Source organism: Ochlerotatus camptorhynchus, unplaced genomic scaffold (genome assembly GCF_037179485.1).
Source record: "Ochlerotatus camptorhynchus isolate MF236.1 unplaced genomic scaffold, CSIRO-AGI_Acam_v1.1 ptg000307l, whole genome shotgun sequence".
NCBI classification, from domain to species: domain Eukaryota; kingdom Metazoa; phylum Arthropoda; class Insecta; order Diptera; family Culicidae; genus Ochlerotatus; species Ochlerotatus camptorhynchus.
The window spans coordinates 1000849-1111179 of NW_027040795.1; the positions used below are offsets into that span (position 1 = coordinate 1000849).

Sequence of the window (110331 nt, forward strand, 5' to 3'; positions counted from 1 at the left end):
CCGAATATACCCACAGCCATAATTCAGCAATCTTTCAGCCAACACCCTTTGATTCTGTATGTGATTAGGGCTTCTGTTGTTTTTACCCAAATTGTCTTCAACTCCAGCTCTGTTTTAATAGTTTTGGGATATTTGTGTTTCGCCTTCTTAATTGCCCAGAATGTTTCAATTGAGCGAAGTTCCGGTGAATTTGATAGGTTCATATCTTTTGGCACAAAATAGCATAAAGGTAACTCTAAGACTAGAAGGTCCCGAAATAACGTACTCAATTTTTTGGCTCAGCTCTGGTACTATCTTAGTCCCAAGCTAATCGATTTACCCCTCGAAACATAGGAAAATCCACTAACCCCTCATTTTATCTGTCAAACTTTCATAGCGAATCAAAACAAACATTGTGTAGTAGTAGCATTTCGACTAGAATGGGGTACGTTAATCGTTTGTTTGGGACCAATAGGCTAGTCAAGTAGTGAGCCAATTTAAATTCGCTAGTGTCGTATTGGTTGTTACTTCTAGTCTTAGAGTTACCTCTATGGTATGGTTCTGGACCAATAAACGGTGAATTGGAACCTAATTTTGCGAGATCGTCTGCCCTTTCATTCCCTTCAATGCCACAGTGTCCAGGAACCCAATATAAGTTTACTGAGTTCTGTTAGCACAGCTGTCGCAACAAGAGAATTCATTCCCAGACAATCTTTGATGTACATTTGTAAGCATGAAGCGCTTTTAGCACAAACGAAGTGACAGACGGAGCGGCTCGAAAACTTTGGTGACTAACCTGCTATTGCAATTTTTCAGTGAACCACATGGCAACACCATTACTTCTGGATTGTACCACATGGCAACACTACTACCAACAATCAATACGAAACTAACGATTTTAAATTGGCTCACCACTTTAGTAGCCTATTGGTCCCAAGCAAACGATTAACGTACCCTATTCTAGTTGAAATTCTATTACTACACTATGTTTGTTTTGATTCGCTATGAAAGTTTGACAGATAACATCAGGGGTGTGTGGATTCATGCAGAACATGCAGGGGTGAGTGAAATAGCTTGGGACTGCTTGGGACCGTTGTTCTGGTACTGAGTGAGCCAAAAATAATAATGATTTTCTTCGGGACCCAGTGGTCTTAGAGTTACCTCTATGCTACTACTAGATTAAACTAGCATTTTCACCAAATGTACTAGAATGTTTTGGTTCTATCTCTTTCACTCTACTCAAAACTGAAATGCATAAAAAAATGAAAAAAATGATACGCACTCTTTGCACACTGTCAAAGAATCATTGTACACAAAATCAACTTTGTTCAAATCAAAACAAAAAAACTAACCCATCTGGTGGATGATGGCACAAGCTTCCAAGAAAATTCTATTACAGTGAACCACATTATTTTAATGGATTTCTTCGCCAGTTAGTCGTCTGTCACTTCGTTTGTGCTTTTAGTGCTACTTGACTGTCAGAAAAATACAGATATTTGCACATCTATATTTTCTCCTTATTAAAACAAATGAAATTCGTAATCCTCTCAACCTTTCCCCATCCTTAAATTGTAAAACTCTCTAACCTCGAGACGACCGCGAGTAATCGGTTAAACCATAGAGGTAACTCTAAGACCAGAAGGACCCGAAGAAACGTGCTCAACTTTTTGGCTCAGCTCTGGTACTCTCTTCGGTCCCAAGCTAATCGATGCACCCTTCGAAACATAGGAAAATCCACGAACTCCTCATTTTATCTGTCAAACTTTCATAGCGAATCAAAACAAACATAGGGTAGTACTAGAATTTCGACTAGAATGGGAAACGTTAATCGATTTGCTTGGGACCAATACGCTAGTCAAGTAGTGCGCCAATTTAAAATCGTTAGTTTCGTATTGATTGTTGGTTAAACCCCCTTAACTTTAGTTTTACGATTCTTATTGTAGAAGAAAAAGAATATATAGGCTCTGTAAAGTTTATTCGACTGAGCCTGTACAAATAAACGAATTAAAAAAAATCTCCTTAGGCAAACACTTACACATTCAAGCATGGCCACGATTTCCGCTTGAAACATTTTTGGACAATGTCCCATCGCTACTGAAATATTTGTCCCCAGGGCCAAAGATTCCTGCATCTGTTTGTGTTCCAATTTTTGAGCCATCTGTGAAAAATATGATTGAGCCTTGACGAACGCTAGGACCACCGACTTCCCAATCCGAACGCAACATTTCACATACGTTGTCATAATTGTCCTCTGGTTTCATCCAGTCTCCATTCATACTCATCACTGGTCCTCTTCGGAAGTATTGTAAAATGCTTAGGTGATCAACCAGGTCACCAGGCATGACTTTTTTAGATCTTTTGAGCCTTAGAGTACTTATTTCCGCTTCTAAAGGGTGATACGGTCAAAATTTGGTCAAGGGAAAACGCGTGTAAATCGGTGAAATCGTTTATTTAAAAAATCAAATTAAATTTCTTTTTCAAGTTCAATTAGTATAAAATTCAGGAAAAATATTCAGTTAGGCTTCCGCTTTTCCAAATCCGAATTGCCGGGCCTTACGCTTGACCCCTGCCATCAGATTTTGTACAGCCACCTTGTCCACCTTCTTCGCCGCAGAAAGCCAGTTTGCCTTGAACTGCTGCTCGCCCTTAGCAGTTTTTTTGGTCTTCTTTAGGTTCCGCTTGACAATAGCCCAGTATTTCTCAATTGGGCGGAGCTCTGGCGTGTTGGGAGGGTTCTTGTCCTTGGGAACCACCTGCACGTTGTTGGCGGCGTACCACTCCATGGCCAAAACAGTACGGAACAACCGTGTTTCTTCAGGAAAGGCAGCAGACGTTTATTCAAACACTCTTTCACGTAAATTTCTTGGTTGACAGTCCCGGAAGCTATGAAAATGCTGCTTTTAAAGCCACAGGTACAGATGGCTTGCCAAACCAGATATTTCTTTGCGAACTTTGACAGTTTCATGTGCTTGAAAACATCTGCTACCTTTCCCCTTCCTTTTGCCGTATAAAACTCCTGTCCCGGAAGCTGCTTGTAGTCGGCTTTGACGTAGGTTTCGTCGTCCATTACCACGCAGTCAAACTTCGTCAGCATCGTCGTGTACAGCCTCCGGGATCGCGCTTTGGCCATCGTATTTTGTTTATCATCGCGATTTGGAGTCACTACCTTCTTGTAAGTCGATAGTCCGGCTCGGTTTTTGGTTCGATGCACGGTTGTAGACGATACACCCAGCTTATTTGCGGCATCTCGGAGAGAGAGGTTAGGGTTTCGCTTGAAACTACCGGAACTCTCTTTGTCGTCTCAGCGGCTTCCGGTTTTCGATTTCCCCCCGATCCAGACTTCCTGGCTGTCGACAAACGTTCCCCAAACACTTTAATTACATTTGTAACGGTTGATTTGGCAACTTTTAGCGATTTTGCCAACTTTGCGTGCGAGTAGCTCGGATTTTCGCGATGCGCGAGCAAAATTTTGATACGCTGCTCTTCTTGCTTGGACGGCATTTTGACAACTGAAGAGTGAATTCCAAAATCAAAATAGGAGCAAACATTCTACACACACACATCTTCAAAATGAGGGGTGTTCAGGTTTTTTTAATGCAAAATTGAAAGAAATACGTCAAGTTGATATTGACCAAATTTTGACCGTATCACCCTTTAGTTGCACGTATTCATGCAAGAGCAGTAGATTGAGAATTGCATCTAACGCTTTTGATGGGGTGCTGCGCATGGCACCCGTTATAGCAATACATGCTAGACGTTGTAGTTTTGCCACCTTCCTCTGTGCGGTAGCCTATTTTGTTTTTGGCCACCACACTAACGAAGCATAAGTTACTTTTGGACGGATTACTGATGTGTAGATCCACATTGTCATTGTTGGTTTCAAACCCCATTTTCTACCAACAGTTTTGGAGCATAACCACAGGGCACTGGTTGCTTTGTTGATCACAGAATCAATCTGAGCATTCCAATTCAACTTGGCATCCAATATAACTCCTAGGTATTTGACCTGTTCACTAAGATGGATCTGTTCTCCTCCAAGTTTGAACTCCTTTAGGTTGAACTTCCTCTTTCTAGTAAAAGGAACGATTACTACTTTTGACGGATTAATGTTTAGGTCCTCCTTAATACACCAAGATTGGGTAAACTTTAGAGCCTGTTGCATTCTTTCTGAAATGATAGCGTCAAACTTTCCTCTAACTACGATGACTATATCATCCGCAAAGCCCACAACTTCGAAACCTTTCGCCTCTAGGCTTCTTAGAAGACCATCTACAACTAAATACCACATTAGTGATAAGAGGACTCCTCCTTGAGGACAGCCTTTTGTTGCCTTTACTGTTAAAGATGAACTTCCCAGCCCAGAAGTAACTTTTCTTTTTGCGAGCATATTATGAATTCAGTTGACGATGTGCGTGTCGAAGTTCCTTTTTTTCATGGCGTCAACCATAGAAGAATAGGATGCGTTGTCAAAAGCTCCTTCAATATCCAAAAAAGAACAAAGAGTGATTTTTCGATGGGCCTAAATGCTTTTGACGCTCCATAGGCTAGTAAGTAGTGAGCCATTTTAAAATCGTTAGTTTCCACCGGTTGGTACCACTCCAACACGTTTCGAGCGTAGTTGCAGGATGCTAGAACATTTCAAAACAGAGTTGATCCTTTGTGCTTCCTTATGAATGGCAAAAACCGCTTCTCAAGGAACTCTTCCATGTAAATTGCTCCGTTAATTGTTGCGGAAGATATGAATGGAGCGCTTATTTCACCACATCCGCAAATCGCCTGCCATATCAGGAACTTCTTAGCAAATTTCGATAATTTCTTCTTCCGAACATCCTCTCGAACATCGAACTTAGACTTGGCAACGAAATATTCTTGCCCAGGAAGGAAACACACTTAAATACTTTTCCTATTGGTTTTGTCGCGGGATGTGGTGAGAAATGGTAGCAATCGTAATTATGTGGCAAAAAATTATATTTTTAAAGCAAAATCAATAAAAATTCATCTATTTTGTGATGTGTAGTGTAGTGTGCTATGACATCCATCAAGCTTATGTGTATGATGTTATGAACAATTATGTAGAACATGGTTTGAAAGTAAAAGTTTAAAGAAAATAATTATAAAGAAAAAAACTTTTATTAAGGGGTTTTCCACCAAAAACGTTCCATCATGTTAGTCACCTAGTGTTTTGAGTAAAGTTTTTTTGTTTTAACATTTTCTAAAACTTTGCCAAAGACACCCATCCTGAATATGGATGTTTTGGAAAAATAAATTTTTGATCTAACTTCTAGGGGATTGATCTGTGCCAAAAGAAGGAGCATTTTATATCCAGAAACTTCTCCGAAGACACCACAAGTCTATAATGCAAGATTCATGAGATAATGGCTTTTGACCATCTTTTCACAGTTCTAGACCACTGTGCGACGCTGCGAATATACGTCTTCTGTTGCACAGTTTGAGCGCACTAGTCCATGAGAAGTTTACAAACTACCTCCTACCGCAACATCGACGTGAATAAACCTTCGATCAAGTAGTGTAGAAACTGCAGCCTTTTCTATGTCATTCGAACTGGCGCTCAGTGGGGCCGTTCTGAAAAAAACTGTCAAAAGTCTTTTCTCAATTCATCAACGTTTTAGTGCCTAGGTGTCTCCAGAGAAGTTTCTTCAAATTTCATTTTGCATCTTTTAAAATATGCACCTAAATTTTTACTAAGTGCTACTTATTATCTCGTAACTACAAAAAGTTTGATTTTCTAAGTGTAATGCCACACTTGGAAAATCAAACTTTTTGTAGTTACGAGATAATAAGAAACATGCAAAGTTGTAGAGAATCAAATTTTAGGAAACTTTGCTGAAGACATCAAATCTCTACATCTTAACCCCAGAGATATATAGTTAGTTTTCTCTCAGGACCACCTTAAAACTGTTTTTTTTTTTAGTTTTTTTTAAATAAATACATTATATCAATCCAACTTGTTCTATAAAGTTTTAGATAACGTAAATATACGCAATTTCTCTGAAGACTCCAACTACTTTTATTGACATCAGTGTGATGTACAGTGAATTTCGTGTAAAATATACCAATTTCATAAGATCCGAGCTCAGAAGTATAGACACCGAATCGCCAAGAAATACGGAGGATGGAATATTCGACAATTTTCGCTTGGAGTTCACAGTTCCAGAAGCTCTTGTGATTTCTACGCAAATTGATCTCCCTGTCGCATGGCAATTCATAGCGGATGACATTGTTATTTTAATTTGCGAAATTCTATAAGGGACTGTTATGCGATTAGAGGTAGTATAAAAAAGTTTTCATATAGTTTCCATTGGGAACGCACATGATATTTTTCCAATGACAAAATTAATGATTATTACCTGAAATTCACATAACATTCATATGATCACATGAATGCTATGTAATAAATCAAATAAATTTCATTGAACACATAAGGTTCATGTGATTTTGTAGTGCAATTCTCAATTATGATATCACATGAAAGTTATGTGAAATTCTATTTTCCATTGGAAATGTGATTTATTTTTTGAGTGTAGGGTTGGTGCACTCGTACACTAGTCTGAGCGCGTCCATTGCAGCAATGGTCGCAAAACGTGGTCAGCACTCACACACTCATCACGAAACGGTTGCTTTCCAAAGTCGACGACGCATCGACCGAAAGAACTGCTGATGAAGAACAATGAGGAGGACCACGGAGTTCTCAAAGACGTTTTTTACCCCCCTGACGATAATAGGTTAAGGTATTGCCGAAGCCAACATTTCCTCTTTATCATTGAAATGATATAGCCTATTCAAATCTAATTTATTTTAAATGTATCATACATTTTTGTAGAAATATTTTCAAAAATGTTTCAAAAACAATGGATTATAAAAATATAAATAACTCAAATTAGCTCAAAAAGGAGCAACATTCTTTTATGGGAGTGATTAGTGTAGACCTAGTTAGATATTTAATTGGGCATAGTACAATAGAAAACAGCAGGCATATAAAAAAAAATTACATATTGTAATGACGGTTCATAAATATGTTTGCTGATCCTCGTTGTGCTATGTGTATTGAATATCCAATTTTAGCATTTTGATAAAGTACTACGTATTAAGTGGACTCTTCTGAGCTAAAAACGTTAAAAAGTGGTGATAATTATTTACTAGAGGAAAATTTTTGAAAGCCGATATCTCATTTTCAGTTAGTCTGACGTCTTTGATGTCTTGGACATTTTTTTAAAATCAATAAAATACACAACACAACAAGAAATTGCCCTTGTAAGACACTCCGTTCAAAAGATTGATTCGATCGTCACCTATGCGAAAGAAATTTGAACTAATCAGAGCCCACCAAAAGCTGGCTTTTTGTAAACTAAACAACTGTGCGGTGGAAGTGGAGATCTCCTAGTCATTGAAATAAGCGGACAAGACATTCTTAGCAACAGGAATCTTGCAAGCCCCACAGTAGGTACGCAAAACTTTATCGTATTCATAGATGCCTATTTTATCGATAGGGTTTAAATCAGACTTGTGAACCGATAATCATCGACAACGTCTGCAATGCAATTCACCATTGCAGACGTTAACGCTGACGTTATCGGCGATTATCGATTATATCCAAATAAAGCTGCTTGCTGGAAACATACAAAATGTTGGTGATAAAATCATGTGTTACTTGGAGGAAATACCGACGACATAAAGCTCGTTTTGGAAATAAGAAATGAAGCAGACATCAATATATCCCAGAATAAAATAAACATATTCTACATATGCCTATTGGCAGTGAATGTAAAAAAAAAATGCATTTTAATATCATTCAGTAGATAAACAACAATATCAATCATTTCAATTGTATTAGGAAATCAAAAGTTAGAAAAATGTGAAAGAGTTGGGGATTTAGGAATTATTTCCAAACCACACAATTATTTGCAGACCTAACAACATGCTAGGCTCTATCAAGCGTTTTTGCCAAAGTTTTCAGGACTACATAGCAAAAAATACTTTTGATATTACATCAAAGTGGATGCATTCAATCATGTCAAAAATATGGTGTAATATTACTTGCCAAAAAGAACAAAACTATCATAAATACAGAGCATGAACTGACATAACACTGCTTTTACTGCATTTGTTTATTTTTGTGGCCATAAAAATTACATAAGATTTTCGACATGATTGGAGTGCATCCTCTTGGATGTAACATTAAAATTTATTTTTGCTGTGTATATGTATATTGCCTATGTGAGGTCAATACTGGAATATTGCAGTATTGTGTGGCTTCCTTTCTCAATCACGCCCGTAGAAAGATAAGAATCAGTACAAAAACAAATTTTCTATTATATATACCCTTGGGATGGTCCATCCCAAGTAACAAAATGAATTATATGGTACACTTGAAGAAGTTTTCAAGACAGTTCTATAAAACCGAACATAAAACTAATTATTCTACAAAGCTACTCCAAAACAGCCATAAAACCTTCATAAGACGAAGGAGGCCCATACTAAAGAAGGTTCTCAATACTAGTTTTTAAGGTTCGCTTAAAACTTGACATTCCTATCGATACATGCTTATAATGGCATTCAAGATCTTTTTAAACCTCTGATAAAACTACGATAAGTTACCATAGTTTTATGTTTTTTCTCTTCAAGAATGCTTCCAGTACGTGATAAGTTTATTTCACATGTTCCAGTTTTTGCTAGATAGACAGCTTGTTTCTAGATGGAAGAATCTGTTCGAGTTATAAATTCTTCGATTAAATGGTATTCCTTTACCAATAACGATGTGAATAAAAATTGGACATGGACGTACTAACAAAAACGATCATTTTCGAGCTTGTAGTTCAGTGATTTTCCATGCTGTATTTATTTTGCCGTCGTTAAGCAATACAAAAATTCGAAAAACCGAACGCGCCTCGATGATATTGCTTAAATATCGATTTATTTAAAAATAAAAAAATATTATTGGCAAAATGGTACATTTGAAACAGGCAGATTTTTTATGATTTTGAAAGGAATTGTACAGATTCCTTTGTCAAATCCAGGACCTTATTAGGAACGGTAAAAATCAGTTGGGATAACTGAAATCAAAAGATTATTATTGTCATTTATGTGTTAATGGCTACCATTCCAAGAATGTCAAAAGCAGTATTATCGCCATTATTTTCAATGGTTTGAAATAAACCCCCCTCAAGATTCTGTTAAGACTAATCTTTCTTGCACAGAACTATGAAGGAGCATGATAAGTTCATTTAACCTTGTTGTTTTCTTGAATAAGATCAGTATAGCATGAATAAAATTATAGTGATTGATATTCAAGACAGATAAGTTTTATGTAAGATCGCCATAAGTTCAATGCTTCTATCACAATGAAAAGGTCTAATAATCAATTGTTGTTGCTGATTCCAATTCCATCTTGATTTTATTAATTATTCTAAACGACACACTTACGTAGAACTGAACAATGAAAACATCGCGATGTAATTAAATGTTATATAAAGTATTGAGAAGTAAAGTGATTTGCAATGAATAATTTAATTTGGTTAATTACAGCGGAGTATTTCTTATACCGCTTAGACCCTTTTGGTATGTAAGAGCAGTAGGCTAAAAAAAGCTCGTCATCGAGTTTGTCATTTGACAGCTGTTTATTTATGGTCGACCAACACTCCACATATTCTCCGTTTTTTGTTTGTTGTCCTAATTGATGTCGCGTAAGTAAATTGCATTTAAGTGTATTATTCGATGACTTTTTAAAGGATTTAGTCGTTTTCAGGATGCCATTCAAAATTATTCAAACGATCGAAGCCGGGGAAATTTGCCTTAGTGTTGTACCTAGTGGCTGGGAAGCCAATGGGATCTTGCGGTGGCCGAAAAAGCACCTAGTAGGAAAATTGTCCCAGCTCGAAACATCCATTGCAGATGATAAATGGGAAAAGATGAACTGTGTCAGGAAAAGGGAATTTAAGACACGTAAGGAAGCTGATGATGAACTTGATCGGATGGAAACACGACATGATACCGAAGTGGAAGATATTCCACTGGCACCTCCAAAGAAGCGTGTGCGTCGTGAGCCCTCAAGGAAAGTATTTGCAGCGAAAGACTTTAACAACCTCTTGGACACTCAAGAAGAATTTGAAGCGGAAAGCAACGCTGAATCCAATCCTGTCAACAATGCATGTGTGAGTATTTCAATCTAGTAGTTTCTTTTATTAAGAATTGAGAAATATTCATAATTTCAATCGTAGATTACAGCTCCTGTGAATGATCAACAACTGCTCTATGTCACGGAAAACGTTCACACGGAGGGAATAGCAGAACACAATGAATCATCCCAAATCTTCTTACTGACTGGTGACGATGGAATTAACAATGGAAACTTGGAAACTGTACTGGTAAATCAACGTACTATTCTGGAAAATCAGTCGAAAATCATGCAAGCCCTAGCGAAGATTCAAACCGGACAGGAATACGCTATGACTCATTGCCATTACAGTGCGTCCCAAAATGATGCTATTTTGGCTAAACGGCATGTTCAGCATGTATTGTCCCCAGCCGATTCGGTGGATGAACTGGAAGCTTTGGAAAGGTCTTTGGAGGATGAAACACTGATGCAACAATTTTCAAGTGGAATGAGTCACATATGCGGCGTCACTGGCAAAGCTCAAGGAACGGATGGTTGTTACAAGTTAATTGATTACTTTTTCACCCGAAAGTTTCTCACTCAATGCTCATGGACAGGAATGATGCGACAGGCTGATGGAAATTCACAGCAGGAGCCGTCAACTTGTGGAGATGCTACGACAAAGGTACCATTGAAATTCTTCAAAAACACACGTGCGCTGTTTCTGAATTTGATTGTACAAGCTGACAATCAGTTTTCGGAGCTTGATTGCGACAAATTCTTCAAAACGATCCTTAAGAACAGTAAGCAGCGACTCTCCTCAAAGTTCCTGACGTCGAAGCATAAGAACAGGCCTACAAAAATGAAGTACAACAAATCCGGGGCTGGTTCTGGACCAACGCATGCTTCTGAGATTAATCAGTCAAACAATATTCCTAATGCGAATACCACAGAGTCACATGAAGCATCCTATAAATAGAAATCGAATGTACAATGTAATTATACAATGAATGGTTTAACATAAACGTTATGATGGATTTTATTTACCGTATTCAAAAATAATATTCAACTTACATAATAATCACTTTTAATGTATTGTGTGGAGCAGTGGTATGAATACCATCCCTACATTTCTGTTCGGTATAAGTATTGCTACCATCTTACATTTTATGTCTAATAGTGTGTATTGTGTTTTTGCAGCTTGTTCACTACTGGAATAAAAGACGTGTAAATGGCTTGATTTTATAGGTGTTGCAAAATAATCGCTGGTGTGTTTTAGTGGACTACCCGAAATTAAGATATTCCCATTTTGTTGAGAAGCGTGATCGAAACAAACCACCTGATTATTTTTAGTAAGAAACCACTTATTGGCCGCATTGTTATCTAATGTTATCATTGTTATCTAATTTCGAATTCAACTTTAGCAAACTTATCATCAGAATCAGGTGTACGAATTTGTTTTTTCAACGTTGGAGTTGCATGAACTGTGTTACATGGTTTGCAATTTTCTTCAAGCTGATTTAGTTCGCTTATTCGCTTTGCCGCCTGAGCTAGGGGTTTATGTCCACTTCGAATTAAATTTTTAATCTGATATAGTTTACTCTCGAAAGGGTACGCACTAAAACTTGGCAGGATACCGAAACGATTAACATCTTTTATAAGATGACTGAGATTATGAACGTTACTTGTGATGTAATCTTCTCCATATATATCAACATACCGTTCAATGTAATGTTGCAGCAACGATTCTGCTAGATCAATGAGATGAGAATGAGAATCGGTTGAGCAAATAGTTATGGCACAAAAAAAGACCAAAAAATGTTCGTATACGTCTTCTGGTAAAAAAGGTTTCAAAACTACTATACCTATATAATACAAAAATGTACGAAACTCTGTACCCTTCCAATGATTTAAACAGTCGAGACCTCTCATGCTCCTATGTATCTCAGATGGTAGCTTTAGTTGTGTCAAGTATTTTGTGATATCTGAAGCATGCTGTGCTGACCATTTTGTTCTGAAATTTCCGAATTTGCCATCTCTCCATCCAATTAGACATTTCTTCATGATCCCTAGATCGATCAAATGGAGTGAATCGCCTATTGGAAAATCAGCTATCATGTCAATTGGTAGACGAAGCAATGGTGTGTCCATTTTATGATGTGATCCGTAAGATTTGGTTCGGAACTCAGCATCCGTTCTTCTTCTACTATTGGACAAAGGAAAATAATTACAGTGAGACAAATATGAATACTCCCCAGTAGCTGTACACTTTTGGCAACCATTTTGCGCGTTGAAATATGCTACACCTGGAATGATGATAGTTATTGATATTGTACATGATACATGTAATCTTTTTAATTTTTGATGATCTTGCAGGTGAGTCGCATATAAAACATCGTAGTTTAACTGATATTTTGTGCTGGTTGATAATAATGCCTTTATTTAAAATGTCATTCATTTCATTGACGAATTGATCGAGAAAAGTATTTAAATCACTTGGCTTACTTTTTCCACAATAAATACCTATCACCATTGGTTTGATGTGAGGCATTTCATGGATATTGAAGAGAATCGGCCAGAACTCATCTTTAGAACTTCTATAAACTGGCAAACCGTCTATGTTGATATTGATAGCTATGGTACTTGATTCATTTATGTTAGCAAAAAGAGTTTTTAAGCATTGTTCAAGACCATGGTGCCAATATTGACCATCTCCTACGGACTGAATGGACACAGTCTTCGCAGTTTGTAGTAATGTTCTAGGGTCTTTCGGCAAAACATTTGGTAGGCGATCGTTGATGATTGTTATGAGGTCCCTCAATGCATTTTGCTTGACATTATGGGATATCGACCAACTCCTGAGTGCTGCTAATAGTGCTTCATTCTTACTGTCTTCTTCATCTTCGTCTTCCGAAAGTGTCGGATCAGGCTGCCATACCCCGTCTTCCGAAAGTGGCCACTCTTCATAGGGTATCTTAGACTGACATGTTTCGTTATCATCTTTTTCCTTCGCTTCGTTTTCCGGGGCATCGGAGGTAATGTTCTCCGGCTTTGTTTCCTTGTGACTTTGCATACCTATTCGTACCTGTTCGTCTTGTTTTGAAGTCGATGCTTGCTGAGATGAAGGAGTGTTCAATATATTGGATAGGTTTTTACTCAATTTCCGTTTGTAAGATCCACTATTTTTCAATTTTTTCCACCTGTTGGCGTCCATTTGTTGTGACAGCTTGTTTATGTATTTCAGGAAACTCTTTCTCAAGAGTTTTTACTCTCGGTTAAAACCTTTTGGTTTTAAGAAAGTTTTATGCCAGCATTCTCAAGATACATTAAACTTATAGAAGAATGACATAACACTTTTTCAAAACCGTTCTCAAGTTTTATGAAAGCTTAAAAAGAAGGCTTGAAAGGGAGTTGAAGTGTCTCTTAAAACTGTTCATAAGGTCAATTAAAACTATAAAAGATGGAGTTTTATGGAGGCTTCTACAAGTATTCTTGAAACACTCTTCAAAAATATCAATGATATGAGACTAAGTTTACTTGAAAAAAGCAATGATAAAACCACATAGACTCAGTCATGCTTTGATAAAACCACCATAAAACATGAATAAAACCAATTAACATTTGGATTGTTACTTGGGATTAATTATGTCACGCAAATTTGGCCCATTTTCAACCGAACCTTCTTCTCCCCTTTGTCACATTTTTTGTATGGACCTTAATTTTTTTGTATGGCTCGTCACAGTTTTCAAAACCCCTCCTCCCCCCTAAATGTATGCCATAATTAATGGACGACCCCCTTCATTAGCTTGCACATCATTTCATCTTCCATCTTATCGCTCTTCCTGCTCGATTTCTGGATAATGTTATGGCTTAATAAACATTATAACAACATTTATTATCATTTTTTTCATCTTCTCACAGCAAAATAAAATAAATCATTTTTCTTCATGCTGTGCTCTTCTTTTGCAGCTTCAACAGCTTTTTTTTTAGAGCTAACATTTATTGTTTTTCTCGAATAAACGAGGAGTCTTTTACATCCTACTGACTCTAATTAAGCTATGTGTGATTGCTTTTGCTTTAAATAAAAAAAAAAACAAATTTACCCTGTCTGGACCTAATCTCATTTAAAACGTCTGGATAAAGGAAAGCAAACGGAGTCTAAAATCGAAACCGAAATGATTTTCGCGTTATGTTAGTAATCAACGAAAAGAGTGAACTTCCTTCGATCATGTCCAACGATGATTTGGAAGTTGCACCCAACAAACAATCGTCTATTGAAAAAACGACTTTTTGACGATTTTATTCAACTGCATGCTTAATAATACTTGTATTATTTTTAATAATAACTGTTCAGGCTTTGTTCACACAAATCTGGAGAATTTATTCAACCACAACACATTGAACGATTGGTCTGTCAAGAAGCTGTTATTCGACTTATATGAGTTGTAACAGAGCTTATTTGATAACATTTTTGATTATTCAGCGTTTATTAAACATCATGGATTTTTTAAACAGCGATAATACAAAGGTGTATTATATACAGGGTGTTTGGTTCCGGGTTTTACATATTTTCAGGGTAGATAGGGCTCCTAAAGTTATGAAAAAATCCCCATGAAACATAGGGTCGGAAATGACTGCTAAGTGAGTTATTCAACATTTTATGTTTTTTCGTATTGACAACTTTGGTTGGCTATATTTTTTTACCTTAATGTGGTTTTCTGATTTCAACATACCAAATGAAAGATTAAAGCCTTAGCTATCAATGCTTTCTAGAAAAGAACTCGATTAAAGTTAATTATCATACATTAAAATTGAAAAGTATGTTGAAAGTACCGAAAAAACTGGTGAAATTTCATACATTTTAGTGTTTTTAAGTTGAAAATTTTCATTTCTGTTTATTTAGTTGTTCTACAAAACATTCTCCATGCAGTTCCCTAGATTTGTGTCTTTGGTAGTAACCTTGTAGGCTTTATGGTTTCTTCGTAATTATTGATTTAAAACAGCCATAAAAACTTGTGACGTTTTCTTAAAATGCGCTATAGTCACCCTATTCGTTCGTACGTTCGGCTGTTACAGTGGACTACGCACATGAAAATTTGGTAGAATGTTATTGTAAATGTTTAGCTACATTCTTAACTTTTGATTACCGCACATCTCCTGCGCCGAAAGAAAACATAACTGCGGAGATGTTTCGCGGTATCGAATATTGCTCAGTCTCAGCAGAAAACACAACGAGAGACACCGAATCAGCGAACTCTGTGAGCGGAAGGGAGAGAAGTAGGTAGTGGTAATAAGTAGATGTCCTTTTTATTTCATAGCACTCGCAGCTCAGCTGCGGTGCTGTTTCGACGAAGGAGTGTGGAGCTCCGCTGCTTCTGTATACACACTTAGACTTTTTTACAGGAGTTAGTATTTTACTGGACTTTTGGATTACTGACTCGGTAAAAATTCAAATGACTGTTATTCTTAAAGGTTGGATAAAATCGAAATTTTTTTATTTTTCATCATTACACGGGGTTAACAGAAGTTAGTCTGTAAATTTTCGTAACACATTTTCTCAACTTTGAATTTTTCACAGATTTTTTAAATTTTACCGAAGAGTTCCGCAATTCAAAAACTCGGTAAAAATTACTGACTCGATAAATGTGTACTGATGTATGGTTGGTGAAGAGGCTTCCATGTGGAGGGTATTCTCGGGCTAGTGAATGCCACCCGTCCCCACTTATAATTCAGTAATACACTATTTATTCATTTCTGTTTGATATGTTTACAAAGTTTGACAAACAGAAATGAGCATTGCAGTGTAGTTACCAATTTTCCAAGTCATAGACTTCAAATAACTGTTCAAAGTCCCAGATTTTTTATAACGGAATCATGATCAAAAAACCAAAGACCACTATGACAAACGTGATCGGTCTGAAGGGATCTTTACAATTTTCAACTTAAAAACACTAAAATGTATGAAATTTCACCAGTTTTTTCAGTACTTTCAACATACTTTTCAATTTTAATGTATGATAATTAACTTTAATCGAGTTCTTTTATAGAAAGCATTGATAGCTAAGGCTTTAATCTTTCATTTGGTATGTTGAAATCAGAAAACCACATTAAGGTCAAAAAAATATAGCCAACCAAAGTTGGCAATACGAAAAAACATAAAATGTTGAATAATTCACTTAGCAGTCATTTCCGACCCTATGTTTCATGGGGATTTTTTCATAACTTTAGAAGCCCTATCTACCCTGAAAATATGTAAAACCCAGAACCAAACACCCTGTATGCTTGATTTTCATGTGAAGTAACGTTTAATTAGACACTATTATGCATTTATTAAACGATTATTCAACTACTACGATACAATTAATCCAAAAATAAGAACGGGAGAAGAGCATGGTTGTTTCTCGCTAGTGAATGTTGTTCATTATTTCCTGTCGAAGCACACGCCCACCACACAAATACTTGAACATTTGAATACATACATACATACACATGTCGTTGCATGGGATTCGAACCATGTTACCTTCCGATTACCAGCCGCTTGCCTTTTCACCTGAGCTATCCTAGAATTCACCATAAGGGCTCAATAATCAATAAAAGCTTACTTGAAAGTGAATACCTATCAGTTCTCCCGATCGCAACTCTAGCTCCTTCAAGGCCCTGTGGGAATGATTAATTCATTCATCGTTGTTTTACTTGAGACCTCTCCAAGTCAAAAGAAAGGATGCTCGGTTATTTTTTAATCTAGATCAATGCATTCATTGTCGTGAGTCATGTGATCGATGATCACTATTTAAATTAATCAGGCGTAGAACAAAAAAATAGTTGAGCTCCAAACTCTTGCACTCACGACCTTCTACTTGGAAAGCGGAAACGGTAACCACTACTCTACTGATTTCGTCTTGTTGTTAGACTGAACCAGTGTTGTGGAATAATGAATCTAATACGTCGTTTATAAAGCATGCGATTGAAACATGGATGCATAGTGGTATAAGAGCTATTATGCTACCTGTATCCAAAATTATTCAGCAATATTGTATAGCAATGCAATGGAATCTAATAATGGAGCTAGAAAACATTTATTAGACGTCTAATAAAGTATGCAATTAAATCAATTGAAATCAGTCGAATCAAAGCGTCAATGTATGTGCAAATTACACTTATTCAGTTTGTTATTAGATCAAATTTCTGGCGTTAAATTGAGAAGACAGTCAACGTTTATACAGCTTTTAATAAGAAAATTAATCAGATCAAAGCAAACAGTGGAATAAATGTACATCTATCGATCTCGATGAGCTTTTTTTCAGCACGTAATTCACCAACTCGTTTTATTCAGCTTTGTACACTGTTACCTCTATGGTAACTCTAAGACCAGCAGGTCCCGAAGTATCGTGCTCAACTTTTTGGCTCAGCTCTGGTACTATCTTCGGTCCCAAGCTAATCGATTCACCCCTCGAAACATAGAAAAAAACTATGAACCCCTCATTTTATCTGTCAAACTTTCAAAGCGAATCAAAACAAACATAGTGTAGTACTGGAATTTATACTAGAATGGGGTACGTTAGTCGATTTGCTTGGGACCAATAGGCTAGTCAAGTAGTGAGCCAATTTAAAATCGTTAGTTTCGTAGTGATTGTTGGTAATACAGCATTTATTCAATATATATGCTTATTTGAGACTCTGAATTGTTACTAACAAAACTACTAGTGAAATTGCATCCCTTTTTCGTGAACAATTTACCAGCGTTTTCTTAAATGACCCAGCAGCCCTACCAGATATCGACGATGCCACTGTCAATGGGCCTATTTTACTTGCCATTGGTCCTCACCATTCGATAACAATCGTTGTTGTCCTAGCCGCAGCAAAACGATTGAAAAGTTCCACCAGTTTTGACCCCTATGGTATTACCCTTAGGCGAACCCCACACGCAGCAATATATTGACGTGAAGGGGAATTATTGACAATAATATTGACGATGTGAATACAGATATATTCCTGATGAATGTGGGCGTCTTAGTGGAATACCTGTATAATGAGAGAGAGAAAGATTAGTATTTTCCATTTAATTCCACTACTTTATTTGCTTATCCTTGACAGATACGAGTATTTCGTCTACAATGTGCAGACTTCTTCAGTGTCTTGTACTAGTCTAGTATTAGTACAAGACACTGAAGAAGTCTGCACATTGTAGACGAAATACGCGTATCTGTCAAGGATAAGCAAATAAAGTAGTGGAATTAAATGGAAAATACTAATCCTTCTCTCTCTCATTATACAGATATATTGTCAATATCCATATCCGTTAATATACAATGTATTGTAACATCAATATTCGCATTTAGCATCAATATTCGATTCTTCGTTGACTTCTGCAAGGCTAATCATATCAACTCAGCGACTGAGGTTAATTGACTTAACGAATTTTCTTTCCATACGAAATTTACTCAGATTTGAAATAAACTGCAGTTACTCATAGCTTGTGAGTAACTGCAGTTTTTTTTTCCAAATCTGAGTAAATTTAGTATGGAAAGAAAATTCTCTGAGTCAATTAATCTCAGTCGTTGAGTTGGTATGAGTGGCCGTGTAGTGTTTTCCCTAGCTGCTGGAAAAACTCATTCGTTTTCCCGGGTTATAAAAGAGCATGCCAGCTTACTGTTTCGAACTATCGAGGTGTTGCCACCTTGTGTACATCGTCAAAACCTTTCGAATTGATTGTCCTGGATCACAGAAGTGCTCGCAATATATCTCATCAGATCAACATGAATTTGTTCGCATTCGGTCGACTACCACAAACCTTGTGACATTTACTTCTTTCGTCGTTCGCCAAATGGAGAAATGCTCGCAAGTAGCTGCAGTTTACACCGATCTGTCGGCTGCTTTCAATAAAATGGATCACGAAATTACCTTGGCCAAGTTTGGCAGATTAGAAATTGACGGTAACCTTCACTGTTGGCTGCGCTCGTCAGGTACTCGTCATGGGCGGAAAATGTCCGTCATGCTTGGTGATCATGTTTCGGCTTCGTTTCTAGTTAAGTCCAGAGTACCACAAGGCCATTCCTTTTCCTGCTATACATGAACGATGTTAACAACGTCCTTAAATGCCATCAACAAACCAAGTGACGCTTTCTTTCTTCAAGAACAACTAGAGCCCTTCGCAGCTTGGTGCAGTTAGTTATACATCACACTTTTCATCTACATCCTTACATTATCGTAAGGAGAGAATATCAAGTATAATTAGAGATAAAAGTATAAATTTTCATAATATTACCTTGAAATTTCAGTGTTTCATCCTTTTGATATTGTGAGCTGATGAAACATAGAGCTGCATCTTATTATATGTAAAATATTTATTGTTTTCATTGCATAATATCAACTATTTTATCCATTTAAATAAATAGGGGAAATGTTGGCTTCGGCAATACCTTAACCTATTATCGTCAGGGGGGTAAACAAAGTCCTAGAGCACTCAAATTTGGCCAATAGTTGCTCTGAAACACAATGTATCCACATGCCAAAATTGAGCTCTCAAGGACGTTGTTTACCCCCTGACGATAATAGGTTAAGGTATTGCCGAAGCCAACTTTTCCCCTATTCATTATTTCATATTTAATGTTCTGATATATTTCATTTCTCCATCACATATATCAGGCATAACATTTTATAACGGCAGGGAAGCGTTTGTGAACAGACTTTCTGAGGCCCTTTACACGCGAACCAAGGTACGCCCACGCAGGCCAATACCACTTTCGGAAAGGTGATAGTCGCCCCTATCCGATGATGTTGTTGGTTTGCGTGGGCGTACTTTGGTTCGCGTGTAAGGGGCCTTTGAGGGTTTGTTTACAAATGCTTTTGTGCCGTTATCAAGTGTTAAGCCTGATATTTTGATATTTTCATTATATAAATAAATACTGGGTTGGGAGGGAGCATCAGGGTATCATTCAAACTGGAACTGGACGATGGTATGATTGACAGCCGAAGTGTAGGAGGGAATAAACACTATCATTTTCTTTATCCTACCGATTCGATTGTGGTGGTGTGAATTCTACTTCAACAGTTCCAGGGCGATTGACGCGCCCTTCTTAACAAACCATCCAGTAGGAAGCTTAATAAGTATTGCCATTTTTTTTTTTTTCCTTTGGTTTGTTTTTTCCGTCGATCTTGTTTTCCGTGCTGAGCACCAATGCTACCGACGTGCCAGGAAGGCAGCTCCCACACCTGGACCCTACCTATCGACCCATCAACTCATGAACCGGGGACCAACGGCTTTACTAACGGTGATCAGAGATGTTATGCCTCAGAACATCCCGGCGGCGCCGACTGGGATTGAACCCAGGCCTGTTGGGGTGAGAGGTAATCACGCTTACCACTACACCACCGGCGCCGTTAAGTATTGCGAATTGTGTTATTAGATTTGTTGGAGCGTATAGTTGGAAGGAGATTCTTAAATTCCCGTGAATTTCGCGTAAGTGTCTCTGCTGACGGGTCCGCCCTTCCGTTTTTGTCAATTCCTTACAGCGATATTGTGAATTCAAATCGGTAGCTCAAATTGATCTTGCTATTAAGTGGAGCTGCATACAGGACAAGTCTTGAAGGGATGGTGGCTACCGTACATACATACATACATACATACAACAACTAGAGCCCTTCGCAGCTTGGTGCAAGACGGTATGGTATTTTTTTTAGTTAATTACTTTATTTTTACAGGCTCAATCGAATGAACTTTACAGCGCCAAGTTATCATTTTCATTATACATTATTAAAGTCTTAAATCTAAAGTTAAAGGATTTCAACCGAATAGTCGCGGTCTTCTCGAGGTTAGTGGATAACAATTTTATGGATGTGGAGAGGGAGAAGGAGATTTGAAGTATGATTCATGATATTTTTTTTCACTATTTCTAAAGCATGGACTTAATTCTATTCAACGTTATATCAGCTGTGTAATTATACAATAATTTCAGAAACAAATGAAAAAAAAACTCACGCACACAAAATACAAACTAAAACCTAGGTTAATCAAATTTACAATCTAAGGTTAATATTCTTCAAGAAAACATTTATGAGTTTCATAAACTCCAGATCGAGTCCAACCGAAACATCCCAAACTGGAACATTAGGTTGTCTACCTCGAGCCCGAAGGGAATCATATAACTAAGATCGCTAGTAGCACGCTTGTCACAAATCAATTGTAGAAACTTATATACGACTTATTTCAGTCATAAACAAGTTGCTGTAGCTTGTTGAAAGTGTGCTACTGAGGATCTGACTAAACGATGCTCAGCACAAGACAAAATAATGTGATCTGCGTCCTGGTAACCTTATCCACATTCACAGAGATTGGTTGGTTGGTTGGTTGTCTTTATTGAGGAGATTTACAGCCAGACGCTGGTTCATCTCCGGAAGCTTCACAGAGATTGCTGTCCCCCAGCCGAACACGGAACAACCCAAGTATGTTGCATTTATGAGGGTTCTGAAGACCATGATTTAGACTTGTAGAATGCTTCAAAACCTCGATAAAACTTGCAATGCGTCTTGGGAAGTGAGCGTTTAACGAGTAGTGATTGGACATCAGGCGAGAGATCATACGAATGAAGTCTCGACCTACCTCCAACCCTTTAATCAAGGATATCAAGGATACTTCAACACCTTAGGGATGATCGAATATAGCCATCGTCCCAAACTCTCTTCACTTCATTTTTTTGGCAGCTGGCGAGCGACTGTTGACGGTAAGTGAAGAAAAATTCGTTGTAGGCGATTTGTCTATCGTAAATATCGCCTTCCATAGCGCCCACCTTTGCAAGCGAAGTCCGCCTTCTCATTGCCCGGAATCACGAACTTAGAAACTCTCGTATTTCCATGAGAAAATACGAGGAGTGCTTTACCGGTCTCATGGAGCGAATAACCTCGACAGAACTGAAACTATCCGTAAACATAAAGTAGTGATCTGGTGCAAGTGAGGCGATAGTTTCTAGCGTTTAATGTATTGCCGCCAGCTCAGCAACTTATACGGAACAAGGAGCTTGAAGCATTCGAGAAGCGCAATGAAATTCGTTATAAATACCAAAACCAGCGGACGCCTCTATTAGTAATCCGACTGTGAAGAACAAACTTGCGGAATCAACTTGGCAAAACTTTGCAGCGAAAATTGACGGAGCAATCATGGAACGATGATGCTCTGGGATTCCACGAATCCCAAAACTGAATTGCCGAAGTCTGAGAAGCACACACGATGTCCTTATGCTGTGAAGGGCTGACATCCTGTGTTATGTATACGTAGTACAATGACATAAAACGAGTTTGAGGGTTTAGCTCAAGAAGCTTCTCAAAATTTGCAATCCAGTGGGTTCATAGTTTCACACCGGCTAAGGAACCTGCAGGACAATTTCGAAAATCGATCCGAGAGTAGCAACATGCCCGCTAACACTTCTCAACTCATCGTATGAGTTGAGTGCATGCATCCTAACGCGATACGAAGACAGCGATACCGGATACGTTCCAGTTTGATGATGCGAGTTTTAGCCGCCGACTGAAACCAAAAACTACCGTATTCTTAGACCGATAAAATCGTTGTCCAGTACAATGTTACAATGATCTTGCGGATGAGCACCCCACACACTTAGATTTTTTCGCCGAGATGGGCACCACCGAGCAGCTCGGCATTTTATTTTGCTGGATCTCAGTGAAAAACTTGCCGAGATTCAGCTAACAAACGGGAATTTTGCCGAGATCTCAGCTAACAAACATATTTTTTGCTGAATTTCCAGCAAAATAAAATGCCGAGCTGCTCGGTGGTGCCCATCTCGGCAAAAAAATCTAAGTGTGCACCATGTTCCGGTAATTGTACGGAGAAAGTTGATCTTTTGTTGGCATTTCCGCATTTGGAATCGAGCCAGGCCCCAAGATATTTGAAGGACATAGAATGAGTGATCGGTTTACCAAAAAGTTGAAGCTTCGGTTGTGCTGGGCTATGCTTCCTAGAAAAAAACGGCCAACTCAGTTTTCTCCATGGAGAATTCGATTCCTAGCTGAATAGCCCAAGTAGACAAATTGTCTAAGGTATCCTATAAGGGTCCTTGCAGGTCGACCCCTTTGGGCCATGCAATAGACACTACGCCATCGTCTCCAAGCTGTCTCAACGTGTACTTGTCACTAAGACAATTATCGATTTCTCTGACGTAGAAAATATACAAAAAGAGACTTAAACATGAGCCCTGGGGGAGACCCATTTAGCTAAATTGTGAAGCGTTAGAGTTTCAATGAGAAAAGCTCATATGTTTCTCTGACAGCAAATTGTACAAAAAGTTATTGATTAATGGAGATAGACCCCTAGCGAGGAGTTTGTCTGAAAGGACTTCAACCGATACTGAATCAAAAGCCCCCTTAATATCCAAGAAAGCAGATAGCGTTCGTTCCCTTGCCCCTACGGAAACCAAATTGAGTATCTGAGAGAAGGTGGTTCAACAACATCGCAATGGTTCGGTACGAGTTGCAACCTGACGCGGGTTTGTCAGGTTTTTTAATGGCTATAACTCTCACCCGCCTCCAATCATCCGGAACAATATTGAGCTCCAAGAACTAAACAAACAAGTACAACATGCGCCTCTTAGCGACGTCTGGGAGGTTCTTCAACAAGTTGAACTTAACCCTAGCAGCCCCAGGAGCCAAATTGCAATACGAAAGGAGACATAACAGTCATAATAGACGCAAAATTCAGCTCAATCAAACGTACTTTTCGTCGTGTAATGAATTTGTCAGTATCGGAGCCCTTCACTGTACATGAAATGTTTGTTTACGTCTCATCCTTTATGTCAAAGATGGATTCTGTCACGTGTCAAATGAGTTGTTTCTTAATGTGTAGCGTAGAACATTGGCCCCCTAAGGATTTTAGATAATAAACTTAATTTCCTATGTAAAATTGTGCTACATCTAACGTTCTTAAAGTTACCTCCTATTTTAATTTTGAATACACATACACCTTGAGCTAACTCAGCCACCATGACTCGTCAAAATTCTTAAATGTCAATTGTGTTCTATAAAACAGTTAAAATTAGTTCGTTTCTCCAGTAACACGTGTCATTCTCTTATTGACGACAATAAACACTGAAACACGCAAACATGAAGCACACAGAACTGGATGCCTTCCTTCACCATATAGCACTAGTTTGCCTCATCAAGCAGAAGCAATTACAACCGTTGTCGTTGAACATTGAATAACTCAGCTGGCACGTCACATGCCATTATTAGAATCCAATCGTTAACACTCCACGAGTGTCCTAGTCCTATATAGTCACCAATAAATGCATAGCAACCATGAATCAAATCGTCCCGAAAAAAAGATAGGCATTCGTGTCAGACAGACAAGTCAATAACTCACCAAGATCAATGTCACGCTACAATATTCACCGGTACAGGAAATGCCCGGCTGTAACGATTCCCACGCGTACTTTCTCTTGCTGGACACTACCCTAGAGCCGGTGTAGTCCGTTTCCCGGTGGCCCTCCTAGAATAGTTAGTCAGTTTGATAGTTCTTTTACACCAGGATGGACGAGTGTACTGTCCTGGTGTAGTGTCTTTCCACTTTCTTCTTTTAATAACCCAATCAATATTTATGCACTGCCTCTATGAAAAGCAAATACCGGCGACCAGTGTGATAGATTGCAATCGTGGTAGATAGTTAGAAAGACGAACCGAGAGAAATGCTCCAAACATGTGTGGAGAATCTACATTCAAGCACTACTCATTCGTCATTACGGACAATCGTATGGGGGCGTAGGACCAAATGTTAGAAATTATCATTAACGCTGCATGCAACTCGTTTCCTGTGTTTGATTAGAAAAAAATCTCCTATCCCCACGTTGAGTGAGTAGTGCATTTCTTGAAGAGTGATCCCCAAGTAGTTGCACGTTGGGCTTCATCGCGTTATCACGGTATAGCGAATCAAGTGGTACTTTGACACGAATGCGGGACAATTCATGGAAAGTGGCTTAAGTGAGTTGGAAACACTTTATCGGTTGAAATCATAGGTAATTGTTTGCTATTTGTGGCTCTCTAGATGCGAAATTTATCATCGATATTCTTTCGCTAGAATCACCAGGAATAATGATGAACTAGAGACTAAATCATTTTGCTTGCCATTTTCTGGAGCGAACGGATACAAGTGTGGTGCGTTCTATGAGTCAGTGGTCGTTTAAATAATAACCTTTGCAGTTTTAAGCTACCGGTAAGTAATCCATGGTATCCTAATCCATAAATAAATAAATAGAATATTATCGTTATGCGAGTTCCCCATCTCTCCACACGTTAATACATGTATTATTTCAGTGGATTTTTTTAAAATTATATTTATTCAATTTTTTTTATATAAAAATCTTATTTCTTTTAGTATTGTTGAAATTGAAAATCTACAACATGCGTCTAATGGATTTTGCTGCTCGTACGGTCATTATGCCCGGTTTACATATGTGCTGGTAGTCAGGATAATGTAAACAGGTTTTCTTATCTATCAGCATGGCGATTTTAGAAGCAATTGAAATTCGTGCTGGTTGGTAAAGCTAGCAGCATTGTTGAACCAGCACATATGTAAACCGGGCATTATGTCCTCCACAAAACTATACGGCATATTTTCTAAAAGACTGATGCAAAATGCAGCGACTACAGGGCACTGACCTCGTTGACATACATTATGTTTAGCCGACGGCTAGTTCATCTGTTTTAACTTGCTGTCAAGAATTACTCGTAAATCGTTGATGAAACCAACAACAGTAATCCCCCCATTTATGCGGTGGGTGGAACCATCCACCCACCGCTGTTTCTCGGCTGTCCTTCAATCAATTACGCTGACTTTTTGAATGTGATTAGTGTCAACCATTAACTAGTTATCTACAGAAAATCAGAAGGATTGATTGAAGGACAGCCGCCGAAAAATAGCGGTGGGTAGACGGTACCACCCACCGCATAAATGGAGGGATTGCTGTATTTCCAATGGCGAATGATGATATGCTAAACATGCCTGATAAGACTAGGAACTGTAGATAATAATCAATAATAACACAAGAACTGAACTTGAAAAGACACATCTGTGTCACTTGACATTCAAACATGTAAATCACATAAACACAAGAAATAAAAATTATTTAAAGTAAAAAAAAAAAGTCAAGCTGCTCGGAGCCTGCAGCCAACATACCAACGAAGGAATCCTGCAACGAGAATTCTTCCAACTAAAGGGCGAACATGAAATTATTGCAACACATTTAATTTGCTCTCAAATTTCACGTATTTATCGGATAAAAACCAAATTTGTAGGGTGGTTCTATATAAGTTTTTAGCTCAGTATACATATATTGGATCAATTATTGGGGGTTGTTTGGTAAAATACCTGACACTTTTGCTTCACGTCATCCATAAAGGCCCACGCACAATAGATCCGGCTCGGACGCGTTGCGGCAAAGTGACAGCTAAATCTATTGTCTAACTGTCAAATTTACGTCAACGCAACGCAAACGGATCTAATGTGGGTGGCCCTTAAGAGCTTGTACAGTCGTATCCGGTACCTTTTTCTATTTTTTTTTATCCATTTCCTCCGCATATCATTTGCATCCTTTACTTTCTCCTTGGCCTATATAAGTTCCCGCTTCATCATGGCTCAATAGGTTTCGATTGAGCGTAGTCCGACAGTTCGGTGGATTCATGTCTTTGGGGACAAAATGCACTGAACTAGCCATATACATTCCAGCACAGTTTTAGAATAGTGACCTGAAGCTAAGTCCGGCCAAAACAATGGTTTGTCACTGTGCTGCCTCAAAAATGACAGCAGACGTTTTTCGAGGCATTAATTTTTGTAAATTTAACCATTGTTGGTGGCCTTTGTGACGAATATTTAACTTCTTTATCCATAGGTGCAGAAAGTCTGCCAAAAAAGGTATTTTGAAGCAAATTTTGATATTTTCTTTTCTTGAAACGATAATCCACTAGGAACTTATCTTTTCCAGTGTAAAACTCCTGTCCTGGTATTTGTTGGAAGTCAGCGTTGTCGTATGTTTCATCATCCATCACACAGCAACTGTATCTGGTCAATATTTACGTGTAGAGCTTCCTTGTACGTGTTTTGGCAACAGTTTGCGAAACACCGACCTTTTTGGAAACGTCACGTGTTGAAATGTAGGGATTTCGGGTGAAATTACCCTTCACCTTTCCCTCCGTCTTCCTACATGCTGCTCGCGGTTTCCTTCCAGCTCGGTGCTTGTGATGCAATGTCAACCGATCCTTGAACCTGTTTATAGCTCTTGATACGGTTATTGGTTTGCAGTATTTTCCTAAAGTACTATGGAACAGCACCGGATTTTCCATGTGAGCGTACATCGTTTTTCCACACGTCTTCACTTGACTCATCTTAAAGGGTGTCCACGATGAAATTGCCACACACAAAATTGATTCGCAAAATTCGAGTTTTCATCCGATTGCCATCAAATTTTCAGGGATTGAGAAATAACTATTAAACTTCATTTTACCATTTTACTCGTATTTTATTTACAGTCCATACGCAAATGCCCGCACCTTGGCCTTAACCCCGGCCATAAGATTCTGCACAACCTGTGAATCAACTGTTTTTTGCATGTAAACCCATACTTTCTTCAGTTCCTCGACTGTCTTCACTACCTTAGGTCGTTTAAGAAGGTGCTGCTTCATAATCGCCCAGTACTTCTCGATGGGGCGGAGCTCCGGAGTGTTGGGAGGGTTGAACATTTTCGGTACGAAATTGACCTTATTGTCCGCATACCATTTCAGCACGTCCTTGGAGTAGTGGCATGAGGCCAAATCCGGCCAGAAGATTGTTGGGACGTTGTGGGCCTTCAGGAGAGGAAGCAGCCGCTTCTGGAGGCACTCTTTTATGTACACCTGTCCGTTCATCGTGTCCTGGGTCACGAAAGGTGCACTCCGCTTCCCGCACGTGCAGATGGCTTGCCAAACCAGGAATTTCTTCGCAAATTTGGACATCTTCTGAGTGCGGACATGCTCCGGAACGCTGAACTTATCCTTGGCAGGTTGCCGGGGATCTGTTTGAAGTCGGCCTTCACATATGTTTCGTCGTCCATGATGCAGCATTCAACTTTCGTCAGCATGTTGAGGTACAACTTCCTGGCACGGGTTTTGGCGGACTTGTTCTGCTTCTCGTCGCGATTAGGGGCCTTTTGTACCTTGAACGTTCGAAGCCCAGCCTTAGTTTTGGCCTTCTGGACAAAACTTCGGCTTAGGTGCAGCTTCTTAGCCACATCCCTAACGGAGGCGTTCGGATTTCGGTTGAAGGCCCCAACTACGCGGTTGTGATTTTTGGTGTTGTACGGAATACTTTTTCCTTCACTTCTGGGCTTCCGATCGGTGGTCACCCGTTCCTCGAACCGCATAATCACTCGCGACACCGTGGAATTCGCGATTCCCAACGTTTTAGCGATGGAACGATGCGAGAGCTCCTTGTTCTCGTGATGAATGCGCAAGATTTTATCACGCACGAGCTGTTCTTTCGACTCCATTTCCGCGAGTTTTGATCACAGGACTTTAAAACTTGCAGGATGTAAATAATGCACTATGAACTAAATCCACCCAAATTTTCATTAAATTCTACCCAACGGTTAAAAAGTTAGAGCAATTTCATAGTGTGGAAATTTCATCGTGGACACCCTTTAGCCGCATCATAACAGACAATAACGGAATTTACAGGATGTAAAAAATACACTTCAAAGAGAAACTATGCAAAATTTGGTTGATTCCCACCAAGTAGGAATAAAGATTCAGCCAGTTGTAAGTATTGTCGTTTAGAGCTCTGCTGCAGATAGAAGGAAAGGGTAGTGGTTCTGCCATCATTAACAAAATTATTGTGAAAGAGTTTATTTTAATTTTCTAAACATCGATGACACAGAACATTATTGCGAAAAAGCACCAAAACTGCCCTTTTCAGGGCCACCACAACGAAAGAATTAGGGGAAATGGCTCTAATGTTTGCCTATGGATCTAAGATTGGGCCCATCGCTGAAAATCAACTATTTATCAATTTTATCTAGATGAACGCGTCATTGGGATGGTACTAATGGATATTTTAAACGCTATTGAAAATTTAGTCGATTGCTGATTTTATGTATGGGCCCAAATAAGGGACATATAGGCCGACATTAAATCGATTTTCCTTATTACATATTTTTGACTTAAATAATCGATTAATGTCACATGAACTGAAAAAGAATCACATTATAAATATACGGAAAAATGAACTCTGATAAAATATTTCATGCCAGAAAAAAAAACAACGATATCATCCGTATTATATATTAGGATTCTTCAAAAAATGATATTCGATCAAAATATGTAAACGCAGTTCTACGTCAACAGTTCGTACAACCTCATCGGGCTGTTCCTTGTAATTTTTCATGCCGAGAGAATGCAGAAACAGTCGTACTGTAGAAGAGAAAGAATAATTGTTTTATAAAGCGTTATGAGGTCTCCCGGATGAGCACCTCACTGTAGGATCTGGCAGCACGGTTAGGGAAAGGATGTAGATGAGGGTTTTGACAACACGCCGAAGGGGGTATGGAGGAGGAGAGAGGGAGAGGGATGAGGAGGAATAAGGAAGGTTTGGTGTACGGGATGAATATACCCGAATATATCCGAATAGAAATTTACATTTGCCCAACGTTTGATTTTGATGTCTACATCAGCATCAAAATCAAATGTATGCCTGATGTCAAAAATTAGAATACATTATGATTTAGTTGTATTTAAGCAACGTAACATGGTGTATACATCAGAAATTTTGGAACAAAATTTTGCCATTCTAATGTCGGTCTGACGTCAAAAATTTCAATCTATTGACATTAGAACCAAACGTTTTAGGGATGTTACAGGAAATCTAAACTTTGCCAGAAGAACAAACGTCTAATATTTAAACATGATTTTCAGACCGACCATGCTTTATGCTGTGCTAATATTGTCTAGTTGTTTTCGGATGTAAAAACGTTAGGCCTAATCGTTGTTCGGATGTTTTTATATTTAAATGTATTCTGATGTTTTCTAACGTAGATGTTTCCTGATGCTAGAACCAAACGTTTTTTGGATGTTTTCGGATGTACACAACGTTAGAACTAAACGTTGTTCGTATGTTTTCAATTATACTTCGTGTTTATTGTTCTCTGATGTTTTCAGATGTACAAAACGTTTAACGAAAACGTTGTTTGAATGTTTTCAAATGTAGATGTTTACTAATGGTTTTAGATATACAAAACACTAGAATCTTACTTTTCAAATGCTTTCAATTATATTTACAACACATTAGAATTAGAAACATGATCGTGTAAACACTACACACCATTGTTGTTAGATAACATCATAAAAATGCGTACATAATAGTCAATGCTGAAGCTCCCGTTTCCCACCAGTCAGTTAACTGACCTTAGCTAACCTAATATCATTGCGGCAACTCTCTATACGGCAGGGGAACTATGCCATTAGCGCGCTAAGAGTTATTAGACCACTGACATAGGTGCCAATTTGTAGGTGACGAGGCACTTGGTGACATTACAGCGAGCTTGATGATTATTGCAGCATTTTTTTTTAGCAAACTACCAGTTAAGGTGTGTAGTGTTTACAAGATCATGTTTCTAGCTCTAATGCTTTGTACAATTGAATGCTGAAAAGTTTATTCGGTTTCCCCATCAGAATGCATTGGAAAAATTTATTCGGTTTCCCCATCAGGATACGTATTCGGTTTCCCCATCGTTATCCGTATTCGGTTTCCCCATCGGGATCCGTCTACGGAATCCCCATCGGGATCCGTCTACGGAATTCCCATCGGGATCCGTATTCGGTTACCTCATCGGGATACGTATTCGGTTTCCCCGTCGGGATCCGTATTTGGTTTCCGTCTACGGAATCCCCATCGGGATCCGTCTACGAGATCCCCATCAAGACCCGTATTCGGTTTCCCCATCAGGATCCGTATTCGGTTTCCCCATCGGGATCCGTCTACGGAATTCCCATCATGATACGAATTCGGTTTCCCCATCGGGATCCATATTCGGTTTCCCTATCGGGATCCGTGTACGGAATCCCCATTGGGATCCGTATTCGGTTTTCCCATTGGGACCCGTATTCGGTTTCCCCATCGGGATCCGTATTCGGTTTCCCCATCAGGATGCGTATTCGGTTTCCCCATCAGGATACGTATTCGGTTTCCCCATCGGGATCCGTATTCGGTTTTCCCATTGGGACCCGTATTCGGTTTCCCATCGGGATCCGTATTCGGTTTCCACATCAGGATACGTATTCGGTTTCCCCATCGGGATCCGTATTCGGTTTTCCCATTGGGACCTGTATTCGGTTTCCCCATCGGGATCCGTATTCGGTTTCCGCATCAGGATACGTATTCGGTTTCCCCATCGGGATCCGTATTCGGTTTTCCCATTGGGTCCCGTATTCGGTTTCCCCATTGGGACCCGTATTCGGTTTCCCCATCGGGATCCGTATTCGGTTTCCCTATCGGGATTCGTATTCGGTTTCCACATTGGGATCCGTCTACGGAATCCCCATCAAGACCCGCATTTGGTTTCGCCATCGGGATCCGTATTAGGTTTCCCTATCGGGATCCGTCTATGGAATCCGTTATCGGGATCCACTTCCACTTTATTTTAGATTTTAGTTAACACATTCACTAACTTGCAAAGAGATCCGGCTTCAAACTTCCCGCCGCATTCTGACTCCCTACCGGGATTCGGCTTCGGACCTAAAAAACATTTTTTTTTTTTTTTTTTTTAACTCTTTATTTGTTCCAAATTCAAAATAAATTACATTTCATTTTAACCTAGGTGCTCCAGTTACTGCAGTAACGTACCAGCCTTAATTGTTATGATATATATCTTAGTGTTTTTACATTGTTCATGTCTTGGCAATTCAGTATTTTAAACAGGTTTTTTAACCTGCATGTCAGTATAACAATTGATATCTTAAAACTAAAAACTAAAACTAAATCTTATCTAAGTATAAAGGGAATTAATCGTTGCAATTGAGGATTGCAACGATTTTTGCCTGAAATTATTAATTATTTTGTTGGACATTTGTGCTAAAGTCTCAACATTCGAAATTCTATGTACTTCGGTTGTACTGTACCAGGGAGGCAACTTCAAAATCATTTTCAGAATTTTGTTCTGAATCCTTTGAAGTGCTTTTTTCCTGGTAGTGCAGCAACTAGACCATATTGGTACAGCGTAAAGCATGGCCGGTCTAAAAACTTGTTTAAATATTAGAAGTTTATTCGTCAGGCAAAGTTTGGATTTCCTGTTTATAAGAGGATACAAACATTTAATATATTTGTTACATTTGGCTTGAATGCCCTCAATGTGATCTTTAAAAGTTAATTTTTGGTCAAGTATTAATCCAAGATATTTCACTTGTTTTGACCAGGAAATTGGAACTCCGTTCATAGTGACTATGTGACTACTACTAGGTTTCAAAAACGAAGCTCTAGGCTTATGTGGAAATATTATAAGTTGAGTTTTGGAAGCGTTGGGAGAAATCTTCCATTTTTGTAAATAAGAAGAGAAAATATCTAAACTTTTCTGAAGTCTGCTGCAAATAACACGAAGACTTCTTCCTTTAGCGGAAATGCCTGTGTCATCAGCGAACAAAGATTTGTGGCAACCCTGAGGCAAATCAGGGAGGTCCGAAGTGAAAATGTTATACAATATAGGCCCAAGAATGCTACCCTGAGGAACTCCTGCCCTAACAGGTAGTCGATTAGATTTGGAATTTTGATAATTTACTTGAAGAGTTCTGTCAGTTAAATAATTTTGAACTAATTTCATAATATAAAGTGGAAAATTAAACTTTTTCAATTTAGCAATCAAACCTTCATGCCAAACACTGTCGAATGCTTTTTCTATGTCTAGAAGAGCAACTCCAGTTGAGTGGCCTTCAGATTTGTTTGAACGAATTAAATTGTTAACTCTTAAGAGTTGATGAGCAGTTGAATGCCCATGGCGAAATCCAAACTGCTCATCTGCAAAAATTGAGTTCGTATTGATGTGAAGCATCATTCTATTCAAAATTATCTTTTCAAAAAGTTTACTTATTGAAGAAAGCAAACTTATTGGACGGTAGCTAGAAGCTTCAGCTGGATTTTTATCCGGCTTCAAAATTGGAACAACTTTTGCATTTTTCCATTTATCAGGAAAGTATGCCAAATGGAAACATCTGTTAAATAATTTTACCAAGAAAGACAAGGTACTCTCTGGGAGTTTTTTGATGAGGATATAGAAAATTCCATCATCACCTGGAGCTTTCATATTTTGAAAATTTTTAGTTATAGACCTTACTTCGTCCAAATCAGTCCCCCAGGAATCATCAAAAATATTTTCCCGAGAGAAAATATTCAGAAAATCCCGAGCAACCTGATTCTCAATAGGACTAGTAAGACCCAAACTGAAATTATGGGAACTCTCGAATTGCTTAGCAAGTTTCTGAGCTTTTTCCAAATTTGTGATCAAAATTTTACCACCTTCTTTAAGCGCTGGAATAGGCTTTTGAGGTTTTTTCAAAATTTTTGTGAGTTTCCAAAAGGGTTTGGAACTCGGGTCTAATTTGGAAATATTATTTTCAAAAGTTTTGTTCCTCAGGGCAGAGAATCGCTTTTTAATTTGTTTTTGCAAATCCCGCCAGATAACCTTCATGGCAGGATCGCGTGTTCTTTGATATTGTCTCCTACGGACATTTTTAAGACGGATCAAGAGCTGAAGATCATCGTCTATTATAATTGAATCGAATTTAACCTCGCATTTTGGTACTGAGGCAGCTCTTGCTTCAACTATAGAAGTAGTCAGAGATTCAAGAGCATAATTAATTTCATCTTTGGTTTGCAAAGGAATGTTTGGATCGAAGTTATATTCCATAAATGTTCGATACTGCTCCCAATCAGCTCTATGGTAATTGAAAGTAGAGCTGTTGGGATTACAAATTATTTCTTGGGATATTTCAAAAGTTACTGGAAGGTGATCAGAACCGAAGTCAGCATGGGTAACCAATTGGCTACAAAGTTGACATGAATCAGTTAAGACCAAATCAATAGTGGAGGGATTTCTTGCAGAAGAAAAGCATGTTGGGCTGTTTGGATATTGAATAGTGTAATAACCTGCAGAACAATCATCAAACAGAATATTACCATTGGAATTGCTTTGAGCATTATTCCATGAGCGGTGTTTTGCATTAAAATCACCAATAATGAAGAATTTAGACCTATGACGGGTAAGTTTCTGGAGGTCACCCTTGAGAAAATTCTTTTGCTGGCCTACGCATTGGAATGGCAAATAGGCAGCTATAAACGTAAGTTGTCCAAATTTTGTTTCAACAGAAACCCCCAAAGTTTCAAAAACTTTGGTTTCAAATGAAGAAAGAATTTTATGTTTGATTCGTCTATGAATAATGATGGCAACGCCACCACAGGGTCCATCAAGACGATCATTTCTATAAATCAAGTAATTTTCGTCCTTCTTAACCTTATGGGCAGGTTTAAGGAACGTTTCAGTTATAACGGCAATATGCACGTTATGAACTCTTAAAAAGTTAAATAGCTCGTCTTCATTATCTTTAAGAGATCGAGCATTCCAATTTACAATATTTAATGCTTTAAAATCCATTACTGAATTTTAAAGTCATGACAATATTATTTGCAAATTTTACTCCAGTTTGAATAGCATCAAACATGGAGTTAGATTTAAGCATATCAGAAATCATGTCAATTAATGAATTCTGTAAAAATTCCATTTTGGGGGCAGTAATGCTTCCTAAGTCAAAATTGTCAAAATTTCCATTAGAACGTTGGTTAGTATTTTGATTTCTACCCGCTGCAATAGCAGCATAGGTAGCTCCATTAACTCGCTGAACATTGTTAGCAGCGAGGGGAGTAGGTACAGATGAAACATTTGAAGCAGGGGAGATATTTGTACCTACTGGTGCGAATGTAGAATTTGTTCCTCGCTGACCGTTGTTAACAGCAGAGGAATTTGTACCTGGTCGGAAACGTGGAGCGTTTCCTACCTGGCGGTTAAAACGAGATTGTAGGATCGCTTTGCGAGTCTTACATTCCCAAAAATTGGATTTGTGGTTTTCACCACAATTTGAACATTTAAATTTCTTAGGATCTTCCTTCACAGGACAGTCGTCCTTTGCGTGAGAGGAATCACCACAATTCATGCATTTAGCTGGCATGTAGCAATTTTTTGTTCCGTGACCCCATCCCTGGCACTTACGGCACTGGGTGAGGTTTTGGAAATTTCCTCCAGTCTTCCTGAAGTGTTCCCACTTCACTCGGACATGGAGCATAAGGCTAGCTTTTTCTAAGGCCTTAAGGTTGTTTAGTTCACTAGACTTGAAGTGAACTAAATAAAAATCATTAGAAATCCCGTTGCGCGAATCGCCAGGACGGGATTTCATTTTCATTTTGATTACTTGGAGTGGCATAACTCCAAGTAATTTTACTAGTTCATCTTTGATCTGATCCAGGGATTCACCACTGGGCAGTCCTTTCATGACAACCTTGAACACACGTTCAGTTTTGGTGTCGTAAGTAAAAAATTTGTGCTTCTTCTCAGTAAGATACTTGAGAAGACATTTAAATCCGTCCAAGGTTTCAGCCAATACACGGCATTCACCCCGACGTCCAATTTGTAGTGAAAACTTAACTTTCACGAAATTCAAAAGTTCCATGCGAAGAGCATGGAAATCGGTAGTGGTTATCACAATAGGGGGAATCTTTTCCTTCTTGGCATTAAGCCGGGAAAGTTTACTAGAATTTGTCTTGGATGATGGATCATTCTCATCATCCGTGAGCAAATCAAATTGATTACTCAAATTAATTTCATCAGAAGGGGGGTCCAGAGTTTGCCCCTTTCTTTTGCGTTTAGGCGCCATGGCGGCAGTAAATTTTTATCCAAATCGACTTCCAAGCAGATTACTATAAGAATCTGAAGGATCGAAGAGGAATTTTCCAAATCGATATCCAAGAAGGATTACCTCGGGTAGGGTCCAAACAAGGATCGAAGAGGAATAAGAGTTGAACAAGGTAGAAAATTTTTACAGTTTGAGCACTGAAAAGTGCTGTTTAAATTTGTTGTAGCTTTAGGTAGTAGTAACACTTCCTTCAGCAAAAAGCAAATAGATCCGCACGGCAAGAGAGCACGATGCGGACTGTGACCTAAAAAACATAATTATGTACATTACATTACATTAATTCACATTTACTTACCTGAAAAACATCGAATCACCACCAAAACTCGCGGCGGACACATTATCGGCACTTTCCCGGGCTAATTCGTAATAAAACCAAACTTTTCCCACTGCGAAAAAAAACTGTACACGGCCAATGAGATCAACGCAAATTTGAGTACAGTGTACTCAATATCGAAAAAAGTGCAGGATGAGTAAATTTTCCACATGTTTTCTTGTGGAAAACCTCAATAATCTGCCCTAAAATTAGGAAAATTGACGAAAATCCAGGGAATTAGATCTTTACTTTTCTCATATTCGGAAAAATTTTGCTGGAAAAACCTGGAAAACATGAGGGAAATTAACTCAAAACTGAGTTCCTGCATTTTTGCGATTTATGAGTGAACTAAACTCAAATTTGGGTTGTTCTCATTTGCCGTGAAGTTCTGACTCAGAACAAAACAAACTTTGCATGCGGCGAGGTTATCATTGGATGTATTGTGATGTTTTATTCGTGCAACAAATTACATCGTGATGACGTTAGCTTCTTATGTAACGTTTGGTTGTTTTGTCATTGGATGTATTCTGATGTCAAATTTTACATCGTCAAGACGTTTGATTCTGATGTAACGTTTGAGGCTAATGTATTTTTATGTACTTGGACGTCACACTGAAGTCTGAATACATTAAGGGTACAGCAATACACGTTAAAATTTAATGTATTGAAGATGTCTGCTGATGTTTCCTACATTACAATTTCTATTCGGGTAGTGAGCTCTGAATAGGAAACTAATTACCCGTGTAATATCCTATTAATCCGAAGGGACTTCACGACACTACACCCACCATGTACGGCAAATTGAACGGAGAAAGTTGATCCTCTACTGACATTTTTGCTTAAAATACACGTAATGGGGGTATTCCAAGTGCACTTTGAATCAAACCAGACCCCAAGGTACTTGAAAGACAACGATTGGGTTCTGTTTCGGCCCAAAAGACTAAGCTGTATTTGGGCTGGGTACCGTTTTCTGCGATGAGAATTTGATCCTTGGATTCCTAGCCCAAGTTGACAAGTTGTCTAGCGAACTTTTCAATGGTCCTTGTAAGTCTATGACATGCGGTCCTCTTGCTGAAACCACATCGTCATCTGCAAGTTGTTTTAGCGTGTATCGTTCGGCCAAACAGCTGTCGATATCATCGGCTCAGAAAATGTGTCAAATACCCTACAATATGGGTATTTTCATCGTCCGGTAAATGCCGAAAATCTATGCCCAACGCCATTAAGAATCCAACCATTGCATTAAAAAAAGAGTGTAAAATACACTACAATATGCGTATTTTCGGAATGGGGACGATGTGTAGATGCCGAAAATCGATGTCCGATGCCATTTCGGAATTCAAAATGGTGGCGTTCAGAAAAGTTTCAAATACCCTACAATTTGGGTATTTTTGGAATCGAGGTGATATCTATAGACCAGAAATCGATGTTCAACGCCACCTTGAAATCCAAGATGGTGACATCCGGTTTCAGAAGAAGTGTGATATACCCTATAATATGGTTATTAACAGAACAGTAATGACGTGCAGATGTCGAAAATCAATGTCAAACACCATTTTGGAATCCAAGATGGCAGCCATCGGGCTCAGAAAAGTGTCAAATACCCTACAATTTGGGTATTTTTGGAATCGAGTTGATATCTAGAGACCAGAAATCGATGTTCGACGCCATCTTGAAATCCAAGATGGTGGCTTCCGTTTTCAGAAGAAGTGGGAAATACCCTACAATATGGTTATTTTCGGAACAGTAATGTCGTGCAGTTGTCGAAAATCGATGTCAAACACCATTTTGGAATCCAAGATTGCAGCCATCGAGCTCAGAAAAGTGTCAAATACCCTGCATTATGAATATTCTCGGAACGGGGATGACGCGTTCAAAAATTGATGACCGCGCCATTTTGAAATCCAATATGGTGGCTATCGGGCTCAGAAAAAGTTCCAAATTACCCATATTGTAGGGTATTTTGAACTTATTTTTTCAGAAAATACTCATATTGCAGGGTATTTGTCAACCGACAGGCTGCCATCTTGGATTCCAAAATGTCGTCGAACATCGATTTTTGGTATCTACACGTCGTCCTCGTTTTGAAAATACCCATATAGACGAGTGTTTGACACTTTTTTTGAACTTGAAGCAGCCATCTTGCGTTAAAAAATGGCGTCGGAAATCGGTGTTTGGCATGTACACGTTGTCCCCATTTCGAAAATACCCATATTGTAGTGTATTTTACACTTCCTGAAACCGATGGCCTCCATGTTGGGTATCAAAATGGTGTCATCTCCGTTCCGAGCATATAAATATTGTAGATAATTTGACACTTTTCTAAACCCTAGTGCTGCCATCTTGGATTTCAATATAGTGTCAGATATTGATTTTCGGCAATATGTATATTTTCGGAAAATTTACACTTTTTCTGAACCAAAGCCGTATTGGATTTTAAAATAAAGTCATACATCGGTTTCTGGCCTCTATACTTCACTCAGATTTTGGTAATGTAATGGTAATCTTGTAGGGTATTTGAATTTTGTTTTCTGAAACCGGTAGCCACACTCTCAGAAAAATTCATGTAAATTTAGGTGCTCTGAGACTAACATATACGAGCGTCAATTTTGACATAAAATTGAGTCATAATAGACGCGAAAATCAGCTCAATCAAACGTACTTTTTGTCGAGTAACGAGCTTTTCAGTCTCGGGGCACTTAATGTTACATGACATGTTTGTTTACGTATCATCCTTTATGTCAAAGATAGATTACGTCACGTGTAAATTTAGGAATTTCTTAGTGTGCACCGTCTTACGTTTCAAAATGGTGTTGGCCATCGATTTCCGGCCTCTAGACGTCATTCCGTTTACAAAAATGCGCATATTGATGGGTATTTTACAGTAGTTCCCAATATTTATGAAACCGGAATCCTACATCTTGGATTGCAAAATGACGTCGAATATAGGATACGTTTACTCGGATAATTATATTATCCATGACGTTCTGGATAAATTTGAAGCCTGGCTGAAACAAGAGCCTTGGGGCAGGCACATCCCCAGTATCAATTCAGCAACCATTTGGCATCCATTCTGATTCATGATGGTTTTATAACAATATATATTTAGTTTGAATACAGCACTTCAAAGTGTAAAACATTCCTGCTCAGTAATTCAGCTTTTTTCTGGTTTAAACACCTTTTATAGTATGGCAAGAAAATAAAAAAAAACTGTAACGTTTTATAAAAAATAAAGCAGCTCTCATTCCCTCCATAAAACTGTTCTGCAATTCAATCCTAAACTTTATAAGCAATTATTTATTAATGTCTTGATAAAATATTCTTTAAACGTGTTCTATCATTTTAAAAGCAATCATAAAACCATTAGTTTCTAAATAAGATCAAAAAGCATATATTGTTGGTTTTTAGGCTGTTAGTGTATAATAAAATCCCTCAACTACACTGTTAATTAATTAATTAATTAATTTAACTTTATTAGGGAGGCTTTCAGCCTTGGGCTGGTTCGCCTCCAATAACTACACTGTTTACAAATTGAACTTAACATATGGATCCTCATAGTGAATAAAAGCCAAGCATAGACTAACTAGAATGACAAATTAATGCGATGCTAACGAACGAAGTAAAGTCGATTTCTGCCAAATTAACTTCTTTAACCCTCCGTTACTCGCGCCAACTTTTATAACACGAGTACTCGCGCGTTGTACTTTGTACAACAGTGTTAGTTGTCCATTGCCATTTTGCAGCCGAGCTACCAATCGATATGAAACCAAGGGGTATTCATTAAAAAACTTGTTTTTAACTAAACAAGCTAAAATTTTATCACAGTTAACCCCCAAAAAAATGCGGATAATAGAGAAAATGTGTATGGAAACCGCGTAAACGGTGTCCGTACTACGTGGGATTTGACTTAATTGGTTACAAAATGGAAAATCTAGAGATCCTGACCAGATAGAAAATTACTGTCCTGGGCAAAGTTGTTCTAGAGATCATAATATTTTCGCTGGTGGAGAGTAGTTCAGAATTTTCTCACTACGTAGCGCTAGAATACATGTGAAATTATCGCATGTGATATATCTCGAGGAGATCATGACCAGATAGAAAATTACTGTCGTCGACAAAGTTGTTCAGAAGGTCAAGGCCTTTTCGTTGGTGGACAGTAGTTCAGCGTTTTTCCGCTTCGCGGCACTAGTATACATGTTAAATTCTCGCATTTATAAAATATTTCTAGATCCTAACCATATAAAAAGTTACTGTGGGGTAGTTCAGAAAATTCTCACTGCGTGGCGCTAGTATATACATGCAATTTTCGCATATACAATAGCTCGAGATCCTGAGCAGATAGAAGTTACTGTCTTCGGCAAACTTGTTCAGGGTGTCAAGTAGTTTTGGCTGGTGGACAGTAGTTCAGAATTTTCTCACTACCCGGCGCTAGTATAAACGTGAAATTCTCATATAAAATATCTCGAGCTCCTGACCAGATAGAAAGTTACTGTCTTAGGCAAAGCTGTTCAGGAGATCATAGCTTTTTTGCTGATTAACAGTAGTTCAAAATCTTCTCACTAGGTAGTGCTCGTATACATGTTAAGTTCTCGCATGTGATACATCACTAGATCCTGACGAGATAAAGAATAAATGTCTTTGGAAAGTTTTTTCAGGAGTTTTTCAGGAAGTCAAAATCTTTTCGTTGGTGGACAGTTGTTCAGAATGTTCTCCCTACTCGGTGCTAGTATACACATGCAATTCTCGCATATAAAATAGCTCGAGATCCTGAGCAGATAGAAAGTTACTGTTTTCGGCAAACTTGTTCAGGAGGTCAAGACTTTTTGGCTGGTGGACAGTAGCCTAGAAATTTTTCACCACATGGCACTAGTAAACGTGTACAATTCTCGCGTATGCTAAGCTCGAGATTCTGAACAGGTAGAAAATTACTGTCTTCGAAAAAGTTGTTCATGAGGTCAATGCCTATTGCTTGGTGCACAATAGTTCAGAATTTTCACACTATGTGGCGCCAGTATACACGCGAAATTCTCGCATGTAAAATATCTCGATATTCTGATCAGATAGATTTCTCTAGTGGACAGTAGTTCAAAATTTTATCACTACGTAGCGCTAGAATACACGTGAAATTCTCGCATGTGGTTTGTTTCGAGATCCTGACCAGATAGAAAGTTACTGTCTTCGACAAAGTTGGTCAGGAGGTCAAAGAATTTTTGGCTGGTGAACAGTAGTTAAGAATTTTCTCACCACGTGGCATAGATGTACACTTCTCGCATATGCTATATCTCGAGATCCTAATCAGATAGAAAGTTACTGTCTACAACAAAGTTATTCTGGAGGTCAAAGTCTTTTGGCTGGTGAACAATAGTTTAGAATTTTCTCATAAACTCTAGGCTTTAAACTCTTGAACAACTTTGTTCAAGACAGTACCTTTCTATCTGGTCAAGATCGTGAGATATTTTATATGCGAGAATTTCACATCTATAGTAGCATCATGAGAAAATTCTGAACTACTGTCCATCAGCCAAAAGACCTTGACCGCCTGAACAACTTTCTATCTGATCAGGATCTCGAGATATAGCATATGCGAGAAGTGTACATGTATACTAACGCCACGTGGTGAGAAAATTTTTAACCACTGTCTACCAGCCAAAAAGTCTGGACCCCCTAAACAACTTTGCCGAAGACAGCAACTTTCTAGCTGATCAAGATCTCGAGCTATTGAATATGGGAGCAAGGAACGTATAAATTAGCACCGCATAGTGAGACAATTCTAAACTATTTTCAACCAACAAAAAGATTTTGACTTCCTGAAAAACTTTGCCGAATACATTTACTTTCTATCTGGTCAGGATCTAGAGATATTTTATATGCAAGAGTTTCACATCTATAGTAGCGCCGCATAGTGAGAAAACTCTGAAATACTGTCCACCTGCGAAAAAGCCTTGACATCCTGAACAACTATGCCCAAGACAGTACCTTTCTAACTGGTTGGGAACTCGAGATATTTTATATGAGAATTTCACGTGTATACTAGGGTCGCATAGTGAGCAAATTCTGAACTATTGAGCACCAAGCAATAGGCTTTGATCTCCTGAAAAACTTTGTGAAAGACAGTAATTTTTTATCTGGTCAGGATCTCGAGATATATCACATGCGAGAATTTCACATGTATACTAGCGCTACGTTGTGAGAAAATTCTGAACTACTGTCCGCCAGTGACAAGGCTATGATCTCCTGAACAACTTTGTCAGAGACAGTAACTTTCTATCTAGTCAGAATCTTGATATATTCCATGTAGTAATCAATTAAGTCAAATCCCACGTAGTATGGTCACAGTTTTCGCGGTTTCCATTTACATTTTCCCTATTATCCGCTTTTGTAGGTGTTTACTGTAATCAAAGTTTAGCTTGTTTAGATCAAAACAAGTTTTTTGATGAATACTCGTTGGTTTCAGATCGATTGGTAACTCAGCAACAAAATGGCAATGGAAAACTCATGTGTGTTGTACAAAGTACAACAGCGCGAGTAACGGAGGGTTAAAAGAACCAGCACGACCGGCTGAAATGGTACCATCAACGACTGAGCATCTGGCGAAACGAGTGAGTGAGTGAGTGAGTGAAGTGAGCGTGGCCCTAGAATTCATGAAATACTGTCGAAACAGTCTAAAAACAGATAGTATGTATAAATCTTGTGAATAAATGGCGATCGGAATAACCTGCATCAGTACCAACAGCAAACCATTGAAACAGTCAGTTAGCGGAGATTAGCTGGATCCATAGCAGCGATTTTATTCGGCGAAAAGGTAGACTCTTCGAAAAATTTCATTCAAGCGTACATTCCTGCATCGTTTGATGTTCGTGAACCATCCGGAAGACGGGGATCTTTTTCGGGAATGATTGTGCTTCCAGCTGTTCGAAATGCGAAATGTTGTAAAACAGTATCGCACACTTTCTGAGTAACTGCTTCCAATCCATCGGGAGAAAATCGCCAAGAAGAACGCTGGATCGCACAGCGTAACTATTGAAAGATTAACAAGCTTTGATGTTTAACTTTGTGCTGGCAACTTTGTCTCCATAAATGCTGCCATAAATCTGAACGGCTTAGAATCAAGCAAAATGGCTTCACATGGGAACAAAAAAAAAAGTTAGTTAAGTTAAAATCATGATCTAAATTCATGAGTTTAACTTTTAGATTTTAAACCAAAACATATAAAAAAATAAAATAAAGCAACACTCTGATTCGAACCAAGAACCTTACGATCATTAAACCCATACTTTGACCACTAGATTAGGCAAAAGGCGTATAAGAGATACCTATGTAGTGCGGTGAATACGGTGTTCCGGTGTTACGCTTGAAGCAATCATGATTCCCCGTAACGTGGGTAGATCACCTTTTCGTGGTACGTTACGGGATGTAAGATCTACCACCGATTCCTAGTCCTGACTACTTCAAACTAGGGGAACAGGATTTTTCAGTAATTCAAGGAACACATCTTAGTCCTTGTTACTTTTTATGCCTTGTTGATAGTGACAAGACTCGGCTTTGTCTACCGAGGATGATCTTGAAACAAGGCAAAAAATGAGTTAGTTGTCTTCATCTATGTGATTCCTAATCTTCTCTTCGTTGTTCCCTAGTTTGAAGTGGTTAAGACTAGGGTTCTGATGCATGGTCATTATCGGTGTCATACCTTAATTTTGTTGCTAAGGAATTCAATTTTGACTGACAAAGGGGCGCGCCTTTGGAGGGTGTTTCAACACTCCGAAGGGTATAAATAGCGGGACCTTTCAATTAGAGTCGGATCCTTGCGATAAATGCAAGAGTGGCAACTGTAAAAAAAATCGAATACTTCATCATTTCTCAATAGTGATAGAGTAATACGACATGCACTAAACTAAGGACACGGGATATACTATAATAGATCAATTTACTGGTCGCAGTAGTGTTAGGTCCCGAACAGAGGAAAAAAAATCATGATTCCACTGCGTTATGAAATCATGAATTTCCATAACAAAATCATGAATCATTGTTATGATTTCATGGGATGGCAAGTTTTTTTGATTTCAGGTTTTTTATTCATGAAAATGGAATCGGATTTTTTCCCGTGTAAAGCCGAATGTTGATTTTGTAAGGGATTTTTTGAAAGCAAAATAACTTTTTCACAAAAGCCCATGAAAATCAACTTTTATGCCACCGCCATATTACAATTATTTGGTTTATTTTAAATGCTTAATCATAAAAAAATCTCGGCTAAGCCTAATGATCGATCATAAGAATATTTTATTTTTTTTCAAAACAAAATAATTAGTAAAATCGACGTTTTTCGAGGGCGGACTCATTTTTTTTCGGATGTTTTCGCATACATTTCACATAAGATTTAATATGGCACCTAGAATTAGGCCACTTTATGGGAACTATTTTAACTTTTTTGGAAATTTGACTGCATTTTTATACGATCAGTTTTCATTTTATTTATTTTGATAAGATCGAATGGTACGCCAAAAGCTCTGAGCCAGGAGGCCTCGAGCCCCCATGACTCTATCAAAGTTTGTTCACATACATGTTGTGCCAAAGTATGTTTTACTGCAATTGAAAATTCTGCTGAGTCATACAAACTATGCTGGTTTTTATACTTTCATCACAGAGACTGCTGGTTTTGTCTCTGAGCTTAAAATTAAGAATGTTTTATGAAAAAATATGGATCATTTTTATGAGATTACAATGCTTGACGGTGCATAAGAACAGTAGCTGCATTTGTTACTTCTGAATGTTTGGCTCCCGTTTGACAGTTCACACTGGCTCCCAAGTGACAAGCACATTGAGTCCGCAGTACTGATTCCTTTTCTATCGTGATTGATGGTTTTCTAGTGGATTTAGTAAGTGGCTAGGGAAATGGCTCAAAAAAGGTTTTAATTGTTGCCAAATAGCTTTTATTGTACCTCAAATATGGTTTTCAGATGGTTCTCAATGCGTTTGTCATACCATATAACCTTTTTTCAGTAAATCAATCTTGAAGAGAATACTTCGAGAATACACCCTACAGAACCTGCCCAGGGTGGACCTTTAGACAGATTCTACTCTTAATGAGGTTTTGGTGTTTGCATCAATGGCAAACCAGCCTTTACCAGGGTTTTATAAATGTTGTTTTATAGTAGCTTTGCAGTATTTCATTCAAACTTAAAATGTTGCTTGGGATGTAATTAATTCTGGAAGTTGTCAGTTTTTTTTATCCATTAATTTATTTGTAAGGCTCAAACGCGTTAGCTTTACTGAGCTGATTCTTACAGTTTTTCAGTAATTTTAAATAAAAGAGTTTATAAAATTAGTTCATTTTTTCCTAGCAGCCGTTTGTTTGATGTTAACTTTCTCTCGCGGCCGCAGTTTTCTTCTTTCTTCCGTTTTCTGTGTTTCAATAGCAGTTTTCAATTTCTTCGCGATCAAGAACAATGGATGGCTTTCGGTCTCGAGCTGACTTCCTCTTGCTGCTTCTTGTTCTTCTTCCATGTCCGGGGTCGTCTCATCGATTGCCATAACTTATTCATCGAACACCTCAATAGCATCCGCTGAAGCATCGCCGGCTAAAACACCCGCATATGATCCCAAGTAACACATAAAACATCTTTTGAAAAAGAATTAGAACGGATTGTTGTATAAATGTATTATAAGAGATGCAGAAAACATCCTACGTTATATATGAGGTTTAAAGATGTTTTCTTCATACTTCTTCGATTCAACATTTTCTAAAATAGTTTTCTTTTGTTTTTATCTTTAAATGTTATTTGAACGTGCATCTTACTGTTTTAATACCCCCATAAAACTTGTCGTATACAAAATCAATCCAGATTGACGTAAACATTGACGGTGCCATTGAGCCGGACTGTCTCTTCATGCAGTGATTGACAGTTTCTTATGAGGTATTCGGAGGTTTGTTATAAAGAAAGTTGAAAATACTTTTTTATGACATCTCATAAATTAATACAACTGAAAATGTGCAGGTTGTCTTATAAGGAGTTGAAAATACGTTTAAATAACATTCTGGCAATTAGATGTACGCTTTACTACTAACAAAACGTCTTCATGACGGATCGAAGGCGTGTTGAACGAGAAAATAATTTTCATGCCATTGGCAAGAACATGATAGATACTTATAACAAACCTTTCATCAAGCGGTGTTGGTCTAGTTAGGTAGAAAAAAGTCTACCACGCCAAGGACCAGTGATCAAATCCCATGCTCAAGATTTTTTTATTGGTTTTTTTTTGTCGCTGGTTTTTATGATGTTTCCAAAACATGTTATAAGACCATTATTCAGTTGTATAAGCTCCGCGTCTTGCGCTTTTTAGGTTGTATACATGTATTAAATGATGTATATTAAGGTATTAGTGATTCTTTGCGTTAGTCATTACAAAGTATTTTCAACTTCTTTATGACAAGCCGTGTTGCTTGGGATGTACAGGTATCCACGCTGCTAACACTTTGGGCTTCGTCCGGGTCACGTTTTTCCGTATCCGTCGTTTGTTGTTTTTCGAGCTTCCTGCGAGGTTTCCGCTTTGGGCAAGAATTCATCTGGTGCCCCTCAATCTTGCAAACAAAGCACACATTCTTGTTCCCGGGATAGAACACGTTTCCTTTACGTTGAGGAAATGCAGTGATGTAGGAATTTCCTTCTTAACATCCATATATACACCGCAGATGCCAGTGTATATATCAAAACCTACTTCGGGAGGAAATTTCTCCCGAACCACACGTTTTACCTTGCCGTATTTCGCCAGCACCAATGCTAGGTTTTTGTCAGGCACTTCAGGAGGCAGATCGTACACTCTGACATACTGAATGTATTCATCCGCATTCAACATGTGTACCTCTACTGCCTTTCCATCGTCATAACGGAAAGTTAATTGTTCACTGTTATTCATCAATGTGTGACACATTGCCTCTTAGACCTTGAATTTAATAAACAAGGATTTCTCCTCTGCTACCCTGTATATAGCTTCCATCAGCATAGGATCCGCATCCAGAGTCTTCGCGAAATTAATAATTTCGCCCATCGACGGTTTTCTAGCTCCATCGCCAAAGCTAAATTTGACGGTGTTTTTAACTTCAACTCCATTCATTCTTGATTCTATCCACAGGATTCCACACACGGCTAGCTAACTGCGGATAAACAATGTGCGCAACACACAATAGCTTGGTCGAAAAACAGACTGCCGATAGCACTATCGACACCGAGAACAAATGCTGCTGTGTCCGTCCACAGCTGAAAGCGAACTGAAGTTGTCAGTTGCTCAAGAGAAAAGTTGATTGGTTTTCTGACAAAAAATTGTGCATGAAATTATTTAAAATTCCCAAAAGTCCACAACTGTGCCTATTGCCTGACAAAATTTAAATGGAAACAAAATCAAAAGCCCCACGAATGTTCAAGAATTCTGAAGCAAATTGGTCCATGTGTGCAAAAACCAGTTGAATATCTGTGGAAAGCAGCGCATACTTTGCTCTTGCGAAACTTAAATTGTGTATTTGATGGCAAATTATTTGATTCAACCCATTGATCGAGTCTCCGAAGGATCATTTTATCCAACAATTCCCTAATGCACGAAAGCATAGGCACCTTTGATAAATCATACAGGGGAAATGGCTCTAATGTTGGCCTATGGATCTAAGATTGGGCCCATCGCTAAAAGTCTGCTATTTATCAATTTTATCTAGATGAACGTGTAATTAGGTCGGTACTATTGGATATTTTTGGTCGCTATTGAAAATTTAGTCGATTGCTGAATTTATGTATGGGCCCAAATTAGGGGAATTTAGACCGACATTACATCCATTTCCCCTATTACGAAATGCTATTTACGAAAACTTTGTTGCCAGTTACACGTTCTCAAGATAATTTCAAATTATCAATAAGGGCCCATAATACCCCACATTCCGCGCATGTGTCTGTAATAGTGGCTAAGTCCACGCCGGCAACGCTCTACAAGTGTAATCGGATCTCTCTTCGCGAGAGCCGCGCCATACATGTGGCTTTGAGTTTACAAATGTTTTCCATGTGTTGGCTCCTCTCCGCGGCACCGCGCAGTTCCAATCACGGGGCGCATAATTCATTCCATGATGCTTAACGTCTCCACAGCCCAAAGCTACTCACGCCGTCCAGTTGAGCAGAGGTCGTTTTGTACCTACAGAGTATCAACAACCGATCGAGCTAGTAGATCGGTGGAAGTGAGCAGCTGAGCGTGTGGCTGACCGGGAAGAAGCATACAGGAGCACGCGTGTAACGTAATCGTATGTAAAGGTCCGCGTTGTTCTGCTTCCCAGTGCCGATATTGACGGGAGGTCAGGTTGGAAATTCAAATTTTCCTATGGCTCAGTCCTGATGCGATAATTCAATCGAGCGGCCGCGTGTCTGTCTTTGCTGCGCTCTTGGCTTTGCGGAGAGGCGAGAGACAGAAGAAAGTGTGTCCGGCGAAAAGTGTGCGTGAAAATTTTCCCCAAGATTTTATTTTTTGGATCCGGATTGGAGGAGAGCAGATTTGGGCGATCGAGCGGACTATTCCTGAGATTCTAGTGAGTGTGATATGAGTTGGATATCTTAATTCCTTCGTATTTCGTTTAGTGAATGTTTTCATTCAGTTTAGAGACAGTGTCTCAAAGGACGGTACGACTTTTAATCGGTGTTGTATAAGCCGTGCATTGCCAATGTGCTAATGTATTCTGACCGAATTTCGTTCTGAAACTGGTTGCAGAAGACTCGACAATGTGAGTGAAGTTAAATATTTGCACAAGTGAACTAGCATTCTGTCGATATGGATAACAGTGATACTTGATGGGGATGGCGGGCTTTGGATTGAAGAATAGTTAGGTGGAACAAAAGTGGAGTACACCTAACCTTGAGGTTTGAATGGCCGAAAAATGAGATAGGAGTAAAAATAAGTGAAAATTAGTAAAAGGTTAAAAATAAATCTGTCTACCAAAGTACGATAGCTACTCATCGAGTGGGAGATTCTTGTTTTGACCTGCTGACTTTGAGCGCTTCCCGACATCAGCAATAGCTTAGGCTCAAAACAAATTCTGTACTCCAACGGCTCGAATACAGTCACCGGAAAAAAACGTCATTTCAGTGAAATATGATAACTCGTCTTACGTAATGGAAAATCGACCCGTTGTGAATCTAACCGCGCAACTTCAAGCTTATTCTCGAAAAAAAAAAAATATTTGCTGCCTACAAGATACTCGCGCATGCACGCCAATATAACAATCAAACGGTTATTATACTGAAAGAAATCAAGAATGCAGACCCTGCTAGCGAAAAGATTCGAGTCAAGAGTCAATAGTGGTGTGGGTAGTCAGAGTCTGGTGCATTTGAGCGCATCTAATAAAAAATGCTATCGTCTCGAATCGCTTGGCATTGCATTTATTATTTACGTGCGTCAATAGGATGGAATCTCGGATCATACGTTGAATGATGTTGGTAGTAAAGTCAATCCGTTGCCGAGAGTATCGACAGTGTATTGCTTCCTCCAGGTCCAGACACATGTTTCAGTCGTGTCGATAAGCGCTATGTGGCGATAAACTTTTGGCTTATGACTTGTGGACTGTTGTTTTGGCCCGCCGAATTGTTGGTGCAAAACACTGGTCGAGTTTTGAGTATTCTGCAAATCAAAGTTTGTTGCTCAGTTCAATGTATTCTTTGGTCGCAGCTGGTGATAGTGGTGGAGATACCACATTAATCTAGTGTGGGAGGTGTGTAGGGGAGGGCCGGACATGCATTGGTTAATGCGCGATGCACTTCGATGGTCTGATGAATCGTGAGAGGTGATTAAACTTAATGAGAACAACGGAAACACACTGTAGGCTCTCTGTAAAAATAAAGAGAGACACACAGAGAGAGAATGAAAATGTATACAAACGTTGTTACGAAGTGCGATTTAAAAGAATTCTGTGTTGATTCCAATACATGCCAAGCTCGTTCCAGTGACCCCACTGGAGCTGGTTGGACTGGATAATCAGTGTGAATGGTTCTGGAACGATTGCATCCAACATGCATGAATGAATCGAACACTGAACATGCTCACCTGAGCAATACTTGAGGATCGCTAGCTCCTGGTCCTGTCATAACCAGAAAGGTCAATTAAACAGGTTTTCCGTTCATCAACCTGTGCTGTCACAAATGTTTTGTCAGTAGTATAACAATATTATTCATTTTCTGGCACAATTGACAATATAAAAAAATGACGGTATTTTTTTTTAACTTCACAAGAACATCTAGGACAAGAGACTATTGCTGAAATCTAGTGTAATGTACTACAAGGCTAGTAAGACTAATTTCCGTCATAATACAGTTAGAAAAAATTCTACTTTTGAGATTTTGCCTATTTTTCTTACTTTATTATTATTATTTATAGAATTTATTGGTTCAAAGATGCACATTGAGTTCATAATATTTCTCAGCAACCGCTGCACCGAATTGGACGCAACAAACGCCAAATGCAAGGTATAGGGGTCTATGGCCAGTGTTCATTCGGCTGTCGACAAAAACAGGCCACTCTCGATGTGTGCTACGCGATCGTCTGTTTTCTCGGCAGCAACCATTGTGTGGTCCTCCTCATTGTTCTTCATCAGCAGTTCTTTCGGTCGATGCGTCGTCGACTTTGGAAAGCAACCGTTTCGTGATGAGTGTGTGAGTGCTGACCACGTTTTGCGTCCATTGCTGCAATGGACGCGCTCTGACCCTCGTTGGCGTACAACAATTTGCCATACAATGAAACTACTGGAAGCGGCTCCAGTTCTGATGGAGGAGGCTTTTTGGATAGCGGAAGATAAAGTGTTTATTGTGTTGTACCTTTTGACTATAGTTTTAAGATGTATTGTATAGTGACCAAGAATCCTCGGCTCTGTAAAGTTAATTCGGTTGAGCCTTATCAAATAAATTAACAAACAGGGGTCTATGGCGTTCTGTTTTTTTTTTTGAATTGGTCAACCGGCTACGGATATATGTTTCGCTAAATACGGGCATTAATATTAGAAGTGACCTGAAACGTGTCAAACCTATCAAGCGACACATCAAATCACATTAGAATTTGAACAAAATATCAACGTCATTTAAACTAGGGTTCTAGAACCACATAGTTCACTACCGGGGTGAAGTGGTCAATTTCGAAATTGGGCCAAAAGCCATCATGCGATGCCTCAAATCACATTGCATGAATGCAGAAGCTTGTCAAAATGGTTAATTACACCAGGATGTTAAAGAGAGTCTGTGAACAAAAAGGGAAACGGATTGAAAATATGCATTTGTTTGTCACAAACCCACGATTTTCTCAACATCAGATATGTTTGAGATTTCAGCGGCGCCGTTGGTGTAGTGGTAAGCATGATTATCTCTCACCCCATCAGGTCTGGGTTCAATCCCAGACGGCGCCGCCGGGATGTTCTGAGGCATAACATCTCTGATCACGCCTTCCTTCGGGGGGTAAGTAAAGGGAAGTAAAGCCGTTGGTCCCCGGTTCATGAGTTGATGGGTCGATAGGTAGGGTCCAGGTGTGGGAGCTTGCCTCCCTGGCGTCAGCAACATTGGTGCTTAGCACGGAAAACAAGATTGACGGAACACAAATCAAGAAAATGTTTGAGATTTAGATCGGGCAACTCATGCAGAATATCTGTTTTGAACACTGCAAACAAATTTGACTACGAGCGTTAGCGTTGTTACAGTATTATTCGTAGATTGGATACTAGTGACACGCACGTCTCTTTTGAAATTCTAAGTCAGACTGCTTTAAGGAATAATGCTGGAAGGCAAGCATTGATACAATCTTAACAAGAATACCAAAAGCATCACTATTGCTATTTGCGGCCACGCCCATCTTTACCGTAACTACACTCAAAAAAGTCCACACGTCTGAAAGAAGTGTTTAAACACTTGGTTTTTCATTTGCGCAATCCCATTTATTTGAAGTGTATTTCACCATGGTTCAATTTTTCTCTATCTATTTAAGTGTATTGCACATTGAATCACACTACTGTTCAAAACAGATGGATTTGAAGTGGTTTGCATTTCAATGCGATGTGAATTGGTTGTTCTGCAAGGTAAACATCGAAAACATGAGTTGTGGCTTCATCCTTATCAACTAGCCTCATATATGAGAACAACCGTGGCCCAGTGAGATCGAACGAAGACAATGGTAGCAGCACACCACAACAGTCTAGAATCGATTCCCAAATCAAACCCATTAAAAAAGGCATGTGTAAGCTTTGCCCTCTGGCAGCTTCGTCTATATGTTTGTCGATTCAATTTTGGAGTCGGTAAAGTAAAATATTATGGAACATTGAATTATAATGTTCAAATATGCAAATATATTGATATCACCATGTAAGGCACATAGACTCCAATTGGGTCACAATTCGAGCCAATAGTGTTGAGGCATGGTTCACAGCATAAGATTCATACATGAAATGGATTTGTTTCAAAATAAGTGCTCAATTAAGTGTGAGCCACATGATGATGACGTGAGGAATTTTTTGAGTGCACGAAGAATAGAGTCCGTTTGAAAGGACTGTAGGTTGGGCTGTATTTCCTCTGCCATCTTACACAGCTTGATGTATGCATATTTGACTGATGCAAAATTCGAAATTTACGTTCCAATGTGCTCAACAGTTCCAAATTGGGTCCTGAAAATTGAACTAATTTATTAAGAAACTGACTGGACACAAAAGTTTGTATGGAAATTACCATGGGAAAACCTAATTTTTTGTTCATATCTATCTCAAAATTCATCATTTCACTTTGCATTCAAAATTAAACTTTGCTTGTAGGATATTTTCTCAGTTAAAACTTTGTTCAAGACCACTTTTCGATTAAATGTAAGGAACCAAATTTATTAATGATTCAAGTCACTAATGTCTTATGATTATGCTCAATCAACTGTTCAGCAGGGAATACTGGTGTTTCTGGCACGTAGAATTGAGCACAAAAATCATGGCTACTATGTCACACTGCAGAATACAGTGTTGCCAACAAAACAGCTGCTTGATTATGGGATAAGATTATCAATCTCTTAAACAATTAATAACTTTCCTAATTTGACGTCTGGCTGAAAAACAATTTGCTGCAAAATTGTAGCTGAAAAACTTTTCCTCAAGAATAACTGTAGAATTTTTCAACAGTTAAATATGAAAAAAGGCAAGAAGACAATGAAAAAAAAAGTTTGACTTTTCCATAGTAATTTCCATATAAAATCCAAATGGTTTGTGCCAAGTCAGTTTGTTATCAATTGAGTTTAAATTTTGGGAGGTTAATCAGGACCAAACTAGTTCTATACCCTACTAAATTCTTCTCAATAAGTGGTGGTAAGCTCCAACCTAATCCTCGGATTAAATCCCGATAAAGAATTTTCAGCTGCCATAGGTGTTTAAAGGAGTTAAAATTGGGATTTATTTGCTTGATTGGGCGAATTGAGGGGCTCGGCCTAGTTTACCCTATGTCATATATTTTTTTCATGTAATTGACTCCATTGAACATTCAATCATCCCAATCTCGATATTGAAAGGATCATGGAGTTAGGGAGAGGTAAATTTTGGAAATATGTATCGGAAAAGCAGTCGAACTAAGCTGAGCTTCATTGTGCTAGTCGAAACGAAGCATTTTTTGTATGAACGCTTGTAAATATGAATGACTTGCCAAATAAAGCCCCTGGATTCGAGATGGATGCATTAGGAGCCATAGAAAAAAAAAAGTGTTAGTGTGTTTACAAAAATGAACTATGAGCAATTCGTATGGCAAGTTTTGCTTTAAGAAATACTCCCCGTGTTTATTCACGAAATTCACATCATAGATTGATCACTTGCCTTGGAAATCAATTTGGCAACGCATTTGTGACCAGCACTCACCTTTCGGTTGTATGAAACCGGGACGGGACTTGACAATTGAGCTTCTCATTCTTCTTAATCTTCTTGAAGAATGCCCTTCGGAAAGTTGTGTGTGGTGTTTGACGGAGTTGACCATTGTTGCCAGGAATATAAAATATTTTTTCTATTTTAATTTGGATTTTATTCGGAGTCTCTACCGCAGTCTTGCAGCTTGTACATCATTTTTGCTCAACTCAATAATAACAACTATAAACAAACAACAATATCTATCACTTAAAACATGCAGTGCATTCAATTTTTCAACTCTCCTTTCGCAAATATAAACAATTAACAACGCCATTGACGTCAACATTGATTCCGGCATTACTGCCAACCAGATTGATGTGATCCCTCTGTCCTTTTTATTCCACGATTGCAACTGTCAAATCGACCAATCAGCAACTGGCTCGGATTTGACAGCAAGTTGGCTCGAAATCGCTACCCGATTGTCAAGTCCGTCCCAGGTATGAAACAGGTCCAAATCTGTCCAAATCCGTCCGTATTTTTTTTGGCATTTGGTATAGCAAAATAATGAACATTTTTAACGGCAAAGAACTTACCAACACTGGCGGACCGTGAGTTCCTATCGACCTGTAACTATCCGCCTTGCCCTAGATTTCTATCGAGTTGGAGAGAATATCAATTTAGAGAGACATCGAGTAAGGGAAAAAATGTGCAGCTGTTGACCCACATTTTGTATTAAAATTTGACAGGCCTAACTACGATAATCGATTCTCTTCATCGATTTTATCTTTAAATTGCTACAGCTAAGGGAAGTAATTTTCTGAAATTTGTCCAATACAGTGCGGTAAACAGGTTGTATTGGCTATCCAAGCAAGTTAGTAACAAAAGAGATGATCGACGATCGAGAATCGATCATTTCAATTAGGCCTTTATGAACGCTTACTGTCGAATTTTATGATTACCTCTTCGATCTGTGAGGCGCAGGGAGGGTAGTAAACCTCCTCCCCCTTCGCTGCATGACTAGCTCTATACAATCAGTGACATTGCTAACCAAAATCCAATCATCAGTACAGTTTACCAATTTGAACACGCATACACATCAATAGCTCATGATACGCAAATTGAAATAAAAATACCCCAACTGGGAAGCATGTCTGACGTCAGCAGTCACGCCAAATCGGAAATATTCCAAATTTATCCTACCGTTGTAGATTACGATTTTGTGAACCGAATCTCCGCATTTTTGCCGACAAATGTGATTAACATCCGTTGGACAAACAGTGTTAGGCGTATTTCAAAGGAATGATGTAAGATCTTGAAACAGTGCTTCAAGGGTAGCCCACCTGTGCCAGCCTAATTGCTGCAATCATGATGAAATACAGATAACGTGATAACAATCGTCACTGGTACAATGCGATAGGATACTAGTGATACATATGGGTTCCGCTTCTGTGCATCCCATCGCAGCTACAGACGTAACTGACAGCCGGCAACTGAACACAGACTAGGTATTTCATGTACCATGACCTTGCCTTACGTAGATGGGTCGGTTTTTGCGTGGGAGGGTTATTTTTAGACTATTTTTGAATCCATTCTTCCACTAACCACGCACCGATAGGAAATTTGTGACTGTTTGCGTAGTGACGTAACGGAAGAAGAGATGAGGAGGGTGTTTCAATTCACGTGCGATTGTTGCGTCATGTTGCGGGGGGTAGATGGCTATTACCGTCATCAGTTGGTTCGTTCAAATGTTTGAATTGTTCTAAAATCGTGGCTTCCAATTGGTTTGCTTTCTTCAGCTAAAATGTTCACTATACTCTTGCGAATAGAACAATTGAGCTCTCGAGTGACCCTAGTCATGAGACGTTGAAGTCACGAAGTGGAGTTTGATTCCTGCTCTGCTCGATTAAACTTTTCGAAAATCTAAATTCTCCTACTGTAGTACATTTTTTACGACCTGTGGTTAAAGATGATGCCAATTATCTAATCAAAATGCACATAAAATTAGAATTACTGGATCACTGGATACCATCTATTACGAGTACAGTGTACCTATATATATTTTTGTATTAACGATTAACGACACTTCACACCTTAATACTCCGTACATTTTTTTAATCTTTATTTTAGAGATTTTCGGCCTAAGGCTAGTTCATCTTTAATACCCCGTACAGACTATGGCTTATATCATGTAATATAATAGGCTGTCTTGCAATAAGCACTCATACATCTAGTTTTCACTGGAAATCCTATGTATGAGTGCTCATTGCAAGACAGCCTATATAACATGATATAAGCCATAGTCTGTACGGGGTATAAGCGTGATAATTGGAAGGAATGTCAAATATTAAGGTTTATGATTTCATTCTAGCTAAACGTTTCACCCTCCGCAGTACATACAATTCTCAAAACCAACATCCTCCATGAGCTTACTCATGTCACAAAAACGGAACGCGTGCTATGAATTTCATAAACGCGGTATTGGTTTGCGTCAGGCTGGTAACAGCCGATAGACACTACATACCCGAGCAGTGTTGGATATCAACATGTTATCAAAATGATATGCAATTATGTGTTTGAAAGCATATTGATAATATTTTTTGATATTGTTTTTATAAATTTTAATCTATTTAAAAAAAGTGTAAACCATGAAAAGCTACATTTTTAAACGGAAGAAAAGTTGATTCGAAATAAATGAGATATGTACAGTCGTGATGACTTACAAAATTTATTGATGGAGTTTTGAAGCATCTGTACTTCTAAATTCTTGGGTTTAATGTAGACAATTATTATTTTCACAGTTAAACAACAACATTTATTTATATAATTATTATTTGTATCAATCTACCTGGAGATTATATTAACAAATCAATATTTCATTGCTGTTATCCTGTTGTCAATGCTAACACTTATACTTTGCGAATGTTGTTATTAATTTTTTTTTAGGTTAAGTCGGTTTCCTAGCTAATATCTGAACATGTTTTTATAAATCTTGTCGATTAGCAATTGCCACTCAACAATATAAACAGTGTTATTCTTGTCAGTTGAAATATGCTCTATACGTCTAATGTGTCCTATGTACTTTCCCGATCATAAGTTTAAGGACACCCCAAAAAAACCATGACAAATTTGTTATGTTCATATCTCCGTCATGTTACGCTCAATTTTCGTTCTCTTTAGATCATTTGAAAGGTATTGAATGGAACTTTCCTCGTAGGCAAATTGTTCATTATAATGATCAAATTTTGTGTGCTAAAAGTTCACCCAAAGTTACAATATTTTTCAAAATTTACTCTGAAGAATTATGACTGATTTTCTCAGAATTGGGTTGGCCAAATTTTGAAATATAAGTAGTATTAGAACACTTATGCTATACCATTCATACCATTCAAATAACGTTTGGAGATCGAAAATTGAACGTAAAATGAGAGATCATTGAACAAAACATATTTGCATGGTTTTTTGGGGGTGTCCTTAAACTTATGATCGGTAGTGTAGTATATAATGACGTTGAAATCTATCATGATAACTAACATTTATATTTGAAATATTCACGTCATCGATTTTGTATCTATTGGAAATGATGAATTTCAATCGTCCATCATTTTATAACTGCTTAGCCTTTTTCGAGTACCAAATCCGTGAATGCCAGTTTATTTTTATTACGGATGACTCTAGGATGTGTCTTATAGTACGTTCAGACTACAGAGTTATAACATGATGTAGTGCTATCTTGATGTTGGTTTCTGTGTTGCAATTAGTTGACAACCGTTATAACATGTTATAACTCTCCAGTCTGGACAGCGTTTTAAACGCTGGCCAGACTGAGCAGTTATAACATGTTATAACGGTTGTCAAATAATTGGTACACAGAAACCACCATCAAGATAGCGCTATAACATGTTATAACTCTGTAGTCTGAACGTACTATTATAGTACGTTCAGACTACAGAGTCATAACATGTTATAGCGCTATCTTGATGGTGGTTTTTGTGTTGCAATTATTTGACAACCGTTATAACATGTTATAACTCTCCAGTCTGGACAGCGTTTTAAATGACAAAAGTGATTCATAATATATTTGGATGATTACTTCCCGTTCTGTACTTTAAGATGGGACCGTAGTGGGTTCGTATGGATATGAAGACGAATTCCATACTGCTCTAAAGTTTCGTGTGCTTTGCGCTAAATGGATAAACAAATGTACATTGAAAGTCATACGTTCTTCCCGATACATGGTTTGGAATTAGTTGATGTGCAAGCAAGCTGGGATGTCGCAGCTCGGAATATCAAGCTAACAAAACTCACCAACTGCAAATTTCTCCAAACTGTGGTGAGATTGAGTTTCATGATTTGTGCTTTACACCCGAACGCAACTGAAACTTCCATAACGGCTAGCAGCAGTCGCTTCGTGTCTGCCATCGGTGAAGATAAAAAAAGAGATATCATTATTTAACTTTACAGTGAATAGTCTCGCATGTATTATATTTTGCTCCAATATCATGCGTGATATTGAGAGCGTATGAGAGCGGAAAAATATCAATTTGCTAATGATCATGCCATCAGTATTGATTAATCATTTGAATATGTATTGACGAAAATATCAGTATCTTAATTAGTAACTGATTTGTTTTTATCGATGCCACAATTGATAATCATTTTGATAATCTTCATATTACATTTAGATCTCATTTTTGATCACAGAGTTGTCAAATAATGTCGAAAGATTTAATCAAAATATCAAAATAGGTTTTCACTTTGCTTTCTGCTCGGGTACCCAGCGTCGTTCACGACCTAGCGAGCCGGTATGGAGTAAGGTGAAGACGCAGCTTTTCGCCAAACAACGACGATTCGCCAGCTCTCTGTTTGTTCTCTTCCCATTCGGCAATTCCTACCTCTTACAGTTGCTGTTACTACGTGATCAACATCAGGTATAGCAGAAAATTTGCCAATACATTTTGAAAAATTGCCAACCCGTACACATATAGGTACATGGGTGAACATTGTCGAATCGAAGTGTTTGGAGTTCAATTAAAATCGTTTGGCCGAGGGCAGCCTCGATAAAGACATAAAATCTTGTGTAAACCAGAATCGGGTTTCTTCTTTCATATAGGCGTGACACTTTCGATTCCGCTTGTCGTGACATTCTTTGATATGGAGCTTGGAAGTTGGAAGCAACTGGAGAACTATGGGGTCAAACGTAGTTCAATTGGTCATGCTATTTTAAATGAATGTATGTTTACATAAGAAAGCGGTGGTGAATTTGATTAATCAAAGAAATTCCATATCGTACGTAAGCTGTATACGGGGCCTTCCTTAGCGCAGTCGGCAAAGGCGCAGCTATAGAGAAAGACCAGTACAAGTTTCGGTCTGGTCTATGATTTGTTCGGATTGGAAATTTTCTTGACTTCCCAAGATTATGATTGTACTTGCCACACTATGATACTAATGCAAAAATGGTACATACTTAGAAAGCTCTCAATTAACAACTGTGGAAGTGCTCAAAGAACATTAATTTGAGAGTCAGCGTAAAGTCTAAGTAGGGACGTAATGTATGCAATAGAATAAGAAGAACATACGATACATACGTTGTGATTCCTTGGAAGCTCAATGACGGCGACGGATACTCGGCAATCGGAACAAAAGGGGACAAAATAAAAGTCCAAATCAACACAAATAACATTACATGCTTTATGGACGTTATATAGCCGATCTACGATCTACAGAACCCTCATAAAACAAAAATTGTTACTTGGGAACTGCACTCCGAGAGGCAGCATGCCTACTCGGAGATTTGAATTCAACTGTGTGTATTTTCATTTTGTCTTGGGGTTTAGTAGTAAGTAGTAAAATTATGTTTATTTCTGTTGATTATGGTAGCACATTGATTTATCATTTTAATTGATTAGCCTACTTGGCTCTTCATTTTTGTTTGATTTGATATTCTAATTTAATATTTGCGTTTTTCAACTAGTTTACAGAATATCCCTTTGGGGATGTGTTTTATTTGAATTTAAAAAGTGATAACCTACCTAACTACGAGTATAACTTAACCTAACGTGCTAGATCACGTATGATCTGATGATTTGATCTCAGACAGGTGTCTCTAAACCTTTCCAGGATGAATACTCTCCGTTCTTCTAATGTTTGAATTCCAGCCAGGAAGTGGATCTCAGAATTTCTAGTCCGCGGGGGACTGTTTAGGACCATCGTAAGGATCTTGTTCTGGATCCTTTGGAGTGATTGGCATACCGTACTCGATTACAGGAAGGATGATTTGTTTGTAGACAACAAGCTTATTTTTCAGGGACAGGGTTGACTTCCTGTTGATAAGTGGATACAACGATCTTATCAAGATGTTGCACTTGGTTTTTGTTTTGTCAACGTGCTCCCTGAAAAGAAGCTTGCTGTCTAGTGTTAGCCCGAGATACACGACCTCTTTGGACCATTCCACCACTGTGCCGTTCAGGCAGATCTTGTTATTCTCCGACGGAACAAGTCTAGGAGATTTAGAGTGTGGAAAGATAATGACCTGGGTCTTTGCCGCGTTGATACGGATCTTCCAGCTGTTGAAATATCCAGGTCTCTTTGAAGTTTGGCAGTTAGAGCTCCGATGACCCTACCCTTGTAGACGATGCATGTGTCATCTGCGAACAGAGACAACGATCCACCATCAGGGAGAGCCGGCATATCGGAGGTGAACAGGTTGAATAGGAAGGGGCCAAGAATGCTTCCTTGTGGAACCCCGGCACCGATGTTGAAAGCATCCGATGAGATGCCATTCAGAGAGACTCGGAACGTCCTGTCTGATAGATAGTTGTTTATGATCTTCACTAGGAAGATTGGAAGACCGTACTGCTGCAATTTGAACACCAGGCCATTTTGCCAGACATTGTCGAATGCTTTTTCAACGTCCAACAACGCCATGGCAGATGTTTTCGAAACAGACTTGTTCCGTCTGAGAATGTTTGTTACTCGAGTCAGCTGGTGGGCGGTCGAACGACCTTTCCGAAAACCAAACTGTTCCTCGAGTAACAAGATGTTTTCATCGGCATATGTTAGGAGCCGGTGGTACAGTGCTCTTTCGAACAGTTTTGATAACCCTGAGAGAAGGCTGATTGGTCGATAACTTGAAGGAGAGGACGGATCCTTCCCAGGTTTCCGGATGGGTATGACTTTAGCTGACTTCCAACAAGAGAGCGGATCTTACTAGCAAAATCGTTATTTCTGAGATCCACCAACCTGGCCTGAATGATCTTTGTTAATCGATTACAATTGGTCTTCAAGTTAGGCAGGCCAGTACGCTGGTACTGCCTACGAATGGTGTTACGGAGTCTAATGAGATCTTTGGTAGGGCTGTCAAGGTTCAAAGTGTTACTCACCTGTCTGGATACTGGCACGTGTTGTTCCCTGGCCCGGGAAATCGCCTCTTCGATGGTTTGTAGACACCGGTCAACATCTTCCGACGTGCCCGGTTGGACATCGTAGTTGATGGTTGTGTCGACGCAGTGTTAATATTGACTCGATGGTAGTTGCGCCGGGAAGCTTCAAATCGGTTTACCGAGGATCCAACTTCGGCCACCACCGGGTAGTGGTCCGAGCTCAGCTCCTGGAATGCCACAGGTTGCGAGACGTTGTGTCCCATGTTGCTTACGAAGATGTCGATGGTCGCATGGACCCCAGACCGACTCAACCGGGTGGGAGAGTCCGGGGCTAAGATGGTATAGTGGCCCTCTTGCAGGTCTTCATTGAGGATGATGCCGTTTCTTTTGCTCTGACCGTTGCCCCAAGCTTGATGTTTTGCGTTCAGATCGCCAGCGATGATAAAGTTCCCGCTCCTCTGGGTGAGTTTGATGATGTCTTTGCGGAGGGCCACTGACGACCCGTCCCTGATGTTGGTTTGCTTGGGGCGGTAGGCCGCGATGATAGTGATTGGGCCAAGTGATGTGCTCACCACTCCGATGGCTTCAATTGTTTTCAGCTGGAAGTTTGGTAGCAGCCGGCAACTGATGTTCCGTCTTGCAGCGATGGTCACTCCTCCACCTCCAGAGCAGGTGCGATCAAGTCTGACGAGCCGGAAGTCGGGAAGGAATACGTTCAGTTCGGGTTTCAGATGCGTCTCGGTGATGATAGCAATGTCGACCTCCTTGGTGTTGAGGAAATCGAGTAGCTCTCTATGCTTGTTCGTCAGTGAGCAAGCGTTCCAATTTGCAATTTTTATAGCTTCACGGTCCCTACTTGGTGACGAGTGACAAGGCAGCATGAAGCTGTTAAGATCGAGTCTTGCAGGTACGTATGATGATGATGACCTCGGCCACGAGCGTCACAAGTTCCTCCGAGGTGAACGGAGAATCGTCGACAGATTCACCTGAGACAGCACCAGCTTATGATAAACCAGGGGCGGTGGATGAATCTGGAATTGGCTGGGCCGCAGCAACAGCGAGACGATGCTGAACTGTCCGACTGTTGGGAACCATTTGGATACTCGCAGGATTGGCTTGTTGGTTGTTGAGCGGAAGCGGGGCTAGGTTCGGAACATGTCGACGGGGCTGGAGAGCTGGGTACTGGACTTCCGTTTGTACAGGAGGCGAACGATGATTACGAAGGCGACCGAGCTGGTTGTTGATTGTGGCCTTCCGACGGATATTAATGAACTGCACTCGCTTGGGACATCCGCGATTGGAGGCTTGGTGGTTTCCACCGCAGTTGACACACGTTGGCTTGATGTCATCGACTTGCTCACAGGACGCAGTTGAGTGAGTTCCAGCACATTTGCCGCAGTTTGTCTTCATGTGGCAGTTTTTGATGTTGGGGTTTATAATGCTCCCAACTGATGATGACCTGAAACAGGTCCCGGATTTTGGATCTCAGAGCCGCAAGACTTTCGTGAAATGCACCAGGAACAACTGATCACGGAAGCTGGTGTTTTGTTTGGGACGCCGGTTTATCTGGAACACGGCCTCAGGTTGGAGCCCAAGCCGCTCCAGCTCGGACTTCACCGCAGCAGCCTCGAACGACGGTAATCCACGCAAAACCACCTTCAGTGGCTTGCTCGATGGCAGATCATGCATGAAGAAGTCCACGTTGTTGTTCTTCAGGAAACTTCCTATTTGTTTGTACTCCTCCAGGCTGGAGCACATGATTTTGGTACCGATGCTACAAAGCTTGAAGCAAGGCAGCAGCTTGTGTTTTGCCAGCTCGGCACCCAGCTTGGCAACATCCTTCACCGGCGTGAAAAGCGAGGGAATCCGCTCTCGTCTTGCAATGGGAACGGCGTCACCATCGTCATTTTCTTCCGGGAGTACTGCATACTGGTTGGCTTGCAGTACTCGTTTTCCGGCGTCATCCTGCGACGCGCTGGGCTTGATTAGCACCTTCTTTGAAGGGCCCGCTGCTGGCTCATTGGCACGTTTGCGCACCATTTGTTTCGTGTTTGCAAGTTCAATTAAACTTGCCAGAACGCGAGAAGGTGGCGACACTTCCACGGCGCAACGCGACAGCACAAAACGAAACAAAATCGAATCGAGAACTCGAGCGAAAATACGGACTGAACAGCTCGACAGTCGAGCAAAGAATGATTCTCTTGGGGTTTTCATACTGTATCTTAACAATCATCTTTTATCTTAATAATAATTGCATCTTACAAAACAGAACCTAGTTACTTTCAGTGCTCGCAAAAATACTTTTGTGATGCGACACAGAAGACCTTCAAAATAACAAACTATGGTATTCTGGCATCTAAAAAAGCATCTGTTATCCGTTTGTTATTGTAATAATCAAATTATTTATGAGTTTGTTATTATTAGATTATTTTTGAGGTATTATTTTTGGTATTTTACCTCTTATGTCAGCCTCACTAATATCATATTTAGGTTGCCAGTTATGCTATTTTAATACCTCAATTTTGTAATAATAAGTTATTTTTTCCTGCTCGGGAAGGAAGTAAAGCCGTTGGTCCCCGGTTCATGAGTTCGTAGATAGGTAGGGTCCAGGTGCGGGAGCTGCCTCCCTGGTGGTGTCGGTAGAATTGGTACTCAGTACGGATAACAAGATCGATGGAAACAAATCAAGGAAAAAAAAATGCGTTGCGAAGCGATATTGTTCACGGAAGAATTCGAAAGTTTCATAGCATAATCCTGACACTTTTTCAATGCCTAAATGTTGATTCACAAGCAATGTGCTTCATAAGATGGGAGAGAAAATGTCCGTCCATATCTCCGGAACCAGATGAACGATTCCTAAAAATATTCGAAAAAATTCTATGGGGCAATGAAATCTTTCATATGGTGGTTGTCGGTTCAGTAGTTATCGAGAAACACGATATGTTCCATCCAACCTCCAGTAGACTGATTCCGAAATTATTCAAAAACGATTATTGAGCCGACACACTTAGAAAAAATCATGTAAATTTAGGTGCTCTGAAAGTGTCATGTACGACGAGTGACAACTAACTGAGAGTGACATGTATAACAGTCGTGAAATATAGCTTAATCAAACGTAATTTTCGTCAAGCAACGAACTTTTCAGTCCCCAAACACTTAAAATTACATGACATGTTTGTTTACTTCTAATTTTTATGTAAAATATGGAGTCCGTCACGTGTAGAGTTAGTTATTTCTAAGTGTGCATTAAATCTTTCATTTGGTGATTCCTTTGTTCAATTCAGTTTACTGATTTTTGAAAAACATTACTTGGTTCCCTTTATCCGTGTTTTTGAATCTTGTTTCGTCCAAATCTTTAAAAACAGATGGCAGATTCTAAAAACAAAAACTAAAACTAAAATCTATAGCACTATGAAACCTTTCATTTGGTCGTTATCAATTCAGTGGATGACGAGAAACACGACTTACGCCCCTTAATCCGTTTTTTTTTAGATTTTTCCGTCCATATCTCCAGAGCCAGTTAACCGATTCCAAGAATATTCTAAAGTGTAGTATGAGTCCATTTTATCCTTAATTTGGTGGTTGCTTTGCCTAATTCGTTTTACAAGTTGTCGAGAAACACGACTTAGTTTCTTTAGTGTTTTTCAGACATGTTTCGTCCAATTATCCGGAACCAGTTGACTGATTCCAAAAATATTCAAAAATGTAGTATGAGACTATGAAAAATTGTGTTTGGTGGTTTTTGCGTCCAATTCGGTTCAGTGGTTGCCTAAAAAACATGACTTAGCTCCCTTGGTGTTTTTCGGATCTTATTTTGTCCATTTCTCCGGAACCAGATGACCAGATTGGTAGTTGTTGGCTCAGTGGTTATCGAGACTTAGTTCCCTCAATCTGTGTTTTTGGATCTTTTTCCGTTCATACCTCCGAAACCAGTTGACCGATTCCGAAATTATGAAAATACGTTCTTTTCCCGAGCAGGGAAAAATAACTAATGAATACCTAATTCTCTGACCTGACACCAAAATTTGGTATTGACCAGCATGACAAAAGAGGTAATACCAAAGTAAATACTAAAAATTTGCCTGCAAAATACTTTATAAATAAAAAAAAAATTGATATTTAGATACCAACATAATAACTGTGTGGTATTGTTTTGGTATTGCATTATCATAATTTGGTATTGGAATGGTATTGTGGGAACATTTTTTTGGTATTATTTTTTGGTATTTTACCTCTTATGTCAGGCTCATCCATACCAATTTAAGGTATCGAGATATTCGTTCCTGCTCGTGTTTATGAGACCATTTTTTGGGAGTTGCTGTGTTCAATACAGTTTACTGGTTTTGAAAAAAAAAATATTACTTACTTCCCTTAATCTGGGTTTTTGGATCTTATTTCGTAGAAATCTCCGGAACCAGATGACCGGTTCCAAAAAATTCAAAAAACATTCTATGGGACAATGAAACCTTTCATTTTATCGATGTCGTTTCAGTGGATGACAAGAAACACTCCTCTTTTATCCGTTTTTTTTTTCGGGTATTTTTCCGTCCATCGATTCCATAAATATTCGAAGGTGTAGTATGAGACCATTTAAGCTTTCATTTGGTATGTTGCTGTATCTCGTTCGTTTTTCAAGTTGCCGAGAAACACGACTTCGTTCCCTTAATATTTTTCGGATCTTGTTTCGTCCATTTATCCAGAACCAGATGACCGATTCCAAAAATCATTCAAAATTTTATAGTTGTTTTTGTGTTCCGAGGATTCTTGTTCATTGGAATTTTAATCACTATGCAATCAAATTTAAAACTATAGTCAAAATGTATAACACAATATATACTTTATTTTCTGCTATCCAATAAGCCTCCTCCATCATAACGGGAGCTGCTTCCAGTGGTGTCATTTCATGGCAGTATCGTCAACGGGGAGCTAAGCGCTTCCATTGCAGCAATGGGCACAAAACGTGGTCAGCACTCACACACTTATCACGAATCGGTTGCTTTCCAAAGTCGACGACGCATCGACCGAAAGAACTGCTGATGAAGAGCAATGAGGAGGATCACACAATGGTTTTTTTTTGTTGTTGGGGAAAGTTGAACCACTGCGTCCATTATTTGAACTTTTGTGGAACCCCTGTTTACTGTTCGTATCATGCAAGCTGACCACCATTTAATGAGTGGACAGCCAATTGCCTGGACACGTCCTTTTTCAGTCAGGTATGATATGGTTTATGAAACCAACTACCTTTCCAGGATTAGCAGACCAAATCCCACTAGGTTGTAAGGTAACACTACGAAGAAGTGCTGTAAGCTCTGAACAGCATCGCTTCAGGATGCTTGAAGGGATCCCGTCAGGGCCAGCAGCATTAGAAAATTTCAGCTTCTTGAGGGCGGATTCGACGAGGTCTACTGTAACCGAGGTAATCGAAAAATTGAAAGCATCACTGGGAGTGTCCCTCACCGCTTCAGCAACTTGGGACAACGAAGCCGTAGTGTCATTGAAAATGCTTTTGAAATGTTATGTCAGAAGATTACATTTCTCAAGGGAATTGCTGGCGATTCTATCACCCAGGTGAATTTAGACTGGTAGCCCCTCCTCGTTTCGTTTGGTATTCACGAATGACCAGAACTGCTTTGGATTAAGCCGTAAATTAGCCTGCACACGCCTTGTGTAGCTCTTGTAAAGAATGCGGTTATATGTGCGATATTCGTTGCTCGCTGTTGAAAATAATCGTTTGGTGAATGGGTTATGAGTACGACAGTATTTACGGAGGGCCTTCGATCTCAGACGCTTCGAATTCCGTAACCATGCGGGTTTGGGAGAGGGTCTCCTCAATGGGACAGAATCAGTTATTGCCCGGCCAACGACCTCAGCGAAGCAGTTGACGGCTTCATCAATAGATGAACACGTGTCAAGGAACTGCCAATCTACCTGGGTAAGCGAGTGACTCAGCGCGACGAAATCTGCTCTACGAAAGTCGAGCTCATGTACATCAACAGGGGGGTTATCGTAGCGAACAGGAACAGATAGGTTGATGGAAACTTCCAACGCAGGATGATTGGTGTCGATGCCAATCAATGGCTCTGGGACTTCTAGGATAGAACATTCCAGTCCTGCAGCTTAGTTCGCCAGAACGAGATCAAGCAGCCGAGAGTTGCTATTCACTATCGAGTTGATTTGCGTTAAGCCATGCAGGTTGAAACCATCAAGGAGAGCACAGCAGGATGCGGGCATGTTCGAGCGAAGAACATCAATGCTAGGAAGATCGTTTGCAGGAACGTTCCATGAGAGCCCAGACTGATTGTAGTCACCAAATACCAAAGCTAGGTCGTTTTGTTCTAGTCGAGAGAACACGGTACCAGTCGAACTGTATATACTAAGAGCCCGTTTATTGAGCTCCAAGAGCTTTTTGGTATGTGTTACATTTGGAATTTTAAATCTTTTCGACTGGTTGCACTTCGTGACGGCGATCCAGTTGGCCTTCTTCATTACGATTATTCTAATCTTAACTTGACTTGCAACATCTTTGAAGGAGCGACCACCTGAGTTAGAATCAGCTGATGAACTTTTTGGATATCCTCCATTTCGATCAGCTTTTCCTTCACTCTGGTCAGCCTCCTTAATTGATTTTGCCTGATTTCCAGTATTGGATAATCCAGCGCGCACTTTTGGACAAACACTGCTACCTTGATCGCCATCCCTCGATCACTTAGTAGTGTTTGGAGTCCCAGAAACAGCGTTAGCAAAAACTTGTATCCGAGCTTGCTCCATGCTCATCCCTAACTAATGCTTTTCTGAATTTTGTTTTGTTTGTTTTTTAATGAGTTTTACAGCAAGCATTTAAGTACCATACTAGGTATCTGATATTGCTTAAATAATGTAAATATTATTACCATGTGCACAGAAAAATATCTGTCACAAAGCATGTAGAAAATGCGCTGTTTTTGTTTTCCTTCATCAACATATGTAAATAAATAGACTATTACAAACTGGTATCATGCACTGCGTGCGCTTCAAGTTTTTATCACACCCACTGTGTACGTGTGTACTTATCGCTCAGCGAGGAGATTAAAAACGGCTTTCCTTAATTACAGCTTCCAGCAGCCGCCTGCGGTGTTGTCACCACTTTCGACCAGTCAGTGGTTCCTCGTTCTGGCTTGCGACAGTAGATAACTAATGCAAGTGTAAATTTGAATAATTTTATGATCGTCCCGGGTGGGGTGTTTGCCAATCTACTTATCCGCAATGTTAATCATATTTTCACATCATTGTTAGAATGTGATGCACCATAAAACTCATTTCGTTTGTCGTGTGAATTGTGTCATGTGCAGTTTAACCGGCTTCTTATATTTTGTCGGTTTTGTTGTTTTTGTTGTAACAAGAAGTGCGGAATATTTTTCCGATAGGAGATTTTATATTTAGCATCGATAACACTGCGATATCACATGATTTATTCGGCCGTATCAGTGATTTGCATTGAGCCGGTCGTTTCAATGGGTGAAGGAAGATTATGGGAATGTAAGCAAGATTATCTGGACACGGTGTTAACTGGCGCGATTGATGTCTGACTTAACCGTGAAGTTGATACTGTACTACCGATGAGACAACTTTGGACTTTCCGGGATGTATAATGTTATGAGTTATATTATGTAACGTTTTAAAACATTTCATCGTTCATCACAAAAATAACAGAATACAATTTAGACTGCCACAAAATGTGTCGTGAACTTGGCCTTCCGGCCCAACTTTTTCTGCTAGAAGCTGATTACAAACAAATTGCATTATAATCATTAACTGAACTCTTTCCAGCGGTTGTTTTCTAATCAACAATTGGAGTGTGCCTCTTTCCAGAGCCGGCTCTATCGTGTGATTGTTATGATACGAGATGACACATAAAGTCATTCATTCATTCTACGTATTACGACAAGAACGCAATATATTTTACCACATTCAAGCAATGGCAACAGCAACATGTGATTTTATGCGGCGTGGATGGCAACTGTGACGTCACTGTAACGGTTTTCTCATTTCGGTGCTCGTTATCATGAGTTTTGTTTACGACCAAGTTGCTTATCGCTTAAGTTTGTTGTTTTGAAATTTAGGCCTTCCTAGAGGAGTCAGTGGGAAACATTGAAGAATTTTATTTAGGGGCTCCTAAGGTACAATGTACCATTTAAGGAAATCAACATGTTTTCCCTCTAAAATTAAAAGCGACAGTGAATATCACGTATTGCTCAAATTCTCTTAAGTATTATTCAGTTGTTCATATTCGCAAAATACATGAAAACTTTGAAAACATACCTTAAAGAGTGGTTTTAGAAATCGATAAATAATCTGGAAATGTTGGGGTAAAATGCACCCAAACAATGGGATGGATGGAAAATGCACTGCAACACGTGGACAATATGATTTCCTTGTCGTCTTATAAATGAAGATGTTCAATTGAGGCACAAGAAAGTCTTCGTTTTTGACAGCGAATAGAACGTAAAGAAAGCTTGTTTACTAAAGGATTATTTTGTCCCGAACTTAGGAGTGCATTCTGCCCGGAATTAATCGGTAAAAATCTTCATAATGCGGAGTACAAAATTACACCATATCCAAAGCAGACTGGTTTTTGTTTTTATTTATATTATCTGATAACATAGAGCTGCTAAATTGATACGGTGTTGTAAACATGTATTTTCGGCTTAAAACGAAGGAAGTGCATCTTGCCCCAGGTACCACTACTGCGGAAACTTGTTTCACATTAATTATTCACAAAATGCATATGCAACCGGTTCTTAACGAACACCCATTAATTCAAATCTATACGCTGATTTACTTCTGGATTGTGATACAATCAGTTTCTAATGCACCCGTGCCCAGCTTTGTACTACGCAAAGTGGTGGGAAGTAATTTCACCTTCTTGTTCCAATAAAGATCCAAGGTTGCGTAGAAATGCGTGCGCCTGGTGAATTGTGCGCCTTACCCGGAAAATTGATCAACGTAATAATGCTTCGAATTTGCATATCAATGCGATCGTTTGCGATTTTAATAATGACAGTGTCAACCTTTACGGTAGAAATATCCCCGACTACAAAACATCGCAGTTTAACAAAGGCTAGCAGGAGGTGTATGGATTTGATTTCCTTTTTGAGGCGAGCACATACATGTGTGTGGGTCGGGCTGGTATCAGTGATGCCACATTTACAAACTTTTCTGTAATGGTACAGATTTTTCTCAATATTTGGATACAGATATCTGTATATATAGATTACAGATTAAAAAAAAATACAGATTTTCAGGTTTTTCAAATAATCAAAATAAATTGGTAACTCGTGATTGTATTTATTCATTCCGTTAAATAATTTCTTCATCCTTTTGAGCAGCTGCGAGCACCTAACGCAAATAGTAATTATTAACTAAATATAACATTATTTTATTGTCTTCGTTAATTTTTAACGGATTTCTGATTGATCGTTAGAAGGGAGCTAGTTTTTCTTAATTATTGCTTAATTTACCATGGTTAATTTATTTTTTTTTGATTTTTCGAATCGACAAACAAGCCGTTTTAACAACCCACAAGTTGATTGATTACAGTTTGTGGCTCTATTTTGACATTTGAATTTAAGAAAACAAAACTGTATTCTAATATGTACTAGTCTACGTTGGTTGACGAAATAAATAAATAAATAAATAGAATAGCGTAATATCAGAAATAAATAATATTCTCTGCAATTCGACGTGTTGTGACAAAATACCAGAAACTTTATTAAACAGATGAACACGATTGCACATATTAAAATATAGATGGAACAATCCTAATGTGTATTTGCGATGAAAAAAAAAATACGGCAAACTATTGCATAACTAAGTTAATAAATGATCCATGCAAAATTGGTAAACGCTCCTTAAGAACACACAAATGATTCATAAAACTCAGGAGAAAATCCCTTTAAAAGTGTGAATGATCCATAAAAAATGTCACTTTGATCCATATTTAATGTTAAATTTAGCAACATAACTTTAAAAATGTACCACTAAATATCTAAAGAATGAGCATTGAAATTGTCTGAACTACCCATAAACATATTGCGAATGATCCATAGCACGTTTAACAATGAACCATTAACTAGTGAAATTGCTCCGGAGAAAATCAAATTTGCGCATTAAAAATTATAGGAATGATCCAAAAATGGGATTGAATTCACAAGATTATGCTCAGTATGCAAAATCGGTCGCTGCTAAGCCACTGAGCTCCTTTCATCACAACAAACCATTAAGACTAATGATCAAGCATGGGAAAAATCGTTTCATTTTGCATTTACTACTTACTCACATGCATACAACATCAGAAACGAACAGCAGCTTGTGCGAGCCGCACTGATTTCGTTCGTATTCACATTGCTTCTATTTTCTTCGATGACCGCAGAATTGAGTAAAACATTCCTCTCTTATTATTTTTTTCCCTTTCTGAGCCTTGACGATTGCATTCTGCTGAGTGAGCTGAATGAGAATTTTGCAGAAAGAATCACTTTTTATTTTCTAGCTTTAAACATACATTAACACACTTACATTGCTATTAATATGAAAAAAAGGTTATACTGTAACACATAAAAATAAGCGTCAAGCAAATACCGTAAAACTGCTGTGGCCAATTTAACTGATTTAAATCAGTCAGCCAAAAACTAGCTATATAAATCATTTTACGCATTCAATCTGGTTCTCCATCGGTAGAGAAAATTATTCGGCTGTCTTTCAGTTTATCCTTCTTTCCTTCTACTGCTGTCAGTTCTGAGTCGACCTGCAGAGTCACTTGGTTGGAATAATTTACACTCATTCGGCAATCTGTTTGTAGGTGAGGATGGCTATTTTGATGTTGTGGTACTCGCGTGAGTGAATTAATTTTCCCATGCTTGCTAATGATCGCTTATGCCTGGCAACATGATGCTATTCAATGGAATCGATTTTGCCCGGGTGCCCATCATGTTTTTTTTTCGGTTTGATATAAACAGCAACATTTTTAGGTTGATTTCAGCAATAGATGTCGCTGGGAAAAAAAATTATGTCATTTTGACGTAGGACTACGTCTGTGATTTTTATATGCGGGTACTGTTTGTAAAACCTGAAATGGAACATGTAACGAAATTATGAAAGATTTTGAACGTTAATAACTCAGCTGTCCCTGGACCAATGTCAATAATTTTAACACCAATCGGTAAGAAATATTTCTACTCATCGATAGCAATGCTTCCGACTGTTGATTTTTTTTTAACAAGAAACTATTGAAAAAGTGATAAATGACAAGCATTGTCCAATTACGTACATGCATATACTGCATCCCCAATCCAGTCATTAGAGAATCGTTTCTAGACAAAACATATCGATGTGGCACTCACCTCCAATCTTCGGTCGTGTGCAAATAGGGAGGATGCAACTGCGTAATATTCAGAACCACACGCCCCCAACAACCATACAAAATGCTCTCCAGAGTTGTAATCTTGTAACCAATCTTGGAAGCAGGGGTGCAAGTGATTCTGATCGATTCGCTTCATCGACTTTCTGTTTCGTTAATAACTCGACAGCAAACACATTCATTGACACGTTTGTTGTTCTGGATCATGGAAGAGCATAGCAGAAATAGTGCGAAATAGGTTAGTGAAGCATCACTAGATGAAATCGATGAAGAGAATTGATTTTCCCCCTCTGCTTCTAAGCCCCTTAATTCAGTCGTCGTCATAGTAATGAAAACTAGCATCGCGCCGCTTTTGGTTCTTGGGTTACAGTTGCTGGTTGCAATTCTGCTGTTCGACATTTTCGAATGGCCACCAAAAAACATGAAATTACGCAATTTTCTAGGGATGCCTAAAAGTCCATTTACTCGAATAACGATTAATCGTAAAGATTTTTTCAGCTATTCGATTAAATATTTATCGAATTTTCAATTATCCGAGTGCGTAATCGACGTTTCTTCTTACTTCTACTCGTTTGATTTAGCGCAGTAGAGAAAATAAATAAAAGTACTAATTTATCTGAACAGACATAAAGAAAAATCATGACAGGAAACAGGATCATAAATTCGCCGAAAAAAGTGTTAAGCGTCTTTCTGCTAAAGGTTAAGATTTACCAACTTGTTGAGAGAAGGAGTTTAACGAGAAAAACTTAAAAGGGGAGGTACTTTAGCTGGGTGGACACTAATATTCTGCGGTCTTTCAACCTGTCACAGACACCAGTTCAACCCCTGTCCAGCAGCAGACGGGCCGAGACTCTTGCGAGTGCCCAACAATTGAACCGAATAATATGGGATTGTGCGGTCCAATTTGCTGATCCAGCTGCCACACGCCACCATCTTCCAAAGGCTTTAAGCCTGTACTACCATCGACCCTTTTCAGGGCCACCAAAATTTTCAAAAAAAAGTTTAATTACTGAACATGTTCCAACTAAAAATCATATCAAAAGGTTCTTTTCAGGGCAATCATAGTCATACTAAAGAGTATAAACAGAGAGAACCCAGCTCAAATTCCTATCCCTACACAAAAAAGCTCCTGCTGTAGTTAACAAATAACATTTATTATATAAGACCACGTAGTCCTACGTCACCTTTGCGTACAACCCCAATCCCAAGGAAATGTGATCCTTTTTTTTTTAAGAATATGAGTAGAAGTTCAGAGAATTCTGAAGCCACTCTGAAGTATTCTCAGGTAGCATACTAAAGGAATTTGGGAAGAGAATTCAAAAGTGGATTAACCCTACTACAAACTTAAATACGATATGAAAACAATTCTGAACCGACTGCTAATGTAAGTGCCTAGAAAATCTCTTAAATGTTAATCAATCATTCAATCAATAAAAAAAGAATTCTAAAGAGAATTCCCAGAGGATATTGACAATAAATCAAAGAGAATCGCATGCTGAATACAAATGAAAAAAAAATTAGGTGAATTTCAAATTGAAGATAGTTTTAAGAAAATTTCTACGAGAATTCATAAGGGGTTTGAAAGAGTTTAAAGAGAGGATAGTTCACAGTGAATTTAGATAATAATTTCTTTAAAATTCTGAGTAGCGTTCCAGAAGATTCTGACAAATAACAACATTTGGAGATTGCAAAAGTTGACAAAGAATTACGTGTTCAATGCTTAGAAATTACTTTAAACATTATCACTTTAATCATTTGAAAACATTATCACCACCTTGGGTTTTAAAACTTATTAAAACTCTAGATCTAACTCTCAGGTTTTAGTATCCCGAACTAATGAAAAGTTAAGAATTTCAAGCTTGATGAATTATTCATCAAGCTAAGTGAAATATTTGAGGCAAAGGACTTAGAATATTCTTCAAGAATTCAAAATTTAAATTAAATTTTTCCATATATATTTTACATGTACATTAGACCTGTTCATTTTAAACGAAATGTTCCGAATGTAACGGGTCAACCGTGAATACTGTTCGTCATGTTAATTTGTACTTCTGTGTAAATTTTCAGCAAAATCGATGATGATTTAGAGGTGCTTCAAGTTAATTTTATGTTTTTAAGGTAATTTACGGCTTACAATATTTGTATCTCGAGACTGAAATAACGAAAACTGCTGTAACAACTTTCATAGCAAAGTTTAATGTGTCATGTATCAACTTTGTAACCAAAGGTTGACTATTCGAAGTGATTTTATTGAAGTTTGACTTAGTTTCATGCTCGAAGATATCTTAAAAAGTGAAGAATTTTAAAGTACTTGTTCTACGAATTTTCCACCCATATGATATAAAAATGTGTAGTGTACGGCATAATGTTCCTCATATTGTTCTAGAAGTTTCGTTCCAACATAGTTTTCGTGTATATTTCATAGATTGAGAGATAAAAATCAGAAAAGAGGCCGTTTAGCTAAAATTCACAAGACAACAGAACCAATAAAAGTCAATTAGATTGACAGAACATAGTTGCATTGCTTTTCAATGACGACCGATGACTGTTTCATTGATATATGATTTTTTCATAAATATGAATCCTCAGTAGACGTGTTTTTTTTATCAAAGGCAAGTGTCATTCGAGCCATTCAAAATGTTCGTTATTTTATAAATTGCTGTTATGGTTCGAGTGACACTTGCCTTTGATAAAAAAACACGTCTACTGAGGATTCATATTTATGAAAAAATCATATATCAATGAAACAGTCATCGGTCGTCATTGAAAAGCAATGCAACTATGTTCTGTCAATCTAATTGTCTTTTATTGGTTCTGTTGTCTTGTGAATTTTAGCTAAACGGCCTCTTTTCTGATTTTTATCTCTCAATCTATGAAATATACACGAAAACTATGTTGGAACGAAACTTCTAGAACAATATGAGGAACATTATGCCGTACACTACACATTTTTATATCATATGGGTGGAACATTCGTAGAACAAATACTTTAAAATTCTTCTACCTCTATGGTCTTACTCCATCACTATTGAGAAATGAAGAAGTATTCGGTTTTGATACAGTTGTCCTTCTTGCCTTCATCGCAAAGAATTGATTCTAATTGAAAGGTCCCGCTATTTATACCCTTCGGAGTTGGAATACCCTCCAAAGGCGCGCCCCTTTGTCAGTCAAAATTGGATTCCTTAGCAACAAAAACAAGCTATGACACCGATAATGATCATGCATCTTAACCACTTCAAACTAGGGAACAACGATCAGAAGATTAGGAATCACATGGTGAAGACTAACTCATTTTTCCTTGTTTCAAGATCATCCTCAGTCCAGGCAACCCGAGGACTTATCACTATCAACAAGATATAAAAAGTAACAAGGACTAAGATGTGTTCTTTTGATTACTGAAAAATTCTGTTTCCCTAGTTTGAAGTAGTCAAGACTTGGAATCGGTGGTAGATCTTACATTCCGTAACGTACCACGAAAAGGTGATCTACCCACGTTACGGGGTAAGATCACGCTTGATTTTGGTAGACAAAAATCTACAAGCAAACAACTGCGGTTGATATTGCAATCTGTGATATTAAGGTACGGAATATCAAGCTAAAAAAAAACTCACCAGCTGCAAATCTCACTAAACTGTGGTGAGATTGAGTTTCATGATTTTGGCTTTATACCCGAATGCAACCGAAACTTTCATAACCGCTGGTAGCAGTAGCTTCGTGCCTGCCATCGTTGAAGAGAAAAAAGAGAGAGCATTATATACCTTCTCTTTCTAAGAAAACGAGGTGCTATGGAATCATTTTTGCGTCGATTCAACTCTCAGCTTCAACTTTACACGGTGTGAAAGTCTCGCAATATCAATGAAGCCTTTAAAATCAATATCACGCGTTATATTGAGAGTGTATGAGAGCGAAAAAATATCAATTTCGTAGTGATTTTGCCATAACTGATTACTTATTGTAAAAAACAAGTTGCAGCTAAAGCTGTTCCCAACAACCCACGCGTTCTAACGGGACGTTTCAAGAAATCAGTTCTACAGAAGATCTGAATTGAATTCCTAGGCGATTCAAAAGAGATTCTATTGGAATCGTGAGAAGAATGAGTAGCAGGTGAATTTTAAGGAGGATTTAAAGAGAATTCTAATGAGAATTCGAAAATATTTAGGGCAAATTACTGTTTCCGGCAACCAAATTTTAAATGTAATTTCACTGAATTTTCCCATCATAACACTTCGCTGAATGAATTCTACCGATTCCTTAGTCTTTGAGTTTCAATCTGATTATTTTTTTACGACTGGGCAAACTTGTTGCTGATAATAGAACAGCTGGTTTACGGAAATGGAAAGGTTGCCGAAGAAAAACGTTTTCAAACATTTTTTGACAATTCTGTCGATTTGATCGGATAGAGATGCAAGCAGCAGATAAATTTACGCAAACAAACACGGCATATGTATGCGTGACGCTGAAATAATGCTATTAGAAGCACGATAATGCGTAAATTACCCATAAATCCATGTTTTCTGTGGATAATTTCAAAGGAATGCTGATCTCCCTCAACTCAAAAGGGAGTTCCGCAAATAAATATTAAAGCAATCATATTCTGTTTAAAATAAAAAAATAGGAAAACAAGAGAAAAAAAAACCGAAGAAAATTTTGAGGATTTTTGAGGAAGTGTTGAGTTCAAAAAAATGTTAAAGAGAATTTCAAAGGAATCTAATTGTCAAATCAAAAAAGTTGTAGAAGAACTTAGATGAGGATTCCGAAAAACATGCTTTTGCATATAGAAACTTCTATAATAATTTTCTTTAGAAACTTCCTCTGAATGCTTCTTTTAGAATCTTTAGAAACTTATTTTAGAAGATTATTCTAGACTCTAGCTCGTCGCTCCGCTACTCTGACTAAAAAATAACTCGAGCAGGACAGTTAATCTGAGTAGCTACGTAGTAATGGAGCAATTTTCCAAGGTATATGGATCAAAATTTAAAAAAAAAATATGTCCAAGACATGAAAAATATATGTTTAATTAATGGATCATTCCTATATTTTTTAGTGCGCAAACTTGATTTTCTGTGGGTAAATTTAGTTAGTTTCTGGTTCATTGATGAACCTTTTACAGATAATTTGAAATGTGTTTATGGGTAATTCGTACATTTTCAATGCTCAGTCTACATTTTTACAATTTTATTGCTTTATTTTTCATAAAATATGTATCAAAGTGAAATTGTTTATGGATATTTTTTCCTTTTTTAGGGATTTTAATCGGAGTTTTAAAGGATCATTTGTGTGTTTTTTAAGGAATATTTTTCATTTTTCTATGGGAAGTTTCATCAATTGTAAAGGTGCATACTAAGGCCTGCCAAAAACTACTGAGTACACTTAGGTATATAAGTTCGAGCAAAAACATGCGAATTCAATATCCTTTCAATCCGCCAAATTCTTAAATATAGTTGAAATTTGGTTTTATTAGAAGAATGTGAGTAAATGAAACATAGAACATTAAAATTTAATCAGTAATACTTCATACAACTTTTATGATAGATTTTGCATTTTCTTAAATTGATGAGTTGAAAAAAACAACGCTTTCGAATGTATTCCCAAAAACGAATTTCAATCTGCCAGGGACACCTCCTCGATCCTTTGCCTTGTAAAATTGGTCCTGGAAGCTGCCAGAGTTGTTCTTAACATAGGTTTCATCATCCATAAGAATGCGCCCACCGGACTTGGTCAGCAGGTTGTTATACAGCTTTCGAGCACGAGTTCTAACTACCGTATTCTGCTTGAGTGATCGATTTGGTTGCTTTCTGGCGCGATATGCCTGTAAGCCTTCAAGGTAGCGAATTCACTGCACTGTACTACGGGCTGCATTATACTGTTTACTCAAATTGGGATCGGACATACCAGGGTTGCTTCTGATGGACCAAACGACCTTTCCATGGAGCTGAAGGTTGGCAATTCCACTCCGGCGTTTATTTTGAGGCTTCCGATTCATCGTCAAGGTTTGCATGTACGTTTTAAGCACGCGCCATACGGTGTTTCAAGGAAAATTCAACACTTCAGTTAGCTTGGACGCGGACCACGATGGGTTTTACAGGTGACTGTGCTCGATTTTTTTTCAACGCTCTTCTTGCATGGTGACTGTCTCCAAAACAAGAGCGTTTTTTGAACTAAAAAAATACACTGTTATTGTTATTGTTTTTGTTAACAAATAGACCTCAGAAGCTTCCGAAAACGTCCACTAGGAGCGCTGTAATAAGCAACAGAGTTTGTTCCACTACTAAGTGGGCCATGGTTTAAGTTGAGAGCTGGCGTGGGTTCTAGTGGGGACGTATTAAGACAAAACAAGGAGAAGCTTGTCTGATCTAGTGTTGTCCGATTACTTCTTGACTAGTCATTCTAATCTGTCTGGCTTCCCGAGCAAAGTCTGAGATCAAATTTAAATCTAGATTTGATGTTGTGATTTCGCTGATAATGATCTCAGGTTGCTGTCGTTTTGGTCGTTTTAACGGTTAAAATATCAAAATTGAGAGCAAAAAAATCTTCCTGTGACATCACATTGAAAACTATTTCTGCTGTCAGTGAGAGCAAACTGAAAACTCAATTTGATATATATTTTTCCTGTTGATAACAAAACAAGTAATAAATTTGATGTTATGCTAAGGCAATCAAAACAAACCCGCAACAACATATTTTTGTAGAGCAAATGTACAGCAAAATGAAAACGAAATTTTTCAATTGCGTAAACTGAAATAAAATTAGGATTTCAGTTTGATGTTGATATCAAAACTTGATTTCAATTTGCTGTCATTTTGATGCTGGACTTTGCTCGGGTTACGTCTCGGTTGTTCAATAATCGATTAATTAGCTTCAATTATCATTTTATTATTATGCAAATTTCCACATCGAGTAATTGACAGTCAGATGTAAACACTATTTGACGGAGTGATGTGAGCTTTCGGCGTAATTGCTTTTGTAAACAAACACGTCAATACCGACTTTTAACGAATAGAAGCTCATCCTTGAAAACAAATATCACAATCAGGCAGAGAATTCAATCCTCCATCATTTGGCATAGTTTGTTTATAACCGTATAACTTCTACGTTTCCAGAAATAGTGAAGCAGTTCAGTCCTGGGGGCTACAGGTTCAATTCTCGCCAATACATTTTTAAATGCAAAAATGATACAGAATTAGAAAGCTCACATGTGAAAGTGTTCAAAGAAGTATTCTATGGACACATAGGCTTACATAGTGCATGTAAAAGTTAAGCGTATATCGGCCGCAGTGCTGATAAAAATCATTTCTTAGTTGAAAATGAAGACAACCTTAACAGATAGACCAACTACCTGCATAAATTTGAATTTTGACATAACACCGCAGACGAGTGCACGGATGGATTTGAGTTCACTCACTCGACAAAAAGTGACACAATAGCTAAAAATGAACACATGAATAATACTCGCGTAACATTTGAAACGGGCCTATCAACTTTTGTACACAAAACTTGTTAAGCTCTTTTCGCGCGAACCGAATACGCTCACGCAAACTAACATCATCATCGTTTAGGGGAAACTCTCCCCTTCCGAATAGTTTTCTTAGTTTGCGTGGGCGTACTTCGGTTCTCATGAAAAGGACCTAGCAAATTGTTCACAAAAGTTGATAGGCCCTTTTCAAATGCTACGCGAGCATTATTCATGTGTTCATTTTTAGTACAGGGCTCCGCTGTTGTGTCAATGTTTTTTTTCAGTAGATGATCAAAAGTTCACCCGTGCACTCGCCTATTGGCGTTGACGGCGACTCTGTAGCTCTGTACTCCTATGAGAAAATCCATAAGCAAACGTCAGACTGTGCGTGAAACATGGCGGACTTTGTACTATCCATTCACTCCACCGAAAATTCACATAAGACACTGTCTATATTTACTGGAAGAGAAAATTTGTCGACGTCAACGCCAATTCTCTTGATCAAGGCAACCACTGACTGAGAATCGAAGTTGACATTATTTGTTTTTCTTTATTCGTGGCTAGATGTTCATTGTCGCCTGTGTTGTTGTCAATATTAATGTTCGTCTTTATATTGGTGAGGATCAAATGCAAAATGATTATTTTAATTTTACGCACAAATCCATGGACAATTGTTGCCCCGTGCTGAATTGATGATAATATCGAGGTTTAAGGCTATGCTAAAAAATTTCATTTTTTTTTAAATGAATTTGATTATTTTGCTTTTGAGGATCGATTCTGATTTTGACAGTTTTGAGTTCGATAGTCAAGCACTGGAGAATATCAATAAACGGATATTCGTTGATGTATAATGAACTTTGTTCATTTCGGTCGTTCGTGACAGCGAAGATGTTCAAAACAAACACAATTTATCTACACTGGGTTGAAGCGCTACTCATTGCGTGTGACGTTTAATGATAAAAACAGGCACTGGTTCTATAGTGCCGAATCGGCACTATAGAACATGCATACATTCCAGATGGAAAGAAATCATCCACGAAGAAGTGGGTCAATTCTTGCTTACATACAGCTATTCAACATATCAGTGAAATAACGCATAAGTTGATTAGTAACTTCATTTCGCCATTCTCAAGCAATAAAAATGTCTTATCTCTGAAGCTGCAGTAACTATAAAAGTAGATGCTCATGTGATTTGCAAAGGGTTTTGTGGGTTTAGGTGCATTCATAAAACTTATCTAGAAACGTAAATTAGGGAAGACGTTTGTGTTAGTAAAACTGACAAGTTTTAATCTCAACGCGCAACAGTTTGGAAATAACCATTTTAAGCGTATAAATAAGGTTAACAATATATCAGTGCTTGTAAATCATCAGTGCTTAACAAAGTGCATATAATCAACAATCAATACGGAACTAATGATTTCAATTTGGCTCACTACTTGACTAGCCTATTGGTCCTAAGCAAATCGATTAACGTACCCCATTCCAGTCAAAATTCTAGTACTACACTATGTTTGTTTTGGTTAGATATGATAGTTTGACAGTTAAAATGAGGGGTTCGTGGATTTTCCTATGTTTCGAGGGATTTTCGATGCACCGATTAGCTTGGGACCGAAGATAGTACCAGAGCTGAGCCAAAAAGGTGAGCATTTTCTTCGGGACCTTCTGGTCTTAGAGTTACCTCTATGATATAATGCTTCAGATAGCCTTGTCAGTAAAGGCACGGTACCCTAGTAATACAAATTAATAGAATTATGTTCAGTAAACTGCTATACAACCAAAACCAGTCGTACAAAGGTTAAATAAACTGTTATGGTGAGCTTCGCACTAGTGTTCGGAAAATCATTCTCAAATCACATTAATTGAACCTCCCTGCGAGAATAAACTCACATGCGAATGCGGCAAACAAAATTCACACTTGAGATTCTCATGAAGATTCACGCACTTACACTCACGACGCCGAAAACCATTCCAGTTTTAACCTCATAAAAACCAGTCAAACGTCAAACTGGTCATGCGACACCTAGTTTTAGGATCCGTATTTACAAAAATTATGATGTAATAGAAAAAATTTCATGCAATTTGGCAGATTTCAAAACGTCAATATCATTTTCACTCAATTGCCATCTGTGGTGTCAACGCCAATTAGACTGAAAGGATTTTATGGAAAGGACGTGTGATGGTAAATGGTATTACAATGGTGACGATTTCTACAACGGTAGTGTGTGTTAATGTTAATACTTACACAGTCAAAGATGATTTATTACAGTCCACAGATTTTTCCATCGATGACACCTAAGAAATATGGAATAGAAAAATCATGCCGTTTAAACATTGTTGATTGAATTCTTGATTAGTGAGCGCTTAAAAGATAGCGTTCAAAAGCACGTTAAAGTTGTTCAAACACCTTGAAAACCTCACGAATAAAAACATGCCCCAGGCAGTTTTGTTAAAATAGCGATACAAAATTTTGAAAAAAAAAAAATCTAGACCTGCCTTCAGCATTGAATGAAAATAACCTAGACTCCCGCCTCCACTTTTCTCTATCGCTTTGCTCTTATTTCTATACAAAGGCTATAATTAGCAATGGAATTACAGATCAGCGTTGATCATATGACGGGGAAACTTCATCGCAGTTTCTTTACTCTGTGGCGCGAAAATAAGACCACATTAAATTGATTCAAATTCCGAAAGTAAATATCCCAAAACAAAGGTAGGAAAATTCCAATACGGATCGGTACTACCTGATTATGTTTACGGAATATTGTCTTATTATTGACTTTTTATCTTAAGTGTGTCACTTATGGGTAAAAACAGATTTATTTGAATATTTGAGTGATTTACCAGTAAATACCGTTTCAAGGAGTTGTCGAAAACAAGGAGCCCAAATGAGGACATGGAATCCGCATGTTTTAAATAAAGGGTTATTTGTTATTGTTGCATTTTCTGTTAGTGAAATTTATTGTAGCTGGCGTGTATAATTTACTGTTATTTAATGCGTATAATACTGTGTGTTGAGCTACTAACTTTCCCTGGTCCAACATTCCTCAAGATCAAACCTACTGTACAATGTTACGTCAAATATCTCGGTTCGTGGATGCTTGGCCTCCAGTCTTCTGGTATTTGGTTTAACAAACTAACTCACTATTATTGTTCTGTTTATGAAGTTTTTTTTTGTTTAAATAATTTTTGGCGAAAATTTGTATTCTTTTTTCACTGTCTCAGACATAATTTCGATTAGATTATCAGTTTTTGTGCGATGATTTATTGAAAAATATCGACTTTGCCAGTTTGAAACATTCGGCGTTAGTCGAAATGGCCGTATTTATTCCAGCATAAACTTGGTTCATTGCCCGTTCAATATCCTTAATAAAAATGTTATGGTTATTTTGCTTAACGAAGTGTTTCAGGGTAAATGTTCTAGTGGAGTTTCTTTAGCTGTGGTATGGGACTTTCGCTCAAATGGTTTTTAAACGCTTGAATAAATTATTTTACACCTATATTTGCTTTTTTGGAATCCTTTTGTTTTGGTTTCCTCTATTATGGGAACCGAAATTGGCAACATCCACAACTATAAAAATTAGTGCTTATTAATGGATGACGATTATAATAATGTTCTTTGTAATTAAATCATAAAGTAATAATTGTCCAGTAAAGAACATGATGGTGATGATATGTAACTACCACTCACTGTAGCAAAACAACTGTCAGTATACTGAGGATTATCCTCGTTGTTCGAGTTGATCAAGTTTAATAACCTCTAATTGTAATCAACCTGCCATTGTATAAAGGGTCAAAACGGTTTGGGTGAATCCGTGGGCAACGTCGTCCACATGCATCCAAGGGATAAATGAGAATCTCCTTCCAACAACAGGATCATACAACCGGTCAAAAACACGCCATCCAACAGGAGGACGCCCCAATAATTGGGGAGAAGAGCCCGCCCTCTATTCACGAAATGTTGAAGACAGGGAGTTGGCATTTCTACTCTCCCCATCGATTTCGCTTCAATCGGGTGCTCTAGTGGACCCTCCCGTATCCAGCATATAATATTTCACATAATAATGGAATGAAGGTTAGGGGAAAAATAAAGGAAACATCTCACCCGATATGTTGCAAAGGAATCCATGACATTACGATGATTTCGCTGCCGCTACCGCTTTTTCATCAACCAGTATTAAAATAGCACTCTCGCCTTTCCTTACTCACACAGCAGCGGAAACCCCCAACAACCACGAAACACACACTAGCTGGTTCTACTAGAAGGATCTCGGCAGAGGCAAAAGGATTGCGATCTCTTTCCATCACCTATCACTCGCGACATAACGCCTTCAGTTCATCAGTACACAGCCCCTCATCGGCCGAATAAACTCGCGACCAACGCCGAAATCAGAACCGACAACTCAGAGCTTGGCATGAGCTGAAATGCTAACGTTGAAAGCCAAACGCGAATTAATTAATTTTCAAGTCAAGTATAGTACCTTTATTTCTATCACTCCAACCCTGTTTGGAATTTTGTGTAAAGAAAGACCTGAGTATAAATACAGTGTATCCAAAATTGAGCGTACACCCTAATTGATTTTTTTTGGCGCATTATAAATTGATATATTTAAAAAAATCTTGGCTGGTGGTTAAACAGATATCTATTGATTTTTCGCTATGGACTTTATTGGAAGAACCTGTATGAAGTTAGATTTATTTTTGTAAAACACTCGATATTTAGCTTTTTACCTAGTGGATGAATTTTAGAAAAATTAGTGGAATAATAATGATCGTTATTATGACTAAAAGTGAGCAAGATTTCAAGAAGTTTAGTTCATTGAGTTTCAAGATATTAAAGTATTTTAAGAAAAAAGTGTTTTCGTCAAACAGCTCTTACTTTTAATAAACGCAACCAAATAAGTCCAGGACTCAGTGTTCACTCGGCTCTCGACAAAAGCAGGCTACTCTCGATGTGTGCCACGCGATCGTCTGTTTTCTGGGCAGCAACCATTGTGTGGCCCTCCTCATTGTTCTTCATCAGCAGTTCTTTCGGTCGATGCGTCGTCGACTTTGGAAAGCAACCGTTTCGTGATGAGTGTGTGAGTGCTGACCACGTTTTGCGTCCATTGCTGCAATGGACGCGCTCTGACCCTCGTTGGCGTACAACAATTTGGCATACAATGAAACTACTGGAAGCGGCTCCAGTTCTGATGGAGGATGCTTTTTGGATAGCGGAAGATAAAGTGTTTATTGTGTTGTACCTTTTGACTATAGTTTTAAGATGTTTTGTATAGTTACCAAGAACCCTCGGCTCTGTAAAGTTAATTCGGTTGAGCCTAATCAAATAAATTAATGAACAAAAAAAAAGTCCAGGACTGTACAAATAATTTATAAATGTATGATGATTCAGTAGCCAAAAATTCAGAAACTTATCTCTTCAAATTGGGCTTTTACAGCTGTTTTTTTTTTTTCTAAAATTTTATAACATCTGTACGCTCAATTTTGAGATACTCTGTATACATATAAATTGTAGTAAAATGAGCCCAAGTTTTGGAAGATGGATCAGAATCTGATATGGAACTCATTGCATTGTGCCTCATATCAATAAAGCCTACATGAATTCATATTAATCAGATATAGCCTAAACATTGTGAATTATTTTGCCATCATTGGGTACAAGCTGATTCGAATCGTCATTGATAAGACCGTGTAGGTCGGTACACAGCACGGTCAAAGTTCACTCTGGCGGCCATGTATTTATTGTATTAAACACGGTGTGCTGGGTGAGTTAACCGGCGTATGGAGGTATGGAGAGATACGTGTGAAATGCTATCTCCCAACCAGGATCGACACATTTTCGACAGTCGGCTTATCAGCGTAGATTTTTCCCTTATCAGTTCCTCTTTACCCTTTTCACCGTGTACCATGAACCCACTATATGTTGATGTGTAGCCAATTTCATTCGTACCGCCCAATTAAATGTTCCCTCTGTTTTTCATTGTTTATTTGCAGAAAGTCAGTTGATTGGATGTGCCGCAACCGGCAGAGTTGTTAATTCAGCAGTTGGCGTAGTTGCGCGGATCCTATGTCAACATCATGTCCAAAGTGAACGGGTTTGACGAGGCAATCGCCATGTAAGTTGAGCGAGTTTCCTGACTGAGATGAAAGTAATACTTCTGTTTATTATTTTCAGGGAGGCGAAAGTAGCATCTCCAAGGGTAGGATGCTGCTACCGGTTAGTGAAGTTCATGACGGTGTACTGGCGGGCGTTGGTAGTATTTTTAGCGCCTTTCCTAGCGGCTTCGGTTTTCACCATAGACACAACACCTGCCTACCGATGCATGTACGTAGTGCTGATCATGTCGATGTACTGGGTTACGGAAGCGATCCCTCTTCCAGTTACGTCGATGCTGCCTATTGTATTGTTCCCGTTGTTGGGAGTGCTCGAAACCGATAAAACCTGTATGATGTACATGAAGGAAACCATGCTGATGTTCATCGGTGGCATTATCATCGCTCTGGCAGTCGAGTACTGCAACTTGCATAAACGAGTGGCGCTGAAGGTCATTTCTTTGATCGGATGTAGCCAGAGGAGGTTGAATTTCGGATTGATCACTGTTACCATGTTTGTGTCGATGTGGATCTCGAACACAGCTGCGGTTGCCATGATGTGTCCAATTATGCAGGCCGTGTTGGAAGAATTGGAATCGGTAAGATCGGCACTGATGGAATGTGATTTCGGTTTCAAACGTATGATTTTCATTTGTAGCAAGGGCTGTGTAAAATGTACGAGAGATCAAAAAAGACTAGCGAAGAGGAAGGAATGCTTGGAAATGAGAAGCAATCTGATGAGTATGAGTTATTTAAAAACGCTAAACTCTTCCTGTACTGACAGTTTGATTTTCAACAGGCCACTGAAGCCGTCCAAGACGACAATCTGTTACTTTGTAGGAGCTGCCTACGCATCCACTCTGGGTGGTTGCGGTACCATTGTTGGATCTGGAACTAATCTTACCTTCAAGGGTATTTACGAAGGCCGTTTCCCGGATGCCCCGGGTATCGATTTCCCCAAGTTCATGTTCTACAACGTGCCTGGAATGTTGATCTACACCTTCCTGACGTGGGCCTATCTGCAGTGGCTGTACATGGGCATGTTCAGGTATTTGTCAAACTATACAATTTATTAGATCATCAACAATATATGACCTTCGATCACCGAACGTCCACAGACCGAACAGCCCCGAAGCCAAGGCCGCAGAAATCGGAAAGGAGGGTGAAGCCGTCGCCCGTAACGTCATCGACACCCGCTACAAGGAGCTGGGACCTATGACTTCCCACGAAAAGAGTGTTGCCTTCCTGTTCGTTTGTGCCGTTGCGCTTTTCTTCATGCGAAAACCTGGATTCATCACCGGTTGGGCTGATCTGCTGCCAGCTGTGTGAGTAATCGTGAAAGATTTTCCATCGGAACACATCTATTTATTCATTACATTTATTTTTTATAGCGATATCAAGGATGCAACTCCGGCAATGTTCATTGTCATTGCTCTGTTTATGATTCCTGCCAACTGGAGGTGCTTTAAATTCTGCCGAGGAAATCCCGGTAAGTAATTCTTTATTATTCAAATTACTTTTAACGGAAAAATTTAATCCGTGGCATTGTGCTACGCCTAAAACATATGTATCATTTCCGTTATCAAAATTATAGTTGTGTTCATGACAGATGCTATTATCAATTCAAAACCTTTCCACATTGCTGCTATTGTGACCAAGACCTTGTCTGGCTGTCTGGTAGAGCGAAACGTGAACATTATTCAAAGTTTATTGACATGGCTGAGCTTTCTTATCGTCGTTCGGCACGTGGTGAATTGTTTCTTGACAGTCAAATCGAGGTTTTGGTAGTTTATAGGGAAAATATATGGTCATGAACGTGGTAGCAAAGGCACCAAAGTATCTAGGATTTCTTAAGCACTGACGAGAAACGGTCGCTCGTTGGTTTGAATGCTGATTAATTTAGGAAATTGGTAGGAATGCTTGAAAAAAAAAATGACTTTGGTACATGCAAACGATGCTGAAGACACACCTACATTCAGAATCTAATAAGAAAAGGAAATAATTACTGCCTGTGGGACTAGCGACGGTGAACCAGACTCCGACATGTGACATCATGGGTTGCACACTTTTTGCTCGATTCAAAGTTGACGACTGCTCGCACTTGAAATCCCTCAATAATTCAGGCTGTTGTGTTTGGCGATACAGATTAGCTCCTTACACCCAGTCTTCTCATCGGGACCTTGTATTTGACTGCACGTTTCAATTCATATCCTAACTCGGATCTGTTGATCTTGTCGGATGAATTGTTGTATCTTTAGTAAAATTATCATATCCGGGTGGTTTAAACACTGACAGTGCTAGTGTTTCAGTGGTACACGTGACTGCTTACTTACCTCAGTGGGTCTGGGTTCAATCGCAGCCGAGGACGTTGGGATTTTTGGAAAGGGAAGTACAGTTGTTAGACCCGGCTCATATGCTGATGGGTTCGATATCTAGGCTCCAGGTGTAAAGTTTTCTCGTGCTGGTGTTGGATGATTGGCACTCGCTTTCGGAACATAAACCGAAGAAAAATAAACAAGAATAAACCAGAATAAAAAAATAAATAAAATCGCTGCAACGGTGGTGTAGTGGTAAGCGTGAATGCCTCGTACTCCAAAAGGCCTGGGTTTAATTCCAGTCGACACCGTCGGGATTTTCTGAGTTATAACATCTCTGATCACGCCTTCCTTCGGAAAGGAAGCAAAGCCGTTGATCCCCGGTCCATGAGTTGATGATGATGATGATGATGATGATGGTCCCACCTCTTACCCCTACAAAGGTTTGAGCTGGACGATTTATCTTTAAGATAATTAAATATGACATTTTAACCAGGTTGGCAAACAAAATCGAACTGGTTTCAGTTACAGATATAAATTCCCTCTAGAGTTTACAGTTGCTTCACAGCGATATAAATGTTGAAAAGCTCAGGCGTCCACCTCTTAGTTCGCCTTTTTGTCCACCTAAAATATTCATAAGTATTACAAGCAATCAAGAGTTAATGAACAATCAACAAAGCATCCTATTACACTAGTAACCCCGCAATCTGATGCTATCATAATTTTCAGCAATGTCAGGAATGCTCACAGTTGATGATGGGTCGATAGGTGGGGTCCAGGTGTGGGAGCTGCCTTATATATTTTGAAATTATTATCAGATTGCCCTTGGATTTTTCCTTTGATGTTCCCAGGACTTCTGCTCGGAATTTTCATGCAATAATCGTCAGAAATTTCAATGTGCGTTAATTAACATACACTCTGAATCCAATTCTGGGCTTGCTTGAAATTCTACTCCAAATTATCTCAGGTTTCACATGAAACCTGGAGTTCTTAATCCATACATCTATCTATTCTTGCTCTTCAACCTGTCGCTTTGTCAGCAGAAATTTCCCGCGCCATGTAAACGCTATGTTCCCTGTTTTCAAGAAAGGAGACAAACGCCATTTGGAAAACTACTGTGGGATTTCCTCGCTCGGGGTTGAATCTAAGGTCTTTGAGTCGCTGATAAATGAGAGATTGGATGCTTCCTGCAAGCATTACATAAGTACCTGTCAACATGGCTTCTTTCCTGGCCACTCCTTGGAAACGAATCTCGTCAGCTTTACGTCGTTCTGTATGGAAAATGTTTGCAAGAACCTTCAAGTGGATGCCATCCACACTGTGTACGACGTTCTTTTAGCAAAGCTTGAAACAAATTGATGTTCTGCTTCCTTCTGAAGCTGGCTTAGATCGTACCTCGTGCAACGTGATGTTACTGTACAGACGAGTGCACGGATGGATTTGAGTTCACTCACTCGACAAAAAGTGACACAACAGCGGGGCCCTGTTTACTAAAAATGAACACATGAATAATGCTCGCGTAACTTTTGAAAAGGGCCTATCACCTTTTGTAAACAACTTCCTAGGTCTTTTTCACGAGAACCGAAGTACGCCCACGCAAACCAAGACTATTGGGAAAGGGAGAATTTCCCCTACCCGATGGTGTTGTTAGTTTGCGTGGGCGTATTAAGTTCGCACGAAAAGGGCTTAACAAGTTTTGTGTACAAAAGTTAATAGGCCCGTTTCAAATGATAGGCGAGTATTATTCATGAGTTCATGTTTAGTAAACAGGGCCCAGTCGAGTGAGTGAACTCAAATCCATCCGTGCACTCGTCTATGCATTGGAAACTTCTCATCGTACTGTTTATCGAACAGAGCAGGAGTTCCACAGGGTAGCCCACTTTGAGACCACTGCTCTTCTCTTTATTTGTGAACGATGTAATCTTCATTCTACTACGTGGAGGTAAATTGTTTTTCGCTGATGACTTGAAGATTTACCTAGTCGTTTGAGGCTATGCTGACTGTTTAGAACTACAAAACGTTCTGGAAATCTTTAATAATTGGTGTGAACGTAATTTTATGGTCCTGTGGATCTTAAAGTGGTGGGTGATTAGTTTCCGTCAAACAAGGACTGCCGTTTTGTTTGATCATAACGTTGCTGGGACTGCACTTCAACGTGTCGATCACGTTAAAGACCTTGGTGTCATGTTGGATGAAAAGCTCACGTACACTCGCCACTTCTCAATCACGATCGACGAAGCAAATAGTAAGCTTAGATTCAGGTTCAAGATCTCTAAGGAATCCCGTGATCCTCGGTGTTTTACAGACCTTTACCAACAATCATTACGAAACTAACGATTTTAAATTGGCTCACTACTTGACTAGCCTATTGGTCCCAAGCAAACGATTAACGTACCCCATTCTAGTCGAAATTCTAGTACTACGCAATGTTTGTTTTGATTCGCTATGAAAGTTTGACAGATAAAATGAGGGGTTATTGGTTCTCCTATGTTTCGAGGGGTGAATCGATTAGCTTGGGACCGAAGAGAGTACCAGAGCTGAGCCAAAAAGTTGAGCACGTTATTTCGGGACCTTGTAGTCTTAGAGTTACCTGTATGTCTTTACTGTTCATTGGTACGCTCACTACTACAATTCGTGTGAGTTGTCTGGAATCCCTACCAAGCAGTATGAAGTGCACGATTCGAAGCTGTTCTTCGCAAATTCGTCAGATACGCACTGCGCTATCTTCCTTGGAGTGACCCGCTGAATTTACCACCGTATACTGACCGCTGTCGTTTGCTGGGTTTGTATACTCTTACCGAGCGACAAAACGTATCGAAGGCCGTCTTCGTTGCTAAAGTCTTGCTCGTAGAGTATGATGTTATTGAGTTACTGACCAAAATTAATCTGTATGCTGCCCGAACACTCCGTCCGAGAGCCTTCCTACATGAAGTAGTACATGCAACCAACTATGCTGCAAACAGTTCCTTTTTCGCAAAGCATTTGCGCCGATAGCACTTTCCCAGTCAGGTATTACATTTCGAATGAATTGCACTACTTGGCTGGGAACTGAATTCAAAATATCAATTGCAATAATTTTATCACCAATCGATCAGAAATATGGCTACGCTATACAATGTTTCCGAATGTTAATTTTCAACAAGAAACTATTGAAAAAACTGGTAAATGTCCAGCATTGTCCAAAAGCGTCGAATTAACTAATAAATCCACCAATTACCTACATGCATATGCTGCTTCCCCAGCACAGTCGTCAGAGAGTAGTAAGTAGACGAAACAAGCCGAATTGGCATTCGCCTCCGATCTTCGGAATAGGGAGGATGGAATTGCGTAATATTTTGCACACTCATCGCCATATTCAGAACCAAACGCAAATTCTTCGAGATAACCACCATCCGTCGTCTGACTCGCCGTGGCGGTGTCTGACGTATCTCCGGTCTGATTTACGAGGTGTGCTGAAGGTGTTCCTGAAAAATGGGATCCGTGATGCTGTCACCTACACTAAACACGCCAAGCGGAAGCGGCCATGGATGTCATCTACGTTGTGTAGTGACAGAGACGCACTCTGTTTGGTTTCGGAGGTTAAATCATCACCAACTTTGGCAACAAAACGGCTCTTTTCAGGGCTACCAAGCTTATTACAGAAAAGATTAGGAATAGAATTCATCTGCCTGTTTGTCCATATTCAGAACCAACGATCACACAAAATGCTCATTTAAACAAACTGGAAGCAGGGGTACAAATTATTTTGATCAACCTTGATCAACTTTGAATCGCCACGGCCGGATATTTTCGATGGAAGAAGCAACAATCTAGCATCTAATTCGACGAAGACGGCAGGAAACATTTGTGAAGCCGAGTTATTTACGAAAGAGAGTGTCGATGAAGAGAATCGATCAATGTAGATAGGACCTATTGAAAAGTGACGCGAGATTTGTTTTCCGTACTGAGCTCCAATGCTACCGACGCCAGGGAGGCAGCTCCCAGAGATGTTATGCCTTAAAACATGCCGGTGGCGCCGACTGAGATTGGACCCAGGCCTGCTGGGGTGAGAGATAATCACGCTAACAACCGGCGCCGATATCTATCACGGCGAATGAAAACGACCCAAGTTATCTCAGAAATAATAAATAAGGTACAGGAACTCAGCGATGAGTAAATTTGCCTCATGTTTTCCCAGCATTTTCCAAGGAAAAATTCCCAAATTTGAGAAAAGTAAAGATTAGATTCACTCAGTCTATTGGTACTAACTACTCCGAGACTGACCACCATCCGTCGTCTGGTTCACCGTGGCGGTGTCTGACGTATCTCCGGTCTGATCTACGAGGTGTGCTGAAGGTGTTCCTGGAAAATGAGGTCCGTGATGCTGTCACCTACACTAAACACGCCAAGCGTAAGTGGCCATGGATGTCCTCTTCAATTAAACGGCCATTTTCAGGGCCATCAAGCTTACATCAGTAAAGAGTTGGAATAGAATTCGGCAGTGAGCATGCATAAGGGCGTATACATGATGATCGATTCTCTTCATCGATTTTCTCTTAGCATTGCTACAGCTAAGTGAAACAATTTTCTAGAATTTCTTCAATTCAGAGTTGTAACAGGTTGTATTGGCTATCAAAAATAACAGCAAACGCACCGAGAAACGTTAAATCTATCGAGTTATTAAAAAAAGAGAAAATCGACGAAGAGAATCGATCATCGCGTTTACGCCCTTATGCATGCTCACTGTCGAATTTATCTGTGCTTGTTTGTCCATATTCAAAACCACAAGCCCCCAACGACCACACAAACTTGGAAGCAGGGGTGCAAGTGATTTTGATTGATTCCCGTAATCAACAATCTCTTTGAAAAAGATTACTACAAATTTGGTACGCCTACAATTCAAAAACGGAAAGAGTTGAGATAATAGATAATTGATCAATTAAAAGAAACATTTATTCCGTCCACTAGCGGTCCTACGTCAAGCTTCCGTTCGTGCCCCTAGGCACAGACCCTTCTACTTTTTTTTTTCATTTCTTGAACTCAATTCTAAGAGGGCAAGCAGAAACTCCACAGAATGGTTCTGGTCCTATAAAATGTTGAGATGATCCAAGCCTAGCAAATGTGTCGGCTTTCTCATTTCCTTGAATTCCGCAGTGACCAGGATCCCAAAATAGGTTCACTTCGTTTTGCCAGGCTAATTTTTGGAGAGACATTGCACATTCCAGGTTCAGGACAATTTATTGAAGTATAATTTCTTTTAGCCCAGAAAATACACGCAGAAAAAAATATTTTAAACGCAATAATATTTGACGTAAAATCAATAAGAATTTCATTTTGTTTTGGCTGCAAAAAGAAATCATTATTGTTTCAACAATCCAGTATTTTTGTTCCTCAAAACCCATGGATTGTTAAATCAAAAAGAAAATCTTTTCGAATTTACAAGAGCTTTCATGGTTTTGACGTAAGCTGTCAAATTTGGCAGCTGGGTCAACAATAAAAATATGTTTGTTTTTAAAAGAGATTTCTTGTTGATTCAATCATATTTATTTTATGAAGTCTGAAAATTCACGCAGTAGAAATAAAAATATGTTTATTGATTCAAAAATCCGGGGTAATTTGAGATTTGGGTGTAATTGCTTTTGAAAACAAACACGTCAATCACTGATTTCTTTTGAATAAAAGCTCAATCTCACAAACAAACTATACCAAATGATAGAGGAATCATTCCTCTACCGCATAGTGTTAATACTTTTCGAGATTGAGCTTTTATTCGCGAGAAATCGGTGATTGACGTAATTGTTTACAAATGCAATTACGCCCAAATCTCAAATCACTCCGGAAATAATATGGCATTTTTTTATGTTTTGTTATCTTTTTCACTGATCATCCTTCGGAAGGGAAGTAAAGCCGTTGGTCCCCGGTTAATTAGTTGATGGGTCGATATGTAGGGTCCAGGTGTGGGAGCTGCCTTCCTGGCGTCAGGAGCATTGGTACTCAGTACGGAAAACAAGATCGACGAAAAAAAAAATCAAGGAAAAAAACAGAAAATTGATTATATTTAGCAACTGCAGCTTGAACTGCAGCATACTTACTTACCTCAAGTCTCAAGATTTTCGGAAATTTTGCACTTATTTCCCGAAATTCACAAGTTTTGTTATTGTTTACACTTTTGTCCGGGTGAAAACGAGGGAATGGTTGGTAGTTACTTTTGCATTCATGGCCCGGGGAATGGACACAGCAAATAAATGCTAAATTAAAATGAACTATTGTTGGATTAATAATAGAATATAGTTATTTTTACAATAGTTGCAGTTGAAAAGTGGCTTATTAAAACAAAAAGAATCCTACTTTGAATTTATATGAATAAGTATTATTGAAACAACAAAATGCAATATAATTTCAACCGGAATTGTTTGTTTAAATACAACTAAAGTTTTGTTTGGTTCAATGCAAACAATTTTCTGTCCGTGTAAAACGTGGGATAGTGAGTGGTATCTCCCCCCACCACCACTGGCAAACAAAACATGATCGCCGATTTGTTCACGTACCTTCGATGTGCGGCAACAATTCTATCAATTGTTTCACACTCAAGTCGTCATCTAACGTAAGCATCTAGTAGCGATTATGACCCGAAATAAAAAAAAAACATCGTCGCCACCATATTAAACTCAGCCTTAAATTTGCGGTTGTAAATCCAACATGGGATTACTGAAATGATGAAAGCAGCACTCTTGTGGTACAAGCTTCAAACGAATCATCAAGCCGTGCTTTATAGCTCGAATTGAAAGCTTTTGTCGATATCGTTTATCGAGAAAATCGTTGAAGTTCACTCGAGCTTTTCAAAAGAAAGGCTACTTGCTTGTATGCAAGTTTACTTATTCACGACCGATGAGATCAACTCGAAATTGAGCGCTTTTTCATTCGAAATCGAAAAAAAAGTTGGTTACTCATAGACTGAGTAAAATTTCCCTAGTCTTTTCTCAAAAATCTACCCAAACATGAAGAAAATCGATGAAAATTCCCAACTAACATTTTCAGTTTACCGTATGCGTGATAATGTTTGCACCATTGAGCAAAGTCAAAATTAAAAAAATTCTCAACAATTTCGTTTTCGAGTTTTTTTTATTTATTCAGAGGGGGAATGTTTCTCAGAGCCTTAAACCACCGACAAACCGACATGACACTTAATTCTGACTTATGCCCGAAAATCGTAAGCAGCCGATTTAAATGTGCAGTGCTCCGAACTGTCAAAACTATAGGATTTTTTATCTAGATAATAATAAATTGTCCAGAATAGATCAGACACGAACCAATTTATAACTTTTGCGTGCGGGTTCATGGCTTACGAGATGGCTTAGCTAAATATTTCCCGCGAACACGGAGCCAGATGTCAGTAGTGTGCTTCGGTCAGAAATTTAATTGTTTTTGCTATGGTCATTCATGTCGGTTTGTCGGTGCTTAAACTATGTTAATCATCGATCGAGTTTCCACTTGCTGCAATTACGGCCTCCACACGCTTCCGGAATACACGGCAGGTTCTAATAATGTAGTCTGGATCCATTTCTGTCCAGGTACGGGCCAATGTTTGTCTGAGGCTTGCTGTACTCGGCTGGAGTTTAGAACAGGCCTTGGCCTTCATGACACACCATTTTGAGCAATTCAGCGGATTCAGATCGGTTCTGGATGGTGGCCACATATCCTTCGCCCAGAACGGAAGATTTTTCTGCAACCACTTCTGAGTGCGGTTCAAGGTGTGGCACGGAGCCCCATCTTGTTGAAATACTACATTTGGCTTCGTACCGTACTGTTCTTTAATCCACGGAAGAACATACGTACTTAAAATCCCGATGTAGACCTCCGTGTTGACCTTGTCGCCTTCTGAAATGAGCACCGGGTCCATTTTTATGCCATCGGAAGCCACCAATCCAAACAGCATAACGCTAGCAGGGGTCAGATACACGTTCTTGTACTCGTCGGCCATTTCTTTTACTGGAAGAGAACTAATATACCGGTCGGTTCTGGAATTTGATACGGGATCGATGGTAAACATGCGATCGTCGGAGAACATGTGAGTTTTTTTTATCCGTGCCCTCGACTTCGCCCCGCAATCTTCCTTTACGATCTTCCGTGCCGTAAAGTCACTGATCCCGTGTTCCTTTGCCATTTTCCTTATTGAACGCACTGGATTCACCCGAATCTTCTTTTTGATAGCAGCGATAACCCTCGGAACCCGAGCTGACCTCGGACGACCTGTGGCCACCTTCGCGGATAGTTGTCCTTTCTTTTCTCGGTCTAAAACCCGGGACACTCCCACGGCGATTGGAATGTCTTTTTGCGACATTTTCGCGTGGGAAAAATCACGAATACGCTGTCACTTCGTCATGGTGCAAATGTCAAACTAAGTTAATCATTTTCTTTTATACACAGCCTACTACGGTATGAGCTATTGGAAGATTGCCGTAAAAGCTCAACGCAGATGTCGCCACTGCATGATGATGATAATGTTGACAAACTGCATATAAAATTCGTGAAAATTAGCGTTAAATCATAATTTTCATCAAGCCTGTGTAAAATCCTTCCAATATAACATTCGAATTGAAGAAGAAAACGTTTTTTTTTTTTTTTTTTTCCTTTGATTTGTTTTTTCCGTCGATCTTGTTTTCCGTGCTGAGCACCAATGCTACCGACGTGCCAGGAAGGCAGCTCCCACACCTGGACCCTACCTATCGACCCATCAACTCATGAACCGGGGACCAACGGCTTTACTTCCCATCCGAAGGAAGGCGTGATCAGAGATGTTATGCCTCAGAACATCCCGGCGGCGCCGACTGGGATTGAACCCAGGCCAGCTGGGGTGAGAGGTAATCACGCTTACCACTACACCACCGGCGCCGTTGGGAAAACGTTTTTACGATCAGACTGATATGCATCTTTGACTTTTCCAGTTGAACTTTAATTAGATAGGGGAATTTACGTATTCTCGGCAACCTAAGCAGTGACGTTCTTTCTATAGCCTTTTTCTCTAAGGAACGCACACATATGCAGTATTGGTTTGTTTACAATCTTGTGCTGCCAGCTGCTCTAACAATTTCAGTCGAAAGAATGGTCAAAAACTGTTTTGAAACGCTTTTACAAAGCTCCAATCTTCTCTAGTGAGAGCGAGTATTGTCGGCAACCAGTTTTTCTTCGGCAACCGTTCCATTTGAACTGCATGTAAATCTACTGTTCTATTATCGGCAACTCGAAATCTGCTACAATTTGTAGTTCGTGTGTTGCATTTCAAGAAAACCTTGCTAGATTGCTTTTTCTCAGTGGTAAAAATATAGTCAAATTGAAGCTGAAAGCATAAAGAATCGTTTGCATGCATTCAGCGAAGTGTTTTCGTAAGAAAATCCAGTGAAAATAGTGTTTCAATTTGGGTTGCCGAAAATAGTCTGTCATGCCGAAGCCGTCATTTCCCCTATATTCATTTCATTTCGCGGCTCCATCAATGCTGCATTGTAAATATGATGTAAACAGAAGTAAATTGCTCAATTACTCAAAATAAAGATGATTTGTCATCTTGCTATCACTTTGAAGACCATCTAGCACCATTTTATAGTATGGTGCGTGTTGAGTGAAGCAAGTTCCGTTGCGTTTTCCGTCGAAAATTGTGAGCATCAATATGTTTGCTAACAAAAGGCCAAAATGAATATTTATTGAATATTTGTGTCCTATACAACAAATTCTCTATTACCACCAGCATGATACAACCTTTCATAAGGAAATAAACTTAATTTCCACTTTCATCTTAGTGGAAATCGCACATATTCACCATTTTCCGAAAAATGCAGCTGCGCAGGAGGTAACCTCTCGCTGTGGGTGCAAACTAGTTATGCATTATTTTCCATGAAAACCTCTCCGATCCATACCGAAATAAAAACAATTAGTTTTCAAACACGTTTTCTTACGCGATTCAAACAAAAGTTTCCACGAGAAATTATTAGTTTTTTTTTTATGGACCGATTTGCCCCAAAAATCGTCTGTTTTACTTGGAAAATTTGGAAACTATCCTCCTTCTAGTAGTTCTCACTTCGAAATGTAGGAGGCGAAAGCTTGGAAAAGTTTCCCTGCAAGACGCCAATAGGTTATGTACGTGCATGCAAAAAAAAACCAAGGCATTGTATGCACAGGTGAAACGGGAACCTTATTTGTACGATGGTGCAAACATTATCACGCATACGGCATACGGTATGGGTCATTCCATCTCAAGTGACCGAACCAGTTGTATCGATTTAAACCAAAATTGGTGGAATAACTTATTATCGGCCAATATTTAAAAAAAAATCCAATATCTTAAGTCAATCGGCCTATCCTCCGCTGCTGAAGACCACCCCCTTTTTTGCCGATTTCTTATAAACACCAGTGTTCAATGTTATATATCTCTGCAAGATACAGACAGCATTGGGTACCGTTATAGTAAGCATTATATCCCAAAATCTAGTTTGGCGTATGTTTTGTCATCGATCAAAGTGCAGCCCTTGTATTTCGTCAAAACACGGTCGTGCAAGAGCCTTGCACGCTTTTTGGCCACGGAATTCTGCTTCATGTGTCGGTTCGGATGTTTACTGGCTTTGTACGACTTGTATCCTTCCCTGGAAAGGATGTTCCGCCCCGTTTAAAAGTAGGCGTTGTACCTTCTGGCCACATCTTGGATCGAAAGACCGGGGTTGGCTTTAACGCACCTCATTACCTTGCGGTGCAGCTGACGATGCCTGGTTTCAGTTCTTTTTCGTAGGTCCGCTGATTTCTTTTCACACTCACCAGTTGTTCTCTATAGAAGTGTAAACAAACCACTGTCAAATATTTTAGATTCTCAACACTAGAGAGGTGCTAGCGTCGCGCGAAGGACGTACCAATTTACTTTTAGTCAGCCTTGATATTGATCTTCTTTTAAAATATTATCTTACTGTACTACGCACCTCCATCTCTAGCTGCTCCATCACACTGAACGCAGATTTTGCGACGTTCAATCACATCCTGTATGTAATGATGAAAATCCTTGTGTATTTTGTCGAGATAGTCACCAATTTTTTCCGTAGAATATTGGCATGCACATTTAAAGGATTGCAGCACTGTTTTTGGTTGACTGCATGAAATTGACCAAACTGATTTGCATGGCTTTCACACACAGTTTTGAAACAGAAAACACCGGACCGAAATTTGACAGGTTCCATTCCCGAGATGTAAACTGCCACAAGGACCAATGAATTTTTTTTTCCGACGGTGCATTTTCTTTTCAAACACAATCCAATTGAACACACCATTTTCTACTCGATTTTAACGACTGCAAACCTAAGCTGGATTTATTCTGACGTAACTCTGGTTATTTTCGTAAACAAAGCTTTTATTATCAAGTTGACCGTGACAAACTAACGGGTGATAACTAAAAATTGAGTCCTGATGAATGTGGGCGTCTTAGTGGAATACCTGTATAATGAGAGAGAGAAGGATTAGTATTTTCCATTTAATTCCACTACTTTATTTGCTTATCCTTGACAGATACGCGTATTTCGTCTACAATGTGCAGACTTCTTCAGTGTCTTGTACTAATACTTGTATAATAGTCGAGTATTAGTACAAGACACTGAAGCAGTCTGCACATTGTAGACGAAATACGCGTATCTGTCAAGGATAAGCAAATAAAGTAGTGGAATTAAATGGAAAATACTAATCCTTCTCTCTCTCTCATTATAAAAATTGAGATTTTTCGTTTCAAGCTGTGAAAAAAAGACATGGGTACAAAAATTAAGACTGATGTATTCCATTTGACTACTATTAATTTTAGAAAAAAATAATGAACATTTCAATACAGTCTATCATCGGCGGTATGAAGTGACTCTGTCATGATATGTCAAAAAGAGCATTGTACAACTTTTGTTTCGATTTGTCGAATACATCTCTAGATGTTATCAGTTATTTAGATACAATCAATAGCTCTATTGGAAGACTTTAAGAAACTTTCATTTAATGTTTTCAACTGCTAAACACATATAGTTGGCAAGCCTGGAGAACAAACTACATTTTTGCATTCGGTTTGATCGAAAGTTGAAAGTTTCTGATTTTTAGTAAAGCTACAGATTTCGTCGTTAATTTCATGAAGAGACCAACTTTCTATATAAAACCACTTTGGAGTTAACGAAAAATAAAAATTAAATTAAAACCTGTTATCTTTAAAATTTAATATCTCCTAAATGGAAAAAGTTTTTTTGTATCGATAGGCGATTCTTATGTAAAAACTCCGCTGAACATTTTAGCGTTGTCAGGTGTTGAGATATTTGCATTTTATGTTTTCAAATGCAAAAGCCGCCAATTAGGAAACCGTGGAGAAAAAGTCGGATCAAACAATTCGATTGTACGTCTAAAATCCCTACTTAAACCAAGGTTACAAAGACTCATTTCAGCTAAAATAATGTTTTTCGGAGTAATAAAACCAAAAGATGGTATGATGGCATGTTTTACTTGTAACTTACAAGAAGAGGTTACAAAGTATGCGTTGGAACCATAAAACCTGTGAATTTTGCTTTCTATGAGTCACAATCAGCGATTTGCTGATCGCTGAGTGAGTGAGTGAGTGAGTGAGTGGGTTTGTGAAAAATCGCTGATTGTGACTCTCATGAAGTGAAATAAACAGTTTTAATATGTCAAACACATTCTTTGCAACCTCTTCTTGTATCCTACCAATTCAAAATTTGATCATGGCATCTAATTATTTCATAATTTAGAAAAACATTGTTTTAGCTGACATGAGTCTTTGCAACCTTGACTTAAACGGTACCCAATGCTGTATCATTAATGGTTGCAGAGATATATAACATTGAAAATTAGGCCAATTGGCTTAAGATTTTTTTTTCATATTGGTGCATAATAAGCTATTGAATCAAGTTTGGTTCAAATCGGAGAGGGTCGATGCAATTTTAAAAAATTACTCGGTCACTTGAGATGGAATGACCCATATGTAAACGCTTTATCAATCTCGTTTCTACAGTCTCAAGCTGTATTGAAACATTATACGATATGCAGCAACTTTCACACAACCTTTTAACAAGCAAATCTGGGGAACTTAGGTAGCTAGTTTGGGTCACATTAGACAGTTATTCATACTATATTCGTTAACGCTTCTACTCAGCCGATATTCAGCTGAGTATGCAGTTGAAAGGCGCATATTCAACTTTTTCCCACCTACTAAATTAATTACTATACAGCTTTGTCACAAAGTAGAGTAAAATATTGTGTGTGTCTGTATTTATATATTATTCTGAACGTTTGCCATTGCCGGGTTTAATTAAACACAGCATTAATGGCGGTAAGCCTCCACTCGGTTTAACTTTTAATCCCGCCCTTGTTTGCAAAGTAATTGCTTAGAATCGTGTTTATTAACTCTGATGTTGACATCTTGATCGGGATTTAATCCGAGAATAATACCAGTTGGAGCTTACCACTATAAAGGTTTGCTTGCACCGGGAGCTAGGCTCGAACTTGTGACTACCACATGGAAAAAAAACGTCGATGCTATCAACTTTGCTACACCAACACTTAAAATTGATCTAGAACTATCTATGTGTTGTTCTACATCGAGATCGCTAAGAAGAGGCTTTATAATGGTACAGGTACAACACTTTCTCGACCATTTTATTTATAGATTTATGGAAGACACAGTGTAAAAGTTATATAACCAAACCAAAATCCAAATATTTTTGGTTGAATAAATGCATCCAAAAATCTATTGAAAAGCTTATTAGCTCAGTACAAGCTATTTAATTGTTGGAAATGCGCTTTCGTTGTTTATATCACTAAGTATGAGTTATTGGTTGTGTAAATGCTATGATATTAGTAATATACACTGTTTATAACCTTTGAATTACAGCTATAAGTTGTTTATTGAGAAACATGCGTTTACACTACAGAAACGTTTATTAGCTGTTGTTATTCAATTTGACTGACAAGCTGAATAATAGTTGTATGCATGCTGAATAGGCGCTACTCATACTATTTTGACTGCTTTTGCCTGTAGCTTAATGCACAACTTTTATGCAGCTGCTTTATAACATATCTACAAAAAGTATTCTTACATAGCTGAAAATATTTGTTGGGTTCTACTCAATCTAGGGGTATACAAATGAACTGAGTGAAAACTTTCACGATTTTCATCATATTAGAAAAGTTTTTCCTGGAAAATCAAGGACAATTTTACTCAGTCTTTGAGTAACTAACGTTCTTGCAAATCTGAGTGAACGAAAATGTTCAACAATTTACACTTGATGTCATTAAATTACTAATAGAAAACAAGCCGAAAGTGCATATTTTATTGAGAAATTGATTGCATAAGGGCTTGGTCAAGGATTTCTTAATACCAAAGATTTAATTAGCTTTTAATTATTAAAAATAAATTATGTTCCATTAAAATAGTTACACCACAGGCAAAACATATCATGTGAAAATAATAATTAATATTATATTTCATTGTAGTTTTAATTTTCCTGTAAAAATATTACTGAACGCCAAAATCAACTAAATGTTGACCAGTCTACAGAACTTAGTTTTTTTTTGCTAATTAATAACTGATCATCTCCTTAGAAATTTCATACATATTTTTGCTTCACTCAAATTCCAATGTATTATGAGCATTATTTTTCCCTGAAATGATACCAGAACTTCTTAACCCAGATAAATAAAAACCCATACTACGTCTTCTTCTTCCAGGTCGCCTACCGAACGAAGCCACCCCCGGTCTAATCACCTGGAAGTACATCAACCAGAAGGTACCATGGAGTCTTATTTTCCTGCTAGGCGGTGGCTTCGCCCTGGCCGAAGGTGGCAAAGTTTCTGGAATGTCAGCCCTGCTGGGGCAGTCTCTGTCTGGGCTGAAAACCCTACCCCCGCTATTGTTGCTGTTTGTAGTGTGCCTTACCGCTCAAATACTGACTGAATTCACGTCCAACGTGGCCATCTGCAACATCATGTTACCCGTACTGGCCGAAATGGTAGGCTGCCGAATCAAACTTAAAGCATTCCGCGAAACGTAGAATAATTTCCCATTTTTTACCCACAGGCGATCGCCATCGAAATGCACCCCCTGTATCTCATGCTACCGGCAGCGTTGTCGTGTAGCTTCGCCTTCCACATGCCCGTAGGAACGCCACCCAATGCCATCGTAGCCGGTATAGGAAACATTGCGATCAAGGATATGGCGGTGGCCGGAATCGGTCCTTCGATATTCACCCTGTTGGTGGTGTGGGCCACCTTCCCAACGTGGGGAGCCGTCGTGTACCCAGAACTGGCTACTTTCCCCGATTGGGCTCGACCATCGAATGTCACAGTGCATTGAAGAATGGATGGGAAAATCGCCTGCATAAATTAGTGTATCATGTTAGAGATCAAAATTAAAATAATGAAAATGTTGCAGTGCAATGCATTCAAGCTGAGTAGGAACCAAATTTTGTGCCAAAAAGTCAATTGTAGGCACGTACTTTAGGGATCGTACGTGGTAATTCGGAGTTATTTAGGGAAAGGTTTCGAACAAAGACGACGATACTGAACTGTCGCATCATAGACTAAGCAAAGTTAACATTTCGCAAAGAATGGCAAAATGGATAGCTGTGACATTGGTAGCTATACCTAGTGTAGTATACCAAACTGGATGATCAAAATAGAAAGACACCGCTAGATTCTCGAAAAAATAATGTTTCAAATTATATTCAAATTTAAACCACAAAAATTATACACGGTCTAAGAAACATAGGCATCTGAAAGCATTTTAAATACTTAATTCATATAAAAGTGGCCTTACACAGAATAAACTCTTGCTGATAGGATACAAGTAGGAGTGAATTTGTATTTTGTGATTAAATTTTCAATATTTTTTCTACGCCTTAACTTTATGACCTGCGTGACTTAACGAACCGCAATAGTAACAAGCAAACAGTCTTCCTTTTAGACAAGAAGTACTCAAAATATTCTGTTTAGGATTGCTATCTAAACTTATCATTACGTTAGCACCACCCAGTTGAGAAGCGATATGCAATATACTTTGTGAATAGCACGTAATTGTTGACCAATGATTACTTAAAAGTTTACGTACATTATGTTAAACGACAGTTGTTGCTGAAGAATTGTGCTTTAGTAGCAAAGTCTTAATAGATTTATTTACTATAAAAAATAATAAAAACTAGTTTTGTGTGTATCATTTAACCAAACGCTTCCGAAATTATGCCTGATCTTTGATTCGAATTAAATTGTATTAACCGTTTGTTCCGTAAAAGGTGCGAAGCCTTAGAAAGAGGTCCCCAGCCATATTGCTAGAATGCCAAACTACTTAAACATTCTATAATCTACTTAGCTAAGGGTATACACAGTAAGTACAATTACACCGTTCACAGCATACTAAAGAGATAAACTAAAAAGGTACAAATTAAGAAAAAAATGAATAGGTAAATAAACTAAAAATAAATGACAAAAACAAAGATTCTCTGTAAGAGATCCGTGGGAGCCCCCGTACAGCGCCAGATGGTTCTAAATCCTGTAATATAGCTTCGCCGCCTTCAAAAAACGCAGTCGCCTATGATTTTCCTAATGAAAGGAAGTCTGGCACTGGACCATTCCGTTGCCCACGCTGTCCGCACTGTGCAAGTGATCCATCTCTTCACGTCCTGCAACGGCACCTTGTGCGAGTACCGAGGACCGGATGAGCCTGACCCAGCTAGCGTGTCCGCTTTGATGTTCCCCGGGATCCCACAGTGTAAATGCGCTAGGTCTCGTAGACGACAGAACACGGACAATCCCATTTTACCACGATTTCCCTATGATCTGTGAGTATAGTCAGACAGTTTCTATTATTTTTCGGAACTTAACCCGACACACTCATCAAATCTTCGCTAATCTTATGTAAAAACGGCCAAGGAATCGATTTCCGTCAAAAATGTTCAAATATGGCGCTGTTTAATCCCGCATTGCCAAAATTTCCGTATATTCAGTACTACACACTGTTAATTTTATCCATTTCATGACTTTGAAAGGATATGCTTGATGAACTTCAGCTCAATATATCATAAAATGTTCAAGGAATCGATTGCAGTAGGTATTAATCACAACCGAGCACGGTAAATGCCCGTCGTACCTAAATTTTCCTATAACATTTAAGATTAGCTGAGAATTTCAACATTTGCTCAAAACGCAAAGGACAACAAACGATAAAGTAGCACTTTTTGTAAACAAAAATGTCCACAGAATCGATAACATTAGGTAAAACTGACGGCAAATCACGGGAAATGCCCGTTTTACTCCAATTTCCCCATGATTGGTGGTGACTTAAACAAAACAATTTTGTTTGCTCTTTTTTTTTCCTATGGTTTGTTTTCCGTCGATCTTGTTTTCCGTGCTGAGCACCAATGCTACCGACACCATGGAGGCAGCTTCCACACCTGGACCCTACCTATCGACCCTTCAACTCATGAACCGGTTATGCCTCAGAACATCCCGGCGGCGCCAACTAGGATTGAACCCAGACCTTCTGGGGTGAGAGGTAATCACGCTTACCACTACACAACCGGTGCCGCTATTTGTTTGTTCTTCGTAACTTAAACAATTATTTTCTTTCGAGAACAAATCACGAGGTGCATTATATATTTTTCGTGATTTTCAAGATAGTACTACTTTCTGTTATCTATGTCTCCCGATCATATAAAATTACAATTATACAGAAAATTATTCGACAAATCGATCATTAGTGTGTTGTAATAAAAGGAGCTCGTTTGCATAGTGGCAAACGTTTTTGCTTACTGAGCAGAAGTCCGTGGGTTCAATCGCAAGCTCCTTCGCGTTATATGATCGTTAGGACATCAATACAGGTTATAGTTTGCCAAAACGAACCCTGCTGCAAACCCTACCCTCTTATCCAACATCCCAGTGATTCCTCGTGGAAGTGCAGAGGTGTTCTCGGCTTCCATCAAAGCGAGTTTCACGTCAACACATTCCTACCCAATTATTTCTTGACCTGTATTCGAGTGCGGCCGGCGCTGGTATTGCCTTGTTTGAGATCACCAGTTATTACACATTGAGGATGATTGCTAGTTCCAAGCATCGTCTATTGGTTCTCTATGTAACTACAGCTGATCGGGCAATACCAGAGTAGCATCCGCGGGCGGCCAATCATGCTAATGCTCACGTACAGCAAAAAATAAATTTTAATATTACTGCTAAGAGGATGCACTTCAATCATGTTGAAAATCTCATGTAATTTTTATGGCCATAAAAATTAACAAATGCAATAAAAGCAGCGAAATGTGAGTTCATGCACTGTATTAATGATAATTTTGTCCTTTTCGACAAGTAATATTACATCATATTTTTGACACGATTTAAGTGCATCAAAATTATTTTTTTGCTGGGTGCTCATGCTTTACATAATCTCGGATATAAAAAATTCAAGTTTTACCAAACTTGATGATATAAAATACCCACCACCTCCGACGCAGGCATCGATCGCTTTACTATTGGAGTGTTTACACTTATGCCACAGACAAACAGACGTAACTCTTTGAAAAAGTTTTTCTTGAAAACATTTGAATTCTCAAATGACACCGTCGTGTCTTTTCAACTTTAGTTCATTTGAATTTTTTAAATTATGGCCACACCAGTGCAAGTCGATACCGACCGAATTATGGCGGCCTAGTCTATTGGGGGAAACCTTTTCTCTGGTCGATGTGGGTGCTTTCATCGTCGTCTCAGTAATGCCACATATACAGATTTATCTGTAATGATACAGATTTTTCTCAGCATTTTGATACAGATATATAAAATTTACAGATAATAGATTTTTCAGATTTTTCAAATAAGTGTATAAGAATATGTGTTACTCTGGATTGTATTTGTTTATACCCATAAATAATCCTTTCTTCCTTTTGAGTAGATACGAACACCTAACCAAACACCAATTTTTCAATTTTTATTTTATTATCTTCGTTAATTTTGAACGGACTTCTTATGCTCAGATGTTCTGATTTATGATTGCCCTTTAGAAGGGATGTTAGATTTTTATTCTTATTGTTTAATTAACCATATCGGTTTTAGAGTACGGTAGTTTTTGCTTCCAGTCGGCAGCTAAAACGCACATCATCAAGCTGGAACGGATCCAGTATCGTTGTCTTCGTATCGCGTTAGGATGCATGCACTCGACTCATACTATGAATCTCGAAGTGCTGGCGGCCATGTTGCCACTATCCGTCCGTTTTTCAGAGTTATCTCTGAGGCTCCTCACCCGTTGCGAAGTAATGAACCCACTGGTGATCGAAAACTTTGAGAAGCTTCTGGAGCTAAATCCTCAAACATGTTTTATGACTTTGTACTACCTATATTTAACACAGGATGTCAGTCCTTCAAGAAATATCCCCAATCGTGTAGTCTTCTCCGATTTCGGCAATTCAGTGAATTTTGATTTATCTATGACGCAGCGCCTCTCGTAAACTTGAAGCTCCTTGTTCTGTGTATGTGGCTGAACTGGCAGCAATTCACTACACTTTGGAAACTATTGCTTCACTTATTCCAGACCACTACTTTATTTTTACGGATAGTCTTAGTTCTGTCGAGGCTATCCGTTCCATTAGGCCGGTAAGGCACTTCTCGTATTTTCTCTTGAAAGTACGAGAGCTGCTTAGTGCTTTATCCGTGTGCTCTTCCATTATCACCTTCGCGTGGGTCCCTTCGCATTGCTCAATTTTTCGGCAATGAGAAGGCGGATTCACTTGCGAAGGTGGGCGCCATTTATGATCGACAAATCGCCAATAGTGATGTTTTCTCTATTTATCGTCAGCAGTCGCTCGTTAGCTGGCAACATCAATGGAGTGAAGGGAGCTTGGGACGATGGCATGGTTCAAAGGGTTGGACTTGAGTCGAGACTTCATACGCGTGATGTCTCGTCTCATGTCCAATCACTATTGTCTAAACGCTCACTTGTTCCGTGTGGGGTTGGGAGACAGCAATCTCTGTGAATGTGGACAAGGTTACCAGGACGCTGATCACATCCTTTGGTCTTGTGCGGAGTATCGTGGAGTCAGAACACATTTGTATGATTCCCTTCGGGCTCGAGGTAGACAACCCAATGTTCCAGTTCGAGATATCTTGGCTGGGCGCGATTTGGAATATATGTAACTCATATATGAATTTTTTAAATTCATTAACCTTAGGTTGTAGATAGTTTGTTTTCTTAATTTGGTATATTTGTCAAGATGAATGTGTTTGCGAGAAAGTGTGTGTGTGTATATTAGACTGATGCAAAATTTGACTTTTTCGCTCCACAGTGCTTAAATGGTTTCAAATCGGGTCTTGATTAGCCCCCAAAAGTTACAACTCATTTAGTTAGAAACAGACTTCGCACAAACCATTTGAAGTTTACATGTAAATTACTATGGGAAATCAACTTTTTGTTCATTGTCTTCTAGCCTTTTTCCATAATTAGCTGCAAAACAGCTCGATAGCTATTCTTATAGAAAATTTTCTCAGCTACAACTTTGCTCAAGATCGTTTCTATGTAAAACGAGACAGGAAAAAGTTATTAATTATTTAAGAGATTAGTAAACTTATGACATGATCAAGCAGCTGCTCTGTAGGCAACACTGTATTTTGCAGTGTGACATAGTAGCCATAATTTTTGTGTCCTATTCAACGCCCCAGAAACACCAATGTTGCCTGCTGAGCAGTTGATTGAGCATGATCATAAGACATCAGCGCATTGAACCATTGATAACTTTCGATCCTTGCATTTAATCAAAAAGTGGTCTTCAGCAAAGTTGTAGCTGGGAAAATTTCCTAGAAGCAAAATTAAAGGCTTTTGAAGAAGATCGATATGGTGAATTATTAGATAGACATGAACAAAAATTTTGGTTTTACCATAGTAATTCCCATACAAACTTCAAATGGATTGTGCCATCTCAGTTTCTCACCAAATGGGTTCAAATTTTGAGAGGTTAGTCAGGATCCGATTTGGAATCGTTTAAGTATTGTGGAGCGAAAATTTCAAATTTTGCATCACTATAGTGTATATACATTCGTTCTGTAGTATTCATGTTCATCTCATGTTGAAATGACCAGTTCTTTAGATTTAAGTAAGTGGTTTAGAAATAGTTACTACATTAAAACAAATAAAATTCGTAATCCTCTCAACCTTTCCCCATCCTTAAATTGTAAAACTCCCTAACCTCGAGACGAACGCGAGTAATCGGTTAAACCCCCTTAACTCTAGTTTTAAGATTCTTATTGTTGAAGAAAAAGAATATCTCGGCTCTGTAAAATTTATTCGACTGAGCCTGTACAAATAAACAAATTACAAAAATAAACGTTTTTAGTTTTTGCTCATAAACTGCAATTACAATATACATATTTTTGAAAAATTGTAACGGCGCAAAGTCCTACTGGGAATGTAAAAATGCAAAAGAAGAACTGTTCTGCATT

At 38.7% G+C, this 110331-nt stretch overlaps 2 protein-coding genes across 3 annotated transcripts; both read left to right on the forward strand.

Moving 5' to 3' along the window:
* Positions 1-9743: 9743 nt before the first annotated feature.
* LOC135707299 (uncharacterized) lies at positions 9744-11069 on the forward strand. Its single transcript, XM_065229102.1, has 2 exons — positions 9744-10148; positions 10215-11069. Exons 1-2 carry the CDS (start codon positions 9744-9746, stop codon positions 11067-11069), a joined length of 1260 nt encoding a protein of 419 aa, XP_065085174.1.
* A 37649-nt stretch (positions 11070-48718) lies between these two features.
* Positions 48719-105055, forward strand: LOC135707278 (protein I'm not dead yet-like). Of its 2 annotated transcripts, none has more exons than XM_065229073.1 (9): positions 48719-48936; positions 86456-86577; positions 86637-87153; positions 87213-87295; positions 87354-87602; positions 87673-87879; positions 87946-88043; positions 103591-103871; positions 103940-105055. In XM_065229073.1, the coding sequence occupies exons 2-9, from the start codon at positions 86540-86542 to the stop codon at positions 104213-104215; spliced, it is 1749 nt and encodes a 582-aa protein (XP_065085145.1). In that variant the 5' UTR covers positions 48719-48936; positions 86456-86539; the 3' UTR covers positions 104216-105055. The 2 variants fall into 2 exon arrangements, with proteins under 2 accessions (XP_065085145.1, XP_065085146.1); XM_065229074.1 differs by lacking the exon at positions 48719-48936 and adding an exon at positions 49022-49128.
* Positions 105056-110331: the final 5276 nt, after the last annotated feature.

Bases quoted from the DNA above. Each gene is read 5' to 3' on its own strand.
- LOC135707299 (XM_065229102.1), top strand. From the start codon at position 9,744: ATGCCATTCAAAATTATTCAAACGATCGAAGCCGGGGAAATTTGCCTT. The intron at 10,149-10,214 runs GTGAGTATTTCA...TTTCAATCGTAG, and splicing joins ATCCTGTCAACAATGCATGT to ATTACAGCTCCTGTGAATGA.
- LOC135707278 (XM_065229073.1), top strand. From the start codon at position 86,540: ATGTCCAAAGTGAACGGGTTTGACGAGGCAATCGCCAT. The intron at 87,154-87,212 runs GTAAGATCGGCA...TTTCATTTGTAG, and splicing joins TGTTGGAAGAATTGGAATCG to CAAGGGCTGTGTAAAATGTA. The intron at 88,044-103,590 runs GTAAGTAATTCT...TTCTTCTTCCAG, and splicing joins ATTCTGCCGAGGAAATCCCG to GTCGCCTACCGAACGAAGCC.